We start from the raw sequence: 144,179 nt of genomic DNA on the forward strand, positions 1-144,179 counted from the left end.
CTGTCCGTCTGTTTGTGTTTATTACATAAAATATTTTTTCTAAATAACCATTAAAGGTACAAAGTTAAACTTTTCAACATATGCTAATCTAGTAGGTAAAGATTGTCAAAAAAAATTTACTAGAATATAAAAAAATATAAATTTATTTATAAAACGAACGGTACCTCATTTTTTGAAATCGCTCAAGAAATAAAAAAGTTACGGCATTTTTTCTTAACATAGTAACATATTACATTTACAAGTTTTTTTTCTTGTTTTCAAAAGTTAATGTAAGTATTTAGGCAGTATAAAAATAAAACGATATTTTGGGTTAAAAAAACTTTAAACATGATAATTAGTATTAAATTTTAAAAAACAACATTGTACCAAGCAATCTACATGACTCAACTTTCATGGTTTAAACAGCTAAATATGTTTTTATGTTGAGACACAGCTGATTAGAACAACAATGAATTCAGATAAGTAAGTCTTTTCCTTGTTTATTTTTGACAAGATATGATCTGTTACTTTCACTTGTAGAAACATTATTAGTCGATAGTGCTCTTATTCTATTGAAGATGGCAGGTTACCCATTTAGCCATCAAGCTGACATGATATTTATGTATGGAAAAGCTAACGGTAATAGTCGCCTAGCATCCCGCCTGTATTACGAATCATTTCCAAATCGACAAACAACACCTACTCATTCGACATTTGCTGCTGTTTTCAACCGACTTCATGAGACTGGCACTTTGTTACCTTATACTGCAGACCGAGTGTACAGAGACAGCGTAGAACTCCTGATTTGGGAAGAAAACATCTTACAGCGAGTAGAGGAAGATCCAGGCGTAAGTACTAGGCAGTTAGGAGCAATACTCAACGTAGACCACATGACAGTATGGCGAGTTCTACATGAGCAGATGTTATATCCGTACCATTATCAGCGTGTACAAGCCCTTGGTCCAGCTGACTTTCCATTAAGTTTTACAGTTTTTTGCCAATGGTTTTATCAGCAAGCTAACAACCCTGGTTTTACATCATTAGTTGTGTATACAGATGAAGCTTGTTTTAATCGAGATGGAATAACCAACTACCACAATATGCATCAATGGGCTGGATGAAAACCCACAAGCCATTCATGAAGGGAGACATCAACAGCAGTTTAAAATAAATGTTTGGGCAGGCATCATTGGAGACTGTTTATTAGGTCCTTTTGTATTACCTGACATACTAAATGGTGAAAACTACAGACATTTCTTACAACACGAATTGCCTGAAATTTTAGATGATGTTCCCTTGGGTGGTGAGAGAGCACTGTTGGTTCATGCATGATGGAGCTCCCGCGCATTTCAGACTAGATGTCAGGCAATTTCTGGACCAAACTTATGGGGAAAGATGGATAGGCAGAGGGGGACCTGTATCCATGGCCGCCTCGGTCGCCAGATCTAAATCCAATCGATTTCTTCCTTTGGGGCCATTTGAAAACTCTAGTTTATGAAAGACCAGTTAATACCAGGGATGACCTTTTTCAGCGTATCACTGCAGCCTGTAACACTGTAAGGAAATACACCAGGAATACTTGAAAGAACTCGGCAATTAATGACCAGACGTGTTAATGCATGCATCGCATCAAATGGAAGGCATATTGAACATTTGTTGTAAAGTGATCCCTAATATTTTGAAATAAATGTTGCTCTGTTAAGTAATTCCGTATTTCTTAATAATGACAGCTTAAAACTCTTTTGTTTAATGTGAGATATTTTTGTTTAATGTGAGATATTTTTGTTTAATGTGAGATATTTTTGTTGAATGTTCTAAACAATTGTAGGCTACTGTAGTTTTTTGAAACAAGAAAAAAACTTGTAAATGTGATATGTTTACTAGGTTAAGAAAAATGCCATAACTTTTTTATTTCTTGAGCGATTTAAAAAAATGAGGTACCGTTCGTTTTATAAATAAATTTATATTTTTTTTATATTCTAGTAAATTTTTTATACAGGAAGTAGTTTTTTGAGAAATTCAGCATCAAAGATTTTAACTAGCCGCCATTTTTGAATTTTGGTTGAGTAAAAATTTTCAATTTTTTAAAAATTGACAATCTTTACTAGATTAGCATATGTTGAAAAAGTTTAAACTTTGTACCTTTAATGGTTGTTTAGAAAAAAAAATTTAATGTAATAAACACAAACAGACGGACAGACGGAAAACGATGCATTTTAGAACATAAATTTATAGGAACTTTTTGGTTCGTTTTGACCTCAAGAACAACCTCCTGAAGTTTGTCGGTGTATTTCAGTTACACCCTGTATATATGCTAAAATATTTATAGCATTAATAGGTTAAAATGAAAACATTTTAACCTATCACGTATGAGTTTTGTAACCAAACATTTGGTACATTAATTGGAATAGTGAATACAGTATTGTGACTAAAACAAATAATGAAATAATGTTTTATGACTATGATAAAAGCACGATATTAACTAAAACGAAAAATATATATTGTAGAAAACTTCAATTGATTATGAGGAAGAGAAATTATAAATTAAGCAGTTATTATAGGGAGGGTTTATTTTGAAGACGATTAAAAATAATCTTTTCCTGTTACCAGAAAAATTATAGATTTCACGAAAGGTTGTAATTACGGGAACTGATTTAGATGCGTTACTCCTGAGTGCCTGAGGGCATTAGGCAGGTTTCGTTCGCCCTGAAGAGGACCAGAGCAACATGAATGAAACGTTAAGAGCTAATATAGAACTGTTAATAACCAAAGTATATGTTTTTATAACAAATATGGACCAAATTATGTTGCATCATTACCTTTACGTTCATATAGCTACAGTGTTGTTTAATTAAGTGAAATTTAGCAGAATATCAGATTAATTAAGGATCAGTTGGGGTTTCTCAGGGATATGTATTTTACCTACATTTTACTATATTTGTAAAAACTATTGGAACAGTTCCTTATAATCCATATTTTTATTTGAACTCAAACAAAATTTAAGCATATATTCAGGTAAAAATTACCTTATAGTAAATTTAAGTATAAGTAAATTATGTGATGTAATTTAAAGTCCATTACATAGTTACATAATGATGCAGAGAAGATTGAAATTTTCTGAAACCAAACTCAGATACATAAGTTAACTTGTAATAATTCATTATTACTCTTTAAAATAAATGACTTGAGCAACATTATCATATAACAAAAAAGATTATAGAATGTTAGATAAGATGGAATTATACAGACAGAGATAAAGAAAGGTGTTTATGATGTTCTGATTGAAACTATATTTTATTAAGTTACATACCCCGTCAAACTTCTAATTTAGAGTAATCTGATTATGTATATTTCTTATGAAAAAGAATTTCAATTAAAATTCTCCTACTGAGATCACTGGCAGACAATTTGTAAGATGGAAATTTACAGCCAAAGATTCGAGACTTGAAGGGAACCAAGACAAACAGTCCAATACCAAGACGAATGTATCCAATACCAATCCCAATACATTGTACTTGTAACCATTCTTACTTGGTGAAACAATATCCTCTCCTACTCGTTTGTATAATATACAAACATATATTATATGTTCGGTGTTTTTTTACATATCCATGTATGTTGAGTAGAAAACATCTGATAAGTATAAAGAAATTCTTCACTGAAGTATAACTGATTTAGTTTAAGCTCTCCTGACGATACACGTAGAAACTATCCCTACCTACTATACACGTGAGTAGGTAAAATCCTTAATTTCATAATTATATAGCAGTCATTTGACACGGAATTTTATAGTGGTATATTAAAGCGTGTTGAGAAGTTACTATTTCATAATACATGACAGGGTCTGTAGTAAGGGAGGTATTTTAGTTTGTATATTTATTCAATGATAAACCATTTTTAATGAAAAAATGTAATATAGTTAAGATGATTATGCTTTTAAATAGAACAATAAAACTACATAGAAATTAATTGAAATTATTAATGACGTATTGGATCACATACACGAAACCCGTGCATACCACGAACTATATTGATTGGTTCTTGATCAAACCGGTCGTTGATAGGTAGGGGCTGAGCTCCACCTCCTTCAAACTCACCTGTACAGGCATATATGTATAACTCGCCTTCGGCTCGCTGGGGGCTATGCCCCCAGGCCCCCTTTTGGGTGTTTGCCGAATTCGGGGATAAGGGGATTTGGTGATTGGTTAAGGGGATCCGCCACCTTTAAACGGCATTTTTTTTTGAAATTTTTGACTATTTCTGAAAATCATATTTTCTTGTTTTACATACTATTCTGAAAATTTTTACTAATTTTTAAGCCATTCTGACATTATTTTTCTAAAAAAAATGCAAATAACAAAATATTCGCAAATCGTAATTTTGCCTACTTTACCATAATATTAAATTTTAGTGGCTTACAATGGTTTATTCACCAGCTATCTTGAATATTTTTTATTTATAAATAGTAGACTAACTTATTTATATGCTTATAAGAATGGTAAAGTATTTATAACACTCATTTTATATTATTATAATCATATATTGACCTACTTTTATTTTTTATTTAGTTTTCCGGAGGTTGGCTGCACTGAGCCTGCATTGTTTCACAGCTGATCAATCAGATGTTTGAGATTGATTTTTTGATGCCAAGTAATTGTCACTTTAGGTTATGTGCACATGTGTATAAACCTAGGTTTCACTTTCATGTTTTACAGTTGATCCTGATTTACTAGTAAAAAGGCAACGCGTTATTTACAGACAATATTATTTTAGTGTAGCCCCAGAGAAGTATAAGAGGTACAGAAAACTCCTAAAATCTGCCCAACTTGCTGAAGGAGAAGAGAAAAGAAAATGAAGGTGCTACATATGGTGCTGGACAGTTTTAGTAGTAAGGATAGGACTTTTATCTTTAGCGGCTATTTCCCGTAAATTGATTTTTCCATGTTTTTATACATTAATATTTGAATAAAATCTAAAATAATTGTCTTAGAGCTTTCTAATTTTTACACCTTATTCTTAATATATTATAATCAAGATTTTTGGGCATGGAAATCCATTTCCTACAATAATTAATATTTTTTTTAATATGTTCATACATTACGATGAAAAAAACTTTAAATCTAAAATTTTATTAGCGTACAGTTTTTGTAATTTTGATGCTAATGTCAAATGCCATACCCAAAAAGTTTCTTTGTTATATAAGGAACAAATTAAAAAAACAAAGAACAAAATTGGTTTAAAAATTAAAAAAAGTTATTCAAAAATCAAAAAAACGCGAAAAACACGAAAAATTTTGCGAATTTTAAATTTTGCTACCTCATGGAATTTTTTTTATTTTTTTAAAACACTCAATAACCTTCTTTCTAGTTGTGTTTGACAATATAAAAACAGTCTAAAAATGTGAAATTTAAAAAAAATTTAAAAAAATGCCCTAAATGTGGCGGATCCCCTTAAATTCGGACATGAGGTCCATGCCAGGAAATTCCCTGGGGGGGATAATGTTACCAGGGGTTAAGACATCAGGGGGTTTAATTTACTCAGGATGTTATGTGGTCCTACCAGGTAATTCCCGGGGGGGGGGTTAAGATATTCGGTGATTGGTAAATCTGGTGTACGCTTGCAAATTCGGGAATAAGAGAGATTTCGTGATTGGGTAAAATTTGGACATGAGGTCATGACAGGAAATTCCCTGGGGGTGTGGGGTTTTAATATTCCAGGGGTTAAGACATCAGGGGTTATTCTGGTCATACCAGGAACTTCCCAAGGGGGGGTTAAGAGATTTGGTGATTAATAAAAATTTCGGACATGAGGTCATGCCAGGAAATTCCCTTGGGCGGGGGTTAATTCTACCGGTGGGGGGTAACACATCAGGGGGTTTATTTTTACTCTTGGCTTCCCACAGAGGGGTATTTCAAGGTTCCACGTGATATGTAACAACAGCAGCAAATACCTCATTATATAATATGGTTTTTTCATCATAATTCGATGGATCTTAAAACGCCATCATAATATGATAAAAAAAATTTAGACGTGACCTTTTGCGTGTACATACGTCATTTTTTGGATTATTTTCAGAATTTTTCGATTTTAATATTTTGTTAATATTTATATGACTGAAATAAAATGTCTTAAGGCAATATAAATTGTTCAACTATTAAAGCTCTATCAGACATTTTAATGAATTCGAACTGACTGTTAAATTCTACAAACAAGCATATTAATGTACAGTGTAGTAAAATGAGGCACCGTAGGTTCAGACAGCTACCATTCATCCTAAAGGTATCAGTAACTTTAGATGACAGATAGCTTCACTATAATCTAGCTTTATTTTGGTTATTCTGGAGTATAAAACTAAAAGGAAGTGTGTAAATTTTATTTATACATGCATAAATGTATGTTATTTTTACATGTATGTAACATGATAACCACAGCATTGTTAACTGTATATTTAAGATAAAGGCCCAACTGAGTGTCTAACGAAGGAAAGCACTTTGTTGCCATAGCAATCTCCGTAACGAGCCATTACACCAATTGTTACTCTCTCGCACTCACACTGTCACCTTATCTGTGTGTTGATGAGGCGGAGTTAACTAACAGTCTCTCCTTGACCCACTTTGTGCTCCATATCCTTTCTGTGAGATTGGAACTTAGTGAAACTAGTAAAACTAAAGTCATAAATAATACCACCATTTAAGTAGTAAACTATATGGGAATTTCGTTCAATTTTAATATATATTAATTATTTATATTTACTCATTAAAATGCTAATAATAAAGAATGACTTGGCAAACCTAAGCTATTTTATAAAATTTGTGGAACGAATAAGAGGGAAAGATTTGATTTGTACAATCTCCTAAATGTAAAATATTTTTGTTTTTAATTACAAAAATGTATTGATAAATTGTCACTTGATATTCTTCATTTCCATACCTTTACATTTTGAACCCACTAATACTACCGTGGCTGCAAAATATTTCTCTCTTGGAGGAAATTTCATGATAAATTAATTGCCTTGTGTTTGTCTAGAAGTCGATAGCAGCCAATTTGCAGTGTATAAGCACATACCTTGGGATATCTTGAAATATATGGAAAAACTTTTCCCAAGAAATATATGTACCATTAGTCACGCTATTTTTGGTAGAGGCGACATAGAAGGGTATCGTAAGGGATAAATTGTTAAGAGGATAGGTTGTGTGTCAGTATAAGAAAAATATAATCTGATTAAAGCATCATCGCTTAATATTGTTAACACATTTTAACCATCCATTTCGATTTTCCAAATCTTTGTGGCTGACAATCTTGAGGGAAATTTTTCTATTAAGTTGAAAAAAATCTACGTTGTGTGACATTATTCATAAAATGCTATGGATGGTTGGTATTCATAAAAAGATTTCTTACTTTTTTGAGAACCTTATTCACACTTGTGTTAAATTTAATCTGTAGGATAGGGCATCAACAATTTGGAGAAAAGAAACATGGTTCTTCCACGATTAAAACCCTTATGGATGGCTGGTCTTATTGCACACGCTTTTGCCTGTTCAGAGCATAAGACACGCGTGTCAAATTTAATGTTCTAAAAGACATCAAGAAGTTGAAATATATAGTTCTTCTAGAGAATGCAACCCTATAACTATTCTTGTAGTTATTTTTTCCTTATGAAAGTTCATTAGTTGTTCTATTTAAGTTATGAAGGTCATAACGCTTACAGGTAGGTAGGCAGACAGACAAAATGATTTCTAAATCGTGGAAAAAAATGATTTCATATATATAACCTAATTTACCAAGCCATGAATGGTGAAACGTTTCAATTAAATCTATACCTCACTTCTATAGAAAAAGTGACGATAAATGTGTCACGCCATACTATAATGTGAGCATATCTGCGATTCAATTAATTGAGAGTGGCGGTAGTTAAGGTCTGTGACCTGGCAACATTTAAATGTAGCGAGGTGGTCTTTTGAACAGAACTTGAAAAGAATTAATTCCGACTGATAGATTCACAACTTTATATAATATTGTCATGACATACCCATCTACAGTTTAGTGCGGGAGAGTTTCTTCTGGAACTTCTATTGTTCACACAGAGAGTTTATTTAGCACATTTTACAATACCACCGCAGTCATTCTTCATATTTATTCTAGATCTGTTGTATACAATACCATTTAAGTAATTCATCCAAAAACTTGGGCAAATATCAACATCAGTCCGTTTGTGCAAGTATAGTTTAAACTGTTTATGTATGTATAGTTACTGTATTTTTTAAATCAAGGTTTTCAAAATTTAAATAATTTAAATTGCGATTTGGGATTTAATTTAATAATCCATAGAGGATATTTTGTTCACAAAATTTACACACACACAATAGTCTTTGTTAGTTTCCAGCGAATTCGTTTTGTGACCAAATGTGGCACAGGATTAATATATTACTCACAGTTGTGGTTGTCGGAAAATACAGTTCCGGAAAACGCCGGCCACATCATCGTCACCTGTTTTTCCCACTGCACTATCGAAATCACTTTATCAGTTTTAAAATGATATCATGATATTATCTATCACGATCGTCCTTGACTTTCCTTTAGACTATTTATGTATCTTTTCATTTATTAAAATTAGTTCTTTATATTTAATTTTCAATTTTATACGGATTGGTTGTTGATGATGTCATCAACATTTTTTTATCTAATTGCCTGGTCTGGCATAATTTCAGTCATCGTTATATCTTACATAAATATAACACTAAATTCCGCGGATTGATAGTTGATGATTGCATTAACATTTATTTCTCTGGTGTGACAGTACTGCTAAAATTGCGGACATCTTTATATCTTAAATCTATCCTTTTCCGCACATAGGCATAAAAAAACTTTGCAGGTTAGTAGTTAAATTACTAAAAGAATGTTAGTAGTTTATTAGGTACATTAGTAAGTGTAGATTAGTTCTTATGAATACTTGCCGATTTATAGATAACTCGCGGCAGTTGAGATTTATACAATTGGGTTTTTAACTTCCATAGTTGTGTTCGATCAAGAACGGAAAATGATAAATAAAATTGGAACAGAGTTAGAGAGCCTATAGTCTAATAAACAAATAGACTGATATTTTTAAAGTTCGTTTTTAAATTACGTTGATAAAAACAAGTGATAAATTTGATATATGTTTGGCAGAGACATTTTTCATTGATGGTCATGTATATTAACTTTGCGAAAGTGTAACTTACATTTCTAGAAACATACAGCAAAATATCGAAGCAAAAAATGAATATTGGATAATTATAAGACACATGTTACGAACAAATGTATATTCTAAAGGACGTATAAGGGATTTATTTGAAATCTGAGATCTCTATTATAATGTGAGTAGAAGTAGATTAAAAGAGAGAAACAAGTACTGCTGCTCCATAGTTACTAATGGCATAATGTGAAATTTCGTTGAAATGCTTTTTCTGATAAAAAAGAAAAGGAAATGAAGTAACTGCGACATTCAGAATCAGACAAGAAGTCAGGGACAAATAGAGTTCGAAGGTCTCTTGTAATGGCTTTCTATTGAGATATATTTCTCATGTTCGTCCACTCAAAACGTCTCACTGTTACATTCGTCTCTTACTAAATTAGAGGAACTCGTTTTTATTATTTGTATCAAACGTCGTTACATCAAATCGCTGAAATGTTAATTAGCGTCTTTGTAACTTTTACCGCTTTACGATATTAAGGTGCACTAATTGACTTCTCAGCTTGTTTCTCCCTTTCTTTGGTGTGTTACTTCCTTTGCCTCATCCTAATTAATTCTTAAATGGCTTTACCACTACTTGTACAGATAAGACGTGCACCACCGTCTGGCAAGATTGAATAGTCTAGTGCGGTGTAGTCTAAGGAAGTCATATATTCATCATCATTCACTCGCCTGTCCATCTTTATTTTCCTACATTTCAAGTGATAATAACAATAATATGTATAAAAATAAAACAGCAAAGTTTGGTAATATACTACACCACTCAAAGATTTAAATGGTACCTAACTGGTTCCCTAATATCATGCAGTCTAGACTGGAAAGATAACCCAAAACGCCGGAGCCAAGTGAAGAAATATCACGTCACACAGGCACCAGGGAATACCACTTTAACGTTACCACTTAAGGGGTTATCCATATAGTAACAAGATATATATATATATATATATATATATATATATATATGTAACATAACTTGCGTGGCCAGGGATGAAATTTAATATATTTAGAGGATTGGATCCTGATGTATGAGCACAAAATCGTCAATTAGCTATCAAGTATGGAGTAGTAGTAATATATTTCTTACATTCACGACATAGAGATTCCTAACATACAAAAGTAATTCTAAAACTTTGTATAATACATTGTGTATAACTAAACTTAATAAATTACGAAGTTGTAGACATGTCCTTCTATTACAAATAACTTTTTTACCTGTCCCAGTTCCTCACAGGCCAACGAAAGTTTTGATAACACATATTTAAGATGGGTAAGTTAAAAATCTTGCATACCGTTCCAACCACACGTTTTTCCTTCTACAGACGATGAAAAAACAAAAGAAGGGACGCGAAATTGTCATAGGCTAACACTAATTGGGTAATGGTCTCCGATAATAAAGTTTCTCATAATACCCTAGTAATATTTTTGATAATTATTTTTTTGACACTAAATATATGGAACAAGTAATTATTATGTAACCAGATGGTATTTTTAAATTACTTGTATTGATTACTTCTCTAATCAAGCGTAAAGGCATTATATTTAATTTTAAATATATTATTTTATGTCTTAAAACATTCAGTAGGCAAAGGGAAAAACTAATTTATCGTTAATTGGTTTTTAAGCTTAAGCAGCCGGTATTATTAATATATGGTAAGGGAAACACTGAAATATCTAAAGGTTTTAATGTATTATAGTAAAATAATTTTAATTGTTAACATTTCTTTCATATTAAAATCTAGAATCTAGACAACAGTGTGCAGTTTAAAAAAATATTTGATTATTACTAATATTTAAAAATGATTCAAAAATTTCTTATAGGAATTTGCATACTAACTTAAAACTACAATGGAAAATATATGAAAAATATATATTAAGATAAAAAAAGAAAAGGTCATAATTGAAAAATGATTGGGCTATTATAATCAGCCTATTGAACAATAGAAATAAGCCAGAGCACAATATCGCAATTGCATACTTCGGTGAAGTTATGCGCATATTCATACAGAAAGAAAGTTAAAACTTCGAGACAGACTGAAGAGAGATTTTGCCAGCTCACTGAATTAATGATGGGAATTCGGTCAGCCAAATCCCATAGAAAAAATATCATAATCATCTAACACGGCATTCCCAAGATACGAGTAGAAATGAGGTTTAATACTAAAAGTTATATCCATACCTTCTTTTACCTTGGATTTGTCTTTGAATTGGGACAATTAGTTCCCGAGATTACAAGCGGTAAAACACACACACACACACACACACACACACACACACACACACACACACACACACACACACACCCACCCACACACACACCCACCCACCCACCCACACACACACACACACACACACACACACACACACACACACACACACACACACACACACTAAAGCAGAAAGAAATACAAAACTCATATTGATAGCTCGCTAACGCTTAGTAAAATTCCATGGAGTGACTTGTACCGTCATCGAACGCTTTGTTGCAAATATACAAATGAAGTTTCATGCAAAATGTAAAGTATATAGGTCAACTCGTTTTTGCGACATTGTTCAAAAAGACAGACATACAGAAACAAAATATTTCTAGCCCCTCAAGTGAAAGACTTCGCTGACCTACAAGCCTACACGATATTATAGCGATATATGGACAACAAAGCTTTGGGCATAAAACACCTTGTGATGTGCTTTGTACAAAATGGTATGAATTAATTTTAATTTCGCAAAAATTATTAACTATCGATTAAGAAAGATATCGATTGATGAATTAACTGATGATTCAATGCGTAACCAATAAATAATGAATGTGATAAATTGAATAAAAGCCATTATTGAAAGATTAAGTGGACCCATTAGCCAGCCACTACCTTCCGAGCCATTACCTTCACTGTAATGGCAGCGAAGAAATTGCGTGAAACCGCCTTGCCTGTCCGTGCAGGTTAAACTCATTCATCACTGCCAAATGTATCAACCTTGTTTAAAATCAGTAATTTTCCATGTACAAAAACAGTTTTGTCATTGTAATTGTTTAATAAATAATTGAAATAAAGTTAGTGATCAATAGTACCATTTACTTGGTATGTTTGTTGAACTCGAGAGGTTATTTGAGCTCCTGCTTATTTTCTTGTACAAGCAAACTCCAGTAGTTTATATGATGGATACAGAGCTGTGTGTAGCAGACTGATTTGACCACACCTCGCGGGCACGCCAAGAGATTCGTTATTATCTGTGCGAATGTGTTAATTTCCACTCCATAGTTCTCTTTGCTTCGTAAATATTTTTTAAAATTATTATTGTTTTTACGTGATAACTGTTCTACTTAACTCCTGTTGTTATTTATAGATTATTAGAAAGTTTTTGGACCACAATAAATAAAAGATCCTAAAATAATTCTGCATTTGTTACGCATAACGGATCCTCCTTATTTCTTTGTTTGTCAACTTTGTTCCGAATTCATTGATTGCTGAAAATTTATCTGTTTGATCTTCGCCTTGCTCCTTAAAGCATATGAGTATGAAATTTAATAGTATACAAACAATAACACGCTATTATTGTAGTTTGACACCATTACATTTAAGTATAGCTTTTTGAATTGGGTTTGTTTCAATATAAAAATAGGTTATCACTTCACTTTCTGGTGAAGTGCGTATTTGAATCTAAATGAATTTTTGAGCTAATTTAATAGAATTATATCATATAAAATCACAAAACAATCTATTTTAAAAGATTAAAAGATATATTTTTAAGTTTTTTTAACCTTTCTGCGAATTTCCTAAGATTGGAGGGTCGCAGAATGAAGACCATGGGCTTGGTCTGAAACATAGGGAGTGACACTAAATCGAGAGAAACAGTTGTGAAACAAGGGGAATGGTCTCGGGACAAGAGGGTTGACCTGAAACAAGGAGAGCACTGGAAAAAGAGGATTGTATCCGGACCAAGTGAAAGGAAAGAAGTACGAATGTAAAAGGAGAAGTAGTATGAATATAAAAGAAAGGTAGTATGCATGCAAAAGGGAAATAGTACGAATGTAGAAGTTAAGAAGTACAGATTAAAAGGGAAAAGTACGGAAGTAAAAGGAAAGTAGTACGAATTTAAAAATAAGAACTGCACATGTAAAAGTAACGAAGTGCAGATTTAAAAAGAAAGGAGTAAAGTTGTAAAAGAAATGGTGTAAAGATTTAATAAGAAAGGAACATGGATTTATCAGGAAAGAAGTATATATATATATTTGAGATATATATATACACAAAGGAGTACAGATTTGAAAGAAAAGAATGACAAAATTAGTAATTATTTTTAGTAACTGATTATCTAGTGTGTACTTGAAGATATTTATGCATTCTGGTAACATCTCGAACAAATAAAAATGCTATGTATGCCTGTTTTTAAAATAGAACTGTATTTATTTTATTGAATAAATAAAGTTGTTGCTGTTTATACATTAATTGCACGTTTTAAAGACAGTGAAGTATTGTTACTACAATAAAAATAAAGAGCATTAACAGATTTTAAATTTTATTCCCAGTAAGTTGTTACCGCATATGCTACAAGATATAGTGGATTAATGTTATCAAAATAGCTATTGTTATAATATTTAATGTTTATTAAAGCAATTGAGAAAACTTAAGTCAGTGTAACAAAGTCGGATATCTTAGGTAATTTCTTCGACAAACTTTCTGGAAGTGGGAAAGTTTTACCGCTGCAGAAAAGTAAGTGGATTGAGTCAATTTTCAATTAGTCGCCTTTATAGTCGATTCAACGGAGCGGCTCTGACGTAATTGGTTGTTGGACACTAGTCTTCAAACTTGTCTGAACCTGTCGTCTCGTTTCTGGCAACACAGCAGTAGGTCGTGTCCTGAATTTCTGGACTTTGGATTACCAAAGTTGATGACTTCAAGCTCTAGTTGCTTTATCTGGAACAGCTGGGTCACAGCAAGGAGACGGTATCTGGACAAATTCCATATATAGTGCAGTTCTCGAAGTCCACGCAGTATATTTCTGTTTATGTAAACACTAGTAAGTCGTAAGTAATTTTAAAAGTACAGGTTAAAATAAGAACGCTTTACTAATATTCTATCAGAGCTTAAGGTTTGCATTTTAACCCTCTTCGTTAAGACAATTTTCGAGAGTACATACAATTTGATCAAAGTATTCAGTAATACAATGTGTAAGACAAATGTGTTAAATGGGCGTACAACTCATAAAACGCTAAATCTTCAGCGCTGATATAAGAGATGACCTGAAACCGGCAACCTGTTCAAAATTTTATTTGCTGGCCAGGTCTAGGTCCAGTTTTGATGTACTGTTAACAGAATCTACCACCCTCCAGTCCCAACAAAACTTTGCTCGATCAATAAATTCTTCCTTATGGGTCTCTATAGGAGCCGGCCCCTACCCCCAACCTTGCCCAACAAGAACATGATATCCTGTCACATCGGAAGCAACACTCATGTCTTTATAGGACTAGGTGCAATTTATAAGCTTCTTGTCCTAAGAGAACAAAATTACACGATCTAGTATTTGGGGAATGTTTCTCTCTAACAAAACAGAATTGTTATACAATATCTTACAATATTACTAACATCTTTGAATTTAATTAACCATTAATTAATTATTAATTAACGTTAAATTAGTAAACAATTATAGTCGTTACTAAAATATTTTTTGACATAATAGTTTTACAATTTAATCAAACAAAAACTAGCAGTGTATAATTATAGTGTATTATATTTATTGTACTATCCTAGTTACAGAAACGAAATATATCGTAGCAGTAGATCTCGCGATCTAACGATCAAGAAAATCTCCAGCTAACTCTCACTTTAGAAAGACTGTCACAAGTACACTGTAAGTATACTTCATGGGACTACAAGAGCAATATGTAGATAGGAGATAAACGATTGGTGATATACATTTCATCATGTGATGGACAGAATAAAAGTACGTAAATCTTTTATGTTATAGCAATGTAACATTGCATGGCTTTTACGTCAGCGTACCTAAACAGAAGGTTGGAGTACGCTACACGTTCTCACGTAACAGGCTTCGCTGAAGTTGCATTACTAATTTAAGAACAAAAGTTCGATTTAATTTTTTGGCCTGCGAGCAGACAGACAAATAGACAATTATATAGACAAAAATTGTACATCAAAGACAAAAGAAAAATGTTTTAAAACTACTGAGTGATAGATAGGCTTCAATGACATTGGGGAAAACCAAATGTATGGACATGTAACATCATAGAATCTGTTCTTTTTGATGTAGAAAATATGTTCTGCAAACATTTTTTCTACAGATAAAATCACACTCGAAATATTTTGCGGATGGCTAGGCAACATGTTTTGCCATGTTTCATGTTAAAAATTTTAATTTATATTTGTTTACAAATTTAGGGCACGAATATACGTTTAGTAACGTTACGTGATGTGATGGAGTGCGAAATGATCAAAATACGGTATTAAACATACATACAAATTATCCATAATATTAAACATATGGAACACAAATACATGTAGATTGTTTCGCGTCGCTGTTATATATTCGTACCTAGTTTACTGTGATTTTCTAATTGCTATCAGGTTACCAAAGAACCCAATACAAAAACGTTTGATAACCCTCAGTCAAATCCAATGGGGTGATATGAGATTATCGATCTAGACATTGCCTATATAGCGAAATTAAATGTAAATTTCAAGTCTATATTTTGATTCGTCCTTGAGATATCGTCAAGGAATGGATTTTTCCTTTTAAGCCTCAATTATTTCTCTAGATATCACTCTGAGTTTAGGTTTTACCAACGCTCAGCCAAATCAAACTGAGTGGTAACACCATCATCACACTCATGTTACCTACATTTTTATATCTTCGTGTAAACTTAGAAGTTTGTAAACCACTTTGCTCATCAGATTTTACGTAGGACCATAATGACCTTTCGAACTCCTCGAGTGATATTAAATTGTTGAGTGTTAACCCCAACGGTGAACAGTTAAGTAAGTAACTCTATTTTTTTTTATTTCATGATAACAGAGAAATATGAGAGTATAAACTGCATTAGGGAATTGGTTGCAGGGCAGTCAGAGCGACACGGGACCTGAAATATTCAATAGAACTCGGTTACCAGACCTTCCCTTGAGGGGCTTTGTTATATCAGCCTGGACATTATGTCCGTGTTCTCATCGCTGTTATTGTAATTCAGGGAATCGATATTTTACAATTTGTATTTGTTTTAGTAGTTACTTATTCATCTAAATGTAGGTTAATGGTTTTTTTTTATTTTGTACTGCACATTGGGTAGTGAAATTTACGAGTAGTATTTATTTTGTCAAAGTGGCAATAATATTGTGTTTCTCATATTTTTGTGTTATGAGTTTTGATTGAATAAATGTGTAAAACTCCAATATTATAGTTTATTTGTTATTACTTTTTATATAATGCAACGTGATAAGAAGTTTTAGAAATGTTTCTGAACTCTTATAGCTCTAAGTCTGATTTCGTTTAAGTGAGGAACTTTGTACCCATTACTATTGAGTCAGAGAGGTGTTAGGTCACGTACATCACGACTTTATACATTACATTACTTTACTAAAGAGAGTACATTGCAATAGAAGGTGGGAGTACACAACTCCTTGTATCGTGTGAAAGTATTCTCTGAGGATGCATGCAAAATATATACAGAGTGTAAATTAAGTCCTGATACGCCTACATATATTCCAAACGCATTGAGTAATCGAAGTAAAATCTTCACTATACCTATTAAAATCTTTTTTGGAGTCTTTGAAGGATCTAATTATTTCTCCCCTTTGAAAAAGGGGGGAAAAGGGAGTTTACTTTAAACTTTCAAAATGCAACCCTCTATCTTGTGACATGTCATTTGAAAGGTAAATTGAAAAGAAAACACAACGTCATGACAAAACACTACCGTAACCACAAAAAGTTATGGACAAACAACCCTTTCTTCTAAGTGTGTAAATCAAGTCCTGATACGTCTGGATATATTCGAAACGGATTGAGATGTCAATGTAAAAACTTCACCATACTTATTCCATGGTTGGACATGCATCATCATAGAACATTTTCTTATCTATCAAGAAATTAAATTTTCATGCAAAATTTAAAGTTATGGATGGAATCTTTTTCGAGATATCTTGCCACATGGTGCATTCAAGGTTTTGAATATTAAGTTAGGTTTCACAGCAATGTTCAAATAATAATAGTTCTGGTGAGCTAGATAGGGTACATATACGCAAGAGTGCAATAAAACCAATTCTTGTCGCCAAATTTTAGCATTCACTTTCTACTCTATTATGTTATTGTTTTACAGTATGAGCGAAAATGTTCGTATTAAATATGACTGTACACACTGTGTGTACAAACTTACTTATTGTTTTATTATATCGTTGCCACCATGGTTACCCATACGCCCATGCGTCATCATCGAACTCAATGTTGCTTATATAGAAATATTAAAATATTTCGCTTTCAAGCAAAAAATAGACAAATATGGCTTTTTCTAAAAACTGTGTAGTTTTTCTAAATTTTATGCATTGGTTTAGCGTTGAGAAGGTAAATTGTCAGTTCCAAAAATAACCTTTATGAAAATATTTAATCTACAATGCGGGTCGAGGCACTCTAAAAAGCTTCCCAAGCAAACAGGAAGTTCCAGGGAGTTCAGTTGTGATTGTTGTTCCAGCGTATGTCCTGGCTAGCAGTTTGGAAATAAATGTAATCCGCATTTCAATAAACTGCATTTTATAAACATTTAGTCATCTGACATAGCAGCTCTAGCGCGTACTATCTAATTATTAATTTAATTGTATATCTAAATAATAGAAATATCACAGTCATATAAAACTGACATGTCTAGTAACAGATTACATATGTTTCAAAAGCACTTCTCTTCCGTACATTATAAATGTTCTCCCGTCACGGCAAGATCCAGTAGTGTTGCTATACGGAAGGAAATGTAGGAATTTATTGCTACCTGATACATAGTCTCCCACTTACTGAAATATAAGTTCTCTTCAAACATTGCCATTTCTAAATCTATGCAATGCATTTTCTACATTAAGAGTTTTGCTTTCTTTTGAAAACAATTTTTCCAACATTGTATTGTTTGGTCACAAGCTGCTTCATCTCTCCTTAACCCTAGTTCTATCAAACGACTAGGCATTAGTTGTTTTTGCAAGCATATTTTAATGACACTTTTTCTATCGAAATCAGATTTAAGTAGAAGAAATACGATATCAGATTATTTTCAGTGTTTTACAAGTTAATTTGTTTTGATATTTATTGAATAATAATGCTTAATAGTTACGCACCAAAATTATGAATTTGCAAAACACAAACTTTTATTCCACTTTGATAAAATGCAAAATAACGGGGTTTTGTTTTCTGATTTTGACGCGGGAAATTTTGTTCGGGAAAAAGGCTGGCTTCATCAAAGATTGGTGAACAAAATTTACATGGTCCGCCCACACTCGGAATTCGAATCTCTCACGTATGATACTTACACGACTGAGTTCTTTTATATGTCAGGGGGGGAGTCACTAACTACGGGTTCACGCAGACCCCCGTATGAAATGCTTAGGTAAAATTAAAAATCGTTTCCATTGGATTATGAATTTACAAAGTTATACTACTTCACATTTATTTAAAAGGTTTTTATAATAGTACGAAAGTTATAACCTCACAGATTCATGCTATGTTCACAATATGAGCCATAGCTTCCTATCGAGGGGCAGTAGGGAACTCTAGAAAGCCCGGAAATTCTCGGGTTCATGTAGATTAAATGTGCTAGTACTCCGTCACATTGTTTTTTTTAAGTTATTTGGATGATGTGTATTTGATGAAAATTTCAAATTTCTGAGACACTTGAGGTCCACTCAGTAATTACTAATAATTACCACAACGTTGCTCTGTAAAATTTAAAGTTGCAATATTAAGTTGCACAGTGAAATATAAATTAGACCTGCTACGAATATATGTACCATTGAAATTTTATGTAGATATTTTTCCATAGTATCATATAATATGTAATTTTTACTATTATATAAAACTCTAATGGTGTCTCTCTGTGTATTCATGTGTGAGTTAATTAATCACCCTACTAGACCGATTGTGTTGAAATCTTACATACTTAGAGTCACGGTTAACATAAAACCTACGTATATTCCTGTTTCAAAAATCCCTCCGGGTCCTTCTTGTCTTGAAAACTTCTTTTTGGCTTAATCAGTAAATATTTTATGAGTTTAGTAATAATCTGTTCTTTGTAAACATTATAATATGAGAACAAAAACATATTTATAATAAATTTAAGTACTATTTTGAAGTTTTTTACGTTTATAGTATTGAATGCATGTAGCACGCCTAAAAGTAACAAATTTCTTACTTCAAATCCAGATAGTAAAATAAGAAGTTTTGTAATAAAAATCAATTTAAAAATTACATTAGAGCTCTATTATTAAATAACATTAATGTGTTAACTGAGAATTTCTAATATAGGATGTCTCCACGATGGCTTAAACTAGTTTCATTGTTACTGAAACGTTTATTATGAAATACTACGGAGAAATTCGAAATATTTCAAGATACTTATAAAAACTGTTTCCTTCTCCGACTTAACGAACCCAAAACTCTGCTCTATAAACTTAAATATAAAACGAAATAGACGATAAGAATAATTGTCAGTGATTATGAAATAACTCAGGAGTGTTTAGAGTGTTCTCTAAAAAGAGTATGTCCATGATGTTCCTGTGTTTAGTAAGAAATAGTGTGCGAAGCTTTGTGTAGTATTTTATATAAAAATGAATAAGGTGTTTTATATATAATACAAAATATGTGTAATGACTTTTAATAACTCCATTACATCATATTATTTAAATTGTTTTCCCCCAAGTCTCTGGATACTTTTAGCCTGTATAATAAATATATATTAATTAATTATGACATTCATTACATCTTATATTTATTTTATAGCTACACTATTAGTTGCTTATATAAATACTTTGACAAAACTTCATTTCCTATTCTTTAATTGGCTATAGGGTAATTCTCATCTAATATTTAAATACATGTATTAAACCTAGAAAATAATTTAGAGAAGTTTAATTGTTTTTACACATGGAACTGTGCAATGTATGAAGAAGCTAGAGATCGTACCCGCGGCTATTTGCCTTTCTTTTAAAAATTCTGCAGTATTATTTTGATTAACAATATTAGCAGCTTTGAAAATCGTTTTCTCTCTTTCTATATAATGCCTAACAAGAGCTTCACATATGTTAGTCTTTTACTCACTCTTTTTAACAAGTAACATTTTTTGTCCCCTTCATCCAATTTCAGATGCAAACATTAAAATTGATTAATACAATTACTCACTCATAAAAAATTAAAGTTAAATTTTGCAATTTTATATCAGTTCATGCGTATTTTTTTATATACTACTACTATATATTTTAATTAAAAATTTAATAAAATGCGTATACAATCTGCAATATTATAACAGTAAAAGGTTAGAATGATATTATTAGCTTCTCGACGGGACGCGACACAGAACAGACACTAATGACAGATATTACGTCACGACGTCAAAGGGAGCCGCTGCTTTTCAACTGGAATGAGTGAATTCATAAATAGTTCCAGGAATTTGATATTATGGTAGAGAAAGCAAAAGACTGAAAACGTATAGTATCTCACTTAGCTGTGAACATTTTAGGAAACGAACTCAGGAAATACCATTATGTGGTTACCTATACGCCACATCCTACCTCAAACGTCTGCATTATCTCTTCGCTTTATCTCCTGGTGAGATTCCTTCCAAACTGTGGAGTACTTGTGAGGGCGTTGGTGTTGGAGTTTGCATTCATGAGAAACTCACTGACATACAAGTTTTTCTTACCTGTATCATGTAATGCAAGTAAATATACTATCACTATATTCTTATTAGTCATAATAACCAATTGAACAGTATAATAATAATGTAAAAAGAAACCACTAAGTTCTAATTTCCAAATGTGTGGCAAAATATAAGGTTAAAAATAGAATCATTTTTTAAATTCATACTTAGTTTTCCGAGTCATTTTGTGACAAACAATGTTACTAAAGAACCAAAAATCATCAATTATAACACATTTTTACGTGTATGAGAATGTATGGAATGAGTTATAAGGTCTTCCATACATAAGATAAGGTTCTTCACAACCTTGAAAATCACATTACCTACTAATGTGTCATTACAGAACCTGTAGAGCATGTCGCTCCACTGGGGGCATGGTGTCTTTTATCCAGCGTTTAAAAATTGGCCTCTAGATCTAAACACTTTCTCATATTCGGGACAAACACGCCAAGAATTGCGTAAATAATTTAAATATTAGTGATAGTTGGAGGGAGTTATTAGTAACTTAAAATAAATCATTAGAGTGTTATTAAAAACATATTTTCTTCTAAAGTAGAATACTTACTAAATTATTGTCATCTGCTGATAAAATCTCAAGGATATCATTTATTGAGGTATTTAAAAAGTAAGCAATTTTTTGTACCCTGAAGAAAGTAAACATGTCAACCCTACCTGTCAGACTCTGACCTATTCAAGAGTCAAAGTTTTATGATTGATTGAAATGATTCCGAAGGAAACGATTTTCTTGAGCAGCCAGTAAGTAACTCTTTGTAACCTACTAATCCAATAATCAAATTTATGATTGATGGAATTGAATCAAATCAAATAACTTTATGAGTTTTCAAGTAATCAAACCAATCTAACCAACAAATCTACGAATAAAAGTTATGAGTGATGGAGTTTGTTCCAAAGTAAGTGAATCTCTTGCGCACTCAAGAAAGTAAATATGTCAACAGTAACTGTCAGACTCCAACCTACTCAAGAGTCAAAGTTATAATTTATATAATTCTCTATTGGCTTTATTGAATGCTACCGTTTAGTACATCCATATTAAAAATGAAGGCAAATAAGAATTTAGCACAAATTACTTGGTCTTTTGAAGTTTTTGAGAGACAGAAATTGGCTAATACCAGTAATTCGTTTTATTGGATATCATACAAAAAGTAAATACAGAAATTGATAAACATACCAAGTAAAATTATTACTATACTTGTTTAATTCATCGTTAACGTCATATACTCGTATACTCAAAATTAACATATCATGTGTGATTATAGAAGTACAACAGTGTGAAATGTAATGTAGCCTATCGTTGATGAAGACAACATTAAAAATAATTTTAATGTTTCGTTTAACTGCTTAGCCAACTATTTATTATTATTGTATACATAGTATTAATCTGTATTAACTACCATTTAAAATTGTCTAGTGAGCATATCTAAAATACTGATCAGACCTAGTGATATTGTTTCATTATTTTACTACAGTAATTTATAACTGTTCACTCACTATTATTCAGAAAATATTGTTGTGTTGTTTTTAATAGCTTTATTTTCCTTTAACCTCGCCGGTATAGTATAATAAGAAGGCCACCGAGGATAGCACACATTTTTAAAGTATAAACCCTCATACATCACTTTCACTACATTAACTCGCCGTAGAACGCCTCGAGTATCTTCTCGCTTGGGAAGCTTACGACACAATCTGCCGAGTTACAGTAAACTAAGCAGTTTATGTGTTTAACACCCTCGTGCTGTGCGGTTTTAATCATTGTATATCTCCTTTGAAAATAATTATATGGGAAGTTATATGCGTTATTTATAGGGTTAAAACATGTATGATGAAGTGGTGAAATTGATTTTGGATTTAGGAGATTTAAAAAAGTCAGCAGAGCTCAAGTCACAGCTCTTTAATATACATTTTAGGAAGCCAGGAAACATATAAAAAAATCGTCATTATTCTTTGAGAAGTTTAAGACGTCTGAAGCAGAATTTAGGAGCATTTTTGTTAATCAGGCACAAAGACAATCGGTTCCAGACAAGGAAATGGAAATTGTAAAGTATGTATGTGACAGATGACTGAGAAAGTGACAAATACAAATCCATATTATGACAAATGTAATATCATAAAGAAACGGTTTATAAACTCATGGAAAATAGCCGTATAGCTATAATACAAGAAGTTAATTTTAAATATACATTCATTATGATTCAAAGTGCTTAATAAAACATTGTTATTCATTAACAAAGTAGCTCAAAATTTTCTAGTATGGGCTATCTCCTAACTAAAATTTTTCAACATTACTGATTGCGAATTGTAATTGCTGAAACTCCAATGAGGTCTATTGTGCAGTAAACCGATTCACGACGTTGAAATGATTGCATCAATTTGAAGTCTCAACATTCCTTTATCAACACATGGAGGCTTATGGTGTTTTAGGCAGCCTTCTTCAGTGGTTCCGTTCATATCTTTCAAATCGGTCCATGACTGTAAAATTTTCTGGTGCCACCTCCCGACCTTTTCTTGCTACCTCTGGCGTACCACAGGGTTCCCACTTGGGTCCCTTTTTATTCACTTTATTTATCAATGACATCATTGACTGTATCAATGTTGAATGTTTATTGTTTGCTGATGACATAAAAATGCTCACATCCGTTTCAACCCTGCAGGATTGCTTAAAACTTCAACGTTGCCTTCTTGGATTGGATGATTGGTGTGTGCAGAACAATCTTAAGTTGAACATTGCTAAATGCGCAGTCATCACCTTTCACCGTTCCTCCGCTCCTATACTGTTTGATTACATACTCAATAACTCTGCTCTTATTCGTAAAACTTCTATTAGAGATCTTGGAATCGTAATCTCCCACAGTCTTGGCCCTGAATCCCACATTGATGCCATCACCACTAAAGCCTCTCGTAATCTGGGATTTCTGATCAGAACTTCAAGAAGCGGACTGAGTGTTACAGCTATGAAGTTTATCTTTACTGCTCTGGTGAGGTCAGTGCTTGAATATGGCAGCGTTGTCTGGTCGCCCTATCAGGTTGGTCATATCCAGCAGCTCCAAAGTGTCCAGGATCGCTTCTTGCGGGTGGTTGGAGTCAAATGTGGATTTGAATGCAGAACTGTGCCATTGGAGGATTTGGGGATTTCCTTGGGTTTGAACTCGCTTGTGAAGCGTAGACAACTTTTAGATGTGGTTTTTCTCCATAAACTAATTAACGGAGACGTGAATTGTCCAGAACTGCTCAGGCGGATCGACTTCCGAGTGCCTCATCAGACCAGGTCCCTTCACACTTTCTGCCGTCGTGTCTACTCAACCAATTATGTACATCACAGCACTATCCCGAGACTTCACAGACTTGGAAACCTCGTCTCCTCCCAGCATGACTTTTTCAGTGATAGTGTTATGCACCTGAAAAAACATTTTCTTTTGTTGTAGACATTGACACCTGGCTTATATTAATATGTGTATATATTTATTTATTTCTATTTTTTTCTACATGCATACATTTGATTCTTTTTTCCCCCTTTTATTGTAATAAATTATTCCTATTTAGTATATGTGTAAGTGCAGATGGATGTATAATTGATTGTATAATTACTGTTACTATTCATTATTGTTATATTCTATATAGTCTATTTTATATGTTATTGTTATGTTGTAGCAATTTATTTTGGCATTGTTAATAATTTATAATGTGGATCATTTTCATTAGCTTATTGTCGGATATAAGAATATCTTATTGTTTTTTCCATGTATAATGGTGTTACCGTAAATAAATAAATAATTAAACACAGACCTTTATTACGCAGATAATTATGAAACTTTATATTTAAAAAATGATATATAATAAAAATATAATTACAATTAACAATGGCGAAATAACTCGACAAAGTATAACGAAAAATTATATGACGCAAATAAAATATTCTTTCCATAGATACATACAAAACAAATTGAAAACAAATCAGCAGAATGCTTTTGTAACAAATCACTTATACTTTGTTTAAATTTTTTGTCACAATGATATCCTCGACAGTGTTCCATCTTTGCTAGTTCAGGTGTGACGTGTTGTTTGTGCTCTGGGCTCCTGTGCAGTGACATTGTTTAAATTCATTATCTCCCGTCTGGACAGTATCACTTAACAATACCTTAGATAGCAGTCCATTACAGAACTACGTATCAGGACATTTGACATTTGACGACGATGGTAAATATACAATATACTACTATCTTAAAAAAAAGTTTTGTTTATATCGGTACAATATTAGAGCAAATAAAATTTCACCTGACCTTCGTATGGAATATAATGGAACATTTACAAGACATGGAAAAGAATAACAGAAAGAAACAGTTATCACTGTCTTGAGAATAACACGACTGCCCAGGCCACATCTGTAAATCTTTGTACCTTTCTGATAAACCGTACTGAAATTTGAGTTTATTTTTATTAAAACATTTCCCAAATATTTTAGAAAATTTTCCAGATGCGCGGCAGCAAAATATTGCCAGAGTTAACCAATGGTAAATGACAACATTTCCAGACCCAATTTAACAGACGTATAGTTAATATTTACTTATATTATTGTGTATATAGCTCTAAGACAAGTCCGAAGAATGTTATATGTTAGGAATCAACTGAAACAAGTATGCATCGACATAAAGAAAAGACGACACGACGTTTGGTAGTTACTTTTATTGCCTTCAGAAGCTCGTGTTCAAATATGGATCCGACTTTTAGAGTATAACTTATGGAACAGCATTCTGAAACTGGAATAGATGCGAGAGTTGCCAAACTTTCTACTTTACTTCAAGTTCTTTCAATATGTGCAGGAGCAACTGAACAAGTTAGTGACAGATTTGCTAAAAAGGACTCGTGGAGTAAGAACTATTGATTTGATTAACTAAATCTCGTCAAATAAGGTATTTCATAGTACGGAATGAAAGTTAATAAGCTCAACATTTGTATATACCTTCTTTTTGAAGTTCTAAAATTTGTCTCAAAAATCTGATATGGTCTTGTCTCTGCGTAGTTAGTTATTCAATACAAAATATAAACAAAAACAGTTTTTTAACTAAAAAATTGTTGAGTATAATTATTTTAAACTTTTTTTCATGCGCTCAATCGTTTAGGTGAGATAGAGAGCGGTGAATAACCAGCGCTAAGCTATAAGTAATGTAATGCACTAAAACTTTACCAAAAACTTACACGGTTTCCCTTCCATTACAATACGTCTGGCTAATCCGGCGCCATAATCGAAAATAAAATAATTGCAAAAACTGTTTTTATTTTCTTTTTATTTAAGGTTGACGTTGAATAACGTTTAACGAAGATACGAGGTTATTTGAAATTTATAGATGACTTTTAGAAAACCAAAATGAAGGTATAAAAATATTCAGCTCATTACCTTTCTTTCGGAGACTAATCTCTAAAATGACTGGGCTAACCTCAATTATTTGAAAAATGCTGGAGACTTTTTTTATTCGTAATAGATAATTTAATAGGATAAATTATGCATGTTTTTAAATTTGTCATTCATGTTCTTTTATTTAACGTGTAACGTTGGAAATCGTCCAGTATCATATTATTCTAGCAAGTCAAAAGAGAAAATTAGCGATGGTTCTTAAGTTATCAATTATGAATGTTCTCTTGAACACTAAATAAAGAACTGTATTGCCAAAGCGTATTGTATGATGAAAGTAAGGTTGTCAGCCATTGTCCTTGTGGCACCCCACTGTTGTAATTTCAGATTCAGGGACGTGTCATCAATGTGATACACCATATAACATAGCACAGTGTCACAGAGGCAGCTAACACAAGTGGTGCTACGTCTCAGAAACGGTAATGTGTGCATCAATAATGCAGAGGGAAAGTGAGGGTGTCAGTCATTATCCTTGTGGCACTCCACTGTTTGTGATTTCAGATACAGTCGCACATCGTTAATGTAATAGGACATCCTGTGGATATTAAAATGTCTTGCATCTCATTCACCCTCGTACTGGAGTGTTTTGTATCTATAAGCTATTCAAAATTACAGTTATTTAAATATATGTTAATTAAGTTTCTAGATTGTTTTATGGTAGGAAACTTATGTTACTAAGAGATTCATTGACATTTCTTTGTATTATCTAACAGATAGTAGCTAAATATGTGTATGTGAGTATAATCTGGTGATATTTTACTTTTAAATTAATATTAATATGATTATTTGTACCTTCCTTGTAATAAAATAAACATATAATGCTTAAACCAACTTGGCACTTATAAATTATTAATATTTTATTCTAAATACTATTATCGTGTACAGAAATCGGTTCTGAAACAAACTTAAACCACCCAGAATGAAATTCGATGTTCATAATCAAATGATAAAAAACTGTGATTTTTTGTGTATGCGGAACAAGACGAAACACTAATTTATATCCTGTATTTCGCAAAGTAAAACAAACCTGATATTTTAAATATTTTCAGTTGCTTAATTGGATATTAAAAAACCTGGACTTACATGTAGTGTGCTGTGTGTCTCAGTTATGCCTGTAAGATCACAGTGAGCAGTGCTCGATGGAGCCAATTATGGGTTTCTTGTCCAATATAGAATCTAAATAAATCTTACATTATTTATTATCTTTATATTGATTCAAAAATAATTCTAATAAATAATAACTGTGGTTTCTTCCACTCACCGCTTTTTAAAGGGCTCACTAAAATAATGAGCTTATTCTCTCGGCTGCTCATTCGTAAGAAGTGTGTAGATGTATTTTTAAAAAATAAATATTAATATGGGATATTTTAAAAGGTTCAAAATAAATTTTTTCGAAGAAACTTTCTCTAGGCCGCCATATTGAAAGGAATTAGAACGGGATGTACCAAGCTGATCAATCAACTTAGCCGAGATCAATTTTTGTATTAAGTGTTTGGTAAATTGATTGGTTTGTTGTGATGGATATATTTTAATTTACTTACAAACTTTGGATTGAAATCATAGCATAAGTACAAAATTGCAATAGGGTTGTTTTGTATACGGCTGACTAAATCTATTTTTTCGGTGATTTCAGACCAAGGCCAGTATTGATAAGTAAATAAGTTAATGAATTTTAAAACGGCCAGGGTTGTTTTGCTTTATCACTATTATGGTGTATTCCCCAAAGTAACTTGACTGGGGAAAAATTATTTTATTAATGGACACTTTTTAAGGAAAAGGCTGCGTGAGTTCTAATTTACAGCACTTATCTGTGGGATATGTTTGATAGGATTGTGTAATTCACCATTCCCGTTCCCACTGCTGGATGTCGTACCGAAAAGCTTAGAATAGAATGGTGGAAAACATGTAAACTGTATCTGCGAGAGAATATGAAAACGTCAGCACTTCACAGCTTATGTGGTTTATGCTGCAACCCAGATCGTGGTTGGCAAACAATTGTCTCCCTACAACGAGGAGAATTTTGCACCTATATTCCCAGTGTTGTCACATGTCATGCACCACAAACCGCTGCTAACCTAATTCATCACTTTGACAGAAAGCACTTCTAAATCATGTTGTGTACCATTTTGTATGCTAATGGCCCAGATACGAGTACATAGGGTAAGAAATGATTTATGATTGCTCATTATTACATGGAAATGGATGTAATCAGCAATCAGGATTATTTATGTAGAGGTTACTAGTAATAAGTATAAATACTCCCTTTTTTACTCGCCTCAAGGTAACTAAAGTGCATTGTACACATTAAAAAGTCACTCAAGTCCCTTAAGAGACAAACACTGTAAGTGCATTGTTATTTTATATCGCATCAACTATATGCATTATATATTATCACATTATTTTGTCTTATATTCTGCTCTCTCATATAGAAGGCAACGTCAAGAGGTCGGAGGGGTGGACTATGAGACCAGATTAACTGGTAAGATGTTTTCAACATAATTGTTTATACGGTACGGGAACTTTCCGTACTGTATAAACAAAGCAACCACTACAAATAAGTTGGTATAGTAGACTACAGAAGTTTGCTATACCAACAAAATACGCATAAACAAATTTTACTCAATCACATTCCTAATCCATTTTAATATGTATAACTAATAGTTATTTAAAATACAAAACTTAATTTTATATGGTTGTTAGCTCATACTATTCCGGAATAAACTATAATAATAAAGTGAATTAGATATAATGTGATTTACTAAACAAAATAGAAGTGGAAGAGATGCCAGATACTGTACGCAATGAAAACATCTCAATTAATTATGACAGATGTCGTCAATCTCAGTAGAATTTACAATAGAGTATTTGACATCCAGGCTGTGCTGTATTTCATTATGACAACCAAGTACGTTAGACCGTGAGGATATTATTCAATGTAGTTCTCGTCAGCCTTACTTTGTTTTATTTCATCCTGCCAGAAACGTTAACCAGGCCATGAGGATATTGTGCAATGGAGTTCTCGACAGCCATTCGGTGCTGTATTTCATTACACTAGTTATGTTTACTAATGTCTAGGCCAATAGGATAAAACACGGAGATATAGATAGCCATTCGGTGCTGCATTTCATTATGCCAAGTATGTTTACCAGCCTGTATACTGTGTAGATCATGTTTTCTAATATGTACATGTTAAATTATATTAAAAGAAGTTATTAAGGAGAATTACACCTATGAGCATATGGCAGCTTCTCAGGCCCAAATGAAGACGGTCAAACAGCATTATAATGAATGAATTACAGTAATAATGTACAATGTGCCGTCATTGGCTCTGCTTCTCACATCATAGCTAAAGGGATTATCGGTCCGGTGTATCAGCATTACAATGTGTCGCAGCAGACTCAAGGATGCAATGATTTAATTCTTTATTCCCTTGAAGGGCTCGTGCAGGTTCTTTATCATCGATATGTGTGGGTTAGAACGCGTTTATATACCTTTATAAATGTCCCCCCTTTGAGACGTAGAGGTTTGATAATCTAGGTTTTTCAAAGGCTAGGTTTATACTGCAATAGTTTATTAATTTTATTTCATATGATCTAAAACTATTTCTAATACTTTTTATACCATAAAGAATACCGATCCACGATATCTGTTTAAGCAAGTCTTTTTTCTGTATTTGATCACTAAACTAAGTACAATTTTACATTACATATGAAAAGGTAGTATAAGTTTACATACAACAGGTAGCACCGCAATTGAGTCAATTATACATAAATAATCTTTGCAATTTGGTGAATATCGTTGCTCAGAAGTACTATACAAATAAACCAAGGAAGAATTTATACATTCGATGTATAAACACATGTTGATAGTCAAATATCATTCCGCACAAATTTGAAGATTCATACTTACAGATCAGTATCGCCGCACTCTGTCTCGCTCTTGCCCACTAGAACGCCGGATGGTTCCTGATACTTTGCCAGGTAGTCCGCAACACAGTTTGGGAGTTATCGTTCAAGTAGGTTTAGTTCGTTCATGACAAGAGCGAAAACGTGTCCTTAGTTATTTGAAAGGAATCTACCCCTTCTAAAGCTTACCAAGGTGGAGAGCTTCTATGGGGAATATGTCTCGAATTTAAAACATCCGGAAAACACTACTATGTGCTAATAATGAAAATAGGGTACTTTGGGATTATACCGACCACACCCAGACATGAATCGTTATTTCACATTTCGTTTCTACTGATTACTAGATTAGCGTAGAACAATATTTCGTCAATATAAAACAGGAATTGTCTTATCGCAAACACCTCCCCATCCTCAGACAGAGGTCAAAGTCGAGCGTCTAGTAGATAACGTGATTGCAGAGTCTCGCCGCCCGTTCAGCTGGTGCATCGCTTTGTTGTACTTCCGTGTTTTACCTCTACATGTCTCCAAACACAAAAATTCAACAAAAACAAACATTTACCAAAAAAAACTTTTTATTAAAAAAACACTCAAAACTTGTTTTTATTCTTGATCACATTCCGCCACCCAAAATGCGAGTGCCTCCGGCCATCAGCGCGGGCTTCGGCAGCACCTTCGGTGCTGCCCCGCGCTGATGTCGACGAAAGAAAAACATCCCTCGAGATAGTACCTATCAGTAAAATATCAAATTCTAGAGGGGCTAATCAGAAATATAAATTGAATTGTAATGGAAAGGCAATGATGTACCGTGCAAATCACGTGATGCCGCGCGGCCTGCCGTAATCAGGATTCTCGAGAAAGATAAGATAACAGCGACAACAATACCGATCACAATACCTGGAAATGCTTGTAAGTTTGTAATTTTGTAATTGAAGAGTTGTTTTTTTCGTTCTATCATGTTTGTTTCTATAAATTTCTATTTTTGTGTTCTTCATACTGGTGTGGTCGGTATAATCCCAAAGTACCGAAAATAGTATTAAGAGTAAGTCAGACAATTAAGGAGACTGAATGTCCCGGTAGTAGCCAAATAGTCGCTCTTTGTTACGTTAGCTGATACTGATTTAACATTTATTTATGTGTCTAGTATTAAGGGTGCTAAACTAACAATATGACATGAGAAAAATATTTTCTCCCTCAAACCCTTTTGATAACCTCTCCACAAAATGTAGCGTAGCTAACGATCGATTTCTATCTAAAGGGAAAACCAGGTTTTCAAAGTCAAAAGTCAAAAACAAAGAATGTCTTATTTTACCACACGAAGTTAGGTTAATAGGAATTCTCTAACACTTAACCTGGGGGTCAAAACGGTCACTTCTGAAACACCACTAATGGCCGGGCAGACGGGCTGCTTGCAAGGACAGAATCGTTCAGCGGTCACCCATCCAAGTAGCAGCCACGCTCGACGTTACTGGATACGGTTATCTTGCGATATCCACCGTACCCTCTACACTGCGCCATTGGCAAAAGATTTTGTGCTTCTCAAAATGCGAATTGGCTCACAGCTTCTGGACTATTAGTGTCCTAAACATAGACACGTCCACACTACGAGCCAACGAGCATTGAACTTACTCTCTAGACACAATCGCTCAAAACAAGGGTAGTTATCATACACTATAAGAGGCGTTAAGAGGTGAAAAATAATTTCCAATTCCTCCTTAATGTCAGAGGAACTCTCTAATACCGCGTGTGAGACGGGAACTCATCTTCTTAATCCTCTCACATTCCTGTCCATATGGCCCCCGAACGTCCATTTCCTTGGAGAAAATTATTGGATTCTTCACTTTGTTATTACACTCTCTACAATATTCTTCTACTTAAAGATTGTATTAATATCATTCAATAGATCTAAGCTGTAAAATATTTTCTATATAATCTTGACTATAAATATTGTTACTTATATACATATATCCAGTATTGAGCTGGAATTCAAGTATATGACGCCCTGATCTGTAAATAAGAGTTAGTGTGTAAATATTTACATCTGTAGTCATTAGCAATTATATATAATGTAAATTATATACATTATTACCTTGATACCTAACCAACAACATTACAACGAATTTATAAATTCTATTACTTATAGTAAATATAATTTTGTTAATGACTACAGATGTAAATATTTACACGATAACTCTCATTTACAGATCAGGGTGTCATATAATTTAATTTTAGCTCTATACTGATTTCCATACCATTTCAATCTAATTACGATGATTGCAGTATTTTGTTTACTAATTATGTTGTTTTAAATCAATGCAATAACTGTATTATGTATATTTTATTGATTGTATTTTTTTCTTTTTATATAAATATGTGGTGGTGTTATAACTATGATAATGGCACATCTAATAGTGGATTTAGTCTAAATTTACAAGATACTTTCCAATATTTTTAATTGATTTTCTAGATAGGTTGCAAAGCTACTGTAACATTACACACCATAGTGTTTTAATTTACATCACGAGCCTTGCCAATTAGTTTTTAGGTCAATATTGTGTAAAAACACGAACACAACAAAATAAAGAATAATCCAGTTCGTGCCAGGTACTTAGCAATATGGGCTTTCCTAGCTTACTGATTACTAATTTGTCCACTCATTCTGTACTCTAGATGCGACAATGTGTTTTGCAGCTCATGAGCACTAAACCGTAGGTTAAGAGACAATAGAAGACGAGGGCAGTATTTGTGGGTTGTGAGAGACACTGGCTGACAGCAGATGTCGTCTTATTGCTTGTCTAATAAATCTCCGCGTGACACAAGCAGTCTTATTTGTACATCACAGACATAGGATACGAGGTCATTATTTGTGGGTTGTGAGAGACACTGGCTGACAGCAGATGTCGTCTTATTGCTTGTCTAATAAATCTCCGCGTGACACAAGCAGTCTTATTTGTACATCACAGACATAGGATACGAGGTCATTATTTGTGGGTTGTGAAAGACACTGGTTGACATCAGATGTCGTCTTATTTATTGCTTGTCTAATAAATCTCCGCGTGACAAAAGCAGTCTCATTTGTCCGTAAAAGACACAAGTTTAGGAAAATTTACTATTTAATTTATATTCTTCCTTCATTAAAATTTAGTTTTCATAGGAAATGACATTAGGATTTATTTAATACAGAACAAAAATCGTACAAGTAGGATCTTTAGTAAAAATTATACATATCATGTGTCATCATTAATCTCTAACAAAATGTAACTCTTGAAGTCTTTTAGCTAAAATTGTAATAAATCTATTTAAAATAAGGTTTTTTCAAGACATTTATAGTTCTCTCATGTTATTTAGTGTAAAAGCCTTTAAATGTGACAAACATAAATGTGTAATATATATTTATATATTTATTTAATGAATGTGACTACCCAAGTATTTATTGGATTAATAGGGCAATGTATATTCTTAGTTCAGGTTGCACTATTCAACAATACTATTTCAGATGTATGAGTACGACTCCACAGGTAATCTTTTAAATTAAATTTGTACAATAACAGTTGTGCCAAATCGAACATCGTATCATTAACATTCCGATAACCACACCTAACAGTAGGAGAACAAAGTCTGTCCCCGAGTCCCTTGGGTAGTCGAGTATCCGTGTTGTGTTATAGAATACTAAACTACGAAACCTGTTCAAAATTGTTGTTACTAACATAACTTTATTTATTTTACGTTTATGGATTTTCGAACTTTTTTATATTGTTCTCTATTTATTTATAAAGATCTTTATATTATTGTAAGATGAAAATATCATTCCCCTATCACATAATTTACTCAACAATGTATTGTAATAGTTTCACAGGAGGGTTTCTCTTCTGGCTGGTTTATACTTTCCAGTTGAACTCACAATGGATATAGCACAAACGATGTGTCACTTTAATCTGGGCAACCTTATGGATGTCCAGAGGCGGCACTTCACTAACTGCAAAATTTGAGATATTGGTGTGCAAGGGTATATCGATAGGTCTATTCTATTACGGGAGATGACTATTGAAGTTGATAGAGATCCCTAAACGTTAAGAGCTGTTGCTAGCTCAGACATACGGGCGTGCTACTCTCTGCTTGCTTTAGCCGTAGAGACTGATACAGGGCTGGCTTTCCCTCCTTCCAGGGAGACATGACTGATATCAATTCCCAAAACATTTCCTCATGGATATTGACAAGAGAGGGCCCCTAACCCCAACCTTACCCAACCGAATATTCTGTAACTCTGGAAGCTGTGCAAAGGTCTTTTTATCACTAGTGCAGCTTCTCAGCTCCCTTTTGTAAGGGAAAAATGTATGTACTAACTATCAACATAGTTTTTAAAATAATGCACATAAAAACGAGAATGTAAACAGATGGTATGTACAAAGAGGTAATAGCTTCAACAAAAAATGTTCGGGACACAATACCTACAAAAATTCTTCCGTACCAATGTTTGAATACTCTTTACATTAATTAGTAAATTTTAACTTTTAAAACCTTTAACGTTGTTTAACTAAATTCAAGATAATTTTTTTCTTTAATATGTTGAAGTATTTTAAAAATATTGAACATCTTTATTCAATAGACTTTCCATGAATTTAAATAATCCTTTCAAATTAGAATCTATTTCGTTGACGATCTAGTTTATTCAACAAAACATTTTTAAGATGTAGTTGTTCATACTTGTGCAACACTTAGTTAATAGTTGTAATCTTGTGTATAAATAGAGCCTATGTTGAAACGATTCAGATTATAAACAATATAATATAAACACTTGCTAATCATCTCGTGAATTTTCAAGGTAACAGCAATTTAACATTTCAATAGAGAGCAGTTATATCTGAGCTAATATACTATATATAATACAATTCTTGTATAGTCTTTCTTTTCATATATTTATGGATGCTGAGGTTTTCGCCATATGCAGTTTTGTGAAATTTACAGTAGTAGTAGTACGGTTGCAACATTAATTTCACTAATCTAATACAACTAAACCTAGTGGTCTACCAGGCACGAGTTTGTTCACAACCACTACTCATAAGAAGGTATGAGAGATGATTCATTTTATTTTGAGCGTTGAACCCAGAAAATTCTCTGATTTAAACAAAACACTCATGTGCTTCTGATTATTTCAAGCATTAGAGTTTTAAAATGTACCTTAAAGATGAGGCAAAATAAATAAAGCATCAGGTATTAAGGAGTCATCACGTATAAACTACTTATCAAAGTTATTGATGTGTCAAACTCAATACTTCAACATGGCAGCTACACATGAAATATACCTTTAATTTATTAAATGAAGTTAAATTTATCTTAAACGTAACTGATTCTACTTCTTGGTAAGTGTATATAATCGCATGAATCTTTTACTTAGACACCGTTTCACCACAACTCGGATGACGAACAACTCGCAAACTTATAATTACATTCCACCGCTGTAAACGTAATCAAAAAGTTTTACGTCTGTAGCCATACTGTAGCCAGTCTGTAGTCTATCTGTAGCCAGGCTATATTCTGCCTGTAGCCAGGCTAGACTGTCACTGAGACAAGTCAGGTGTCTCGTGTGCTCTCACAAACCCGAGTCTACTCTAAATTAAACTTTTAACAGTATGATCGGAAACATAATAGCAAAATCGTAGAAGGAAAAAAGATGTAGCACGGGCTTAAAACGAAGACAATGAAGCGATCTAACGGAATATCGAACAATTCGATAGAACGTAACAATAGGGTTATCGCTAGATGGACGGACTGGTATTTGATGTTTTAGAGTAAGATGAAGCTATGTATCAAATTTCAAGTCTCTAGGGCCTTCTTATCAGGAGTTATAAAACAGAGGGTTAGTTCAATAAATAATTTTATTCCAGCTTTAAAAAATCACCATCGCATTAACCTTGTACAAATTATTGTTAAAAACTGATTATAAATCTTTAATTTGATTATTAAGATGAAATACATACATGAAATTTACTTTTTTCGCGTATATAAGTATGGGCTACTCTACAATAATTAATTACTTAGAATCTCAAAATTGATAGATCTTGGTACGGTACGAAAGTTGCTATACCCTTGTAATAGTTTACATGCTTTGTTTTTAAAACAATCGAATGTGTATGGGGGTATGTCTAAATCTCTTTTGTAAAAGGGTAACATGTCTTCCGTCAATTTATTTTACTTCAACTTATTTTTAATCCATATTTCTCTTGATATTGTTAGCCGGGACTGTACGTGATAGGTACAAAGGTTTTGGAAATTTAACTAAGATATCGTTAATGAAAAAGCTTACCCTAATTTAATTTAAAAAGTTCTATATTTATGTATAGCGAAGGGTGGTTGGTTTAGCTACATTTTCTATATTATACCCACGGCCATTTAATAACAGATTTTGTTTCGAATACGTCCTGTACAATAAACATAACAGAAAGCAATGAAAGATGTTATATAATATGTGAGAGATAGTGAGAGAACGCCTCCCCCAGCTATAACAGAGAGGTGAACAGCGTCCAATCCACTTTCACTGAATGTCACAATGCCTCGTTCATTCTGAACACCCAGTTACTATCGGGAACCTGGATGTAGTTAAACTCACATTCTCTGATACGATATCTAAAGTCAACACTCATCTAAATTATTAAATAACAATTTATTTTAATTTTGTATCTACTTTTATTACACATATTTATACATGTTTAGAAATGAGTATTCAATTTTGAGCTTCATCAGCACCATTTAAATTCATTTAATCATTTATATTATATAAATAATCAATCAATAACTTTAATTCAAACAGAATATGTGTTCAGTTTAAAAGATTGAAGGATAAATAAATTTCTTGACACAGACGGAATAGTGCTAGACAGTGATACACAGAAATATACAGTAACAACTCAGAAAACAGCGAAAAGGCATCAACAAAAATATCCAAAACGTCTTGCATCTCATTCCTCAGCACATACTTGCTTTCATTTGAAACGATCATGAAATTCATAACAAAATATTATTAATGGTATTAAGTGCTCCACTGGGTAACCTGGATTTACAAAAATAAAAACTAATTATTTTACTAAATATAAACCACTGATATATAAAATGCAAATTTATTGTTTAAAATAGTAGCTAGCTTTCATTTCATAGTGTTTAGAATAATAAAGTCAACACAAATGAAACAAAAATAAGATACATATTCATAACTTGGCACATGTAACACCCACGCTATATTTGATATATTCTAGGTACGGTTGTTTATTCTAGGTACACTCGATTACACAGTAGTGTTGAGAGTACTTGCTTGCTGAATACTACTCACCTACACAGATCCCACTTTCCACGTACACGTACACTCTGATGTGGCGAATGCCATTACAGACTACTTGCATGCTAAATGCTATTGGTGATTTCATGACTCTCCGACCTTCAATAATTGCACTTTTCTCTAACCAGATCAAATGGTAACAATAATATTGGTTCCCTATTTTATTAGGTTACTCTAGACAACACATTGTTCTGCAATCGATACAGCTTTTAATCATTTGGTTTTGGGCGTCAAGTGAATAAAATATGCAGAAGAAGAACAAAAGACAAGAAAATAAAAAAAATTGGTTTTTAACCGTGAAAACATATTTGAAACCGTGAAAACTTTCTAATTCACTAAGTAGAGTTCGAGCAGAAAATGAATGAACAATTCTGTGGAGAGAGTGAAATTGTCAACTTTGATGGATGGTGGGATATCGGCTTGATTTATGTGGCTGCTGTCACTCATTGTACGTTGAAACTGTAAATATATAAATTTTTTGTCTAGTATCTCCGTCACCTGTCGTCAATATTCGGTAACGCCTGCTCGTCTTTGGTAGCCTCATCTGCCTCTTGCAATTCGCTTATTGCATGTCTGTCTGCAATCTATTATGTAAACGCTGTCTGTGTGAATATTGACTTCAGTAACAAGTGCGCTAAAAGTTCGCATCAATAACGCAAATGGCCACCAGCAAACAGTGACTGTCATTTCACGGTTACCAGAAATTTGCTTCTGATCATGGACGGATCTTAAAATACACTGTTAGATGTGCAACTAACAGATTCAGTACGACTTGAAATATTGCATATGAAGTAGTTCAGAAATAATAACTTATAATGAGATGCCGTGATAAGTGAAACAGAATAAGATAGTCCAACGGTGACAGTATTGCAGCTTACAAGCAATATTATATTAAATTACTCCACTGCAAAAATTAGCGTTTTATAAGGCATTATTACTATTAGTTAATTCTGGCAAATCAATTTGAAATTTAGAATTTATCATCTTTTTCAAAGTTTAGCCATTTACAGGTTATCGAATATTTCATCCATATATTTAAAAGTTTGTTTCGGAGATGTATTATAGTTTAAGTATAATGCATTTATACACGCGTGTAAAGCCGATTTTGTTTATTTACTGTTGCCTAGGACATGCTGCCAATTGGCAAGTTACTGTTAGATTCCTGCTTGGTAATAGGAGCCTTTAACTACCGAGGCCTAAAGAATGGAGGGGGGGGTCGTTAGCCCACGGAGGGTAATTACTTTAACTTTGAGAGTCATGTGACCTCGGATAATGTGCCACTTTTTGTAATTAGTGTTATAAGTTTACCGCCCTTTTATTGCAGCGTATGAAACCGGACTTTTTGACTCCTGGAATTGCACTCACTCCCGCAATGGTTAGTTAGTTAGTGGCGCTACAAACGTTAGTTTCAGTATACGAGTAAAAATAGCATTGTTCAACGACTCGTAAGGATTTTGGGTCTTTCCCCTCAAACATGTATCTAAAAGTAGAGGTTTAAGCAACGATTTTAAAATACGCTTAATTGCTAACACAATAACCTCAGGCATGTGTAAGAGAATTGGGTTTGCATTTCAGCTTGATGGAATTTACATCAGGTATTGGCGTCTTTGGGGCAAAGTTAATGGGTTGGCTTTTTATTTGTATAGAGACTGTACATGGACATATGTAACTGTTATTGCTTGCTGCATGTCTTTGAAACTCGTGGTATTTCTTCTAATAGCTAAACGGTAAAAGATCTGAAATGTTTTAATCCTTTATCCAGTGAAACGACCTTTACCTTTAAGGGGTTTGTCTACATTCTACTTTTTTTTTTTAGTTTCAAAATTCATGTCTCCGTATGGTTTTGAATACGGCCTATAGATTCCAGTTTTTCTATAAACACCTAGACACATTTTGGCCATAAGGCTGGGCCTCACAAACCGCCTGATAAGCCATTTTGTCTGTCACCCAAATATTCCGTATGTAAAGTTACTCTGTATATTACATTGTACTTAGGTGAGGAGCGTTCAGTTGGATCATAGTGGTATCTAGGTAGTTAGCTTTGCAGCTATCTTAATGGACATTTTCCAGTTTAGGGGGCGTTTCAAATGCTGTTAAGGGACATAAATACCCAAAATCTTACCGGTATCCTCTGTTGTAAAAGAAACTATAACGTTTAGTGAGGTGAAAAAATAAATCATTATAAATAAAAAATTAAAAGAATATCTTCAGATTTCGAGTACCTTTAATGTTGGGAATTTTACAATAAAATAAATAAAATATTGAAACTAATACATACAAGTTCTATCCTTAGTGTATATACAAATATTATACTTTTCCTAACCAATATATTTTCTTAACATATATTGAATTATTAATATTGTATACAATTAGCCTGAGTGATGGAGAAATGGAACTGTTCCAGATACATCCTTGGGGAGGCAAGGACAAATTAGTCCCTTGTACCTTTCTCAGTGTCAGAATAGCTTTAATTTGCCAACAGCGGGTAATTAATTAAAACAGTTACTTTGGTATGGTAAATACACAGCGCCGCGTGCAAATGTTCAAGCTTTGTTCTTGGTCGGGAGCGTTACCGAGGCCAGTGTTAAGTACGTTTGCGTTTATATTAGTTAGCACAATAATCCACATGCATCAGAATTTCCGGGTAGAACTTTGCATAGAATCTTGTTAAATTCTAGACATTGGTAAAGACATTGAGAACAGGTGCAACTACAGTGTCTAAGAGTTCGTACAGGACTCGTGTTTTGTGTATCAGGGGACTTTATATAATTATTTGGTATCCCACTGAGGTATTTACTTTATAACCACTAATAAGTAAAAGAACAAAAATGTTTAAAAACATGAAAGTTCTGTCACAGATTTTTTCTGAGTTAGAAGTGTAACATTTCGACATTGTTAACAGCCTGAAATAGTTTGAAGTACACTTGTTACAAAATTCAACGTCTCTTAAGATACGGTTTGGTTGTTAAGCTTTGCCCAGGGTTTGAGTGTTTAGAGTGGACGGGTCTATAAAAACTTAGCTTGCAGCATTCAATGCAGTCATTCCTGTTTTAAAATTTCACGAGGTACAATTTTATAATACGTATTTTAAATATGTTTTCCAAAACTGCGTTAAGGTATTCGATCAATCATAAATTAACTTTGTACAGATAACAATAATTTAACTGGTCCATTATTTTCAAGTAACTCCAGTCATCCACATAAAATGTACAAGAATCGCTGGATTAATAATATTAATCCTACCCATTCACACCTACATATCAGTTCACTCACAGCACCAGTCTTCGACTTGAAGAATTGTAAACATGTGAGTTTATACAATGCTGACAGTTCCTAGACTGAAATTTAATGTGATAAAAACACAATACAGATAAATGTATTCAACATTGTATCTAATTTGAAAACAAAACCAATTACTTTGGAGTTTGCAGTACTAATTTCAAGACTCTGGGACATTCATTGTTTTTGTACAGCAAACATTATGATGTAGCAATATTCTATTTATTATATTCTGCATCGCGTTCAAAGATTTCGGTACATTTGACAAGATTGTTGCTGGGACGATGTATGACTTTACTCCTTATTATAATTGCTTGTATGTAATACTGCTCCTTAAAATACACGTAAGGAGCACAGTACCATCCAAGATGGAGTATTTATGGTTATTTATTTCCGTGGAAAACATGACAAGATTATGACGAATTTGAACTTTGTAAGCTTATATCAAGTCTACGTAAGTTGATGTCTTGATAAAAACACGAACGATGATCGTTAGAGAACGAGGAGGAGGTCGTTAGCTATGGTCGGTAACGGTGTTGGTGGGGGGGGGGGGGTGACCTCAATAAGGGAACGTCTGGAGGGAGTGAGTATTGTTCTTAAATACCTGGAGGTTTTTATAAATTATTATTAGTGTTCAACAATATCTTAAAAGAAGGAAGTTTACTCTTGAGTTTTAAGTAACTGTGGTGATATCTATTTTCATTTAAAAATTGGAAACATAATAGAAATTAATATTTCACAAAGTGGAATAGCAAAATGAGATTACATTTACATTTCTATTAGAAGAACTTATTTGCAAAGCATTGAAATACTGGTTCATTAATAGTAAACAAGTATAGGTAGAATTATATTGAAACAAAGAGTTGTGTTTGGCTAGTGATTAATAGCCAAACTAGGTATTAATAGGTCTTATTAACTGACCATCAAATTAATATATCTATTGATGCAACTGAATAGTTTATTTATTTTATATTTAACTTAAAATGATTAAGAAACATTACATACAGGGTAAATCCATCAGAAAATTGTTATTGATTACATTGCGAGCAAAAGGGTTAATTAAAAACATATATTTGTTGAAAACTCAACTCAAATTTGTGGAAAATAATAACGCGGACTTTTAAATTCAGCAGAGCCTAATATATCTTTTAACAACAACAATCATATGAAGTAACTCAAAGATGTGAATTAATAAAAGTCTGAAATTATTCCGTTATACCGTTCTCCAAATTATATAATTTCTAAGGCTACAATTAATTATGGTATTTAATTGTGTTTATTTTGGTTTAGTTTATAATATTTCATATTTTTTTTTGTTAGATCTCTTTAAAAATCTTTTATCAATGCAAAGGTTAATTTACACAGTACTAAATATAATTTAAGAAAGTGTGGAGTGTTAAATCATTATGGAAACCACATTATTGTTTTTTGCAAGTGACACCTGTGACTATTAAAGTCAACCATCACGTTCTGTCCCTGAAGGTTTATTAATATTCATATTTTGTTTACACGTGAACTCTTTATAATAGGGATTAATTATAATTTGAGCATCTTTTATAACTCATTTCTTCAATCGCATTATTAGCAGTTGTTATCTTCATTGACAACATTTCTATTATCAAAACAAATTTTATTAAATCTTTGGATTATAATATTTTAACTTACCGGCATTACTTTAGTAGTGGTCCACCATCTTCACAAGATCTTGACTCAACTTCTTGGAAACTAATAGTTATAGTTTTTTTTTTTTAGTTGTCTTGAAGTCGAGATATTGTAAAAAATATGTTCAAAGTTGTACATTCAGGTTTGTTTTAAAGATGTTGTTTTAGGATGATACCCCGACACACAGGTTTCCCCGCCATTATCACAGTTGTTGCGCAAACTTGTTAAAATGGCATTAAAATAGTGAATATAGCTAAATTGCTATTTTTTTTAGTTTGGCAAAATCTTGTCCGCGAAAAAATCAGCCAGTGGATAGTTTTAACACGGCAAATAATGATGGGGGCAACGCGTACCCCTCTGACGTTCATCATCTCTGGTTTATTGATTTGTATATTGCAAAATTTGTTAAGCCATTGTCCCCGGTGTTTATAGAAGTTTGCCTAAAAATATGAGTTGAGAATTGTTTGGCTAGGATACCCTAACGTTTCGCCATGGTGGTTAATACGTCACATTTAAAGAGAAGTGGGTAAAAGACTTTACGATTTCAATGATGAATCCAAACATCACCGGTACTAGACTCGGGTAGAGGAGGGCAGAGCAGAGTAGAGTAGAGAGAGTAGTGTAGAGTAGAGTAGTGTAGAGTAGAGTAGAATAAGGTAGGGTAGAGTAGAACAGAGCGGAGTAGAATAGAGTAGAGTGTAGTATTATAGAGTAGAGTAGAGTATGATAATATAGAATAGTTTAAATTAATGTAGAGTATAGTACATTTTATTTAACTACTTATACATGTTCTTCTTATAAATTCGTGTAGAATACTCTGAACAACAAAATGGCTTCTTTTGAAGAAATTGTTTATTTAAAAATACTAAATAAATGTAAAAAACTTTATATATTATTAAACTAAATTGTATAATCCCACTCTTGCATTTGACGGGAGGATTATTAATGAATGTAATCCGTGTTGTTGAGGTCTAGGGATTTCGTTATACCGTCTGTGCACCGTATTCGAAAATGCACCTACAAAAAAGGTTGCTCCCATTATAATGATATACGGGATTATATGTGGTGACATTAACTGATGCTGAATGCAATGTTTTGTAAAGGAGATGTTCGGAATCGAAGATAGTCGTGGAAAACCAATTATCATTAAAACTGATGTTATCGATTTCAGGATGTTGATGGTTACTTTTACGTCCAGCTATCAGCACGCCACTAGAGTAAAGACATCGTCATAACTGAATCGTGGCTTTGTCCCAAAATCGCGTTAGAATATCTAACAACATTTTGCCATATCAGTTCTCAGAATTAAATAAATTCGTTATATGTTCAATTTCTATGAATTAAACTTGTCCAAATCATCCCATGTCCAAAAAAGCAAGTCATTTGGTTCTTATAAAGTTGTTATTGAACTGGTTGTAAAAACATTAATAACAAAATTCATTAAAAAACAAATATAATGTTATTGCCATATTGTCCCCTGTAACATTGTATTTTTCCTCAAATGCAATAAAATAGCATAATATTACCTGGTAGTACAATCTTATATGAAACTTACCAGGCGGGTGGCAGCTTTTCACTGCTCTACAAATTTCTGCCCAGCGGGTGAAAATCGTCGTCATTATTCAGTATAACTGTAGTAAATTTATAAAATACGTTACTGAGCATTTTGTTTAGATTTGCTATCAGATCAACAGATTGGTAGATTCTGTCCTGTTGACACACGTTACCATTACAAGATGTTTGTATTTTTTTTTACAATATTAAAACAGAAATAGCTTTGTGAACCAAAATCAATACACAGTTCTCCTTTTCGACATACCTTGACGGAATGGGTTTATTGATTGCACATATTATCCACAAACACAAGGATGCAAACATCCATGGATTATTTATTATGCTGCGTTTTGCATATGAAGACAAAACGTAGAAGTCTCACGCCCATAACTCAATACAGGCCTAATACAACTATTAGCGAAATCAGGCACACCTCGACTATCAAACTCGGTTGAATGTGGTTTCAGTTGCTATCTTCACTGTAGTCTTAGTTACTGTTTCTTACAGCTTCAGAGAAAGTGGCAACACTAGATTATAACATTGCCGGATTTAGAATTGTGTAAGAGAGGATTTTATCTCTCAGAGTAATTTATAAGCCTAGGGGGACACATAATAGAGTGAATGGCTTGGCGAGCTTGCGGCAGCTGTAACATTTCTAATCGTGATCTATATGCAATCTAAATGTGATCATACACTAACAGTTTCAGCAAGCAATGTGGTGATATCAAGAGAAAATGCTGATGTTAATTTAAATATAGTTATAAGTTTGAATATCTGTCATAAGAAGTCAGAAAATAAATATCGATTCTAATAGCTATAATATATACAATATAACTCCGGACTTATTTGACAGCTATAAATATGGTTTTATCTGTGCGACCAATAGAGACTTTTGTCATAAAAGCGCCAACACAACATTCGTGAATCCCTTTCTGCCTCAACAATCCACAGAAGTTGGCGAGTTCTAGTTGGGAACCCTTAGTTTCATCTGTGGAGTTAGTCGACTGATATCCCTAGTTAAGGAAAGTGCTTTTTATTAAAAAATACAAGATTTATATTTTTAAACCATGAATGTTTTAACAGTTTATAGTTTATGACCAGAGCCTTTTTTAAGAAAATAAATGTATAACTGTATAATTTATAATATTCTATTCTGTTTAAAAATATAAAGAAATTATGAGGTTTTGCATATGCATTGACTGTTATAATTTAATTCTCACTTTGAGAGAACTGTTGGATAAAAACGCATCTCTTTCATAAAATTAAAGTTTTCATCACTTTTTTTTTGTCACTGTGTACATCTGGTATAAATTAAAGGATTGGAAGTATTTAAGTCCTGTCTGGAACCATTCATAATACATTGACTTACTGTAAATATATAAACAGTTAATTGATCAATTGGTTTATTAAATGTTACTTACTACATTTTAGTGTAGACTACTTCAGAGAAGAATCACCGAAGCTTGTGGAACATGTGTTTTAAAACTAATAAAGAATTGCATTTATAACGTTAATAGGTAGCACACTAAAATTTGAATCTGCATTTAACTTATTCTAGGAATATAACCGTGAGCATAGAGACTTGTTTCCGCTGAGGACGGAGGATGTCAAGAAAGATATTGAAGAGAAGTGAGAAGATTAAGAAAATGAGTTTCCGTCCCACACGCCTTATTGGAGCTTTTCTGATAATAAGGCGGGCGGGAGAAACTGGAAATTGTTTTTTGCGTCCTGACATCCCAAATAGTGTTTTTTTTTTAAAGAAATTTAGTAATTTTGAGTTACCCTTACAATTACTTACTTTTTGGTTTCCTTACACTTACTTTTTTATGAATGTTGTTAATATTTGTGTCTTAACCAAACTGTTATATCTAGTACAACCCAGCATTTTAGATGAATTAGAAAACTAAGTGCTATGACCTGTTTAGAAGAACATACAATATATGTATTATGCCAGCAGATAATAATCGTATATTTACGAGTGTCTTTATATTAGAATATTATTTCATATGTTTCAATTTATAACTTTGGTATGTATTTACCACTATTTTAAAACAATAGAAATTAATACATTAATAACAATCTTAAAGTAAAAAATAAAAATTAAATTAATTATTGTTAAGAAATATGATCATGTCAAAGATTTAAGGAAATAAGTCACTGAATGTCATACTCATCAACACTCTCTGATCCTGACGTCGCTATAATATCATTAATGTGGAATACAAACCATAATAATAATAATCTTTATTGCTTTAAAAACCATTTACATGTTGTATAGCTTCCGTCACTTTAAGCGTAATTCAAAGTTAATTGTTGAGAGTACAAAAATATATTTAATATACAATTTACGCTTGTATTTATATAATTAACTTATGTACCTAAAGTACGAGTATGCACAATCAGTACAGGTTTCATAAAATTAAACTTAACAGTACTTATATACCAACTTTATGTATTAAGCAATAAAATATCATAAATACTTTAAGAATAGTTAAAACTTTAAAAATGGTTTAAAATTACAAAAAATACAACACAAATCCTTCAAACATACTTAAAAACAAAAAACCCGGTTCCATGAAACTCTGGCTTATGTTGCTTGCTTGTTTTCCTCTTGGTTCCCACGTATACCGAGGGGGAACAAACGACCAATTTGTCTCCGACCTCACAGGATAGAGCTTCATAAGCTCGGAGCCTGTGCTGTTTTGTCCTTAACACATCCCTCCCCATAGTGTTATAGCCATGCACATCCCTGCCACGTGTGGTTTTAAATTTGTACCGACAGCACAAGACGGTTTCGTACATGTAGAGGGATGGGAGCGGCAGCAGTTCGAGCCTTCTAAACCTTCCCTACATAAATGTCTAAGACCAAGTTTTGAAATTACTCTGATAACTGTTTTTGCAACATAAAACACCCGGACCATTGTGATATGAACAACCACCCTAAAGAGTAATGCCATAAGATATGTTTAGACCATCAATCAAAAATATTTAAAATGGTGCTCATGTGAAGAAGAAATCGTGAATGCAACACTCGGCAATACAGAGCCGCTTGTATACAGATTTTAGGCTGAATAATGTTAAATTACAGGCAAAATGAGATTCATGACAAAAATGCTATCTGCGGCCCCTATCCATTAATTAAGCTAATTACATTCCTACTCTCTGGATCGTAATTTTTTACCTAATGTAGGTTTAATCTCTTCAATAATTCACGACAAAAGAACAATTTATTCATGCGTATATAAATATGTCTATGTCGAAAGAAAGTTGGGAAACAGACAAAACGAGGTTATTGACCGTCGCTCACTCTGAGGCCTCATCTATTAATTAAGCGAATTACATTCCTACTCTCTGGATCGTAATTTTTTACCTAATGTAGGTTTAATCTCTTCAATAATTCACGACAACAGACAATTTAATCATGCGTATATAAATATGTCTATGTCGAAAGAAAGTTGGGAAACAGACAAAACGAGGTTATTGACCGTCGCTCACTCTGAGGCCTCATCTATTAATTAAGCGAATTACATTCCTACTCTCTGGATCGTAATTTTTTACCTAATGTAGGTTTAATCTCTTCAATAATTCACGACAACAGAACAATTTAATCATGCGTATATAAATATTTCTGTGTCGAAAGAAAGTTGGGAAACAGACAATACGAGGTTATTGACCGTCGCTCTCTCTGGGGCCTCTATCCATTAAACTAACTGAATTACGTTACCACTCTCTGGGTTCTTCCTCCCTTCTGCCTGATGTAGGTAAAATCTCGTTAATAGTTAACGAAAGCAGAAGTATTTGATCAAGCTTGCATGTGACTCAGCCGAAAAAATTGAACAGCAACAGACAACAGCAGATTACTGTCAGTGAGTCAACTGTGCTCCTATTATTTTAGGAAACGAGGAGACAATCTCGATTCCATAAGTATACCACTTGGTATTCCTGGAATTTCATAAATGATTGTGTAATAGATCGTCAACAACAATATTTTTTTTAATTTTAAATAGGATTGTATTAGAAACAAAACTTGTTTTGGATTATTTTTTAATATATACTTTTCTCAAAATTTGTCTGAGTTTGACACACTTGAAAAATCGTCTGACACATAAATAAATGTATGTAAATTAGCGTCAGATAATCATATAGAGACCCTTAAGACAATTTTTGACAGAGGAAAAAACGTATTGGCCGCACTTAGTTTGTCGTCAGCGAAGAGTCCGTAAAAGTGCAAAATTTGTCGTATATGTAATTTCTAGAGCTCTCTCTCTCTCTCTCTCTCTCTCTCTCTCTCTCTTCCTCTCTGCGAAAGTGGAAGGTTTTGAATTGCATTGCGGTGAGTTTAGTGATACAGTTATAAGTGAAATCAGAGAAAGCTATAACGTAGTTAGGAAAAACAGAGAGAGGACTATCCAGAGATGCTATATCAATGTTACCAACTGTTCTGTGAGATAGAAATCTTCAAGGAAAAAAAAGAGAATAGTGATTTGGCTTAAATTCTGGAATTACGCATGACGCTGCTGTAAACACATATTTTACACTCGCTATCTGAACTGTGGATCCTTTCCTAATTGGTTATAAAATTAAAAGTTTAGCGTTCAATTTTCAATGCTGTATGTACACAAGAACGCAATGATGCAGTTCGATATATTCTATGAAGGATCACGCTTGAGATAGCACTTAAAAGCGTTTTTGAAGCTTAATGCATAAATATAATCAAGAACTTAAATGAAAGAACATTTGACTCTATATGGAGTTTACCTCTGGTAATACAGACTAACGTAAAGCGGTCACAAACAGAGTAGAGGCCGATCCGGTAATCCTGTTTGGTTGCTACATTTGAGCCACAATTTCACTTGACGTACTTTACATCTTAATGTACTGCTCGTAGGAGATACTATGCGTTATTTATAGTGATAGATTTCAATAGCCTTAGAGTATTACTAAATGGATTCTCTGATTAGTTATCCCAGGGTAGCAGAATGATAAGCATTATGAGTTTAGAGAGGTCCATGGCTTTGAAAATATTTATAGTATATAATATTTATTTTATATAATATATATTTATTATAAACATATATATTTTGTCTAAGGGTTTTTGTAAATATTTGTCTAAAGGTTTGCTATACTTTACAACCAAATTTATTTTATAGTCTCCCTGTCCCTGGTTTTGTGATGAAATATGTTAGAACTAGATTTAAGTTATAATTCATGTAGTATGAGAGAGTTTTGGACTCGTTCTGGAAGCTTTAGATAACGCAAGATAGTTTATACAGTTTTCTTTCTAAGTTGGAATAACTTGCAGAATAATAATACTAAAACAGCATATGTGTTTAGAGAACATTATGATGTACACAGCTAATAATTCATCATGTCATGCATCATAACGTACCTCCTTGAAGTTTACATAACCCACCAAGGCACATGCTATAGCTCACTTTAACACTTAGCGTTATAGCTAGCACAACACTTGCTTGTAGACTGAATACGGTATACTATACAATAAGATACAGTAGTACTGTAGTTCAGACGGGTACAATAATCTACAGAACTATGGTGGTTAGCTCTTTACAGATAAGCACGAGTATCACGACACAAGACAATTCCGAAACGTGTCATCATTATTCCTTCACCGGTAAAGTTAGTTTTAATGAACACTTCATAAATCGTGTTTACATCAAGGCACAGAATAATGCTCTATTACAGGTGTAATTAAAAAATAAAGCGTAACACCTTGGTAGTGCCGGTAGCCGAGATGTCTAATATTACCTTACTAATAATATAATTAATATTACATTACTTTGGATCTAAGCTGAGATATAGAGCAGGTTCAAATACTGTCTTAAACCGCAGAAGTTTTTATAGTACTAATGACCTAGTACTACACCGACTCCTCCTTCTTATGTTTGATAAGATTCTCGCATAGGCCAGTGGCCCATGAAAACGATAGAAAATGTAACCTTCTACATTTTCCAAAACAAAGCAAAAATACAAGATTAATTTTACCATACTAATAACCAATCTATTGTTGTTTGTTTTGTAGAGTTGGCATGTACTATTTTAAAAATACTCATACTTTAAAAAAATTGTATTTTGTCGGTCATTGTAATAAGTATTACTAAGTTATAAAACATTTCTCATTTGGAAAAAGTATACATTTTAATATCAAATAGCTGGGTATTTCTTAAATACGTCCAGTAAGTTAACACCAAAACACATCAAATACAAAAAAAATCATTTAAATAAAAAAAAACTAAAAGATATATGAAACAAAGTTAATTTACAGCCATGACATTGACGTAAAGCTTTTGTGAGTTTCTATGCCGTTCAAAATTATTAGGCTCCCAGGAAAAATAAAAAAAATAATTTCATTAAATTCACATTTTTACAATTTGTGTTTGTCTAGATTCAATAAAATAAAACACACAATAGATTCCTCATGCAAATTTGAGATAATTTCATAACCCAAAGATTCCAGACAAACTAAAAACACAGCAGTCAGATTGTTATGGAATTATAGTCCTGCACATTTACTATTTGTGAAAACTTAATTCGCGTTCTTAGTACTATGTATTTAAATATTAACAATGAAGTAAGTTTACTTGTTAGCAGCTCCAACCCCTGCCAAACAAATTATACCACAATCTGTTTGCAGGAGTATTGGCGAACTACAATTAAAATTTTGAGGTTTGTACTAAGTAACTGGTAAGTGAAATATTTGGACTGTTTAGTTAAGTACGTTCACTAGTTGGCAGCTCCAGGTCGTGTCAAACAATTATACTGAGAGCTTTGTACTGGTTAATCCATTTATACAATTCCAGTAATTTCCCCCCACCCACCCACCTCAGCCAATATACAACTCCCTCTGTTCTGTTGATTAGCATATTTGAAACAATTGTTTTATGGAGGACAATAAAACTTTCAAAATTGTTTAATTTTGACTTAATTCTTACATTGTACTATATTTCTGGATTTTGGCCTTAAAAGGTTTTGGGTTTCCTCATCAGTAAACTCTTTAAGTCCCTTAAAAGAAGCCAGAAATATTTCTTGGATTGATCATTGAACTGGATATCACAACTGAAAGGTAGAGTTTCGGAAACCATAAATAGATGTCTCACCTGACAGCGTGTCAAGCACATTACTACACATTGCCGCTCATCTCGACAGATGTTAGCCAGAAATATTTCTCGGATTAATGATTGAACTGGATATCGCAACTGAAAGGTAGAGTTTCTGAAACGATAAACGGATGACTCACCTGTCAGCGTATCAAGCACATTACTACACATTGCCGCTTCATCTCGACAGATGTTAGCCAGAAATATTTCTCGGATTAATGATTGAACTGGATATCGCAACTGAAAGGTAGAGTTTCTGAAACTATAAACGGATGACTCACCTGTCGGCGTATCAAGCACATTACTACACATTGCCGCTTATCTCGACAGATGTTAGCCAGAAATATTTCTCGGATTAATGATTGAACTGGATATCGCAACTGAAAGGTAGAGTTTCTGAAACTACAAACGGATGACTCACCTGTCGGCGTATCAAGCACATTACTACACATTGCCGCTTATCTCGACAGATGTTAGCCAGAAATATTTCTCGGATTAATGATTGAACTGGATATCGCAACTGAAAGGTAGAGTTTCTGAAACTACAAACGGATGACTCACCTGTCGGCGTATCAAGCACATTACTACACATTGCCGCTTATCTCGACAGATGTTAGCCAGAAATATTTCTCGGATTAATGATTGAACTGGATATCGCAACTGAAAGGTAGAGTTTCTGAAACTACAAACGGATGACTCACCTGTCGGCGTATCAAGCACATTACTACACATTGCCGCTTATCTCGACAGATGTTAGCCAGAAATATTTCTCGGATTAATGATTGAACTGGATATCGCAACTGAAAAGGTAGAGTTTCTGAAACTACAAACGGATGACTCACCTGTCGGCGTATCAAGCACATTACTACACATTGCCGCTTATCTCGACAGATGTTAGCCAGAAATATTTCTCGGATTAATGATTGAACTGGATATCGCAACTGAAAGGTAGAGTTTCTGAAACTACAAACGGATGACTCACCTGTCGGCGTATCAAGCACATTACTACACATTGCCGCTTATCTCGACAGATGTTAGCCAGAAATATTTCTCGGATTAATGATTGAACTGGATATCGCAACTGAAAGGTAGAGTTTCTGAAACTACAAACGGATGTCTCACCTGTCGGCGTATCAAGCACATTACTACACATTGCCGCTTATCTCGACAGATGTTAGCCAGAAATATTTCTCGGATTAATGATTGAACTGGATATCGCAACTGAAAGGTAGAGTTTCTGAAACTACAAACGGATGACTCACCTGTCGGCGTATCAAGCACATTACTACACATTGCCGCTTATCTCGACAGATGTTAGCCAGAAATATTTCTCGGATTAATGATTGAACTGGATATCGCAACTGAAAGGTAGAGTTTCTGAAACTACAAACGGATGACTCACCTGTCGGCGTATCAAGCACATTACTACACATTGCCGCTTATCTCGACAGATGTTAGCCAGAAATATTTCTCGGATTAATGATTGAACTGGATATCGCAACTGAAAGGTAGAGTTTCGGAAACCATAAATAGATGTCTCACCTGACAGCGTGACAAGCACATTACTACATATTGCCGCTCATTTCGGCAGATGTTAGCCAGAAATATTTCTCGGATTAATGATTGAACTGGATATCGCAACTGAAAGGTAGAGTTTCGGAAACCATAAATAGATGTCTCACCTGACAGCGTGACAAGCACGTTGCTACACAATGCCGCTCATCTCGACAGATGTTGCTGTTAAAAGAATAATGAAACATAAATATGTACAGTAATTGCGAATTTTAGCATTAAACAATTTCAGTTTTATTACTACCATGTTAATGATTAATGACTGCTAATACTCCTATATCTTTTAAAACTTTTGATAATTTCCGTTAATTAACTACCAGCGCCAGGTAACAATGTGGTCAACGTATCAAGCGGATTCCTTCTTCTGCTATTTTTAAAGATAATATTATAAATTGCAGATAAAAAATTGGATCTTTAGTTTCTTTTCACGATTTTTTGCTCTTTTACTGCTCTTGTTGTGTAGCTTGATTTTATTGAAAACGGTATTTATGATACTCCCAGACTAAGTTTTCTTACTAAGACTAATTATGTTGTATTTAACTTAATTTGTTTGTCTATGATGCCTTGCAAGGAAAAAGGATTTGTGAAAATATTTACAAACCAGAATCAACAGGAGTAGCTATTCATATTTTTACGTAGTATCAATATGGCATTCATGAATTTGATCAGTTCATAAAAATATGGTGCCAGAGGCTAGGCCGGGCACTATAACGCGAAGCTACGTTGACATCATTACCTTTTAATAATCTTTCATTTAATATTTCTATTCTCTAGTTTCGGTAAATACTCAAAGTAACAACTATAATTGTAGTAAAACTGATATAACATTTGGCGTAATTAATATCTTCCCTGAAACCTGGTTGACGTAATTTTCCCAAATTAAATTCATAATGAGTTTTTGTTGAACAAGGACTGGTTTAGTTTTTTTTCGGATATTAAGTATTACTGTATGACCTATTGTATATTTATAGCTGCAACCAATTATCGATAGACGTAAAATTTAGTACGAAAAATCACCTTTCTTTTCGAAGTGAAGCTGTTTTGAAATATTTATTTGCACTACTAAGTTTTAATACTACATGCAAGTTTTTCAGAGTCATAAGCTTTTCCTTGTGATTCCGAAAATAGGTTTGATATATATTTAGTAATTTTAAATACTAATAGGCATACTTGTTTCGATCCTATTTCAGTTAGTTATATATTATACAGCAAAGTCGAGCTCCGGCAGTTGACAATTGTCTGTCAAGTACAGGACAGTCTAATCAGCACTAAGGGAGTCCCATCCACTCCAACAGTCATCCTCAGCAGTATACTAAACCTATCGATACCGTTCCGGAAATCCAAGGGTTGTCCAGATTTGAGCATCATATCCATTTTTCTCTACTCAGTAGAAGTTCAACTGGAACGTATCAAACAGCCAGAAGTGAACCGACCTGGACACAGATCAGCACATACTATTTCTATAACTAACATAGTCCGTCCACGGCTTTGGCATTTATCTTATATCTTAGGTCTTATCTTAGGTAGATCAGCACTTTACTGGACACAGATCAGCACTTGCTAAATAACCCTTCCGGACACGGATCATCACTTACTATTTCTATAACTAACATGGTCCGTCCCCGGCTTTGGCGTTTATCTTATCCCTTAGGTCTTATCTTAGGTTATCACAGATCAGCACCCTCCTGGACGCAGATCAGCACTTCTATATAACACTCCTGGACATTGATCAGCACTTACGATGTAATGCTCCTGGACACAGATCAGCACTTGCTAAATAACCCTCCTGGACGCAGATCAGCACTTACTATGTAACACTTCTAGACACAGTTTAGCACTTACTAAGTAACGCTCCTGAACTCAGATTAGCGCTTACTTACCCTCTATGACACTGATCAGCTACAATACGACAACCTGATGTTATATCGTGAGACTATTGCTTATATCTGTTCTCCTCACCTACGACATATTGCTGGAGAACGCCCAACTGTGTATCTCTAGCATACTAATATATCAGACTACATAACGCCTAGACAGATGACCTGGTGGTAATGGGGCTACATTATGACAATCTAATGTCATACATTGGACTATGGCACCTGTTCTCTCCAGGCATTATCTAATACTTTATAACGCACAACTGTGTTTTAGTACGAGTATTATACTAATGTATCGGCCTTTAAAACGCCAGAATGTATTATATCGCCCTGGAGTATTAGGGCTACAATACTGATACGGCTGGATTTGGTTGTGACGAGCTAAGACAAATTTAATCTAATAATGATAATTGTTTCATAATTTTATTGCTCTTGATAATTTCCATTTAGTCCTCCACTAAAACTATGGCAGCGTGTGATCGATTTCCTCCTTAGTGGAAATATCAAATAATGGTTTTTTTCAAAATTTCATAAAATTAAATTACAAAAGTCTGTTGTATTAGATTTAGACACAGAAAATTAGGTGTTTACAATAAACTCAGAAAGTATGGCTTGTACTGCATAACGCAATGTAACACCCTAATTGCACATAACTACAACATGAACAACCAATAGCAATAATAAATCTGTATTTGTAAAATACAGTTAAGCAAACTGTACCCATATATTAACCTTATACACTTACATCCCGCGATAATGTTAAGTCTGGGTAATTATTATCGGATAGTGTTATACAAAGTTCCCATTAAACCACGGTTTTACTGTGTGCATTACATTAACTAACGTATAAAAATAATACAGTATATGATAAAGGCTATGCTGAAATGTGTCAGTGATTCTTGTAATAAACGAATGTAATAGTAGACACGTTAGAACAGGTTAGGTTCACCCCAGTTATCGGGGTTTAAATAACGAGTTGGGCAATGTGTTTTTCATAATAAACATTAAAAGTGAACCTAACTTCAAGTAATCCATTATCGTTTCTGGGCTAAAGCTTTATGTCCAAACAATACATTAACAATTACTAATTATTAATAGCTTTTTAAAAATATTTAATCCTACAACGAATAAAACTTAATTGAAAATAAAATATTATTGTGTACAAAACAATGCTATCATTTGTACCTTTGTTATTTTTGGTATGTATATAAAATACCCATTCTGGTTATGTTTGTTATGTTATTTAAAATTGTTTGGTGAGAGAATATAAGCATAAAATATGCAATTATATATTTTTATTTTCGAATCCATTTTATAGTTGACACATAACGGGTCATTAGTGCACTGGTCCATGTTGCTCATTCATAACCAAGACTAAGAGCTTCTCCATCAGTGTTTGTGCCCAGAGCCATGAAGCATACAAGGTTACAGACACATTAGCCCCTGTTCTCCCCGTGTATATAAATAGTCCTTCGTGGTAAAATTATCCAACAGGCCGCAGATCAGTCTTAGTCCTGGGTAACTTCCTCATCCCCCCTTTAAACTCTATCGGAGTTTAGGTTACTCTATTGTACCTCAACTCAATGTTAAATTAATTGATTTTGTATTGAAACTCCGGTCAACTTAATTCATTGACTAAAATTACAACTTGGTTAATTTAATTCCTTTGTAACATAACGCATTGTTAATACAGGTAGACGCTTGTCTCGTGACAGGTAAGTGAACCTGCGTCTGACAGTTTTCTAAATTGCATCAGCAGTTAATGATTGCATGTTGTATGTATGAAACGAGTAAAATAATATAACGGTCAAAATATTTATGGATTCCTTTACTAATTCAATTGCTTTTTGTGTCAGGAACAAAAGAAATATAACCACTTAGAAATCTTTGAATGTGTCCTATACAACAATGAAATTATTTTTATGGGTCCCAATAGCTAAATACTAGGACTAACTAATGGGCTTTATATTTGGCTAAACAGCTAACATATAAACAATTTTTAAACGCCCCTTACAAACCAACGGCGCTGTGTAGCGGGTACAACGGTTGTCGCAAGATAACCGGATCAAGCAACGTCGAGCGTGGCTGCTGCTTCGATGGGTGACCGCTGAGCTCATTCCCTGTCTGTACCTGATAGTGAACGTATCGTGATCCGTGAGTTAAATTTACTTACTTGTGGTTACCTTCAATTAATTTTTGTTTGTGCATGTTGGTCAATGTTGTAACATATCCAATATGTAAGACAAATTATTTAATAAGTTTAATTGTGCAATACACCCAACAATAATTTTTTCTTTTTATACTCTATAATATTAGTATTAGTAGTAACTAGGTAGATATATAAATTTACGTACATACACAAGATCGTTAGGCTGGACCGGACGCCATGGCGGAAGGTCTAGCCAAAATAGGCTTGTGCAGCATGGAAACAGAAATAGCTGTTGCCAGCATTCTTGAAATTAATACAACAGACAATGATACAAGCAAAATAGAACAATCTAAAACTCCAAGCATGGAGGATAATAGTTCTAATGAAAGAAAGAGGAAAATTAGTGATAATGGTAATCATAATGTGCAATCACATGTATATGACAATTTGACTACTAAAAAGCAAAAAACCATTAGATACTATAAGGCCCAATCTAGTGGACCTTATGATGTAGTAATTCAGAGTAGAGATAAAAAGAAAATAAATCCTTTTATGGTAGGAAAAATAATGAAAAATCATTGTGAGGATATTGATCATATATTAAGGGTGGGTAAAAATCTTAAAGTGGTTTGCAAAACATATTGTGCAGCCAACGGTTTGGTTGACTCTCAATATCTTAAGCAGTATCTGGTTTTTATACCAGCCAACAAAGTTGAGTGTACAGGTGTAGTTTACGTAGAACCTGAAGTTACCGAAGAGGAAATGGTACAAGAGAGTTATTGTACATACCCAATAATTAGTGCGCAGAGAATAAAAAAATTTATTAACAGAGAATTGGTAAGTACACATTTTATGAAAATTACTTTTGATTCCCAAAAATTACCAGATTTTATTACCCTAAACTATGTAAGAATGCAAGTAGACTATTACATGATTCCTGTTAGACAATGTTACAGGTGTTTAAGCTATGGCCATGTTGCTAACACTCCATGTGACAAAAATAGACTTTGTAGAGTTTGCGGTTTAGAATACCATTCTAATGAATGCACTGAAAGGCCTAAATGCGTTAACTGTAAGGGTGATCACCCTAGTAATAGCAAAATGTGCCCGGAATATGTGAGGCAAAAAAATATCCTGGAAAGAATGAGTACTCTCAACGAATCTTACCAAGAAGCCAGTAAATATTACCCCCCGAAACAAAATTCTAGGTATAACCGTAATACCAAATTCAACCACATCAGTTATGCACAAATGACAAAAGAAAAATTAAATAATCAAAGTTCCTTCCCCACAATTAGAAATTCACAAAACCAATTTACTAACAAAAACCGGTTTGCCCCACTTATGACACAGGAAACAACCGAAGAAGACAAAAATAGTTATTATGCAGATACAATTTTTAATAGACCTAATAATAGTAACAGTACTAATTATAATGCTAGTAAACTACAAAAAAATACATACACTAAAATTTATAAATCTAACCTTAGCCTAGGTAAAATGGAATCTGATTCATACCAATCAAGCATCAGTTCATAGAGTAAATGTTCATTATCAGATCAAACCCCAATAAGTGACAAAGATCCGCACAAAATTATGTTGCGTAATAAGATCACTGATTTGCTTGCAAAAATCCATGATGAAAAAATTATTAACAAAAAAAAAGTGGAGGAAATAATTAAAGAGTGCTTTAAAACCACCCTGGAAACTGGCAAACAACCGACAGGGACATTATATAAAAATAATAATAAATCTAATAATCGACCTATGCAATCCACAGCTAAAAACAAGCCTTAATTAATAAATATATGACAGATAACTTAAACCAACTCAATATTGTTCAATGGAACACAAGATCACTCAAATTTAAATGGCCGGAGTTAATTAACACACTAACACAAAAACATATACATATTGCACTTGTGCAAGAAACATGGCTGAATAATGATGACAATCTAACCGATGTAAATTTTAAGTTAATTAGATTAGATAGGAGTGACTCGTATGGAGGAGTTGCTTTTATTGTACATAATAGTATAAAGTGTAATGTGATAAAAGAGTACAATAATAATATATTACAATTATTAGCAATAAGAATTAACAATATAAGTCAACCTATCAATTTATATAACATATATTGTACTAATAAGCAAATAAATCCATCTTTCTGGTATAATGAATTATTTGCAAATGATAAGGGGCATACACTAATTGGGGGTGATTTTAATGCACACCACCCTTACTGCAATTGTTATAAAGCTGACAGTAGGGGTAATACTATTTTTAAGGAATATACTAACTCCAATTTTATTTTGATTAATAATCACAATCACACAACTGTACCAAAAGTATTTAGTAAACCAACTACAATAGATTTAACCTTCATAACTCCGGAATTATACGCTCAACTTTTACTATGGGAAGTGGGAAAAGATCCTATGGGAAGTGACCATTTTCCAATTTATATTAAATTTAAAGTACAGTCTAAAAACAGCCCTACTAGGCTTCCTATGTCTAATGTTAAAAATCAACAAATTAAATTCATTAACAAAAGAAATTATAAAAAAGCTAATTGGAAAGGATATACTAAAAGTATTAAAGGAAATCTAACCAAATTAGAAACATATGGAACACAACCTACTATCGATAAACTGTATGATATAATATACCAAGCTGCGGAGGAAAATATTCCCTATATAAAACCAGTAATGAATGCATCATTTATACCTAAAGCATGGTGGACACAGGAATGCTCACATGCAGTAGCAAAAAGAAGATTAGCTTTTAAAAAATTTAGGCTAGCTATGACTCCTAGTAACTATAAAATATTTCAAAACGCACAGTTAGAAGCTAGGGAGGTTATTAGAATAGCAAAAAAGAGAGGATGGGAGGAATTGTGTCATAAGATGGCATCTTCCAATTCTACCACACATGCATGGAATATTATAAATAAATTAAAAAACAAAAACAATTCATTTAATGGATCGGACAGTTGTATTCAAACAAATGAAATACTTGGAGAAAAATTTCTTAAAAATATAATCCCAGATTATGTTCCACATGTAACAGACCTAAATTCACCAGTAATTTTAGAAACTAATCATTTTCTTGAAAATAATTTTACGGAAAAAGAATTACATCTAGCTATACTGACAAAAAAAAATACAACTCCTGGAGTGGATAATATTACTTATAACCTAATTAAACACCTCCCTGTAAATGGTATGACAATGTTATTAAACATATATAATGACATCTGGAATGGAAAATTAAATATTCCTTCTACATGGAAAAATTTTAAAATCATAGCGCTATTGAAACCTGGTAAAAACAAAGAAGAGGAATCAGCATATAGGCCAATATCACTGATCCCATGTTTCATCAAGGTAATGAATACAATGATTAAAAATAGATTAGAATGGCTGGTTGAGAAACACAAGATCATTCCAACATCACAATATGGCTTTAGGAGAAAGCGAGGTTGCGCAGACTATTTAACTGGTTTTGTTTCGGAACTTTACAATGCACTGACATTTAATGAAGTTATAGTAACGGCATCCCTCGATATTGCAAGCGCATACGACCATGTACATTTACCAACTTTATATAACAAAATGTATATTCTTGGGATTCCTGCTAAATTCATATCGCATTGTAGTAGATGGTTATCGGATAGAGTAGTGACACTCTCATATGCTGACTACACAATAACCAGGAGGACTAGTAGAGGCTTGCCCCAAGGAAGTGTACTGAGCCCAATCCTATTTTCCATATACATCAGTGGTATAAGCAAAAACCTACCTAATGCAGTCTATTCATTGCAATATGCAGATGACGTTATTCTCTATACATCTAATAAAAATTATGATATTACACATGATAGAATGCAAAATGCACTGGAAATTATAGAAAGTACCTGTTCGAAATTAAACCTCAATTTAAACCTGTCAAAAACCAAAATTATAATATTTACAAGAAAGAGATCCCTTGATGTAAACAATAGGCAATATTGTCTTAATGGTAAAGAAATACCGATGGTAAAAGAATTTAGGCTGTTAGGAATATTAATTGATAATAAACTCACCTTCAAACCACATATAAACAACCTGTTAACTCAATGCCAAAAGGACCTAAATTTATTAAAAATTATCTCTTGCTGGAGAAAAGGGGCCCACCCAAAGATAGTTTTACAGTAGAGCCCACCCAAAGTGTACAGAGGATTGATCAGATCAAAAATTGTGTATGGTTGCCATTTGTTTGGTCATGTAACGCAGAATATGTTAAAAAAAATTAGACATAATACAGAATCAGGCTCTGAGAATTAGCACTGGAGCACACAAAACCGCACCAATACTAGCACTACAGATGGAAACTGCCACATTACCACTAAACCTTAGACGCCACATTATAACAGAACGATTAATACACAAAATTGTTTCGGACACAAATCATCCTGCATATGAGAGAACAATGTACATGAATATGATGTGTAGTATAAACCCATACTGGCAAAAGAAGACAATCCCAATTTTTATAACCGCACTTAATACCCTGGAAGAGGTTAACCCAAACCTTGCGCAAGGGAAAACAGCTTTAATAAATCACTGGGAATTTACGAGACCCCTATATTTGAATCAAATAACGGTTAAATGCAATAGCACTATAAATGATGAAATGCTTAAAAAACACAACACAAATCGTTGCTGAAACAATCATTTATAAGATGTCTGAACATAACCTATAAAAACCACATGATTATTTACACAGATGGATCCAAAGATACCAGAGGCACAGGAGCTGCCTTCTTCATACCACAGTTGAACATCAAGAAAAAATACTTACTGAACAAACATATTTCCAACTATTCAGCCGAACTATATGCTACATATAAAGCTACTCAATACATTAATACCCTCAATTTTGAAAAGTATGTAGTATGTTCTGACTCGCAAGCAGCAATAGTGGCTTTTGAAAATGCAACTACAGGAAACAATCTAGATGGACTAATCATGAACATTTTAAAAATTATTGTCGATGGGAATATAAATATAACGTTTCAGTAGGTACCAGGTCACACAAATATAGAAGGTAATGAAATGGCAGACAAACTGGCCAAAGAAGCTATAGAAGATGGAGACAGAGAAGAGGAATTTTTTGTTGATATGCAGGAGTTGAAAGCTATCCAAAGGAAAACCTATATTGCCAAATTCATCAAAGAAGCACAGGATTCACCCAAAGCAAAATGGTATAAAAAAATTAATAATAAATACACTAATCAACCCTGGTTCAATGCAACAAACATGAGTAGATGTGACATTATTAACATTATAAGGTTACGGATGGGACATGCAAATGTCAATTACAATTTACATAGACTTAAAAAGTATTTCACACCTTTGTGTCTGAAATGCACATCAGGACAAATAGAAACAATAGAACACTTCCTACTACAATGCCCCAATAATTTCCATATAAGACAACAGTGTTTTAAGAAAATAAATAGACTAATCAGGCAAAAAAATTACACATTAAGAGATATTTTGGCCTTAGAGGATATAGAGATTTATAAGGAAATCAATTTATTTATTTCACATTGTTACAGAAAACTATAACAAGACACACACAAACAAATCTTAGAGAAAATTGAATGTATCCTGGTCATGGGTTCTGTCTCCCGTGGTCCACACCTTTTCGGGATAGGCTAAGCCTGACGGGCCCCTGGCAGGAAGATTAACCCTAAACCTAACCTTCCAATTTATATATCCCATGTTAATTAGAAAATCCTAAACTATTACTAACAAACACGGTTAGGTACAAAAAAAAATTCTGTATTTACATGGGATCCCTTAAAGAAATGCAATCCTAATAATTGTGTATGTGTTATATGTACTAACCACTAAGATGTAATTGACAAATCTGTACAGATGTGACTAATGAACCAAGGTAACCACAAGAGATTATGATAATAAAAAAAATTATGGTTGCCTGTAAAGTCGGTTTTACGGGCGAATATTTTACGTGACAACGTCTTTTTCTCGGTAGAATATTTATTGATATGAATATTATTATATTGCACAATAGGAACAAGGAATTGAATGAAAATAAGAATTGCACAAATTTTAACTATAGAAATATATTTTGTTTACTAAAACATTGTACATAATTTGAAATTAATTAAAATTTGTTATTGTAAATGGTAAAGTTGAATAAAACATTTACTAAAATTGGAATTTAAAATTCTTGCTAAACACAGTTAAATTCTAACTCCGCGCGTGGTGATTGGTCGGTTTAGTTCGTTTGTTTGGTCGCACTGTTATGACAGGTTAGAGGTTATAATTTGTTATTTTAAATGTTTGACTAGCAATACGCACTGTTTCTTCTCAATCGACTGAATTACGATTGATTGCAGAGTGATTTAAACTAATAATTTACTTAACACTATCAACATTTGTCAATAGTATGACATAACCTATAAACTCAGTTTCTCAACTTTTGTGTCAATCTAACAATTAATCAATCAATCATAGTTTACGATAATGAAATATCAGTGTACAATTATTTACCTTTATTATTGTAGTTGTTGTAAATGACGAATCTAAGCACTCCACATTTTCACGAATAAACATAGTTATCTGCTTTATCCCGTGCGGCGGACCCACAGTTATCTGCTTTATCCCGTGCGGATCCCATGCGGCGGACCCACTGGACGGGCATCGTAACGTTACCGGGCGTTACACTTTTTCATGAGTGACTCCGAGCCGCAACCTAATTTAAGACGTTGTCACGTCAAAACGAAAATTCCGTATGCGAGATAAAATAATCAGTGTTACAAGAGGCTTATTGGGTCAAACCTAGCCTGTGCCAAGGGGCACCAACAAGATAATAAAAAAAAAGACCGCTGAGCGATCCTGTCCTTGCAAGCAGCCCGCCTGCCCGACCGTTGTGGTGGTTCGGAAGTCACCTTTAAACCGTTGGTCCCCAGGTTAAGTGTTAGAGAGGGCTTCTTAGCTCTAACTTCGCCTGGTAAAATAAGACATCTTTACTTTACTTTTTACAATAATAATATGCTCATATGAACTATTTAGTAATAAGAATGTAAATTTAAAAGCAAGCAATTAAATATGTACGATATACGATATGTACGAAGTTATATTACAAAATGCAATATTTGATTTTATTCGATTAAGGCTTATATTTATTGCAATAATCGGATACATGATTAAATGTACATTTCCTTAGAAATTCCCTCTTAAAACAAGTTAAGAGTACGCCAGACCATGTGTCGTGGCTGTGCTTATTATCTAAATAATATCGCGGTAGGATGTCCCATATGTTCGTAAACTTGGCTTGATCTAATTACCACAAAAAAGTAATAACGTTTACTTGTAATCATGCCAGAACTGCTGGACCCCCCGCTGTCTGAGTGCGAAGGACTTATCCTTGACGGCATCTTGTCCACATTAGAAACACCCACTACCGGGGAATTTTACATCACCGCACTTGATCTTGCCTATGTACGAGTAGAAAATAAGTTTGCTACTCAACTGATGTGGAATGTATTATAATTGGACTGAAGAGTGAATGGCTGAAGCTTTAAAAAACCAACCACCCACCCAGTGACGTTACTGCCATCAATATTATCCACTGAACAGATTAAGATACGGCTAACAATATTATCTATTACACAGATTAATTGAAGTTTGATGTAATTGAACTGAGTTGAACTTTAATCAATTAACTAACCACTTAGTTACGAAACTGCCAATAATAGCATGCCCTACACAGCTGAGTTGAACATTAATGTAATTGGAAAGTATCGTGATTGACCTAAGTTTAATCAACCAATTAAACACCCAGTGATTTTGCTTCTGCATCATATACTGTTATAGCGTTTATTTCACATGGATTTAATTTGAAAAACATTTCTTTGATTTCTTGATTATTTCTAAACTGTTTTTTCTTTGGATAGTAAAAGAAACTTTTGCAAGTTTTTTTTTTTTTTTTTTTTTTTTTTTTTTTTTTTTTTTTTTTTTTTTTTTTTTGAATGTTATTGTTTGTTTGCTTGTAAGTGTTTTCCGCTGATGCCAATTCTTCGTCTCGTAACGCTTTTGAGTCTGTTATAAAACATTACCTCGTGTATAAATGAGACATATGTGTTTACTCGGTGTACACTGAACCAAAACTACACGCGCTATGAAATCTAATTATAACAAATAATTATTCTAGTAGACTAACAGACTTACAATACGGTTTGTAAATTTATAAGATAAATTCGACCTATTTTCTATTGTAATATAAATAAAATCAAAATCACGAATGTCAAAATTTAAATGATTTAAAGTGAAATGTCATTTCAAAATAAAAACATCGTCTATACATTGATCTACATATTCAAACATAATTACTGTGATACTGCATTGTATCTAATGTGTTCAGTAGATACTTTTAAATTTAGTTAAAAACGTAATGCAAAATACAAAATATGTTGTAGTTTTTCATGCATAAAATTGAACGAAGTTTCATTACATCTTTATTAACCATTTGTTATGTTCTTAATTACGGTCCTCACGCAAGAAATTATTAAATATAGTTAAAATAGTGTTTAAAATTTAGCAAGTTAATAAGTCAGAAGTAGCATCGAAGAAGTTGGTTTGTAACTGTTTCTATAATTGAAGTTTTCTATACAGCTGAAAAGGACATTGGTTATATCTGTTTTCTAAGAACGGATGAATAATTATGATATTAACAAATTAACAAATATTGTCAAAAAATATCTACTGCCTTACATTTTTAATATGTATATTCATTCAAGGCAGTAATTTTGTTATATGTTATGAGCTTTACACAGTTTTTAATACAAATTAATTTAAGTTTCATATAATCATGGTCGTATTTATTTGAAAGAAAGAATGAAAACTGGAACGTTATATGACACACACACACACACACACACACACACACACACACACACACACACACACACACACACACACAAACACAGTGTGTTGTGCTGGCAGCCGCGTATTGTCAGTTTCTCCGCAACATAACCTCTACCCGCCGCTGCGATGAGTGATTGCGCTACGTGCAACGACCCGCTTCCAGGACCAAATGAGTGTGCCAAATGTTCGGTATGTGATTTGTATTTTCATTTTGAATGTGCCGACATTCTAGAATCTACATGGAACCGAATGGGACAGGCTAGGCGTGACTCTTGGAAGTGTAAGTCTTGTAACGTGAAAGCTAAAATACCAAAAGACTTAATAAACCAAATGCATACTGATTTTTTGCAAAAAATGGAGACAACCATCAGGGAACAATTTTCTAGTTATGAAAAAAAATTTAGTGAAAAGATATCTGAATTCTCAGAATCGATGAATTTTTTCTCTGCTAAAATAGACGAGTATGAAAAAAAATTAGTGAATTTGTAGGTAAAGTCAAATCTCTAGAAAAATCGCACAGCGAACTTTCGGCTGAAAATTCGCTCCTCAAAAAAGAAATCTCCGAGTGTAAAGTTTAATTGTTACAACTTGAACAATATAATCGGAATAGAAATGTTCAAATTGATGGCGTTCCTGAACAACCCAACGAGAAAATGTGTGATATTGTCCAGACACTATCTAACTCAGTGGGCGTACCCATTGACTTTGAGAGGGACGTGCAGGCCATACACAGGATTCCGACAAAACGTGATAAAGGCCCAAAACCTATAATTATCCAGTTTTCAAATCGGCAAAATCGTGACCTGCTTCTGAAAACTTGCAAAAAAGCTAGGCTTGAGTCAACTACATTTGTAAGGGGTATCCCGACCACAACAGTATACGTAAATGAGCATCTCACTGCATTTAACAAAAATATTTTATACCACGCCAAAAGACTTTACAAATAAATATAATAATTACATAATACATAATAAAATTACAAAATTGTTTGGGGTACAGAGGGAAAAATATTTGTTAGGAAGTCCGAACAAGAAAAAAAAATTCGTATATCTTCCCTTTAAGATCTAACCAGCCTTGGATTGACGATACAATAATTTGAAGTGAATTATTAGCAGGTTAAAAACTGTCCCGAGCCGTTAAATGAGAAGCCGAGATTTCAGTGACCATAGTTTAGGGATATTTCACTTGAATATTCGAAGCTTACGAAGGAACTTTGATGAACTTGTGATTTATATAAGTGGTTTGTCACAACATTACAAAATTATAGTATTGACAAGGGTGTGGATAAAGAGTGGAGAGGAGGTGAAGTATCAATTGCCCGGATACGACCTGATACTACAAGATCGACCAGATAACCAGTCCGGTGGGGTCGTTATCTACGTGGACTGCGACCTCCGCTGCACTCACCGCCTTATCTTGCTGTCCACTGCTGAGATAATCAATATCACTTTCACAGTAAATTATAATAATACGCTCTTGGACATTTCATTATATGGTATATATCGTAATTGTAAATTTTTATTCCAACACTTTAAAACTGACTTTGAAAATATTTTAAGATTGTCCCATAACCCAACAATTATTATAGTAGATTTAAATATTTGTATATTAAATAATAATGGCTCAGGTAAGGACTATTTAAATCTATTGTCATCCTATGGATTTATAAGCTATGTTAACGCCCCCACTAGAATATCTAACAGCGCTGCTTCTTGCCTTGACCATGTGTTTGTAAGAAATTCAAAGAATATAGAGTTTAAAAGTAGAATTTTAAATTTAAGTTTAACAGACCATTTTGCTGTAGAATTGAAACTGTCCCAATTAGACTGTAATATTACCAGTAGGAATTGTTTTATTAAAATAATAGACTATAACATGTTACGTAGACAGTTAAGTTTGGCTGACTGGGGTAACGTTTCCAGTGAACATGATGTGAACAAATGTCTGGCAGAATTTTATAGAGTATATTTGGAGTGTCAGGAAGCCTCATCATACCTGAAAAAAGTTAACAGTAAAACTAGAAAACGAAATGCTTGGGTTTCTGATAATCTTATCTCTCTGATAAATCGTAAAAATGATTTATTTAAAACTTTTACTAAAGATAGGAACAATTTTGCACTAAAAATTGAATACAAACACTTTTCCAAAATCGTCTCTAGGAGAATAAGGCAGGCAAAGATTGATTACTTTTCATCTATGATTGATAGGGCAAATGGTGATTCAAGGAAATATTGGGACATTGTAAAAAGAATAGTGAAAAATAAAAAAAGTAAACTCAGTAAATTAATGGTAGATGGCAATCTTTTGGAAATAGAGGGCAATGAGCGTATGATAGCCAATAAGTTTAACGTCCATTTTACAAATATTGTGTCGGATTTAAGATCAAAAGAATTCGGATATGACCTATTCCTTGAGGATCACTATTTTTTTTTTTTTCTCAAAATTTGATTTAATCGATGAAGAAGTATTCAATACCATAGTAAAAATGAAAAATAAACCAAGTTGTGGCATTGACGGAATAAATATTATAATTATTAAAGAGAATATTAACGTATTTTGTCCTTTACTTTATAATATCTATAGAAAATCTTTTTCCCAAGGATTGGTTCCAGACGATTTCAAGATAGCTTCTGTGACACCCGTCCTAAAGTCTGGTGACCCGTCAGAGGTGTCATCGTACCGGCCGATTTCAGTTATTAATACTATAGCAAAGATATTTGAAACAATCGCTAAAAATAAGTTGCTGGACTATTTTAACACTAGGTTACTTCTCTCGGAACACCAATACGGATTTCTGCCGGGCAAGGGGACAGATTTGGCACTCGAGAGACACATTTCTAGTATAACGTACTCAAGAAACCAGGGTAAGTGCGTACTGGCTGTGTATCTTGATTTTCAAAAAGCTTCTGATACTCTAGATAACCATATACTAGTCAATAAATTAAGAATGAATGGCATAGGTGGTGCTGCTTTGGACTGGCTCATGTCTCTATGTACTAAAAGAAGACAGATGGGAAAGATTGGTAAATCGTATAGTGAATCTTTAGAACTGCTTTATTGAACGCTCAGGGTGGTGAACTTGGTCCAATTATTTTTCTTATATACATAAACGACCTATTAAAACTACCTTTACATTCATCAGTCTTTGCATATGCTGATGATACTGCCTTAGTGTGCTCCGCTTTCAACAAAGAGACACTAAAACATTACTGAGGATTAAAGAGGATCTGTGTGCAGTGTCGGAGTGGCTAATTAAAAATAAACTTTTAATCAATATTTCAAAATCAAAATGTCTTGTTTTCTTCAATCAATCCAATGATAAAGATTATTTAAGAAATTATTTTAACTTAGATTGTTATTCACATTGCTGTATGTATGAGTGTACCTGTTCCAGTATTGAGGTTGTGGATAGTGTGAAGTATCTGGGCTTATATGTTGATAGGTATTTGAAATGGGACCACCACATCAACTTTCTATCGAAACGGCTAAGGAAAGTAAATTACTCTTTATACCATCTTAAGCAGCACCTTAAAGATTAAACACATGAGGCAACTGTATTTTTCTTGGTTTGAGAGTATATTAAGATTTGGATTAATACACTACGGTGGAACATTTAAAACAATTCTAAATCCAATAATAATGACGCAAAGACACGCTTTACGCATAATGTTTGGTGTACAAAGAACAAACCGAATTAGCCATATTTTTAAAGAACATAATATATTAAATTTTGACCAGCTGTATAAGTTTTGCTTGTTAATGCATGTACATAAATATTTAGATCACCATAAAATCAAAGCCGTAAATAGAACAACACGCAGTTCCAGGTTTTATCAACTTGAATTGCCTCTTTTTGGTTCAGTTTCCTCTAGATGCCAGTTCTGCTACATGGGCCCATCACTTTTTAACAAGTTCATAGCCTATTATGGCAATGAATTATTTTTTGAGAAAAAGCCTAAAGTAAAAATGAAAGCATTAACTTACGTCACTGAAAGCGTGCCAGATTGAGAGCAGAGTTGCTTAAATCGCCCCATTTATTTATTTAGTTATTCATTATCTTTTCTATCATATACTTTTGTATTTATTATTGAATAAAGCATACGTGTTCTATACTAATTAACTTTTACTGTACTTGTTATAAATTTATAGTTTTATATCGTTGTTATTATTTATTTGTTATAATATCTATAGATTTATCTCGTTGTTATTGTTTATTTGTTATAATATCTATAGATTTATCATAATGTTAATTATTTATTGTTAAACATTGTATTCATACATTTATTATATTGTTACTGTTCATTTGTTATGTATTTATGGATTCATATGTTGCTTATTTATTATTATACATTGTTAAAATTAGAGTTATTGTATAGGGTAATTGTGCGGAATCGGTCCGAGGTAATTGATTAATCAATTTAAAGTGTAGTTTCAATGTATCTTTGTTGAATATTTAGCGTTGTTAATGCATAGCACGACGGATTATACAGTAAATACCTCAATTCTTACAGTGAAAGTTTAAATTTCAGTCTGGAAAAAATCAACAAATTTATACTTGTAATATAGAATGGACTGTTGCATGAGGACTGCCAGCATCAAACAGTAATGAACAATAATATAGATTAAGATGTTCCCGCGCGCACCTTGCATGGTGCATTGGGAAAATACATTGTGAAATTATGAATTTTTTTGAATAAAGATGGTTGTGAACTGTGAACTGTGAACACACACACACACACACACACACACACACACACACACACACACACACACACACACACACACACACACACACACACACACACACACATATATATATATATATATATATATATATATATATATATATATATATATAGATAATTGAATTGATATTTCAAAACAAAAATGCGTTTAATACTTTAACTTAAATGTTAGATAACGTTACAAAAAGTATATTTGGAGTATTAACCGTGAAGCATTACATTGTTAAAAGTAATGTGTAACAAAATTTCAATTTCGTTTTACTGATGACTCGTATCTTAAGAGTCGGACAATGCACAGCCAGTAGCTCACAGTAATCATTCATCTCAAGAGTCGGGAAATCTAGAAACCGTAGACTAGGTTACAGCTCTAAGCAGTGGGGTTCTCAGAGCCGGACAACCAACAACCAGCAGCCAAGGATATAGCTCTAAGTAATGGTGTATCTCAACAGTTAGACAATCCACAACTTACAGCCGATGGTACAGCTCTAAGCAATAGTGTCTCTCCAGAGCCAGACAACCAACAACCAGCAGCCAAGGATATAGCTCTAAGTAATGGTGTATCTCAACAATTAGACAATCCACAACCTACAGCCGATGGTACAGCTCTAAGCAATAGTGTCTCTCCAGAGCCAGTCAACCAACAAGCTGCAGCCAAAGATATAGCTCTAAGTAATGTTGTATCTCAACAATTAGACAATCCACAACTTACAGCCGATGGTACAGCTCTAAGCAATGGTGTCTCTCCAGAGCCAGACAACCAACAACAAGCAGCCAAGGATATAGCTCTAAGCAACATTATGTCTCAACTGATGGACAATCCATAATCAGCAACAGTGGACACAGCTCTAAGTAACAGTTAGAATATCAAGAGTTAGAAAATCCACAAGTAGCAGGTGGCTATACAGCTCTCACTAATGGTGGATCTCAAGAATCTGGCAATCTACAACCTGAAGCTGAGGATACAGCTCTCAAGTTGGTTTGGTGTTGCGGCTCCTGTAATGATATTCACTGCTGATTTACAATAAAATATATGTCACTGAGTACCAAATACAAAATAAATACAATTTTGTGTTTGTAGAAGATTTTTATTTCGACAACTATTTAGGAATAAATATTTAGATTTCTTGATAAATCTTTAGCCAAGAAGGACAGTGATATAATGTTACTAATACAAATCAGCTAGAATAAAACTGTGGGACAGATTAAGTACTTAAAATAAACTAAAAATATTGTCAAGACTTACTTCATAACATTATATAACTTTTAATCATTTAAGAGATTTGATTTCTAAATCAGATATATTTAGCCGTCATAGCTTTGATCAAAGCAAAATAATTTCACTATGGACATTTATGTACAATGGAACACCTGCTTTAAGAAAAAAATTTCTTTGAATACAAGAAAATCATTATTTAATAATAACATTTCTTAAAACTAGACTATTTTATGAATATTAAATCATGATTGCGGTATTTTTATTGATATTGAGGGTATGAAGTAAACTTGTGAAAGATTGCTATGGAATCTGTCATACACGACAAAGATCGAGAGAAATATCCATTACGAGAGTTATCTGTGGAGACGTACAATGTTCAGTGTACAGTAGCCTACTCCCCAGGGCTCTGATGTGTGTGATGTATGTTGTAGCTTACGTGATGTATGGATGTTGTCATCCAACACTCTCCGATACGTGAACAGTAGATGATAACTTGTCAGCTCTGGTGATAACGTCATCTGTTAGTATCTACAAAATGTTATTTCATACACATTATTCTAGCTACAGGATTCGACTTGATAACTAATTTTATGACAATTAAAATTTATGTCTCATTATGGAATTATTATATTTAAAATTATATTTAGTAGTTAAAATGCCTCATTTATAGTTATAGATTTTGTTCCATAATAAACATAGAATATTACATGAAAATATATTATATGGCTTCTCCTATCAACAAAAATAGACTATCTACCTTTTCAGATGAAAAAAGTTGACTATCTGTCTTCTCCGATCAACAAATATATACTGTGTTTCTTTCCATCAGTCAATATAATCTTCTACCACTCTCAGATCTCTAACGAGAGCAACAAAATTTGAGAATTTAGTATAAGAGAAATCGGTATTAGTTACTTGATTACTTACAAGCTACATAACAGGTTATTCTGGTTTTAGCTTTATCAAAGGATTTGTATACTCACAATTTTCTGTTTGAATATAATCATATTAGACATCACTGACGAATGCTGAATCACGTGCTTGCTGGCCGGAGAACGTTAGTCTAATTTAGCTGGAGTTTACGATGTGTAAGGGTGATTGATCGTCATTCAATGCCGAGTGAATGACACGCGTTCCGTGCAGAACGTTGAAACATTAGCAGGTTTATTTAACAAAGCCATTTCAACACAAAAGCTGCCTTGTCAAAAAAAGCAGACACATGACGCGCAACGCCGTGACGTCATATTGCGTAATGTGGTGGTAGACTAATGTAACGGGGGGGGGGGAGACCCTGCAAATATTCCGCTTTACCATTGAGGCACATGTCATCACTTACTGTATTGTATGGCCAAGCATTCTTGGCAATACAAAATAATCTCACTTAAATAACAGGAAAGTGACTCTCTCACCCACGCATCCTCAGGTTTAATATACAATATTTCAACAGACGGTTTATAACTGCCAATAGAACTATCTACACTGGGTACAGCAAAATCCGTCATGTCACTTATATCTGGTCAACTTTATGGGAATCACTAACTCCTAACCTTACCCATCCTAAATATAGTGTCACAAGTAGCGCAAATGTTTTTTTAAGACTAAGTGCAGTAAAGGAGTTGCCCCGAGAATAAAAATATATAATCTAAGAAACAAAAACATCTAGAAAAGAAGGTAATTAAAAGATATGTGAGACTATTACTCACTCACCCCTTTGCACGCTCTTTTAAATATATTTTATCCCGGTTATTTATCAAACAATTTTCAGTTTCTGTCTCAAAGAAGTGAAAGAAGTACAAGAAGAGGTACGTCTTTATTGTATATTCCAATTCATTAAGCAGCTACTAATAGTTACAGTAAATCATTTATAGTTTCTGCTGTTCGGTTGTGGAATGCTTTTCCAGAAAACCAGAGCCATCGATAAGCGCGTTTGCTCGGGCCGGAGTTGAGGGCCTTGATGTTGGGAGCTCAGGGGGTAAAGCAGTTGGCAGCCGTGGGCCGTATTATTTTTATAATATTAGATAAATGTGTAAGTTATATTAGTTGTAGATGTCTGTAAGCAAAGGTTAATTTCATATATAGCCTATGACTTAATTATTATAATTTTAAATAAATGGACTAATTTTCCATTGTAATTAAGAAAGTTTATTTTTATGAGGATAAGTGGTAGTTCTCACTTCTCTTTTAATAAATACATTTTTCATGTCACATTATGCTCATGAAGTTAAAGCTGATTGTAATATAGATTTTATTCCAAACAAATCTATAAATTACTAATTCAAATCTCTATAGGAATTTGATGACAAGAGTGCAGCAGCACATGATTACTATGATATATTATGCCCAACATGCATGCAGGACCACATATTAACTATGGTATATGCGTAACACGGATGTAGGAGCATCTGCTGACTATGATACACGTGTAAAACTCATGCAGGAGCACATATTGACTATGATATATGCGTAACACGGATGTAGGAGCATCTGCTGACTATGATACACGTGTAAAACTCATGCAGGAGCACATATTGACTATGGTATATGCGTAACACGGATGTAGGAGCATCTGCTGACTATGATACACGTGTAAAACTCATGCAGGAGCACATATTAACTATGGTATATGCGTAACACGGATGTAGGAGCATCTGCTGACTATGATACACGTGTAAAACTCATGCAGGAGCACATATTGACTATGATATATGCGTAACACGGATGTCGGAGCATCTGCTGACTATGATACACGTGTAAAACTCATGCAGGAGCACATATTGACTATGATATATGCGTAACACGGATGTAGGAGCATCTGCTGACTATGATACACGTGTAAAACTCATGCAGGAGCACATATTGACTATGATATATGCGTAACACGGATGTAGGAGCATCTGCTGACTATGATACACGTGTAAAACTCATGCAGGAGCACATATTGACTATGATATATGCGTAACACGGATGTCGGAGCATCTGCTGACTATGATACACGTGTAAAACTCATGCAGGAGCACATATTGACCATGATATATGCGTAACACGGATGTAGGAGCATCTGCTGACTATGATACACGTGTAAAACTCATGCAGGAGCACATATTAACTATGATATATGCGTAACACGGATGTAGGAGCATCTGCTGACTATGATACACGTGTAAAACCCATGCAGGAGCACATATTAACTATGATATATGCGTAACACGGATGTAGGAGCATCTGCTGACTATGATACGCGTGTAAAACTCATGCAGGAGCACATATTAACTATGATATATGCGTAACACGGATGTAGGAGCATCTGCTGACTATTATACACGTGTAAAACTCAAGCAGGAGCACCTATTGACTATGAAATCCTCACAAACAAATGTTATATTGGCACTAAAAGTCAAAACAAAATATTGAATTTCAAACCTAAACTATATTTTTAAATGGTTGATTAACTTGTTACTTATAAATGCATTGGAATGATTATTAATAGCTAATAGTGATATCATATCATTTTGAAAAGTTTGTATATACGGACGTTTAATCTTTTAAAAGTTAAGGAAAAAGACAAATCCATGTGAAACAACTATGGAATATAAAACTAATTGCTTTTCATGCAGCTCCTAGATTTCAATAAGGTGACAACTGTGTGTGAAGTGAGAAATTATTATTTAGGCAATTGGTAACATAACTCTTATTAAGTGTAGTGACAATATAAATAACTTAAATATATCAATTACTGTAGGGTAAAGAATTTTTTCTACTACTGAAAAAATCTAAATAACTTAGGAAAAATTTTGATAATAAAACATAAATGACGTATTGGAGGTTACACGTCGACAATGTCTAGTGCGGGTAGTGAATGGTTTACTTGCCGTGATAAACCGACTTTCCCACCTAACGGTTACGCCAGGGCCCTGTTCAGTTCCTGTTTTACAACAAATATAATCCTGCCCGCAATACTGTTCTTATAAGGTAAATACAGTTAGTGCATGCAATAATATTTATAATTTTTTAACAAACTTTTAGATAAGGAAGCTGTCAATCAAATTACTTCTTAATATTAAAAGAATAATGTCATTCCGTATTTAGTTGGAGAGTTTTATAAAGTTTTATAAACGACTGCTTCGACGGCCATTTTCAAGATTTAGCAATTCAACAATTCTCTGTCCGAAATCGCAGTAATTATTCCAGCACTTTTATCGATGCCTTGATTACACTCTTTGTACGCCTTTCCTTCCTAAAATTATTCACTCGTTGGTTTCTTGACTGGAGGTTCGATATTACCTTCACTCAGATCGATTACTACGTAAATATCGTCGATCATTATTATATATGGCCAATATGTATAATAATCACAGACAGTATTACAGTACAATTGGATAACAAAGCAATCAAATAATTCCAAATGAATAGAAGTTAGGAATTAGGAATTTTTAATGAAATACAGTAAATGTAAAATCATTCATTTAAAGTGTGTCAAATTTTAATAAATTGAAATGGTCCAATCGTCAATAATCCAATGTTCGCTTTTTATCCTTGTTTTCCTTCTTTACGCTGACAAAGATAATGTCACAAACTTAAATATCTTAAAAGAAAACCATATGATATAAAACTATACAGAATAAACTACAGAATAAGTGAGGGTCATGTCCGTATGCATACCTGTACAGGCTTTGCAAAATCGCATGCTCTTTTTTCAGTTCTTTATAAGAATTCAAAGCCCTTTATTTTAACGAGGCATATTGTTCATAGTTAATGGTATTGGAAATGAAAATGAAGTCTTGTATTCGTCAAAGGCAAATTTTAGTTCATATACCGTCAGTGAGGTGTATTAAAATACATTAAAAGCTCTGATGGGATAAAACTGTGGTAGTGTACATTTCGATATAACTAGACGTTCTACGAGGCAGTCATAATTATCGTAAGTTTAATCTTCCAGGATATCAAGATAGAAGAATATTTTAAAATGTTGATATGGACTCAAAAGAGAGTATAATAATTATAAGGAACGAGATCTAGTATCAGGAGGATAAGAGTGACTAAGCAACTCAATCAACCAGTCAAAAGTTTGTCAGTAAAAATGGGAATGTTAAATAGAGGTTCAGAAGACGTTCACATTGACGGAATGGATGACCTGTGGAGCATTTTTAAATGGACTGCGGATTTTATGGACAAGAGGGAAGTCTTTTAAGGAAAATATAAGCAAATAAAAGTACTGCAAGTAAGAAAAAAGGATTTGAGTGAGAATTAGCAAAGAAATTCTCAGTTGTGTGTGAAGAAAATAATAGAAAGTAATCTAAAAAATAATAAAATTGAATAAAAGTAAGTGACGGGTATTAAATCCAGGAATAACATGAATGTCACAGGGCAGTTTTAAACACTTATTCACTGCGTTAGGACAATGGGGTGAAAGAACAGCTGTTTGTTAGGGCAGGTAGAGAGATTAAAGAGTGGGAAAAGGATAATATAGAATACAGGAAAAATTTCTGGGAAATATCGCCTAAATTTAAAGCCAAGGATTGATATAGAAACACGAGCTTTGGCCAAAGATGAACAATTCCATGTCCATTCACTTCGATCAAACACTCAGATGCAAACAGTTTTTACAGTTTTAAACGTGCTTTGGCAGATAAGACACAATGAAATCCAAACTCTCGTGGTTTTCGATAAATATATTGTTAACAAATAACCTTAAAATGAAAAGATTTATGTTAAATGTTTTTTGCAAAATTATATTTTTTTAATAATATGAAAGAATCTTTCAGAAATTTAAGTGCCTCAACCAAACTTAGTTCCGCCAAACCAATGACATTACACTTTCCGTTATAATGTTTGAGTGTTTCAACTCAGAGAGGCACTTTTTGTATTCTGGTAACCGCCTTTGTTTGTTAAACTTCCCAAACTTCCCGTAAAGTTCCAGTTAATCAAACAATGAACTGACTCGCAATAAGCGACAGTAACGTAAAAGCCAAGGTACTTGCAAGGTTTATTAATACGTAATTATTGTTTTCATTGTAAGATCTGGATTTGTTAAGATTAAGTGCATTCCTCCCTAAGTGACTATAATACTCTAGGCACGTGCATTGCATATGTGTCAGTTTTGAAAATTGAATGTGTCAGAAAGAATACACTTCAGGATCATATACTGACATTGGTCCAGTTTAGTCATATCTCATGATATACACATCTATCTTCTTAGGTAGAAACAATCAGGAAGTTAAGACCATAATTGAAATCGAGTAGGTCATATTAAACAAAATTGTTACAGACCAAGAATAATTTAAGAAATTATGAAAAAATAAACAACTGAATCAAAGGATAGGTTTTACGACCACTCAGAATGCTATTCACAAGTAAACAGTAAATGTTTAAATAGTTAGTGTAGGCATGAAGTTAAAACATTTAGTACTTTCAAAAACAGATTATATAATAATCGAGGTTATGTTCAGTGTATAATCAATCCAGAGAAGAAAGAAAAATTTTCAAAACGAAATGTAAGTAAGAATAAAGTAAAATAATCTAAATAAAAAAAGCTGGTTCAAAATTACCTTAAGTTATTGTAGAGATTGAAATTTTGAAAACATTATAAGAGAAAATGTTCTTATTGTCACTACTGTTATAGTAGTGTTAGTTTAATTAACAAGAAAATGTTGAATAGATAGGTTAATGAAACTTTTTACGAGTAACACCGAAAACCCCCTTAAAAGAAACATTTTTTTAAGACATTTTGAAAAAAAGGTTACAATCTTAATTTGCTATGATTGTATAAAAAAGTATAAAATATAATATTATTAAAACATGGATGATTGTAGATTTAATGTAGTTTTCACATTGAATTCCATTGAGATAAACCGGTTTGCAACTGAAATTGGCAAGCACGTAGGTGTTAGTCCATGTGAAGAATGAATTCTTCACATTTTCAGTACAGTAATATGAAATTTAAATTCTGTGCTCCTCGGCTTACTATAAACCTTATTAGTATAGAAAAATTCCTCTATCGAAATAGATTAAGTATTAATGAGTGTTAATCTAATAAATTAACTACTGCTCCGGTGGTCTGTTGGTAGATTTTTATATTACCGTCATAAAGCTGGAAGCTACAGTTTGTGCAACATGTTATGGCGTTAATAATTGAAAATGTGTGATCGATAAAATGGGAAATAAATAAAAATAAGTTTAAAACCTTATAAGTTTTCAATTAGACCAACACAATTTTGAAAACTAGGAAGTGGATACTAATACAGTTTCATACTTTTATAATTTCTGGAAAGGTGCAAAACATGTGAGCCCAAGATTCCTTCTTGGTGAAAAAAATGGAATGCGTGATCAAAATCAACAAATGGAATTAATATGACAACGAAAAAATCAGAAGTCCATGAAGTGCGTAACGCCAATTTATAGGAAAGGTAAATAATTAACGTAAGCATTCAGAAAGGTAACCATCCCATCAAATTAGCTAATCAAATAGGCGCATTGAAATTGAATTGAATGTTTATTTGCAGAAACTCAGTCGAAATTGACTGCATTGCATTAAGAATAGGTTAAAATAGTATGACCTCTGTGGAATGAAATAAGGGTAAGACTTTCCTCCATAAAACTATTAAAAACAGAGATAACCTACACCATCAAGTGACAGATTACTGCACACGTGACTGTATTCTGTAAACATTATGGTGTAAATGGGCAACGGACCTTGAAATGCATTGTGGAGAAAACAAAAAAGAAATTCATCTGAATTAAATTGAATTGAGCCGGACGGAGGAAAACAAAGCGGCGCGCGGCCTTTGATGTGAGAGAATGGAATTTATCAAATACGAACAGTCGGAGGCACTCGTCTGATCGTAACAGACGAACATATCTGTTATTTCTATCGGTTTTGAGGATTTACTGAATTATAAATATGTGAGTAGTTAAAGGAGATTATTTCCCCATTTCCACCATAAGAAACATATAGGTTGAGGCTGGGTATTAAAAATGTAACATTTTAAAAAGATGTCAAATTCAAATTCAAACCTTTTATTACCGTAAACAATATACATTATATGGTAAAAGTCAGCCATTTAGTCTAAAATTTTGCAAACATACCACAGTGTCACATTCATACATACATATTTTGCATTCATCAATTCAAGTCACTCGCCAATTTTCACCATTTTCAACGCCAGGGTCTATTTTCAAAATGGGTGGTCTCCCAGTTACATGCCAAAAACTCGCCGGCATTATAAAATGCCATTGACGCTAAAAAGCGTTTAAGACGGGTTTTTAACGCCTTAGGCGTTGGTGCATTTTTAATGGAAGCTGGCAATCTGTTGATAAAATGGACACCTGCTTGCGAAGGCAAGTGTTCGTAAACCACCCTTCTATGTTTTCCAGAACGGTAGTTGTCTCTGCCTCTTGTCTCATATCCGTGCACGTCACGGCCCCTCAACAGGGTACATTTGGACATACAGAATGAAACTGTTTCCAGGATGTACAGACAGGGCAGAGTCAACAGTTGCAAGTGTTTGAAGGCTGGTCGGCACGACTCTCTAAAACTCAATTTTGCAATTAATTATTCGAATCGCTTTCTTTTGAAGTTTGAAGGCTCTCAAAAATTGATTGTTTGCACTAGAGCCCCACAACACCAATCCATAGGTAAGATGTGGGTAAATAAGACCATAATATGCCGTCATCAGTACTTGACTCGGGCAGTATTTGGCTAAAGCCCTCATAACATAAATGCCTGAGGCTATTTTGGTACAAATTGAGTCGATGTGAGCATTCCATGTCAACCCTTGATCAAGGTGTATTCCAAGGAATTTAGTGGATTCTGTTTCTTCTAGAACGGAGTCTGCCAACATTATGGCAGGCCCACACCCAGAATCTCCACTTCGCAAAGAGAAGTTCAAAAAATTGGATTTTGAGGCGTTTGTTGTGAGATTGAGACTTTGGAAGTGTTGGACGCAATTATTCAGGTCAACAAAAGCCTGCTGTTCCAACACTTCCTTTGATTTTCCATTGAAACAGAGAGTCGTGTCATCAGCATACTGCACGAGTCTCCCGTGCAGTAGTGATGACTCTATATCATTGACATAGACCAGGAAAAGAATTGGACTGAGTATGGAGTCCTGAGGAACTCCATACTTTATTTCTATTGATGTTGAAAGTTGGTTTGATATTTGAACCACTTGGGTTCTGTGGCTTATGAATGAACTGAGCCACGAAAGAGGCACTCCTCGAATGTCATGCGATTCCAGCTTGTCAAGCAGTATACTATGGTCAACACAGTCAAACGCTTTGGATAAGTCAAGAAACACACTTAAGGTTGGGTTTCGACTTTCTAATCCCTCTACAACTCTTTCGACTAGACTCACTACTGCATCTACCGTCGATTTGCCCTTTCTGAAGCCCCATTGGTCATCAGAGAGCTGGTTGTGACTATTAAGAAATCCAAGCATTCTTACCAAAAAGAGTTTTTCAAACATTTTGCTCAGAACTGGCAAAATGGAGACAGGCCGATAGTTATTGATGGAATATGGGTCATCCTTTTTGAAAATAGGAGTTACTTTGGACATTTTCAGGAGTGAGGGAAAAACTCCTGTTTGGACAAATTCACTAGTTGAGTTAGGGGGCTCAGAATGTGATGGGAACACTTTTTTATGAGCCACATGGACATTAAATTAAGATCGGTTGATTTTTTAGCTGTGGATAATTTCGGTTAGCTCTTTCTCAAGAACTGGTGCCAACATCATAGATGCTGCTGGGCTCTGTCTTCGCGTTTGGGTAACTTGGGGCTCAGACGGCCGAGGATCCAGCCCACAAGCAACAGATGCAAAAAACCCGTTAAATTCATGGGCAACCTCGGCTTCGTCCTGCACCAATCTATCTCCAATTTTCACTTTGATTTCTTTGGAAGTTTTGGATTTATTGTTAATGAAATCCCACACAGTTTTGGAAACGTTTTTGGAAGAAAGAATTTTACTCGAGACATCATATGCTTTCGCCGCCTGGATCACTTTTTTATAAATATTTTTATAATTTTGAAAATAAATTTTGAAACTTTCATTTACATTAGTCCGGTAAATTTCGGAGAATCGAAACCAATATTCCTTTCGTGATCCAATTACTGTTTGTCTTTTTAGGGCAAACTTTGATTGTTTTTGTAGGACAGCATAGATCGAGATGATTATTAAATGATTGAAACTGCTGTTCTACGGGTTCTGTAAAATTTAGAAAATTCCATTGTTTCTTTGAAAGGGAAGCATTAAGGAGAGCAATGTTATTTGGCCTTGTGTCTCTTATTATTTTTGTAATTTTGGGCTCCCTCTCGATTTGTTTTCCCATAATTATAGCCTCTTGGCCGTAGTGGTCCGAGATGGCTGTATTGACCACAGACACTGCGACTTTTGGAATGTTGGAGACGACGTTGTCGATAGCAGTTTGTGTCGTTGCCGTTACTCTCGTTGGAGATTTACCAACAACTCCAAGCCGAAGGACCGTAGCATATCGACAAGTCGTATTGTGGTAGGATGAGTGTTATTCAGCGCGTCGACATTGAAATCTCCCATCAGGACATAATTCAGCTGAAGGTTGGTCAGGTCTGTCAGTAAAGATTCTAATTTTGAAAAAAATATCATCGCTTCCATTGGGAGACCTATAAAAACCGACAACGATTGTTTTTGATTTTTTTAAGTCGACTTTGATTCCAGCTGCTTCGAAATCTTTTTCCACTGTTTCTTTGATTGAAAACACTGTGAACTTGAAGTTGTTTTTTTAGAAAAATCGAGACTCCCCCTCCTTTGGAGAGTTGTCTGCAATAATAAGTAGCCCGATTGAAATTTGGAATTTTGCAGAGTTCAATGTTTTTGTTGTTATACCCGTTTTCAGTCACGACAAGTATATCTGTGTTCTGCTCTTCACAGACGAGTTGCAATTCATCGAGCTTGTTAGTTGCGAATTGAGCGTTTTGGTGTAGCAGCCGAATGGAATTTTTATTTAGAAAATTTGCATTCGTTTGTCGTTAATATGGCGTATCTGTCAATTTGTTCTGGCCCTGAAATATGGGGTCCCTGAAAGAGCGCTTTTTATTTCTATTTTTTCCTATGTCTGAAGTAATACAGTTGTAGGAGTCTCTAAAAAAACAGGTTCCTTGTCTAAAGTCTTCTTGACCGCGTCGGCATAGGAGTCGTGTGGGAGGACGAATGGCTCCGCAGTCTCTGACGACGCACCCTCGTTTCGGAGAGTCGGACGCGGGGCTTCAGTCTTCCTCAAAGGCACCGTAGATTCAGCAGCGAGGCTCTCCACCACGAGCTCCGCCAGCTTACGCTTGCCGCTCATGTTGAGGTGTTGGCCGTGGGCTGTGAAACACTGTCGACTGATCCTGTTGAAGTCGACCACGCGAGTTCCGTGTCTCACAGCCAGCTCCTGAATAAAAGCATTTACCAGCGCGGTCTCCAAGTGAGTGGGATTGTCAGGCTCCAAGACGTGGCGGTATGGGAGAGATTTGATAAAAACATATTAGTATACTCAAGCAAGGTAAATAAAACATATTTTTCTTTTGGATTTATATAAATTAACATATTCGTGTTTAATACAAGTTAAGCAGGTGTCAGACTTCGGACCAGCGTGGGAGGCTCCGCGTTCACAGAGGCTTCACCTGACCCGTGGAGCGTCTCCTTTAATTTTAACTGTTTTCAATTCAATATGGAGGTTGTAGAGGTTGACACCATATTTGAATCATGACTTGGTCTTCGCAAAAGTTGTGTACATCGGTAAAAAGATTTCACCCAAATAATAAGAAAGTGAGTTAGTAGAAACTTTTGGATTGCCACACATGAGATCTCCGGTCCGTCCATTCAATTTGTCATCAGTGATCCCGTAACATAACACAGTGAAAAATTCCTTTACCATTTAGCTTCTATAAAGAAGATATTGCAGGTGAAGTTGCAATGTTCATATTTTGTATGTAACTAATAACTTCATCTCATGTGTCGATATGTTACTGATCAATATTGTACGATAAACCTACACAATACTCTCTTTATTGGTTTTTTTAGTATATTTTTTTCGGTGTCTATACGGTCACCAATAAGACCAATATAAATCAGAGTCACATTTTACACACATAACTGAGACTCTCAATAGACTGATATTTACCAGGTTGACTTGTTCGACAGTTATCGTGCATATAGACATACAAAAATTTGAACTATCAACCGGCGGGAGAAGCTTTGATAAACGCTCAGCAATTAAACTGTAATACAATAAATTAAAAGGATAACGAGAGATAAGTAGCAAAAATGGTCACAATCTTAATCTATTGTAAAAATTAGTCTACTATTATTTTGACAGATAAATGTAACTAATAAATGGTAAGTAACAACATAATTAGGCAATTAAACTCTAAAACAAGGTTTAAAGATGTCGGTTATCTTACTAAATATGCAGGAATGCTTGGGGTAATAACTATAAAAAAGTTTAGTACTCTACTAACTACATTAGGGATACTTCAGGTACTACAATAGTAGCTCTGCAGGTGTCTGCTCAGGTAATAAGACCAGTATCTGTTACTATAATGTTATTACTAGGAGAGCTTACAGTAGATCAGTATTAATTAGGGAGCTAAAAGTAAGAAGCGATCAATTCTGGACAAAATGACAGAGAGTCATTGATTGATGATGATTTTTCATTTATAAAAACTTTTGTCTCTTTCTTATTATATCTGATCCCAAGTAATGTAGATGGGTGAAAGTGTACTGTATTGATTTATCTGTTTCATGTTATTACATATGCATATATTTTATTATTTTAATCAAATTGTATCCAGTTTACTGGATCTTATGCATTGTATCTATGCATTGATTTTTAATGATGCTCTTTGTTTTAATGGTACCTTTTCAGTGACCATATACTGAAGTACAAAATGTAATTAAAATATTTTTCAATTCAAGTTAAGCCGTACCGCAATAAAATAGCCTGATTAAAAAAAAAGAAACCGGAGTTTTAACGCTGACCACAAACTAACTGGTAAAACTACAATAACAGAAGTTACATACAAATTTAGTTAATTGTGGATTACTCCAATCTTTAGATATACTATTAGTTTGTCTAAATATAGTTTCATTCATCATTAGAACGGAGTTACAACTAAATGTTTGTAACACATTACTTTTCTAAGCATAAACGACTGTAATACTTTACGCCTGATAACTCATATACACTTTATATATCATTATCAAGCCTTTATCTTAAAGTATTTAACGTATTTATATGTTAAGATACCAATTCAATTATCTATACATATATGTCATTTAACTTTGCAAGTTTTCATGCTTTCGGTAAGTTTTCATGCTTTCGGAAAAATGTGTCTATGTTTGTATAAAAGTTTAATAAATTTATGTTACACAATTTTTAAAGCTTAACAATTTACTGCCTTGACATTCTGATATATGTTAAAGACATAGGCAGGTAGATATTTTCGACGATAATTGTTAAACCATCATTCTTCATTCGTTCTTACAAAACAGATACAACCGAAATTATAAAACCGAATTCTAGAAACAGTAACAATCAAACAGTCTCTGATGCTACTTCTGATTTAATGACTTGCTAATATTTAAAAAACTATTCTAACTAATTTCAATAATTTTCTTTCGTAAAAACCTTGTTTAAATGGACAAATGATCCTTGGTAACAAGGATGTAATTTTTATGTATGAAAAAATACAAAATATTTTGTATTCGGCTTTAAGTTTTAACTAAATTTAAAAGTATCTTCTGAACATATTAGGTAGGCCTACAATACAGTATCACATCAATTATGTTCGAATATATAGATCAATGTATAGACGACGTTTGTATATTGAAATGACATTTCACTTTAAATCATTTAAAGTTTTGACATTTGTCATTTTGATTTTATTTCAATTCTTTTCAAAACTAAATTACAATAGAAAATAGGTCGATTTATATAAAAAAATTACTAACCGGATGTTGTAAGACTACTACAACAATAATAATCTACTATAATCTGTTAGTCTACTATAATAATTGTTTGTTATAATTAGAGTTCACAGTGTGTGTAGTTTTGGTTCCGTGTACAACGAGTAAACACATATGTCTAATTTATACACGAGGTAATGTTTTATAACAGGCTCAAAAACGTTACGATACGGAGAATCGGCTTCAGCGGAAAACAGTTAAAAGCAGACAAGCAATATCATTTCACAAACAATACTTGCAAAAGTTTTTTCTACTATCCAAAGAAAAAACAATTTAGAAATAATCAAGAAATCAAAGAAATGTGTTTGAAATAAAATCCACGTGAAATAAACTCTATGAAAAGCATCAGATGCAGAAGCCATATTAATCGCAGTTCCATAACTGGGTTTTAGTTGGTTGATTAAATTTAGGTAAATCACGATACTTTCCAATTACATTAATCTTCAACTAAGTTGTGTAGCGCATAGTGTTATTGGCAGTTTCGTAACTAAGTGGTGGATTAATTGATTAAATTTCAGCGAGTCATGACTCAGTTCAATTACATTAAACTTCAATAAATCTGTTTAGTAGATAATATTGTTTGCAGTATCGTCACTTGGTGTTTGGTTGGTTTTTCAAGTTTCAGCAATTCACGCTACCGCCCAATTATAATACATTTCATATCAGTTGAGTATCAAACTTCTTTTCTACTCGTACATAGGCAAGATCAAGTGCGATATGTTACATTCCCCGGTAGTAGGAATTCTAATGTAGCCAAGATGTCGTGAAGGATAAGTCCTTTGCCTTTAGACAGCAGAGGGTCCAGCAGTTCTGGCATGATTACAGGTAACTTTTAGTACTTCTTGGCCGTAATTAAATCAAGGCACATGATTACAAGTAATCGTTATTAAGTTTTTGCGGTAATTAGATCAAGCAAAGTTTACGAACGTATGGGACATCCTACCGCGATTTTATTTAGATAACAATTACAGCCACGACACATGGTCTGGCGTACTCTTAACTTGTTGTAAAAGGGAATTTCTAATGAGTTGCACATTTAATCATGTAACCGATTATTGCAATCAATCTAATCCATAATCGAATAAAATCAAATATCGCATTTGGTAATATAAATTTTCTGTACATATTTAATTGCTTGTTTAAAAATTTAGATTTTTATTACTAAATAGGACATATGAGCATATTATTTTTGGAAAAAGTAAAGTAAAGATGTCTTATTACACCAGATGAAGTTAGGGCTAAGAATCCCTCTCTAACACTTAACCTGGGGACCAACGGTTTAAAGGTGACTTCCGAACCACCACAACGGTCGGGCAGGCGGGATGCTTGCAAGGACAGGATCGCTCAGCGGTCACCCATCCAAGCAGCAGCCACGCTCGACGTTGCTTGATCCGCTTATCTTGCGACAACCCTTTTACCCGCTACACAGCGCCGTTGGTTTGTAAGGGGCGTTTTAAAATTGTTTATATTAAAGCTGTTTATCCAAATAGAAAGCCCATTAATTTGTCTTAGTATTTAGCTATTGGGACCCATAACAAGTAATTCATTGTTGTATAGGACACATTCAAAGATTTCTAAGTGGTTATATTTCGTTTGTTCCTGACACAAAAAGCAATTGTATTAGTAACAGTATCCATAAATATTTTGAACGTTATATTATTTTACTCGTTTCATTAATACAACATGCAATCATTATCTGCTTATGCAATTTAGAAAACTGTCAGACGCAGGTTCACTTACCTGTCACGGGACAAGCGTCTACCTGTATTAACAATGCGTTATGTTACAAAAGAATTAAATTGACCAAGTTGTAACCTTAGTCAATGAACTGAGTTTATGACAGTTTCTATACATAATTAATTAATTTAACATTGCTTTGAGGTATAATAGACTAAACTAAACACCAATAGGGGGTAAAAGGGGGATGAGGAAGTTACCCAGGATTAAGACTGATCTGCGGCCTGTGGATAATTTTACCACGAAGGACTAATTATATACACGGGGAGAACAGCGGCTAATGTGTCTGTAACCTTGTATGCTGATGGCTCTGGGCACATACATTGATGGTGAAGCTCTTAGTCTTGGTTATGAATGAGCAATACAGACCAGTGCATTGATGACTCGTTATGTGTCAATTAAAAAATGGAATCCAAAATAGAACTATATTATTGCCTGACTTTATGTTTGTATTTTTTTACCAAACAATGTTTAATTAATGGTTTCATATATAACAATAAATACCAGGATATGTTTGATAATATTTTATACACATATAAAAATACCACGAGACACAGTTGTTTAATATTGTTTTCGCAAACAATAATATTTTATTTTCAATGTTAAATTTTATTAATTAAAGAATTCAGTATTGAAAAAAGTCATTGGTAATTAATTAATTGGTAATGTATGTTTTGGACATAAAGCTTTAGCCCAGAAACGTTTATGGATTACTTGAGGTAAGGTTCACATAATTAATGGTTATTATAGGAAAACGCATTGCCCAACTCTTTATTTAAACCCTGGCCCCTGGGGTGAAGCTAACCTGTTCTTACGTGTCTACCATTACATTCGTTCGTTACAAGAATCACCGTGACACATTTCAGCATATCCTTTATCTTATAATCTATAATTTTATATGTCCGTTAATACAATGTACAGCGTAAAAGCATGGTTTAATGGAAGCTTTATATAAAACTCTGATAATATTTTCAGAGGCATTATCGCGGGATGCCAGTGTATAAGATTAATATATAATTACTGTTAGTTTACCTGCATTTTACAAATGAAGATTTATTATTGCTATTGGTCGTTCATTTTGCAGTTGTGTGCAATTATACTATACTAGTGCAAAATATACGTTATACTATACAAGTCATACTTTTTGTTTTTATTATAAACAACACGTTTTCTTTATCTGAAACAATTTAAACATAATTTTATTTGGTTATCCACGAAGGAAGAATTTGATCATCAGCCTCCGTAGGTTTAGTAGAGAACTAAATGGGAGATATCAAGATTAATTAAATTACGAAACAATAATTATTATTAGATTTAATTTGTCTTGGCACGACACAACCAACACCAGTAGTTATTAGTATTGTAGATCTATACTCCAGGGCGGTATCCTATAATCTGGCGTTTTGTAGATGGATACACTAGTGTAATACTGAAACATAGTTGCGCCTAATGTATTACTAAGTAGTGCCTGGAGAGCTGGTGCAATAGTCCGAGAGTATGACATCAAGTTGTCGTATTGTAGCCCCATTATCCCCAGGTCATCTATCTTGGCGTTATGTAGTCTGATAAATTATTATACTACTGCTACACAGTTGTGCGTTATGCAGTAGTATGTGGTAGGTGAGGAGAACAGGTGCAATAGTCTCAGGATATTACAGCAGATTATCGTACTGTAGCCTATCAATATCCAGAAAGGTTATTTATATATCTGTATCCAGGAACGTTATATAGAAGTGCTAATCTGCGTCCAGGAGGGTTATTTAGCAAGTGCTGATCTGTGGCCAGTCGTGTTACATAGTAAGTGCTGATCTGTGTCCAGGAGCGTTATATAAAAGTGCTGATCTTCGATCAGGAGGGTTATTTAGCAAGTGCTCGTCTGTGGCCTGCATTGTTATATATTAAGTGCTGATCTGTATCCGAAAACGTTATATAGAAGTGCTAATCTGCGTCCAGGAGGGTTATTTAGCAAGTGCTGATCTGTGTCCAAGAGCGTTATATAAAAGTGCTGATATTCGTCCAGGAGAGTTATTTAGCAAGTGATGATATGTGTCCAGTAGGGTGCTGATCTGTGATAACCTAAGATAAGACCTAAGATATAAGATAAACGCCAAAGCCGGGGACGGACTATGTTAGTTATATAAATAGTATGTGCTGATCTGTGTCCAGGTCGGTTCACTTCTGGCTGTTTGATACGTGTCAGTTGAACTTCTACTGGGTAGAGAAAAATGGATATGTTGCACAAATCTGGACAACCCTTGGATTTCTGGAGCATTATCGATAGGTTTAGTAATGCTGAGGATGACTTTTGGAGTGGTTGGGATTCCCTTAGTGCTGATTATACTGTCCTGTACTTGACAGACAAAATTGTCAACTGCCGGAGCTCGACTTTGTTGTAGAATATTTAAAAAAATTAATGATGATTGGATCGAAACAAGTATGCCTATTAATATTTAAAATTATTAAAGCTATACCAAATTAATTTTCAGATTCAGAAAGAAAAGCTTGTGACTCTGAAAAACTTGCATGCAGTATTTAAACTTAGTAGTGCAAATAAATATTTCAAAACAGCTTCACTTCGAAAACAAAGGTGATTTTTGTACTCAATTTTACGTCTTTTGATAATTGGTTGGAGCTATAAATATAGAATAGGTCATACTTAATATCTGTAAAAAAACAACTAAACTAGTCCTTGTTCAACAAAAACTCAGTATGAATTTGATTTGGGAAAATTACGCCAACCAGGTTTCAGGGAAGAGATTAATTACGCCAAATGATATATCAGTTTTACTAGAATTATAGTTGTTACTTTGAGTATTTACCGAAACTGGAGAATAGAAATATTAAATGAAAGGTTAATAAAGGCTCATCTGGTAATGATGTCCCCAGCTACACTAAAACTCATACAGGATTCAGTTCACTTATTATCCTATTAATTTTAAACCCTATTCCCTATGAGAGACGATCTCAAGGATGCTGTGGAAGCTCTGTAATGTACGTCACCAAGGTTCGTGTCCTGTGTTAGCGTCCTTTAGTCGTAAATGGCAGAATGTCCATCACATGTCGTAAACGGAGGGCGGGTGTGTTCCTTTACTTCTGTCTTGATGTTTGTGTCCTTCAAGGGACAAGCCGTTGTTAAATTTTCCTACCCTATACGTAAATGCACCTTTTTTGATAATGTAATATAGTGTATTCGTTTTACAGCCTGAAACATAACATATAGACAAATTATTGTTATTGTTTAAAATACGTATAAACGGATCTATGCATTAAACCAATATAACTTAATTAACAGTAATTCGAAACATTCCTAGTTGAAGTTTAAAACGCTATCCTGATACGGCAAGTGCATATTTGAATTTTAATTTATGATAATAATGCATCCTAATTCTTAGGAAACTAGGATAATGGGTTTTTCGTAACAGGCACTTTAAAAGGAGCGGTTACTTAACAAGCCCATTGTCTTGAGGGAATGGAATCACAAATATTTCTTTAGTTTACTTGTTACAAAGACAGTGGGAAGTAAAAGAGCAAAAACTCGTGAAAAGAACTAAAGAGATACGATACAATCTTGTATCTGCTATTTGGAATATTACATTCACTGCAATTGTAATAAAAACTAACACACAAATTTAAGGACCAAGGATTTCGTCAAAAGTTAACGTATAAACACTTTCAAATATGATGTGATAAATTTTATTTGAAATTAAACTAAAAAAAAGTAATACATTAAAACGCATGAACTAAGCCTAATAGTGCCATGCGGAGTTCCAGCTCTGATAGAAGAGTTATCATCTTAGCTGAATATCAGTTCACGATGATTAATCCGAGATGTAAATTATCTTCTAATTTTTAAGTCCTGATTGGTAGTTTTATAACATATCAGTAGATATAATTAATTGCGTAGAACCTAATTAATCAAGTTTTCATTTAAAACTACTTACTTTTATCAACATAATATGATTTAATTCGAATACAATCCCAGTTCCCACTTCATCATGTACTTAATCTATTTGTTTTCAACCACCTGCTAAGACATTTCAGAGTCAAAATGTGGTGATACTGAACATAGAGTATAAAAGAACAAAGTGACAGAATGGGAGGTTAATGTTAAGAGTCGTTGCAAAGATCGATTTCAACGTGGTACGTGATGATATTTTAATACTAATACTTCAGTATACACTCACGAAATGCCTCTACTAGCGCTCCTTACGGAGTATTAGCTAACTAGTGTCTATAGCTATTGGAGGAAGCCTCTTGGTACGTTCACCACATTAAGTTACCTGGCGCTGGTAGTTAATTAACGGAAATTATCCAAAGTTTTAAATGATATAGGAATATTAGCAGCCATTAATCTTTTACATTGTATTAATAAAACTGAAATTGTAAAATGCTGAAAATTCGAAATACCTGTACATATTTATGTTTCATTATTCTTTCATTATTGTTTCAACATCAACATCTGTCGAGATGAGCGGCAATGTGTAGTAATGTGGTTGACACGCTGACAGGTGAGACATCTGTTTATGGTTTCAGAAACTCTTCTTTCAGTTGTGATATCCAGTTCAATGATCAATTAGAGAAATATTTATGGCTACTTTTTAAAGGACCTAAGAGTTTAGTAATGAGGAAACCCAAAACATTTTAAGGCCAAGATCCAGAAGTATAGTTACAATGTAAGAATTAAGTAAAAATCAAACGATTTTGAAAGTTTTATTGTCCTTCATAAAACGATTGTTTCAAATATGCTAATTAACATAACAGAGAGGATGTATATTGGTTGGGGCGGTTGCGGGGGAGGGGGGAATGACAGGGATTGTATAAATGGATTAACCAGTACAAAGCTCTCAGTATAATTGTTTGACACGACCTGGAGCTGCTAACTAGTGAACGTACTTAACAAAACATTCCAAATATTTCACTTTACAGTTACTTTGTACAAAATTCAAAATTTGTATCGTCGTTCATCGCTATCCTACACACAGCTTGTGGTATAATTGTTTGCAAGCTTTGGAGCTGATAATAAGTAAACTTACTTCAGTGTTCATATTTCAGTTAACAGTAACTTAGTACAAACTTGCTAATGTTAATGGCCGTAACGTAATTGATTGACAGGGTTTAGAACTGCTAGCTAGTGAACAGATTTTCCTGATGAAAATAAAAATCAACAATATATATTTTTGGTAGAAATTTGAAATAAGGATTTACAAATAGTAAATCTGAATGTAAATTAAACTATAACTCCATAAAAACTGGACGGCTGTGTTCTTAGATTTTCTGAGACCTATTAGGTGATGAAATTATCTCAAATTTTCACGATAAATCTATTGTGGGTTGTTTTTCATTTCATGTAGACAAACACAAATTGTAAACATAACAAAATTTGTTAATTTTTTTTGCCTGGGAGTAGTATTTTGAACAACATAAAAACTCAGAAATGCTATATGCCAATTTAGTTTATAACTGTAAGTTTTATTGGTTTTTTATATATCTTTTAATTTCTTCTATTTTGAAATAAATACTTTTTGTATATGATGTTTGTTGATGATAACTTATTTGACGCACTTAAAACATAACTAGCTACTGTAAATTAAAACATATACCTTTTTCCAAATGAGATCGGCTTTAGCATAGTAATACTTATTAAAAAAAACCGGCAAAATATTAAAGTATTTAAAAAATAATATTTGCCTACTACACAAAAGATATATAAAAATAGGTTTGTTATCAGTATGCTCAAATTAGGCTTTTATTTTTGCTTGTTTGTTTTTCTATAAAAAAAGAAAGGCCAATCTCCTCTTCAGGTTAATTCTGTCGTCATCATGGACCATTCGCCTATGTGAGAATTTTCTCGTACAGAAGAAGGAGGATTCAGTACAATATTAGCTTAGTAATATAATAAAACAATACTGAGGTTAGGCAGTATTATTTAAAACAAGTAAGCTAGGATTTGAACCTGCACTATCTCTAGGTCAGATCCAAAATAATACATCTTAGACCACTTGGCCACCGGCGCCCCGAAAGTGCTACGCCTTATTTTTTATTTACAATTGTAAATGAACAATATTCCGTGAGGTAAACACAATTTATGAATTGTTTATTAAAATTTCCTTTACTGGTGAAGGAACAATTGGTTAAAATATCTCGAAACGGTCTTTTACCGCGGTACTTGTGCTTATCTGTAAAGAGCTAACCATAATAGTTCTGTACATTATTATACCCGCTACTCTTAACTATAGTACTACTGTGGCTTTTGTTTTAGTATACAGTATACATAGTGCTGTAGTTTATAAGCAAGTGTTTTGCTAGCTATAACGCTTAGTGTTAAAGTGAGCTATAGCTTGTTCCTTAGCTAGTTATGTAAACTTCAAGGAGGTACGTTGTGATGCATGACGTGATAAATTATTAGCTGTGTACATTATAATGTTATCTAAACACACTGCTCTTTTAGTACTATTATTCTGCTAGTTATTCTAACTTAGAAAGAAAATAATATAAAATAACTTGCATTATCGAATGCTAGCAGTACGGGTCCAATAACTCTCACATACTACATGAATTATAACTTAAATCTAGTTCTAACATATTTCATCACAAAACCAGAGACAGGGAGACTATAAAATAAATTTGGTTGTAAAGTATAGCAAACCTTTAGACAAATATTTACAAAGCCATGGACCTCTCTAAACTCATAATGCTTATCATTCTGCTACCCTGAGATAACTAATCCGAGAATCCATTTAGTAATACTCTACGGCTATTTAAAGCTATCACTATAAATAACGCAGAGCATCTGCTACCAGTAGTACATTAAAATTGTAAATCACGTCCGGTGTCAGTGTGGCTCGCAATGTAGCAACCATACAGGATTACCGGCTCGGCCTCTAGTCTGTTTGTGGCCACTTCACATTAGTCTGTATTACCAGAGCAAAATCCATATGGAGTTAAATGTTCTTTAATTTAAGTTCTTGATTCTATTTATGCATTAAAATTTTCAAAAACGCTTTTAAGTGCTGTCTCAACGAATGAATCTTCATAGAATATCAATAAATGCATCATTACGTACATACATAATTGAGAATTGGACGCTAAACTTTTAATTTTATGGCCATTTAGGAACGGACCCACATTTCAGATGGCGAGTGTGGAAGATGTGTTTACTGCATCTGTCTGCGTAATTCCAGAATTTTAGCTCATGCACTATTCTTGTTATTTTTTTCTTGAAGATTTCTATCCCACAGAACAGTTGGTAACACTGATATAACATCCCTGGATAGTTCTCTCTCTGTTTTTTCCCAACTACGTTATAACTTTCTCTAATTTCACTTATAACTGTATCACTAAACTCACCGCAATGCAATTCAAAACCTTCCACTTTCGCAGAGAGGAAGAGAGAGAGAGAGAGAGAGAGAGAGAGAGAGAGAGAGAGAGAGAGAGAGCTCTATAAATTACATATATGACAAATTTTGCACTTTTACGGACTCTTCGCTGACGACAAACTAAGTGCGGCCAATACGTTTTTCCTCTGTCAAAAATTGTCTTAAGGGTCTCTATATGATTATCTGACGCTAATTTACATACATTTATTTATGTGTCAGGCGATTTTTCAAGTGTGTCAAACTCAGACAAATTGTGGGAAAAGTATATATTAAAAAATAATCCAAAACAATTTTTCTTTCTAAATCAATCCTATTTAAAATTCAACAAAAATATTGTTGTTGACGATCTAGTACACAATCATTTATGAAATTCCAGGAATACCAAGTGGTATACTTATGGAATTGAGATTGTCTCCTTGTTTCCTAGAATAATAGGAGCGCAGATGAGTCACTGACAGTAATCTGTTTTTGTCTGTTGCTGTTCAAATTTTTTCGGCTGAGTCACATGCAAGCTTGATCAAATACTTCTGCTTTCGTTAACTATTAACGAGATTTTACCTACATCAGGCAGAAGGGAGGAAGAACCCAGAGAGTGGTAACGTAATTCAGTTAGTTTAATGGATAGAGGCCCCAGCGAGAGCGACGGTCTATAACCTCGTGTTGTCTGTTTCCCAACATTCTTTCAACACAGAAATATTTATATACGCATGATCAAATAGTTCTACTGCCATGAATTATTGAACATATTATGCAGAAAAGAGGAAGCATCAATTATTTTTATTCTGTTATAAAACTGTTTACAAGCGTTCATATAGTGCCGTGTGAACTTTTTTAATACTTTTGTTTCGATGGTCCAAACATGTCTTAAGGCATTAGTATGTGCATTGGTTGTTCACCTCGTAATGGTCCAGATGTGTTGTGTTGAAAAAAGAAGCAATAAGAATAATTTGCAAAACTTGGTTTCAGAGAGTCATATAGGGAAGGTTTAGAAGGCTCAAATTGCTGACACTCCCCTTCATCTACAGGCACAAAACTGTCGGATCAAATTTAAAACCACACGTGGCAGGGACGTACATGGCCATAACACTAGGGGGAGGGATGTGATAAGGGCAGCACAGCACAGGCTCCGAGCTTATAAAGCTCTACCCTGTGAGGTCGGAGACAAATTGATCATTTGTTTCCCCTCGGTATACGCGGGAAAAACGAGGAAAACAAGCAAGCAACATAAGCCAGAGTTTTATGGAACCGGGATTTATGTTTTTAATTATGTTTGAAAGATTTGCATTGTATTTCTTTTAATTTTAAACCATTTTTAACATTTTAACTGATTTTAAAATTCTAACTATTCTTAAAGTATTTACAATTGTATATTTTTTTATTATATAAAGTTGGTATATAAGTACTAATAATTTTAATTTGACGTAATCTGTACTGATTGTGCATACTCGTCTATTTCAATCACATCAGTCATTTATATAATTACATGCTTAAAGAGTGAATTAAATTTATTTTTGTACTCTGAACAATTAGCTTTGAATTACGCTTAAAGTGACGGAAGCTATCCAACATGTAAGTAGTTGTTAAAGCAATAAATAGAATTATTATTACTATGGTTTGTACTCCACAATAATGATATTTTAGCGACGCCAGGACAAGAGTGTTGATGAGTATGACATTCAGTGACTCATTTCCTTAAATGCTTGACATGAACATATTTCTTAACAATGAATAAAGTAATTTTAATTTTTTACTTTATGATTTTTATTAATTTATTAATTTCAATTGTTTTAAAATAGTATTAAATGTGTAACAAAGTTATAAATCAAAACATGAAATAATAATCTACTAAAAAGTCACTCGTGAATGTAATATCTGCTGGCCTAATACTTATATTCTATGTTCTCCTAAACAGTTCATAGCACTTCATTTTTTAATTTATCTAAAATGCCGAGTTGTACTAGATATAAAAGTTTGTGTTTATATACAAATATTAACAACGTTAATAAAAATGTAAGTGTAAGGAAACAACAAAAGTAAGTAATTGTAAGGATAACACAAAATGGCCGAATTTCTTTAAAAAACACTATGAGGGATGTCAGGACGTAAAAAAACAATTTCCAGTTTCTCCCACCCACCTATCAGAAAAACTCCAATAAGGCATTTGGGACGGAAACTCATTTTCTTAATCTTCTCACTTCACTTCAATATCTTTCCTGAAATTCTCCGTCCTCAGCGAAAACAAGTCTCTATGCTCACGGTTATATTCCCAGAATAAGTTAAATGCAGATTTAATGCAGATTCAAATGCAAGTTTTATTATACCACCTATTAACGTAATAAATGCAATTCTTTATTAGTTTTAACACACATGTTCCACAAGCTTCGGTGATCCTTCTCTGAAGTAACCGACACTAAAATGTAGTGAGAAACATTTAATAAACCAATTCATCAATTAACTGTTTATATATGTACAGTACATCAGTTTTGTATGAATGGTGGTCACTTAAATACTTTTTATCCAACAATTTATACCAGCTGTATACAGTGACAAGGAAAAAGTAAAGGATACTTTAATTTTATGAATTGGATACGTTTTTATCAAATAATTCCATCGAAGTGAAATTATAACAGTCAATTTATTTTCAAAACCTTATAATTTCTTTATATTTTTAACTAAATAGAGTTTTTTTAAATTATTCTGTAATATATGTATTGATTTGATGTGTTTTTAAACTTACTTTCTTTAAAAAAAAGGGCCTCTGGTCATAAACTATAAACTTTTAAAACATTTATGGATTAAAAATATAGATCGTGTTTTTTTTTTTAATAAAACCACTTTCAAACAATAAATATATCAGTCAACTAAATCCACAGATGAAACTATCGGTTCCAAATTAGAACTTGCCAACTTCTGTGGATTGTTGAGGCAGAAAGGGATTCACGAATGTTGTGTTTGAGCTTTTATCACAAAAGTCTCTATTGGTCGCACAGATAAAATCTTGCAGGATCTTTATCTGTCAAATACGTCCGGATTTATATTATATATTATACATTAAAGCGATTATAATCGATATTTATTTTCTGACTTCTTATGACAGATATTCACCCTTATAACTATATTTCAATCAACATCAGATTTTCTCTTGACATCACCACATTGCTTGCTGAAGCTGTTAGTGTATGATCACATTGAAATCGCATATAGATCACGATCAGAAATGTTACAGCTGCCGCAAGCTCGCCAAGCCATTTCCTCTATTATGTGTCCCCTTAGGCTCATAAATTACTTTGAGAGATAAAATCCTCCCTTACACAATTCTAAATCCGGCAATGTTACAATCTGGTGTTGCCATTTTCTCTGAATCTGTAAAAAACAATAACTACGACTACAGTGGAGATAGCAACTGAGACCACAGTCAACCGAGTTTGATAGTCGAGGTGTGCCTGATTTCGCTAATAGTTGTATTAGGCCTGGATTGAGTTGTGGGCATGAGACTTCTGTGTTTTATCTTCATATACAAAACCCAGCATAATAAATAATCCATGGATGTTTGTATCCTTGTGTTTGTGGATAATATGTGCAATCAATAAACCCATTCTGTCTAGGTATGTCGAAAAGGAGAACTATGTATTGATTTGGTCCACATAACTATTTTGTTTTAAATATTGTTAAAAGAAATAAAAACATCTTGTAATGGTTACGTGTGTCACAAGGACAGACACTACCAATCTAATAAGGTCTGACAGCTGACCTAACAAAAAGCTCAGTAACGTATTTTATAAATTTCCACAGTAATACTGTAATAAGTACAGACGACTATTTTCACCCGCTGGGCAGGAATCAGTAGAGCAGTGAAAAGCTGCTACCCACCTAGTAAGGTTCTTATAAGATTATACTACCTGGTATTATTATGCTCTCTTCTTGCATTATAGGAAAAATACAAAGTTACAGACAATATTGCAATAAAATTATATTCCTTTTTTTAATGAAATTTCTTAAGATTGTTTTTACAACAATTTCAATAACGATTGAAGATTCAATTAAAAAACAAAATGAGCTGCTTTTTTGGTCATGGGATACATATAAAGACTCGGAACGGCAATATAATGTGAAAGGAACTAAAATTATAGCGTATTGCTGATCTGTGGTCGGTACAGAGAGCCTAATCATTACAATACCCACTGTCTTCGTGAGCTTTGCAATCTATTTTACTCGTAAGTTAACTAAATAAAACCCAGTTCCTCCTGAGAATCATTATACTATACGAATATTGTCTTTTAACCTCCAGTCACAATTCCAAGTAAAGTGCTACAATAAAAATGAACTTGAATTGACATTGGCTGTTGTGAGAAGTGCCCTTTTAAAGCACTTCAGATTCTTGCTGACTGCTAAGCATCGACCGTCAAACTGTGACAAGTCTGAGTCAGACATGGCGGAAACATTTCATTTAAAACTTTCTACACGTTTCTTATACTTGAATATCACTAGATGCCAAGACTAATAAAGGACAATGCTAACAACTCATGGTTTTCTGCGTTGGTTTGTTTGTACTTCATGGTGAATGATTCGTAAAATTTGTGTATGGTTAATTTAAATCTGTTATGGAACCTAAGATTTAAGAGAAGACGGGAACGAATGGAAATATGAGAGGACAGGAATGCTGAGAAGAGCCATAGTACCACAATATTGCCTCAACTTCCTCGTGTAGGACGGATGACACTGACTACTCAGCCCACACTGTCCTCGCGAGTCACGTGATCATCTTGTTCTACCAAGGTTAATTTATAGAAATTGAACATATAAAGAATTTTCTGAGTACTGATATGGAAAAATTCTGATTTTCTAACGCGATTTCGAGACAAAGCCACGATTCAGTGATGACGATGTCTTTACTCTATAGTATTTATTCGTAAAAGTAACCATCGCATCCTGCAATCGATAACATCAGTTTTTAATGATAATTGATTTTCCATGAATATCATCAATTCCGAACATCTTCCTTACTAAACATTGCATTCAGCATCAGTTAATATCACTACCAAATATCCTGCATATCATCATAATGGTAACAACCTTGCTTATGTGCATATTCGTAAACGGTGCACAGACTGTATAATGAAATCCCTAGACCTCGCTAATACAGATTACATTCATTTATAAATCTCCGTCACCAATAAGAGTTTGATTATGAAATGCATTCTCAGAATACATAAAATTGGAAGAATGTACATTTAGTATTTTTTATAGTAAATTTATACAAAATAAGAGATTTCTTCAGTATATTCTACACTAATTAATAGGAAACAATTTTATAAATAGTTAAATACAATCTACTGTACTCTACATTAATATAAACTATTCTTTCCTATCATATTTTACTCTGCTCTGCTCTCCTCTACCCGAGTCCAGTACCGGTGATGGGACTCATCAGTGAAATCGTGAAGTGTTTTACCCACTTCTCTTTAAACGTGACGTATTAAACCCCGTGCTGAAACGAAATGGTATCCTAGCAAACAATTCTCACAATTACACCCATATTGTTAGGTAAAATTCTATAAAAACCGGAGATAATGGCTTTAAACTTTTGTAATCTGCAAGCAATAAGGGATTGAGAAAGTCAGAGAGGGCCTCGTAGCCCTGTCGTGAATTGTTATGTTAAAAGAATGATTTTAGCCAAGATTTAGCCAAACTAAAACAAACATATCAATTTGGCTATCTTAACTATTGTAATGTCATTTTAACAAGCTCACACAACACCTGTGATAAAGGCGGGGAAACATTGTGTAGGGGTATACTAAAACAAAATCCATAAATTAAACCTGAATTTTCAACTTTGAACATATTTTTACATCTTGACATCAAAACAGCTACCATTAAAAAAACTATAACGTTTAAATTCTTAGAAGCTGAGCCAAGGGTTTATGGAAATGCTGGACCACCTCTGAAGTAAGGCCGGTAAGTTAAAAATTGAATTACAATATAAAAATATGTTGTATATAATTATCAAATTTGTTTAACAATACAAAGGGTTGCCGATAAAGACCACGACAGCTAATAAGGCGATTAAACAAACGCTATATAAAAGATGCTGAAACTATAATTAATCCATATCAAACAGAGTTCACGTGCATACGAAATATGAATGTTAATAAATCTGCAGGTACAGAGTGTGGGGGTTTACAAAGAAACCAGAGGGTTGATTCAAATAGTAACTAAATAAAATAGGAATAAATAAAAAAACATATTTTTTCATAAGTGATTTAACTCACTATACTTTTATAAATTATACTAAATGTATATTAAGTGTAAATCAATCTTTGTATTTGAAAAACGTTATTTTGTAGAGATCTAACTGAAATAGATTGAAATAAAATAATTAGACAAAAAAAAAAAAAAAAAAAAAAAACAAAAACAGTTCAATACCTTAATTAAATACTCATTGTAGCCTTAGGAATTATATAACACGGAGAACGGTATAAAGGAATAATATGTTGTTAATATGTTTGTCGTTATGTTTTTATCGTGTTTTGTCGTTTACCGTTTTTAAAGCTACAATGTTGTAATCAGTTTAAGTTAAACTTAAAATAAACAAACTATTATATTGTGTCAATAGATATATTTGATGGTCAGTTAATGAGATTTGTGATTATTCACTAGCTAAACACAAATCTATATTTACTGTTTCAATATAGTTCTACCTATAATTGTTTGCAATTAATTAAGCAGTCATTCAATGTTCTGAAAATAATTTGTTTTATTATTAATGAAAACTTAATCTCAATTTTATATTCACCTTTGTGTGTTAATAATTACTATTTTATGTTTAATTTACAAATAAAAATATATATTATCATAGTTACTTAAATCTGAAGAGTAAACTACGTTCTTTAAGACAGTGTTTAACACTAATAATTATAATACTCTCAAGGTTTTAAGAACAATAATCACTCCCTCCATACGTTCCCTCATTGAGGTCACACCTCCCACCCAGCCCTACCATAACGATCCCATCCTCGTTCCCAATCATTGGTCGCTCGTGTTTTTATCGAGATATCACCTTATGTGGACTTGATTGCAATGCGGATCTTACGATTGTGTTCATTCAATGTAAATTGGCTCTCAAGTACTGTTCAAACTTACCAGTAAGATGGACGGCTACACAATATTGATTACAATGTTTTATGTTCACAGAAAGATTTGTCGTACGGAGGAGTAAACAATAAACTATACAGAAAAATAGAGAAGACCTCATAAAAGTTTAACAAATACATTTATAAACTATGTAGTTTATTACTATAACTATAGTTTATAGTTATAAATTCATATTATAGTTATCGCTTATAACTATAATTAAAAAAGTATAATACAGCCTACAGATCTGATTGAACTCAAACATAGAATAGAACCGGAAACTCAAGCTATTCCATGAGAATACATTGATATGCAGTATCAGCTTTTATAACCGGTTAGTTCAATGCCAGACGATCAGTGGGAACATTGTGAACCACTATTTTCAAATTAGTTTACTAAGATTTATTCCCACACACTGTTAATTTGTAACACTTACAGTTTTATTGATTTTATATGTACATTACAATAAACAATTTCAAAACTTTAAACAGAAATTTCTTCTGACTGGAACAAACTTTTAAACTCCGATTTGTGGCATTGAATTCAGTTAAACTAGACCTTTAAAATGATGTACAACTCAACATAGGATGTCGTAAAAGATTTCTTCTTACCCCGACGGGACGCCTCTCAAATGGTACATTCGTTCACCACGTACTCAGACAAATAGACTACTACTAGTAGTAAAGGTATGCCAAATTCGGTTCTGATATCTCTTCTCATTTAAAAACTATAAAGTCGTCCTGAGACACAATTTTAATTCTGTATATTTTGGTCTTCATATCCACGACTATCGTATGGAACACGGATATTTGGCATTAACGCAGAGAATGGATGTGTAAATAAATGATTTAAATAGAAAAATGGGATATCTGAAGATTCGGAGAAACATGTGAGTAGCTACTCAGGAAGATTAATCTGTTGACGTTGTGGCAAAAGTTCCGCATTGTTCGGTGACTAGTAAGATCACATTATTACGACCGTTTTGTTTGTTTACTTTGAACACTGGGATAGTCGATGATTCTAATTATTTAACAAGTATCTCGTTAATCTATGTATACAAATATTATTATTTATTAGTAATCCACACAACCTTTTCCTATTACTTTACCTTGCCTCTTAATCCTCAAATTAGCCTCTGTGGCCGTGAGCTGACCGAAGGTAGAGTGACATGTGAGTTTCTTTCTGCGAGGTTGATTTATTGACTTTTACCTAGGTGAACATATGCACTAACGCTGTGTAAAATCCCATTGAGTGACATTCTCCATCGTCAAATTTATGGTTGCCTATATAGAAATGAAAGTTCTTGCCAAATTTCAAGTCAGTATCTTAGTTCGTTTTTGAGTCAAACAGACAGACAGGCAAAAAGAAATGACATTTTTATGCTCAACCAGAGTTTAAAGGCTTCGTTGACGATCAGCCAAATTAGTATTCAAAACAATGCTAACCCTGAAATTGCTGTACTGGTGGTGTGAGTGTACTGATGTGTAGAGGTGAATGGGTAGGATTAAATATTAATTTTGCAATTCAACGAATCTTGTACATTTTATGTGGATTGCTGGAGGTTCTTAGGAAGAACGGACCAGTTACATTATTTGTACCTGTACAGTCTGCACTGTTAATTTATGATTCATGGAACACCTTAAAGTACTTTTGGGATACACATTTAAAATTATTTCAATAATATTGTAACATGGGGAATTTTAAAACAGGAATGACTGAATTGATTGCAAAAGCTAAGTTTTTATAGACCCATACACTCTATACTTGTTAACCCTGGGCAAAACTTAACAACCAAACCGTATCTTAAGTGACGTTCAATTTTGTAAGAAATGTCCTTTTAAAAAGCTTCAATCTCTTTCAGGCTGCTAACAATGTCGAACTGTTACACTTGAAACTCAGACAAACTATGTGACAGAACCTTTCTTGTTTTTAAATTATTTTTATTCTTATTCATTAGTGGGTATACGGTAGTCCTCAAAGGGATACCAAGTAATTTTTTTAAAGTCCCCAGATGCCGAGTTACACAGAATACGAGCTCTTTACGAACTCTTAGAGACTGTAGTAGCACGAGTACTCAATATCTTTGTAAATGTCTAGAATTTAACAAGATTCTATGCAAAACTCGGCCCGGAAACCTTGATACATGCAGATTACTGTGCTAAATAATATAAACCCAAACGTACTTAACACTGGCCTCGGTAACGCTCCCGACCAAGAACAAAGCTTCAACATTTGCACGCGGCGCTGTGTATTTTTACCTTACCAAAGTAAACTGTTTTAATTAATTACCCTCTGTTGGCAAAGTAAAGCTATTCTGACACTCAGAAAGGTACAATAGACTAATTTGTCCTTGCCCTCCCCCAAGGATGTATCCAGAACAGTTTCATTTCTCCATCACTCAAGCCAACTGTATGTAATAATAATTCAATATAAGTTAAGAATGTATCTTGGTTAAAGAAGTATTTTTTATTTATGTACAGTATGGATAAAACTCGTATGCAATCATTACTTTCAATGGTTTATTCATTTTACTGGAAAATTCCCAACATTAAAGGTATCGGAAATCCAAAAATATTCTTTTTTATGTTTTACTTATAATGGTTTTTTTTCATATTTTTTAAATTTAATAATATATTACATATTTAAAATAGCGGCTCCTACTAAGGGTCAAAAATTAATTTAAACACTTTTTAAACTAAAGTATTTCTGCAATATTTTTTTAGAACTAAGAGATCTCTAGCTGCAGTGCTTTATATAGTATATAAAGTGATATTATAGGTAACCATGATGGCATCAAGAAATAGTATTACACGCATATTAAAAATTTTAGATAGCCCTATGATTTTTCTCTCCGTGGTTGGCTATTCTCAAAAATCACAGAATTCGTAGTGTGTCATCTGCTTTAGTGCTTTTTGTTTTGTTTACAAAATAATCAGTGTATAGTGACATTACCAAAAATATATTTTTAGTGAAAATTGGTAGAAGTTTGATTTTGTATCACATTGGCTTACAAAAATAATACTGGAAATTGACGATTGTCATAAAAAGGAAAGTAAGAAATTAAATCTTAAATTTAAGGTCAAGATGATAGCTTCTACACCTAAATCTGTGGAACATAAACGCAAACCCAGGCCTAGCTTACCTTCTAGTTCACAGCTAAAACTGAAACCAGAGCTTAGAGAACTCTGATAATAAGCATAATTCTTTCATATATGAAATCATTCCTTTATTCTATCTAGAACGAATGTTATTAGGAGTTATCTGCTGCGAGTTTTACATAAATATGAAGTCGACTGTAGGTCTAGCGACCGAACTAGGTGTATTTTACTAAAACTGTGACTCTAACTATTTTTTTTAAACCATAAACAATTCAAAGTGTCTGTTCAAAATATTGAATACACCAGTTACACTCATACATTTAATGACTTGAACCTCAGGCTTACTTTAGGACTCCGAGTAATTGGACGACACGAATTTTCAAACTAAAAAAAGAAAAGTAGAACGAAGGCAAAACCCTCAAAAGCAAAGGTCGTTTGACTAGTGAAAGGATTAAATCATATCTGATATTTTACAGTTTAACTATTAGGAGAAATACGAAGAGTTTCAAAGACAGGCAGCAAGAAATATAAGTTAAATATGTTCATATACAACCACAAATGGAAAACCAACGCATCAACTTAGCAAAAAAGGCGCCAATACCTGGTGTAAATTCAATAAAGCTGAATTGGAAACCTCCTGATATAACCATAACGATCTCTACTATATACCTGAAATTATTATGTTACCAATTAAGCCTATTTTTAAATCGTTGGCTGACCATTTAATTTTAGATAAATAAGTGAAGGGAATGACCCAAAATCCTAACGTCTCACTGAACAGTGCTCTTTAGGCTCATATACAGGAACTAACTTTTGCAACACTGATTGCGGGAGTGAGTCCAGATTCCAGGAGTCAAAACGTCAGGTTTCAGAGGCTGCACTAAAAGAAAGGTGAACTTATAACACTAATTATAAAAATTGGCGGATGATCCGAGGACAAAGTATTACTCTCAAAGTAAAGGTAACAGCCCTCCTTGGGCTATCGAACCACCCTTCTTTAGGCCTCGATAGTTAAAGACTCCTATTACCAAACACTAACAAACAGTAGCTTATATATTGGCTTCATGTCCTGGGCACAAAAGTAAATAAACAAAATTGGCTTTACACACGTATGTAAATATATTACGCAAACTAAAAGACATTTATTTCCGAAATAAACTTTTAAAGATTTAGATGAAATATTCAATCACGCGTAGATGTCCAAACTGTAAAAAAGAAGAAAACTTAAAAAATGAGAATTGATTTAATAGAGTTAATTAATACTAATAACGCGTTATTAAACGCTAAGTTTTGCAGTCGAGTAATTTAATAAAATATTACTTGTAAGTTACAGTGCTGTCACCATTGGACTATCTTAATTCGTTACTTTTATTGTTTAATTTTTCAGGAACATTATCCAGGCATCTCATTATATGTTATTATTTCGGCACCACTAATTTTATGCAATGAGTCAAGCCATACCAATTCTGTTAGTTGCACATCTAACAGTGTATTTCAAGATCCGTCTATGATCAAAAGCAAATCTTTGATGAACGGTGAAATGACAGTCACTGTTTACTGGTGGCCATTTGCGTTAACGATGCGAATTTTTAGCGCATTTGTTACGTAAGTAACAATTCACACAGTCAGCGTTTACATAATATATTGCAGACAGACATACAATAAGCAAACATCATGAGGCAGATGAGGCTACCGCAGACGAGCAGGTTTTACCGAATATTGACGACAGATGACGGAGGTACTGGAAACAATATTTATATATTTACAGTTTCAACGTACAATGAGTTGACCAAGCCGATATCCCGCCGTCCATCGAAGTTGGCAATTTCACTCTCTCCACAGAATTGTTCATCATTCATTTTCTGCTCGAACTCTACTTAGTAAATTAGAAAGTTTTCACGGTTTAAAATAAAAAATTCAAACAATTTTTTAGTTTCTTTTCTTTTGTTCTTATTTTATTCACTTGACGCCCATAACCAAATAATTAAATGCTATGTCGATTGCAGAAGAATGTGTTGTCTAGAGTAACCTAATAGAAATAGTGAACCATTATTATTGTTGTTATTTCAACCAGTTAGAGAAAAGTGCGATTGAAGGTCGGAGAGTCAAGAGATAACCAATAGCATTCAGCAAGCATGTAGTCTGTAATGGCATTTGCCACATCAGAGTGTACAGGAAAGTGGGATCTGTGTTGGTGAGTAGTATTCAGCAAGCAAGTAGTCTGTAATGGCATTGCCACATCAGAGTGTACATGAAAGTGGGATCTGTGTTGGTGAGTAGTATTCAGCAAGCAAGTAGTCTGTAATGGCATTCGCCTCATCAGAGTGTACATGAAAGTGGGATCTGTGTTAGGTGAGTAGTATTCAGCAAGCAAGTAGTCTGTAATGGCATTCGCCACATCAGAGTGTACATGAAAGTGGGATCTGTGTAGGTGAGTAGTATTCAGCAAGCAAGTAGTCTGTAATGGCATTGCCTCATCAGAGTGTACATTAAAGTGGGATCTGTGTAGGTGAGTAGTATTCAGTCAGAGTGTAATGGTGTAAGTGGTGGGATCTGTGTAGGTGAGTAGTATTCAGCAAGCAAGTAGTCTGTAATGGCATTTGCCACATCAGAGTGTACATGAAAGTGGGATCTGTGTAGGTGAGTAGTATTCAGCAAGCAAGTAGTCTGTAATGGCATTCGCCACATCAGAGTGTACATGGAAAGTGGGATCTGTGTAGGTGAGTAGTATTCAGCATGCAAGTAGTCTGTAATGGCATTCGCCACATCAGAGTGTACATGGAAATTGGGATCTGTGTAGGCGAGTAGTATTCAGCAAGCAAGTAGTCTGTAATGGCATTTGCCACATCAGAGTGTACATGGAAAGTGGGATCTGTGTAGGTGAGTAGTATTCAGCATGCAAGTAGTCTGTAATGGCATTCGCCACATCAGAGTGTACATGGAAAGTGGGATCTGTGTAGGTGAGTAGTATTCAGCATGCAAGTAGTCTGTAATGGCATTCGCCACATCAGAGTGTACATGGAAAGTGGGATCTGTGTAGGCGAGTAGTATTCAGCAAGCAAGTAGTCTGTAATGGCATTTGCCACATCAGAGTGTACATGGAAAGTGGGATCTGTGTAGGTGAGTAGTATTCAGCATGCAAGTAGTCTGTAATGGCATTCGCCACATCAGAGTGTACATGGAAAGTGGGATCTGTGTAGGTGAGTAGTATTCAGCATGCAAGTAGTCTGTAATGGCATTTGCCACATCAGAGTGTACATGGAAAGTGGGATCTGTGTAGGTGAGTAGTATTCAGCAAGCAAGTAGTCTGTAATGGCATTCGCCACATCAGAGTGTACATGGAAAGTGGGATCTGTGTAGGTGAGTAGTATTCAGCATGCAAGTAGTCTGTAATGGCATTTGCCACATCAGAGTGTACATGGAAAGTGGGATCTGTGTAGGTGAGTAGTATTCAGCATGCAAGTAGTCTGTAATGGCATTCGCCACATCAGAGTGTACATGGAAAGTGGGATCTGTGTAGGCGAGTAGTGTTCAGCAAGCAAGTAGTTTCAACACTACTGTGTAATCGAGTGTACCTAGAATAAACAACCGCACCTAGAATATATCAAATATAGCCTGGGTGTTACGTGTGCCAAGTCATGAAAATAATATTTTATTTTTGTTTCATTTGCGTTTACTTTATTATTCTAAACAATATGAAATGAAAGCGATCTACTATTTTAAACAATAAACTTGCATTTTATATATCAGTGGTTTATATTTAGTAAAATAATTAGTTTTTATTTTTGTAAATCCAGGTACCCAGTGTAGGACTTAATACCATTAATAATATTTTGTTATAAATTTTATGATCGTTTCGAATGAAAGCGAGTATGTGCCGAGGAATGAGATGCAGGACTTAGGGTATTGTTTTGGTGTGTTTTCTGAGACTGTCACTGTATATTTCTATGTATCACTGTCTAGCACTCTTCCGTCTGTGTCAAGATATTTACTTATCCTTCAACCTTTTAAACTAAACACATATAATGTTAATCTGTATGATTGAATTAAAGTTATTGATGGATTATTTATACAATTTATATGTTTAAATGAAATCTAATGACATTGTTAAAGCTTATAATTGCCCACACTTTCTTAAGTATTTATAAAGAAGTGTAATAAAATGAAATGCAAAATTAAGTTAAATTGTTATCTAATAATTTAGATGAGTATTGCTTTTAAATTTAGTAGAAGATGAATTTAACTACATTCAGGTTCCGATAGTAACTGGGTATTCAGAATAAACGAGGCATTGTGACATTCAGTGAAAGTGGATTGGACGCTGTTCACCTCTGTTATAGCTGGGGGAGGTGTTCTCTCACTATCTCTCACATATTATATAACATATTTCATTTCTTTCTGTTATGTTTATTGTACAGGACGTATTCGAAACAAAATCTGTTATTAAATGTTCGTGGTATAATATACAAAATACAGCTAAACCGCCCTTCGCTATACATAAATGTAGAATATTTTTATAAAATTAGGGTAAATCTTTTTCACTAACGATATCTTAATTAAATTTCCAAAACCTTTGTACCTATCACGTACAGTCCCGGCTAACAATATCAAGAGAAATATGGATTAAAAATAAGTTGAAGTAAAATAAATTGAGGGAAAACATGTTACCCTTTTACAAAAGAGATTTAGATATACGCCCATACACATTCGATTGTTTTAAAAACAAAGCATGTAAACTATTACAAGGGTATAGCAACTTTCGTACCGTACCAAGATCTATCAATTTTGAGATTCTAAGTAATTAATTGTTGTAGACTAGCCCATACTTCTATACGCGAAAAAAAGTAAATTTCATGTATGTATTTCATCTTAATAATCAAATTAAAGATTTATAATAAGTTTTTAACAATAATTTGTACAAGTTTAATGCGATGGTGATTTTTTTAAAGCTGGAATAAAATTATTTATTGAACTAACCCTGTGTTATAACTCCTGATAAGAAGGCCCTAGAGACTTGAAATATGATACCCAGCTTCATCTTACTCTAAAACATCAAATAACACTATTGTTACGTTCTATCGAATTGTTCGATATTCCGTTAGATCGCTTTATTGTCTTCGTTTTAAGCCCGTGCTACATCTTTTTTCTTCTACGATTTTGCTATAATTTTTTCCGATCATACTGTTAAAAGTTTAATTTAGAGTAGACTCGGGTTTGTGAGAGCACACGAGACACCTGACTTGTCTCAGTGACAGTCTAGCCTGGCTACAGGCAGAATATAGCCTGGTTACAGTTAGACTACAGACTGGCTACAGTATGGCTACAGACGTAAAACTTTTTGATTACGTTTACAGCGGTGGAATGTAATTATAAGTTTGCGAGTTGTTCGTCATCCGAGTTGTGGTGAAACGGTGTCTAAGTAAAAGATTCATGCGATTATATACACTTACCAAGAAGTAGAATCAGTTACGTTTAAGATAAATTTAACTTCATTTAATAAATTAAAGGTATATTTCATGTGTAGCTGCCATGTTGAAGTATTGAGTTTGACACATCAATAACTTTGATAAGTAGTTTATACGTGATGACTCCTTAATACCTGACAATTTCATTTATTTTTTTCTCATCTTTAAGGTACATTTCAAAACTTTATTGCTTGAAATAATTAAAAGCACACGAGTGTTTTGTTAAATCAGAGAATTTTCTGAGTGTAACGCTTAAAATAAAATTAATCATCCCTCATTCCTTCTTATGAGTAGTGGTTGTGAACAAACTCGTGCCTCGTAGACCGCCTGGTTTAGTAGCATTAAGTCAGTGACATTAATGTTGCAACCGTGCTACTACTACTGTAAATTTCACAAAACTGCATATGGCGAAAACCTCAGCATCCATAAATATATGGCAACAAAAACTATGCAAGAATTGTATTCTATATAGTATATTAGCTCAGATATAACTGCTCTCTATTGAAATGTTAAATTGCTGTTACCTTGAAAATTCACGAGATGATTAGCAAGTGTTTATATTATATTGTTTATAATCTGAAACGGTTCAACATAGGCTCTATTTATACACAAGATTACAACTATTATCTAAGTGTTTGTTGCACAAATATGAACAACTACAACTTAAAAATGTTTTGTTGAATAAACTAGATCATCAACGAAATATATTCTAATTTGAAAGGATTATTTAAATTTATGGAAAGTCTATTGAATAAAGATGTTCAATATTTTTAAAATACTTCAACATAGTAAAGAAAATAATTATCTTGAATTTAGTTATACAACGTTAAACATTTTAAAAGTTAAAATTTACTAATTAATGTAAAGAGTATTCAAACATTGGTACGGAAGAAGTTTTTATAGGTATTGTGTCCCGAACATGACTGATTTGTTGAAACGATTACCTCGGTGTACATACCATCTGTTTAAATTCTCATTTTATGTGCATTATTTTAAAAACTATGTTGATAGTTAGTACATACATTTTTTCCCTTAGAAAAAGGAGCTGAGAAGCTGCACTAGTGATAAAAAGACCTTTGCACAGCTTCCAGAGTTACAGAATATTCGGTTGGGTAAGGTTGGGGTTAGGGGCCCTCTCTTGTCAATATCCATGAGGAAATGTTTTGGGAATTGATATCAGTCATGTCTCCCTGGAAGGAGGGAAAGCCAGCTCTGTATCAGTCTCTACGGCTAAAGCAAGCAGAGAATAGCACGCCCGTATGTCTAGGCTAGCAACAGCTCTTAACGTTTAGGGATCTCCAACAACTTCAATAGTCATCTCCCGTAATAGACTAGACCTATCGATATACCCTTGCACCCCAATATCTCGACATTTGCAGTTAGTGATGTACCGCCTCTGGACATCCATAAGGTTGCCCAGATTTAAGTGACACATCGTTTTTGCTATATCCATTGTGAGTTCAACTGGAAAGTATAAACCAGCCAGAAGTGAACCCTCCTGTGAAACTATTACAATACATTGTTTAGTAAATTATGTGATTGGGGAATGATATTTTCATATTACAATAATATGAAGATCTTTATAAATAGAAAGAGGACAATATAAAAAAGTTCGAAAATCCATAAACGTAAAATAAATAAAGTTATGTTAGTAACAACAATTTTGAACAGGTTTCGTAGTTTAGTATTCTATAACACAACACGATACTCGACTACCCAAGGGACTCGGGGACAGACTTTGTTCTCCTACTGTTAGGTGTGGTTATCGGAATGTTAATGATACGATGTTCGATTTTGCACAACTGTTATTGTACAAATTTAATATAAAAGATTACCTGTGGAGTCGTACGTCATACATCTGAAATAGTATTGTTGAATAGTGCAACCTAAACTAAGAATATACATTGTCCTATTAATCCAATAAATACTTGGGTAGTCAGATTCAATAAATAAATATATAAATATATATTATACATTTATGTTTGTCACATTTAAAGCCTTTTACACTAAATAACATGAGAGAAATATACATGTCTTGAAAAAAACCCTAATTTAAATGGATTTAGTGCAATGTTAGCTAAAAGACTTCAAGACTTACACTTTGTTGGAGATTAATGATGATATATGATATAAATAATTTTTACTAAACATCCTACTTTTACGATTTATGTTCTGTATTAAATAGATCTTAATGTCATTTGCTATGAAAACTAAATTTTAATGAAGGAAGAATATAAATTAAATAGTAAATTTTCCTAAACTTGTGTCTTTTACGGACAAATCTCCGCTTGTGTCACGCGGAGATTTATTAGACAAGCAATAAATAAGACGACATCTGCTGTCAGCCAGTGTCTCTCACAACCCACAAATACTGACCTCGTATCCTATGTCTTTCATGTGCAAATAAGACTGGCTAGTGTCACGCGGAGATTTATTAGACAAGCAATAAATAAGACGACATCTGCTGTCAGCCAGTGTCTCTCACAACCCACAAATACTGACCTCGTATCCTATGTCTTTCATGTGCAAATAAGACTCCTAGTGTCAGGCGGAGATTTTTTAGACAAGCAATAAATAAGACGACATCTGCTGTCAGCCAGTGTCTCTCACAACCCACAAATACTGCCCTCGTATCCTATGTCTTTCACGTGCAAATAAGACTCCTAGTGTCAGGCGGAGATTTATTAGACAAGCAATAAATAAGACGACATCTGCTGTTAGCCAGTGTCTCTCACAACCCACAAATACTGCCCTCGTACCCTATATCTTTCATGCACAAATAAGACTGGCTAGTGTCACGCGGAGATTTATTAGACAAGCAATAAATAAGACGACATCTGCTGTCAGCCAGTGTCTCTCACAACCCACAAATACTGCCCTCGTATCCTATTTCTTTGAAGCACATGAGCTACAAAACACATTGTCGCATCTAGAGTACAGAAATTATATAGTGGACAAATTATTAATCAGTAAGCTAACAAAGCCCATATGCAACTATGTAGTTCGTGCAGTTGTTAAGTACCTGGCACGAACTGGAATATTCTTTATTTTGTTGTTTTTTTCGTGTTTTTTACACAAAATTGACCTGAATTACTTGGCAAGGCTCGCGATGTAAACTACAACACTATGATGTATAATGTTACAGTAGTTGTGCAACCTTTCCTGAAAAATCAACCAAAAATATTGGAAAGTATCTTGTTAATTTAGACTAAATCCACTATTACATGTTAATTATCTCGTATGTGTTTATGAATATAACTTTACCACATATTTATATAACAAGAAACAAATACAATCAATAAAATTTACATAATTCATTTATTGCATTGATTTAACATAACATAATTAGTAAACACAATATTGCAATCATCGTAATTAGATTGAAATGGTATGAAAATCAGTTATAGAGCTGGAATTCAAGTATATGACACCCTTGATTTGTAAATGAGAGTTATTGTGTAAATATTTACATCTGTAGTCATTAACAATTATATATATATATAAAATCAATAGAATTTATAATTTTTTTTGTAATGTTGTAGGTTAGGTATCAAGGTAATAATGTATATAATTTACAGTAAAATACATACAAATATATATATATATATATATATATATATATATATATATATATATATATATATATATGAATATATAAAGGGTGTCAATTAAGTCTGGAACCTCTTTTTTAATTTTTAAACCACAATATAAAAAAATACCAAAGTTCACACGTGCTTACTGGTGATAGTAACGGACATATCTGCCCAATTACCGACCAGATAATCCCTTTGGGTGATGGTCCACAAGGAGTCAGACAAAATTCTTCAATAGCAGCATAGGTCAAATATCAAATTAAAGGTCTTACTTAGCAGAGTACAATGCCGCAAACCGGACTTAAAACAGTGGATTCATTCAGTAGTTATAGCTATTTGAATTTTAAAACAATTGAACAATGTAAATTATTAAGTATTTTACAATTAAACAGCAATTTTTATGTACCTGTGATCAAAGTAAGTGTTAAAAATGTTCCCCAATATATATATATATATATATATATATTATATATATATATATGTGTGTGTGTGTGTATATATATATATATATATATATATATATATATATATATAAAAGTAACAATATTTATAGTCAAGATTATATAGAAAATATTTTACAGCTGAGATCAATGAATGATAATAATACAATCTCTAAAAAGAAGAATGTTGTAGAGAGTGTAACAACAAAGTGAAGAATCTAATAATTTTCTCCAAGGAAATGGACGTTCGGGGGCCATATGGACAGGAATGTGAGTGGATTAAGAAGATGAGTTCCTGTCTCACACGCGGTATTAGAGAGTTCCTCTGACATTAAGGAGGAATTGGAAATTATTTTTCACCTCTTAACGCCTCTTATAGTGTATGATAACTACCCTTGTTTTGAGCGATTGTGTCTAGAGAGTAAGTTCAATGCTCGTTGGCTCGTAGTTTTAGACGTGTCTATGTTTAGGACACTAGTAGTCCAGAAGCTGTGAGCCAATTCGTTTTATGAGAAGCACAAAATCTCTTGCCAATGGCGCAGTGTAGAGGGTACGGTGGATATCGCAAGATAACCGTATCCAGTAACGTCGAGCGTGGCTGCTGCATGGATGGGTGACCGCTGAAAGATTCTGTCCTTGCAAGCAGCCCGTCTGCCCGGCCATTAGTGGTGTTTCAGAAGTGACCGTTTTGACCCCCAGGTTAAGTGTTAAAGAATTCTTATTATCCTAACTTCGTGTGGTAAAATAAGACATTCTTTGTTTTTGACTTTTGAATTTGAATACCTGGTTTTCCCTTCAGATAGAAATCGATCGTTAGCTGCGCTACATTTTGTGGAGAGGTTATCAAAAGGGTTTGAGGGAGAAAATAAAAAGATATTTTTCTCATGTCATATTGTTAGTTTAGCACCCTTAATACTAGACACATAAATAAATGTTAAATCAGTATCAGCTAACGTAACAAAGAGCGACTATTTGGCTACTACCGGGACATTCAGTCTCCTTAATTGTCTGACTTACTCTTACTACTATTTTCATTATTAGCACATAGTAGTCTTTTCCGGATGTTTTAAATTCGAGACATATTCCCCATAGAAGCTCTCCACCTTGGTAAGCTTTTGAACGGTTAGGTTCCTTTCAAATAACTAAGGACACGTTTGCTCTTGCCATGAACGAACTAAACCTACTTGAACGATAACTCCCAAACTGTGTTGCGGTCTACCTGGCAAAGTATCAGGAACCATCCGGCGTTCTAGTGGGCAAGAGCGAGACAGAGTGCGGCGATACTGATCTGTAAGTATGAATCTTCAAATTTGTGCGGAATGATATTTGACTATCAACACGTGTTTATACATAGAATGTATAAATTCTTCCTTGGTTTATTTGTATAGTACTTCTGAGCAACGATATTCACCAAATTGCAAAGATTATTTATGTATAATTGACTCAATTGCGGTGCTACCTGTTGTATGTAAACTTATACTACCTTTTCATATATAATGTCAAATTTTACTTAGTTTAGTGATCAAATACAGAAAACAGACTTGCTTAAACAGATATCCTGGATCAGTATTGTTTATGGTATAAAAAGTATTAGAAATAGTTTTAGATCATATGAAATAAAATTAATAAACTATTGCAGTATAAACCTAGCTTCTGAAAAACCTAGATTATCAAACATCTACGTCTCAAAGGGGGGACATTTATAAAGCTAGATAACCGCGTTCTAACCCGCACATATTGATTATAAAGAACCTGCACGAGCCCTTCAAGGGAATAAAGAATTAAATCATTGCATCCTTGAGTCTGCTGCGACACATTGTAATGCTGATACACCGGATCGATAATCCCTTTAGCTATGATGTGAGAAGGAGAGCCAATGACGGCACATTGTACATTATTATTGTAATTAATTTATTATAATGATGTTAGACCGTCTACATTTGGGCATCAGAAGCTGCCATATGCTCGTAGGTGCAATTCTCCTTAATAACTTCTTTTAATATAATTTAACATGTACATATTAGAAAACATGATCTACACAGTATAAAGACTGGTAAAAGTACTTGAAATAATGAAATGCAGCACCGAATGGCTATCTATAGCTCCGTTTTTTATCCTATTGGCCTAGACATTAGTAAACATACCTAGTGTAATGAAATGCAGCACCGAATGTCTGTCTATAGCTCCGTGTTTTTATCCTATTGGCCTAGACATTAGTAAACATACCTAGTGTAATGAAATACAGCACCGAATGTCTGTCTATAGCTCCGTGTTTTTATCCTATTGGCCTAGACATTAGTAAACATACTTAGTGTAATGAAATACAGCACCGAATGTCTGTCTATAGCTCCGTGTTTTTATCCTATTGGCCTAGACATTAGTAAACATACTTAGTGTAATGAAATACAGCACCGAATGGCTATCTATAGCTCCGTGTTTTTATCCTATTGGCCTAGTCATTAGTAAACATACTTAGTGTAATGAAATACAGCACCGAATGTCTGTCTATAGCTCCGTGTTTTTATCCTATTGGCCTAGACATTAGTAAACATACCTTAGTGTAATGAAATACAGCACCGAATGGCTATCTATAGCTCCGTGTTTTTATCCTATTGGCCTAGTCATTAGTAAACATACTTAGTGTAATGAAATACAGCACCGAATGTCTGTCTATAGCTCCGTGTTTTTATCCTATTGGCCTAGACATTAGTAAACATACTTAGTGTAATGAAATACAGCACCGAATGTCTGTCTATAGCTCCGTGTTTTTATCCTATTGGCCTAGACATTAGTAAACATACTTAGTGTAATGAAATGCAGCACCGAATGTCTGTCTATAGCTCCGTGTTTTTATCCTATTGGCCTAGACATTAGTAAACATACCTTAGTGTAATGAAATACAGCACCGAATGTCTGTCTATAGCTCCGTGTTTTTATCCTATTGGCCTAGACATTAGTAAACATACTTAGTGTAATGAAATGCAGCACCGAATGGCTATCTATAGCTCCGTGTTTTTATCCTATTGGCCTAGACATTAGTAAACATACCTAGTGTAATGAAATACAGCACCGAATGTCTGTCTATAGCTCCGTGTTTTTATCCTATTGGCCTAGACATTAGTAAACATACTTAGTGTAATGAAATACAGCACCGAATGCTGTCTATAGCTCCGTGTTTTTATCCTATTGGCCTAGACATTAGTAAACATACTTAGTGTAATGAAATACAGCACCGAATGTCTGTCTATAGCTCCGTGTTTTTATCCTATTGGCCTAGACATTAGTAAACATACTTAGTGTAATGAAATACAGCACCGAATGGCTATCTATAGCTCCGTTTTTTATCCTATTGGCCTAGACATTAGTGATACTTAGTGTAATGAAATACAGCACGACATGGCTGTCGAGAACTCCATTGTACAATATCCTCACGGCCTGGTTAACGTTTCTGGCAGGATGAAATAAAACAAAGTAAGGCTGACGAGAACTACATTGAATAATATCCTCACGGTCTAACGTACTTGGTTGTCATAATGAAATATAGCACAGCCTGGATGTCAAGTACTCTATTGTATATTCTAATGAGACTGACGACATCTGTCATAACTAATTGAGATGTTTTCATTGCATACAGACTCTGGCATCTCTATCACTTCTATTTTGTTTAGTAATTCACATTGCTATACGAGTATATCTAATTCACTTTATTATTATAGTTTATTTCGGAATAGTATGAGCTAACAACCATATAAAATTAAGTTTTGTATTTTAAATAACTATTAGTTATACATATTAAAATGGATTAGGAATGTGATTGAGTAAAATTTTTTTATGCAATTTGTCTCAGCAAACTTCTGTAGTCTACTATACCAACTTATTTGTAGTGGTTGCTTTGTTTATACAGTACGGAAAGTTCCCAGTCCCAGACCGAATAAACAATTATGTTGAAAACATCTTACCAGTTAATCTGTTCTCGTAGTCCACCCCTCCGACCTCTTGACGTTGCCTTCTATATGAGAGAGCAGAATATAAGACAAAATAATGTGATAATATATAATGCATATAGTTGATTCGATATAAAATAACAATGCACTTACAGTGTTTGTCTCTTAAGGGACTTGAGTGACTTTTTAATGTGTACAATGCACTTTAGTTACCTTGAGGGAAGTAATAAAGAGAGTATTTATTATTATTACTAGTAATTGTTATATAAATAATCCTGATTACTGATTACATCCATTTCCATGTAATAATGAGCAATCATAAATCATTTCTTACCCTATGTACTCGTATCTGGGCCATTAGCATACAAAATGGTACACAACATGATTTAGAAGTGCTTTCTGTCAAAGTGATGAATTGAGTTGGCAGCGGTCTCTGGTGCATGACATGCGACAACACTGGGAATATAGGTGCAACATTCTCCTCGTTGTAGGGAGACAATTGTTTGCCAACCAAGATCTGGGTTGCAGCATAAACCACATAAGCTGTGAAGTGCTGACGTTTACATATTCTCTCGCAGATACAATTTACATGTTTTCCACGATTCTATTCTAAGCTTTTCGGTACGACATCCAGCAGTGGGAACGGGAATGGTGAATTACACAATCCTATCAAACATTATCCCACAGATAAGTGCTGTAAATTAGAACTCACGCAGCCTTTTCCTTCAAAAGTGTCCATTAATAAAAACATTTTTCCCCAGTCAAGTTACTTTGGGGAATAAAGCGAATACCCTGGCCGTTTTAAAAATCATTAACTTATTTACTTATCAATCTTGGCCTTTGTCTGAAATCACCGAAAAAATAGATTTAGTCAGCCGTATACAAAACAACCCTGTTGCAATTGCACTCTTGCTATGATTTCAATCCAAAGTTTGTAAATAAATAAAAATATATCCATCACAACAAACCAATCAATTTACCAAACACTTAATACAAAAATTGATCTCGGCTAAGTTTATTGGTCCGCTTGGTACATTTCGTTCTAATTCCTTTCAATATGGCGGCCTAAAGAAAATTTCTTCGTAAAAATTTATTTATTTTAAAGTATACCATATTAATATTTCTTTTTCCAAAATAATCTACACAGTTCTTCCGAATGAGCAGCCGAGAGAATAAGCTCATTATTTTAGTGAGCCCCTTAAAAAGCGGTGAGTGGAAGAAACCACAGTTATTATTTATTTGAATTATTTTTGAATTGATATAAAGATAATAAATAAGGTAAGATTGACTTAGTCTATATTGGACTAGAAACCCATAATTGGCTCCATCGAGCACTGCTCACTGTGATCTTACAGGCATAACTGAGGCACAGAACACACTACATGTGAGGCCATGCTTTTTAATATCCAATTAAGCACTGATAATATTTAAAAAATCAGGTTTGTTTTACTTTGCGAAATACAGGATATAATTTAGTGTTTCGTCTTGTTCCGCATACACAAAAAATCACAGTTTTTTATCATTTGATCATGAACATCGAATTTCATTCTGGGTGGTTTAAGTTTGCTTCAGAACCGATTTCTGTACACGATAATAGTATTTAGAATAAAATATTAATAATTTATAAGTGTTCGGTTGGTTAAAGCATTATATGTTTATTTTATTACAAGGAAGATACAAATAATCATATTAATATTAATTTAAAAGTAAAATATCACAAGATTATACTCTCATACTCATATTTAGCTACTATCTGTTAGATAATACAAAGAAATGTCAATGAATCTCTTATTAAAATAAGTGTCCTACCATAAAACAATCTAGAAACTTAATTAACATATATTTTAGTAACTGTAATTTTGAATAGCATATAGATACAAAACACTCCAGTACGAGGGTGAATGAGATGCAAGACATTTTGATATCCACAGGATGTCCTATTACATTAACGATGTGCGACTGTATCTGAAATCACAAACAGTGGAGTGCCACAAGGATAATGACTGACACCCTCACTTTCCCTCTGCATTATTGATGCACACATTACCGTTTCTGAGACGTAGCACCACTTGTGTTAGCTGCCTCTGTGTGACACTGTGCTACGTTATATGGTGTATCACATTGATGATACGTCCCTGAATCTGAAATTACAACAGTGGGGTGCCACAAGGACAATGGCTGACAACCTTACTTTCATTATACAATACGCTTTGGCAATACAGTTCTTTATTTAGTGTTTAAGAGAACATTCATAATTGATAACTTAGGAACCATCGCTAATTTTTCTCGTTTGACTTGCTAGAATAATATGATACTGGACGATTTCCAACGTTACACGTTAAATAAAAGAACATGAATGACAATAGTAATAACATGCTCTTATCCTATTAAATTATCTATTATGTATAAAAAAGTCTCCAGCATTTTTATAATAATTGAATTTAGCCCAGTCATTTCAGAGATTAGTCTCCGAAAGAAAGGTAATAAGCTGAATATTTGTATACCTTCATTTTGGTTTTCTAAAAGTCACCTATAAATTTCATATAACCTCGTATCTTCGTTGAAAGTTATTCAACATCAAACTTAAATAAAAAGAAAATAAAAACAGTTTTTGCAATTATTTTATTTTCGATTATGGCGCCGGATTATCCATACGTATTGTAATGGAAGGAAAACCGTGTAAGTTTTTGGTTAAGTTTTAGTGCATTACAGTACGTATAGCTTAGCGCTGTCTATTCACCGCTCTCTATCTCACCTAAATGATTGAGCGCATGAAAAAAAGGTTTAAATAAATTATACTCAACAATTTTTTAGGGAAAACACTGTTTTTGTTTATATTTTGCATTGAATAACTAACGACGCAGAGACAAGACCATATCAGATTTTTCAGACAAATTTTATAACTCCAAAAAGAAGGTATATACAAATATTGAGCTTATTAACTGTCATTACGTGCAATTATATACCTTATTTGACGATATTTAGTTAATCAAATCAATAGTTCTTACTCCACGAGTCCTTTTCCAGCAAATCTGTCACTAACTTGTTCAGTTGCTCCTGCACATATTGAGAGAACTAGTAGTAAAGTAGAAAGTTTGGCAACTCCCGCTTCTATTCCAGTTGCCGAATGCTGTTCCACAAGTTATACTCTAAAAGTCGGATCCGTATTTGAACACGAGCTTCTGAAGGCAATAAAAGTAACTACCAAACGTCGTGTTGTCTTTTCTTTATGTCGACTCATACTTGGTTCAGTTGATTCCTAAAATATAACATTCTTCGGACTTGTCTTAGACTTATATACATGTTGTCATTTAACATTGGTTAACTCTGGCAATATTTTGCTGCCGCGCATCTGGAAAATTTTCTCAAATATTTGGGAATTGTTTCAATAAAAATAAACTCAAATTTCAGTACGGTTTATCAGAAAGGTACAAAGATTTACAGATGTGGCCTGGGCAGTCGTGTTATTCTCAAGAGAGTGATAACTCTTTCTTTCTGTTATTCTTTTTCATGTCTTGTAAATGTTCCATTATATTCCATACGAAGCTCAGTTGAAATTTTACTTGATCTAATACTGTACCGATATAAACAAAACTATTTTTTTAATATAGTAGTATATTGTATATTTACCATCGTCGTATGTTATATCAAGTATAACATTGCATTTAGAGGACTTAAATTTACACTTTTCCTCAGGTGTCAAATGTCCTGATACGTAGTTCTATAATGGACTGCCATCTAAGGTATTGTTAAGTGATACTGTCCAGACTGGAGGTAATGAATTTAAACAATGTCACTGCACAGGAGCCCAGAGCACAAACAACACTTCACACCTGAACTAGCAAGGATGGAACACTGTTGAGGATGTCATTGTGACAAAAAATTTAAACAATGTATAAGTGATTTGTTACAAGAGCATTCTGCTGATTTGTTTTCAATTTGTTTTGTTTGTATCTATGGAAAGAATATTTTATTTGCGTCATATAATTTTTCGGTATACTTTGTCGAGTTATTTCGCCATTGTTATTTATAATTATTTTTTTATTATTTATAATTTTTTTAAATATAAAGTTTCATAATTATCGGAGTAATAAAGTTTTGTGTTGATAAAGGAATGTTGAGACTTCAAATTGGTGCTATCATTTCAACATCGTGAATCAGTTTACTGCACAATAGACCTCATTGTAGTTTCAGCAATTACAATCAGCAATCAGTAATTTTGAAACATTTAAGTTAGCTAATAGCCCATAATAATAAAACTACAAAAAAAATCTGTCAATGTGAAATTTTGAGCTACTTTGTTAACGAATAACAGTGTTTTATTGAGCACTTTGAATCGTAATGAATGTTTATTTAATATTAACTTCTTTTATTATAGCTATACGGCTATTTTACAGTAGTTTAGTAAACCGTTTCTTTATGATATTACATTTGCCATAATATGGATTATTATATGTCACTGTCTTTAGTCATCCGTCACATATATAATTTACAATTTCCAAATCATTGTCTTGAACCGTTTTTCTTTGGGTCTAATTTACAAAATGTGCCTAAATTCTGCTTCAGATATCTTGAACTCCTCAAAGATTAATTATGATTTTTATATGTTTCCTGACTTCCAAAAATTTGTGTTAAATAGCTGTGACTTGAGCTCTGTTGACTTTTTTTAAATCATTTCAATCAAAAATATATTTCACCTCATCTCCATACGTGTTTTAACCCTATAGATAACGTATATAACTTGTCCCAACAAATCATTCTCAAAGAGAGGTGTGCAAATATTAATACAGCACAGCGCGAGGGTGTTAAACACATTAAATGTCTAGTTTACTGTAACTTGGCAGATTGTGTCGTAAGTTTGACTAGCGAGAAGATATTCGAGGCGTTCTACGGCAAGTTAAATGTAGTGAAAGTGATGTATGAGGATTATACTTTAAAAATGTGTGCGATCTTCGGTGGCCTTCTTCGTATACTATACTGGCGAGGTTAAAGGAAAATAAGGCCATGAAAAAAAAACACAACAACATTTTCTGACTAATAGTCAGTGAGTAGTTATAAATCACTGTAGTAAAATAATGAAAAAATATCACTAGGTCTGATCAATATTTTAGATATGTTCACTAGACAATTTTAAATGGTAGTTAACACAGATTAATTCTATGTATGCAATAATAATAAATAGTTGGCTATGCAGTTAAACGAAACATTAAAATTATTTTTAGTGTTCTTCATCAAAGATGGGAAGGCTACATTACATTTCACACTGTTGTACTTCTATAAGTGTAATCACACATGATATGTTAATTTTGAGTATACGAGTATATGACGTTAACGATGAACTAAACAAGTATCGTAATAATTTTACTTGGTATGTTTATCATTTTCTGTATTTACTTTTTGTATGATATCCAATAAAACGAATTACTAGTATTAGCCAATTTGTCTCTCAAAAACTCTAACAGACGTTATTTGTGCTAAATTCTTAGTCGCCTTCATTTTTAATATGGATGTACTAAACGGTAGCATTCTATAAAGCCAATAGAGAATTATATAAATTATAACTTTGACTCATAACTAGGTTGGAGTTGGACACTTCTTGTTAACATTTTTACTTTCTTGAGTTCGCAAGAGATTCACTTACTTTGGAAAAAACTCCATCACTCATAACTTTTATTCTTAGAATGGTTGGTTTCAGTCAGTTAGTGATAACACTTGGTTAATTACTTGAGAGCTTGAAAAGTTGTTTGATTTAATTCAATTCCACCGACTATAAATTTAATTCTTGGATTATAGGTTACAGAGAGTCACTTACAGAATGCTCAAGAAAATTTTCCTTTGGAATCATCTCAATCAATCATATCTTTGACTCTTGAGTAGGTTGGAGTCTGACAGTATTGACACGTTTACTACTGTCCTCAGGGCACAATCGCTTACTATATAAATATCTCAATCAATGATAAACTTGAGATTTCATCAGCAAATTACAATAACTTCTACTTTAGTATTTCGTATAGAATTTTGTATAAGTATTCTACTTTAATAAAAATGTTATTTAATTAACACTTTAATGGTTTTCTTTCAAGTTACTAATAATTCACTCCCATCATCACTAATTTTTAATTATTTGCGTCATTCTTGGCGTGCCTATCCCAAATCTGAAAATATACACTGGATACCAAGCCCCCAGTGGAGTGACATGAGAGAGAGAGAGAGAGATAGAGAAAGAGAGAGAGAGAGAGAGAGAGAAAGATGTGAGAGATAGGGGGTGAGAGAGAGGGAGATAGAGATTGAGAGGTTGAGGGGGGGGAGAACATGCGAGGTACAGCTAACACTTTAGATGTAAATGTATGTTTGAACCACTTACTCCATTATATACATATTAATACAGGCCCGTACTCAGACCAGTTTTTTCGGAAAATTTTACCGGGGCCCACGCCAGCCTCTTCACAATATTACGAGAGAGGATGGCGGGACATGACGGGGTCCAGCCGACTATCTTTTCCGGGACCGCCAAAGCTGAACACGACCCTGCAGAAATAAATTTAATTGTAAATAAGTGTAATATGTTATTTTTACAATAAAAGAAGTTCATACGACTTTTTTACTCGGTCGTTCTAGTATTATTTATATGAAGACCTTACTTCTTCTCTATACATCCATCCATCGAAATGTATACAATTATAAAATAGGGTTGGCTACCATATAACAAGTAGGATTATATTGGTAGTAATGTTATATCTTATAAATTACATTATAGTCAAAATAATAGAACCTTAACTTTTCAGTCTGTTGCTTTCTCTACCATAATACCAAATTCAGGGACCTATTTATAAATTCACTTTTTCCAGTTGAGTTGAAAAGCAGCGGCTCCCTTTGACATCGTGACGTAATATCTGTTATTAGCGTCTGTTCTGTGTCGCGTCCCGTCGAGAAACTAATAATATCCTTCCAACCTTTTAGTGTTATAATATTGCAGATTGTATACGCATTTCATTATATTTTGAATTAAAATGTATAGTTTAATTAACACTTATTATACATATTTGAATTATACATCTAAATAATGTAAATATTGTAATGTAATGGAGTTTTTAAAATTCATTAGGTATCGTTTGTATGGCATAAAACACCTTATTTATTTTTATACAAAATACTACCCACACACCCTATATATTACTTAAACAGAGACATCATGGACTTATTCCTTTTAAACGACATTGTAAACACTTCTGAGTTATTTAATAATAACTGAAAATTATTTTAGTCTTCTGATTCAATTTGAGATTTAAGTTTAGAAAGAAGTAATTTGGGGCATTTAATTTGAAGATTGAAATATTTGTTTTAATTATTGTCAAATAATTCTAACTTGTCCATATTGTTTCATTACAAACGTTTTCAGTAACAATTAAACTAGTATAAGCCATTGTTGAGAAATCGTAAATTATAAGCTTTTCAATTACACACTCATGATCTAATTTCATTTTTAAACTGAAGTTAATTTTAGGTTGATTCCCCGATCAATAATATATGTATATATATATATATAATTAAACCGGAATTCTAAAATCATATCAAATCAAATCAGCTTTATTGCAGCGACAATATTACAATGTATAGCAAACGTCACAAATTTTAATCTAAAATTTCTTACATTCATGCTACAAAATTCTCATTTACACATACAATTTTACACTTATGCACCTTTCATCCTTCGCCAATATATCCCACTTTAAACAGCAGAATCAGTCGTGTAATTTGGCGGTCTCCCAGTTAAATGCTAAAAACTCCCCTGCATTATAAAATGCTTGTGACACCAAGAGGTGTTTAAGGCGCCTTTTGAACGCCTTGGGCGTTAGGGAATTTTTTATTGAATTTGGCAGTCTGTTAATAAAATTAACACCTGCCTGTGAGGGCAGGTGTTCAAAAACCACTGTTCTGTGGCTTGCAGTTCGTAGTAATTCTCTACCTCGTGTCTCATGCGTATGTATGTCCCGGCCTCTGGTTAAGGCACACTTATACATACAAAACAAAGTGGTTTCTAAAATGTACAGACACGGGAGAGTTAACAGCTGTAATTCCTTAAAAGCTTGCCTGCACGACTCTCTGAATTTTATTTTTGCAATTATTCGAATAGCTTTTTTTTGAGTTTGAATGCTCTCTGAAACTGAGAGCTTGCGCACGCTCCCCACAGGACCACTCCGTAAGACAAATGGGGGTAAATTAAGCCAAAATACGCCATTATCAGTACCTGACTTGGGCAGTATTTTGCTAAGGATCTCAAGACATAAATGCCTGAGGAAATTCTTGCGCAAACATGATTGATGTGTTCATTCCAAGTCAACCCTCGATCAAGGTGTATTCCTAAGGAATTTTGAAGAGAGGACTTCTTCCAGTGTGGAATCAGCTATCAAGGGGCGGCAGATCCACAATGGTTGCCTACATCGCGCAAGGCAAAATTTAAAACGTTAGATTTTGAGGAGTTTGTTGTGAGATTGAGGCTTTGGAAGTATTGTACACAGTGATTGATGTCAACAAAGGCCTGTTGTTCCAACACACTTCACTTGATCTTGCACTAAAAACAGAGAGTCGTATCATCAGCATACTGCACTAGTCCTCCATGCAGAAGTGATGATCCCCATGTCGTTGACATAAAGCAGGAAAAGCACAGGACTGAGAATGGATCCCTGGGGAACACCGTACCTCAGTTCTATTGGTTTTGACAATTGATTTGATATTTGGACAACTTGGGATCTATGACTTAGAAATGAGCTAAAGCCATTTAAGGGGCACGCCTCTGATGCCATGGGACCCAAGTCTGTCGAGCAGTATGCTATGGTCAACACAGTCGAATGCTTTGGACAAGTCTAAGAACACACTCATTGTGTGGTTCCGACATTCTATCCCCTCTACAATCATATCGACAAGACTCACTACTGCGTCTGTCGTCGATTTGCTCTTTCTGAATCCAAATTGTTCATTTGAGAGCTGACTGTATTTGTCCAAAAATTAAAGCATTCTTATGAGAAAAAGCTTTTCAAAAATTTTTGCTCAATACTGGCAAAATTGAGACAGGCCATAGTTATTGATTGAAAATTGATCGTCTTTTTTTTTAAAAATTGGAACAACTTTTGCAATTTTCAGGAGGGAGGGGAAAACTCCTGTTTGGAATGAAGAATTTACCAATTTATTTAAAGGTCTCACCAAATGCTTGCAGCATTGTTTGATGAGCCATGTGGACATCTATTCCGGTCAAAAATTGTATACCTGTGGCATTATATTTTATTCCGATATAAGGTATTTATGGTGCCATAGTTGGGCTAAAAGTCATACTTCAGTCAAAAAGCAACTAAGATATGTTTTATATACAGTCTTTAAATGTGTAGCAAAATTTACATACTAAAGTTTCCTGTAATATTTGAAAATCACTAATAATCAATCACTGCAGACTTAATACTTGTTAAATGTACAGTTAAAAGCGTATTATTTAGTAAAACTTCTTAATTTACTGTCTGGATAACCTCTCTGCCTTTCAGTGATTACTGAAAATGTTTAAATAAATGTTTTTTCTCATATTATAATGTTTACAAAGTACATATAATTACAAAAACAAATTAACTATATATTGATTAAGCCAAAAAGGAGGTTTCAAGACAAGTAGGGGCGTTTTTTCAATCCCTGAAGGGATTTTCAAAAATAGTGTGCAGTCATATTTTAATACGAACATTGTTCATACAGTAAAACAAAAACATAATAAAGTAGAAAGTGAATGCTAAAAAAGTTGGCGACATGAGTTGGTTTCATTGCACTCTCGCGTTGATGTACCCTATCTAGCTCACCAGAAACTATTATTATTTGAACTTTGCTGAGAAACTTAACTTGATATTCAAAAACCTTGCATGCATCATGTGGCAATATATCTCGAAAAAATATTCCATCCATAACTTTTAAATTTTGCATGAAACTTAATTTATAATAGATAAGAAAATGTCCTATGATGCACGTCCAACCATTGAATAAGTATGGTGAAGTTTTTACATTAATATCTCAGACTTTTACAATCATATTCAGACGTATCAGGACTTGTTTTGCACACTTAGAAGAAAGGGGTTGATTGTCCATAACTTTTTGTTGTTACAGTAGTATTTTGTCATGTCGTTGTGTTTCAAGTAAACTCCCTTTTCCCCCATTTTTCAAAGGGGGGAGAAATAAATTGATTCTTCAAAGACTCCAAAAAAGATTTTAATAGGTATAGTGAAGATTTTACTTCGATTAATCAATCCGTTTGGATATATTTTAGGCGTATCAAGACTTAATTTACACCCTGTATAAATTTTGGCATGCATCCTCAGAGAATACTTTCACACGATACAAGGTGTTCTCCCACCTTCTATTGCAATGTGCTCTCTTTGGTAAAGTAATGTAATGTATAAAGTCGTGATGTAGTGAATCTAACGGACTCTCTGACTCATTAGTAATGGGTACAAAGTTCCTCACTTACACAAAAGACATAGGACTATAAGAGTTCACAAATATTATAAAAGTTCTTGTCACGTTGCATATTATCTGCATTATATAACAAGTAAATGACAAATAAACTATAATATTTGAATTTTACCCATTTTCTTAATCAAAACTTATAAAAACAAAAATATGAGAAACAAAAAACTATTGCCACTTTTGACAAAATAAATAAATTACACTACCCAAGGTGTAATACAAATGGAAAAAAAAAATTAAACTACATATAGATGAATAAGCAACCACTAAAACAAATATAAATTGTATAATATCGATTCCCTGTATTACAATAACAGCGGTGAACCCCAAGTTTGCCCATAACTTTTGGTGTGTTTACGGTAGTGTGTTTTTGTATGTCATTGTGTTTCTTTTCAATTTACCTTTCAAATGAGATATTACAAGATAGAGGGTTGCAAATAGAAAGTTTAAAAGTAAACTCCCTTTTCCCCTTTTTCAAAGGGAAGAAATATTTTGATCCTTCAAAGAGTCCACAAAAAAATATTTTAATAGGTATAGTGAATATGTTACTTCGATTACTCAATCCGATTCGAAATATATTTAGGCGTATCAGGACTTTAATTTACACTCTGTATCAATTTGCATGCATCCGACAGAGAAGACACACGATTTAATTTCCACATGAATGCAAAGAGTTGTGTACTCCCACCTTCTGTTGCATGTAATGTATAAAATCATGATGTACTGTGGACCTAACACCTCACTGACTCAGTAGTAATGGGTATAATATTCCTCATTATACAAAATCAGATATAGGACTATAAGAGTTCAGAAATATATCTAAAACTTCTTGTAACGTGGCATATTATCTGCATTAATATAACAAGTAATGACAAATAAACTATAATATTGGAATTTTACGCATTTATTCAATCAAAACTTATAACACAAATATACGAGAAAGACAATATTATTGCCACTTTGACAAAATAAATAAATTACTACCCAATGTGCAGTACAAAATCGAAAAAAAAACATTTCCTACATGTAGGTGAATAAGTAACTACTAAAACAAATACAAATTGTATAATATCGATTCCCCGAATTACAAATTACAGCGGGTGAGAACAATGACACAATGTCCAGGCTGATATAACAAAGCCCCCAAGGGAAGGTCTAGTGACCGAGTTCTATTGAATATCTCGTTCGTGTCGCTCTGACCTCCCTGCGACCAATTTCCCTAATGCAGTTATACTCTCGTTCTCTGTTTATCACTAAATAAAAAATAGAGTTACTTTCTTAACTGTTCACCGATGGAGGTAACACTCAACAGTTTAATATCACTCGAGGGGGTAGGAAAGGTCATTACTGACTACATGCTATCTGGATGAGCAAAGTGGCCTACAAACTTTCTAAGCTTACACAAAGATTAATTTCTATATAGAAATATAGGTAACATGAGTGTGATGATGGTTCTACCACTCAGACGGCTTTGCTTATCGTACTAAGGGCGATATGTCGAAAATTACTTGAGGTTTAAAAGAGAAAGAAATGACGATGTTCCAAGGACGAATCAACATACCAGACTTGAAGTTTTAAATGGGTTACAAGCGTAATTTCGCTATATAGGCAACATACAATTAAATTGTAAAACTATTATGTCACAAAATATTTTAATAACGACGATTATTTTTTTATTTTCACCAATCGATCTCGTAGTGTGTACTCTTTCGCAGTCAGTTCTGCATACAGATCTCCGTGGTTAATTAAATTCAACGATGTTTAGTAATATAATATATTTGTAAGTTTATTGCATAAAAGTTTCTGTTTGTAAGAGAGAAACATTCCCCAAATACGAGATCGTGTAAATTCTGTTCTCTTAGGACAGGAAGCTTATAAATTGCACCTAGTCTTATAAAGACATGAGTGTTGCTTCCGAAGTGACAGGATATCCTGTTTCTTGTTGGGCAAGGGAGGGGGTAGGGGCCGCCTCCTATATAGACCCATAAGGAAGAATTTAGTGATCGAGCAAAGTTTTGTTGGACTAGAGGGTGGTAGATTCTGTTCTGACAGTACATCAAAACTGGACTTAGACCTGGCCAGCAAATAAAACTTGAACAGGTTGCCGGTTTCAGGACCATCTCTTATATCAGCGCTGCAGATTTAGCGTTTTATGAGTTATACTTACTCTTTATATTATTGTATACCGTACATACATTCACAACCACAATGTGATTTACACATTTTATTACATAATTTTATTACTTGAGTACTTTGAACAAATTGTATGTACTTTCTAAAATTTTTTAACGAAGAAACTCCATTTTATGTAAAAGTGCAAACCTTAAGCACTGATAGAAATATTAGTAAAGCGTTCTTATTGTAACCTGTACTTTAACATGTACTTACGACTTACTAGTGTTTACATAAAAATGGTATATACTGCGTGGATTTCGAGAACTGCATTATATATGGAATTTGTGCAGATACCGTTTCCTTCGTGACCCAGCTGTTTCAGATAAGGCAACTAGAGCTTCGAGTCATCAACTTTGGTAATCCAAACTCCAGAAATTCAGGACACGACCTACTGCTGTGTTGCCCGAAACGAGGACCTGTATTCCATGCATACAGGTTCATACAAGTATTGAATACACTACTAACCAATTACGTCAGAGCCGACTCCGTTGAATCGGCTATAAAAGGCGACTAATTGAAAATTGACTCAATCCACTTACTTTTCTGCAGCGGTAAAACTTTCCCACTTCCAGAAAGTTTTGTCGAAGAAATTACCTAAGACATCCGACTTTGTTACACTGACTTAAGTTTTCTCAATTGCTTTAATAAACATTAAATATTATAATGGTAGCTATTATTTGATAACAATAATCCATTATATCATGTAACATACGCCGTGTAACAAATTACTGGGAATAAAATTTAAAATCTGTTAATGCTCTTTATTTTGATTGTAGTTACAATAAATAATGGCTTAAAACGTGCAATTAAAGTACAAACAGCTACTACTTTATTTATTCAATATAAAATAATACAGTTATGCTTTAAAACAGGCCTACATAGCATTTTAATTTATTTGAGATGTTACCCAGAATGCATAAATATCTTCAAGTACACACTAGATAATCAGTTACTAAAAAAAATTACTACTTTTCGTCATTTTTTTTCTTTCAAATCTCTACTCTGTAAATATATATATATATCTCAAATATATATATATATATATATATATATAATTTTTACAACCATTTCCTTTTACACCTTTACTCCTTTCTTTTTAAATCTCCACTTCTTTACTTTTACATGTGTAGTTCTTATTTTTAAATTCGTACTACTTTCCCTTTTACTTCCGTACTTTTCCCTTTTCATCTGTACTTCTTAACTTTCTACATTCGTACTATTTCCCTTTTGCATGCATACTGCCTTTCTTTTATATTCATACTACTCTCCTTTTACATTCGTACTTCTTTCGTTTCACTTGGTCCGGATACAATCCTCTTTTTCCAGTGCTCTCCTTGTTTCAGGTCAACCTCTTGTCCCGAGACCGTTCCCCTTGTTTCAAAACTGTTTCTCTCGATTTGTGTCACTCCCTATGTTTCAGACCAAGCCCATGGTCTTCATTCTGCGGACCCTCCAATCTTAGGGAATTCGCAGAAAGGTTTAAAAAAAAACTTAAAAAGATATCTTTTAATATTTTTAAAATAGACTTTTTTTGCGATTTTATATTATATAATTCTATTAATTTAGCTCAAAAATTTAATTTAGAGTCAAATATGCACTTCACCAGAAAGTGAAGTGATAACCTATTTTTATATTGAAACAAACCCAATTCAAAAAGCTATACTTAAATGTAATGGTGTCAAAACTACAATAATAGCGTGTTATTTTTTGTATACTATTAAATTTCATACTCATATGCTTTAAGGAGCAAGGCGAAGATTAAACAGTTAAATTTTCAGCAATCAATGAATTCGGACCAAAGTTGACAAACAAAGAAGGAAGGAGGATCCGTTATGCGTAACAAATGCAGCATTATTTTAGGAAGTTTTATTTATTGTGGTCCAAACACTCTTTCTAATAATCTATCTATAAATAAACAATAGTTATCACGTAACAACAATAATAATCGTAAAAAATATTTACGAAGGAAAGAGAGAAAAACTATGGAGTGGAAATTTGGACACATTCCCGAAGATTATAACGAATCTCTTGGCGTGCCCGCGAGGTGTGGTCAAATCAGTCTGCTACACACAGCTCTGTATCCATCATATAAAATTACTGGAGATTTGCTTATGCAAGAAAATAAAACAGGAGCTCAAATTACCTCTCGAGTTCAACAAACATACCAAGTAAATGGTAATATTTATCACTAACTTTTTATTACAATTATTTATTAAACAATTACAATGACAAAACTGTTTTTGTAACATGGAAAAATTACTGATTTTAAAACAAGGTTGGTACAACTGGCAGTGATAAATGAGTTTAACCTGCACGGACAGGCAAGGCGGTTCACGCAATTTCTTCGCTGCCATTAGAGTGAAGGTAATGGCTCGGAAGGTAGTGGCTGGCTAATTGGGTCCACTTAATCTTTTAGTAATGGATTTTATTCAATTTATCACATTCATTATTTATTGGTTACGCATTGAATCATCAGTTAATTCATCAATCGATATCTTGTTTAATCGACAGTTAATAAGTTTTGCTAAAAAAAATTTAATTCATACCATTTTATATAAAGCACATCACAAGGTGTATATGCCCAAAGCTTTGTTGTCCATAAATCGCCATAATATCGTGTAGGCTTGTAGGTCAGCGAAGCCTTTCACTTGAGGGGCTAGAAATATTTTGTCTGTCTTTTTGAACAATGTCGCCAAAACGACTTGACCTATATACTTTACATTTTGCATGAAACTTCATTTCTATATTTGCAACAAAGCGTTCGATGACGGTACAAGTCACTCCATGGAATTTTACTAAGCGTTAGCGAGCTATCAATATGAGTATTGTAAAAAAAATTTTGTTTGTGTGTGTGTGTGTGTGTGTGTTTTACCGCTTGTAATCTCGGGAACTAATTGTCCCAATTCAAAGACAAATCCAAGGTCCAAGAAGGTATGGATATAAATTTTAGTATTAAACCTCATTCCTACTCGTATCTTGGGAATGTCGTGTTAGATGATTATGATATTTTTCTATGGGATTTGGCTGACCGAATCCCATCATTAGTTCAGTGAGCTGGCAAAATCTCTCTTCAGTCTGTCTCGAAGTTTTAACTTTCTTTCTGTATGAATATGCGCATAACTTCACCGAAGTATGCAATTGCGATATTGTGCTCTGGCTTATTTCTATTGTTCAATAGGCTGATTATAATAGCCCAATCATTTTTCAATTATGACCTTTTCTTTTTTTATCTTAATATATATTTTTCATATATTTTCCATTGTAGTTTTAAGTTAGTATGCAAATTCCTATAAGAAATTTTTGAATCATTTTTAAATATTAGTAATAATCAAATATTTTTTAAACTGCACACTGTTGTCTAGATTCTAGATTTTAATATGAAAGAAATGTTAACAATTAAAATTATTTTACTATTAATACATTAAAACCTTTAGATATTTCAGTGTTTCCCTTACCATATATTAATAATACCGGCTGCTTAAGCTTAAAAACCAATTAACGATAAATTAGTTTTTCCCTTTGCCTACTGAATGTTTTAAGACATAAAATAATATATTTAAAATTAAATATAATGCCTTTACGCTTGATTAGAGAAGTAATCAATACAAGTAATTTAAAAATACCATCTGGTTACATAATAATTACTTGTTCCATATATTTAGTGTCAAAAAAATAATTATCAAAAATATTACTAGGGTGAAGGAAACAGGATTTTTCCGGACATTTGCCATCGTTAAGTGAAACAAGAAAACAGTAACACTACGTTTCGAGATCTGCAATCTGATCTCTTCTTCAGGTAAAGAACTAACCTAATACATAATTACAAACTAGGTTAAAATAAACAAATCTTACTAAAGCGTTGTGGCACGCCTGAGTCAGGAATCACAACCTACATGTTGTATGTCAACTTCACTAACACTAAAGACATGCACTTAATAAAAAAAACTATACAAAACACCAATCATTAAACTAAACTACGGAATACAGGTCACAATATGTCTTCACTCGTCTACTAACCATTTACGACTGACTGAGTAGCGTTTTCTTGTTTCACTTAACGATGGCAAATGTCCGGAAAAAATCCTGTTTCCTTCACAATCCTTCCATCGTCAAAAATAACCTTCAAACAAAGAATTACTAGGGTATTATGAGAAACTTTATTATCGGAGACCATTACCCAATTAGTGTTAGCCTATGACAATTTCGCGTCCCTTCTTTTGTTTTTTCATCGTCTGTAGAAGAAAAACGTGTAGTTGGAACCGTATGCGAGATCTTTAACTTACCCATCTTAAATATGTGTTATCAAAACTTTCGTTGGCCTGTGAGGAACTGGGACAGGTAAAAGTTATTTGTAATAGAAGGACATGTCTACAACTTCGTAATTTATTAAGTTTAGTTATACACAATGTATTATACAAAGTTTTAGAATTACTTTTGTATGTTAGGAATCTCTATGTCGTGAATGTAAGAAATATATTACTACTACTCCATACTTGATAGCTAATTGACGATTTTGTGCTCATACATCAGGATCCAATCCTCTAAATATATTAAATTTCATCCCTGGCCACGCAAGTTATGTTACATATATATATATATATATATATATATATATCTTGTTACTATATGGATAACCCCTTAAGTGGTAACGTTAAAGTGGTATTCCCTGGTGCCTGTGTGACGTGATATTTCTTCACTTGGCTCCGGCGTTTGGGATTATCTTTCCAGTCTAGACTGCATGATATTAGGGAACCAGTTAGGTACCATTTAAATCTTTGAGTGGTGTAGTATATTACCAAACTTTGCTGTTTTATTTTTATACATATTATTGTTATTATCACTTGAAATGTAGGAAAATAAAGATGGACAGGCGAGTGAATGATGATGAATATATGACTTCCTTAGACTACACCGCACTAGACTATTCAATCTTGCCAGACGGTGGTGCACGTCTTAACTGTACAAGAAGTGGTAAAGCCATTTAAGAATTAATTAGGATGAGGCAATGGAAGTAACAAACTAAAGAAATGGAGAAACAAGCTGAGAAGTCAATTAGTGCACCTTAATATCGTAAAGCGGTAAAAGTTACAAAGCAGCTAATTAACATTTCAGCGATTTGATGTAACGACGTTGGAAACAAATAATAAAAGAGGTCCTCTAATTTAGTAACTGACGATTGTAACAGAGAGACGTTTTGAGTGGACGAACATGAGAAATATATCTCAATAGAAAGCCATTACCAGAGACCTTCGAACTCTTTTGTCACTAACTTCTTGTCTTAGTCTGAAAGACGCAGTTGATCCACATCCTTATCTTTTTTAACTGAAAAAGCATTTCAACGAAATTTCACATTATGCCATTAGTAACTATTGAGTAGCATTACTTATTTCTCTCTTTTAATCTACTTCTACTCACATTATAATAGAGATCTCAGATTTCATATAAAATCCCTCTTACATCCTTTAGAATATACATTTATTCGTAACATGTGTCTTATAATTATCCAGTATTCATTTTTTGCTTCAATATTTTCCTGTATGTTTCTAGAAATGTAAGTTACAATTTCGCAAAGTTAATATACATGACCATCAATGAAAAATGTCTCTGCCAAACATATATAAAATTTATCACTTGTTTTTATCAACGTAATTTAAAAACGAACTTTAAAAATATCACTCTATTTGTTTATTAGACTATAGGCTCTCTAACTCTGTTCCGATTTTATTTATCATTTTCCGTTCTTGATCGAACACAACTATGGAAGTTAAAAACCCAATTGTATAAATCTCAACTGCCGCGAGTTATCTATAAATCGGCAAGTATTCATAAGAACTAATCTACACTTACTAATGTACCTAATAAACTACTAACATTCTTTTAGTAATTTAACTACTAACCTGCAAGGTTTTTTATGCCTATGTGCGGAAAAGGATAGATTTAAGATATAAAGACGGCCGCAATTTTAGCAGTACTGTCACACCAGAGAAATAAATGTTAATGCAATCATCAACTATCAATCCGCGAAATTTAGTGTTATATTTATGTAAGATATAACGATGACTGAAATTATGCCAGGCCAGGCAATTGGATAAAAAAATGTTGATGAAATCATCAACAACCAATCTGTATAAAATTGAAAATTAAATATAAAGAATTAATTTTAATAAATGAAAAGATACATAAATAGTCTAAAGGAAAGTCAAGGAACAAACGTGATAGATAATATCATGATATCATTTTAAAACTGATAAAGTGTTTTCGATAGTGCAGTGGGAAAAACAGGTGACGATGATGTGGCCGGCGTTTTCCGGAACTGTATTTTCCGACAACCACAACTGTGAGTAATATATTATATCCTGTGCCACATTTGGTCACAAAACGAATTCGCTGGAAACTAACAAAGATTATTGTGTGTGTGTAAATTTTGTGAACAAAATATCCTCTATGGATTATTAAATTAAATCCCAAATCGCAATTTAAATTATTTAAATTTTGAAACCACTGATTTAAAAAATACAGTAACTATACATACATAAACAGTTTAAACTATACTTGCACAAACGGACTGATGTTGATATTTGCCCGAGTGTTTGGATGAATTAGTTAAATGGTATTGTATACAACAGATCTAGAATAAATATGAAGAATGACTGCGGTGGTATTGTAAAATGTGCTAAATAAACTCTCTGTGTGAACAATAGAAGTTCCAGAAGAAACTATCTCGCACTAAACTGTAGATGGGTATGTCATGACAATATTATATAAAGTTGTGAATCTATCAGTCGGAATTAATTCTTTTCAAGTTCTGTTCAAAAGACCAGCTCGCTACATTTAAATGTTGCCAGGTCACAGACCTTAACTACCGCCACTCTCAATTAATTGAATCGCAGATATGCTCACATTATAGTATGGCGTGACACATTTATCGCCACTTTTTCTATAGAAGTGAGGTATAGATTTAATTGAAACGTTTCACCATTCATGGCATGGTAAATTATTTTTATATATATGAACTCATTGTTTTCCACGATTTAGAAATCATTTTGTCTGTCTGCCTACCTACCTGTATGCCTCATGATTTAAATAGAACAACTAATGAACTTTCATAAGGAAAAAATAACTACAAGAATAGTTATAGGGTTGCATTCTCTAGAAGAACTATATATTTCAACTTCTTGATGTCTTTTGGAACATTAAATTTGACACGCGTGTCTTATGCTCTGAACAGGCAAAAGCGTGTGCAATAAGACCAGCCATCCATAAGGGTTTTAATCGTGGAAGAACCATGTTTCTTTTCTCCAAATTGTTGATGCCCTATTCTACAGATTAAATTTAACACAAGTGTGAATATGGTTCTCAAAAAAGTAAGAATTCTTTTTATGAATACCAACCATCCATAGCATTTTATGAATAATGTCACACAACGTAGATCTTTTTCAACTTAATAGAAAAATGTCCCTCAAGATTGTCAGCCACAAAGATTTGGAAAATCGAAATGGATGGTTAAAATGTGTTAACAATATTAAGCGATGATGCTTTAATCAGATTATATTTTTCTTATACTGACACACAACCTATCCTCTTAACAATTTATCCCTTACGATACCCTTCTATGTCGCCTCTACCAAAAATAGCGTGACTAATGGTACATATATTTCTTGGGAAAAGTTTTTCCATATATTTCAAGATATCCCAAGGTATGTGCTTATACACTGCAAATTGGCTGCTATCGACTTCTAGACAAACACAAGGCAATTAATTTATCATGAAATTTCCTCCAAGAGAGAAATATTTTGCAGCCACGGTAGTATTAGTGGGTTCAAAATGTAAAGGTATGGAAATGAAGAATATCAAGTGACAATTTATCAATACATTTTTGTAATTAAAAACAAAAATATTTTACATTTAGGAGATTGTACAAATCAAATCTTTCCCTCTTATTCGTTCCACAAATTTTATAAAATAGCTTAGGTTTGCCAAGTCATTCTTTATTATTAGCATTTTAATGAGTAAATATAAATAATTAATATATATTAAAATTGAACGAAATTCCCATATAGTTTACTACTTAAATGGTGGTATTATTTATGACTTTAGTTTTACTAGTTTCACTAAGTTCCAATCTCACAGAAAGGATATGGAGCACAAAGTGGGTCAAGGAGAGACTGTTAGTTAACTCCGCCTCATCAACACACAGATAAGGTGACAGTGTGAGTGCGAGAGAGTAACAATTGGTGTAATGGCTCGTTACGGAGATTGCTATGGCAACAAAGTGCTTTCCTTCGTTAGACACTCAGTTGGGCCTTTATCTTAAATATACAGTTAACAATGCTGTGGTTATCATGTTACATACATGTAAAAATAACATACATTTATGCATGTATAAATAAAATTTACACACTTCCTTTTAGTTTTATACTCCAGAATAACCAAAATAAAGCTAGATTATAGTGACGCTATCAGTCATCTAAAGTTACTGATACCTTTAGGATGAATGGTAGCTGTCTGAACCTACGGTGCCTCATTTTACTACACTGTACATTAATGTGCTTGTTTGTAGAATTTAACAGTCAGTTCGAATTCATTAAAATGTCTGATAGAGCTTTAATAGTTGAACAATTTATATTGCCTTAAGATATTTTATTTCAGTCATATAAATATTAACAAAATATTAAAATCGAAAAATTCTGAAAATAATCCAAAAAATGACGTATGTGCACGTTAAAGGTCACGTCTAAATTTTTTTATCATATTATGATGGCGTTTTAAGATCCATCGAATTATGATGAAAAAACCATATTATATAATGAGGTATTCGCTGGTGTTGTTACATATCACGTGGAACCTTGAAATACCCCTCTGTGGGAAGCCAAGTAACTTCTGCCAAGTGTGTATTATACATATATGCCTGTACAGGTGAGTTTGAAGGAGGTGGACCTCAGCCCCTACCTATCAACGACCGGTTTGATCAAGAACCAATCAATATAGTTCGTGGTATGCACGGGTTTCGTGTATGTGATCCAATACGTCATTAATAATTTCAATTAATTACTACGTAGTTTTATTTTTCTATTTAAAAGCATAATCATCTTAATTATTACATTTTTTCATTAAAAAATCGTTTATCATTAAATAAATATATAAAATAAAATAGCTCCCTTTCTACAGGCTCTGTCATGTATTATGAAATAGTAACTTCTCAACACGCTTTAATATACCACTATAAAATTCCGTGTCAAATGACTGCTATATAATTATGAAATTAGGGATGTTACCTACTCACTTGTATAGTAGGTAGGGATAGTTTCTACGTGTATCGTCAGGAGAGCTTAAACTAAATCAGTTATACTTCAGTGAAGAATTTCTTTATACTTCTCAGATGTTTTCTACTCAACATACATGGATATGTAAAAAAACACCGAACATATAATATATGTTTGTATATTATACAAACGAGTAGGAGAGGATATTGTTTCACCAAGTAAGAATGGTTACAAGTACAATGTATTGGGATTGGTATTGGATACATTCGTCTTGGTATTGGACTGTTTGTCTTGGTTCACTTCAAGTCTCGAATCTTTGGCTGTAAATTTCCATCTTACAAATTGTCTGCCAGTGATCTCAGTAGGAGAATTTTAATTGAAATTCTTTTTCATAAGAAATATACATAATCAGATTACTCTAAATTAGAAGTTTGACGGGGGAAACTTAATAAAATCTAGATTCAATCAGAACATCATAAACACCTTTCTTTATCTCTGTCTCTATAATTCCATCTTATTTAACATTCTATAATCTTTTTTGTTATATGATAATGTTGCTCAAGTCATTTATTTTAAAGAGTAATAATGAATTAGTACAAGTTAAATTATGTATCTGAGTTTGGTTTCAGAAAATTTCAATCTTCTCTGCATCATTATGTAACTATGTAATGGACTTTAAATTACATCACATAATTTACTTATACTTAAATTTACTATAAGGTAATTTTTACCTGAATATATGCTTAAATTTTGTTTGAGTTCAAATAAAAATATGGATTATAAGGAACTGTTCCAATAGTTTTTACAAATATAGTAAAATGTAGGTAAAATACATATCCCTGAGAAACCCCAACTGATCCTTAATTAATCTGATATTCTGCTTCATTTCACTTAATTAAACAACACTGTAGCTATATGAACGTAAAGGTAATGATGCAACATAATTTGGTCCATATTTGTTATAAAAACATATACTTTGGTTATTAACAGTTCTATATTAGCTCTTAACGTTTCATCCATGTTGCTATGGTCCTCTTCAGGGCGTACGAAACCTGCCTAATGCCCTCAGGCATTTAGGCGTAACGCATCTAAATCAGTTCCCGTAGTTACAACCTTTCGTGAAATCTATAATTTTTCTGGTAACAGGAAAAGATTATTTTTAATCGTCTTCAAAATAAACCCTCCCTATAATAACTGCTTAATTTATAATTTCTCTTCCTCATAATCAATTGAAGTTTTCTACAATATATATTTTTCGTTTTAGTTAATATCGTGCTTTTATCATAGTCATAAAACATTATTTCATTATTTGTTTTAGTCACAATACTGTATTCACTATTCCAATTAATGTACCAAATGTTTGGTTACAGAACTCATACGTGATAGGTTAAAATTTTTTCATTCTAACCTATTAATGCTATATATATTTTAGCATATATATATTGCTAGGGAATATCTTAATCGGCTATTTATATATATAAGAGGATCATGTAAAGTTAGGAGCATATTTTATCCAAATTATGAAATCTTAAACCATCTAATTTGTCATGTAAGTAAATTCTTTATGTATTACATAAGGAAGCAAGAGGATTATATATTTTATCTAAATATATGTTAAATCCTAATTTAAACTATACATTGAATTATTTTTTACTTAACACTGAAATAGAAACAGATCAATTACAGACAGTCCACAGAGACCAATCACTGTTCAGCTGCGTGAGACTGTCTATTTTCTGTATTAACGATATTAAATGTACCTGAATAATTACCTCAGATAGTTTTATATCCTATCAGATAGGTATGCCTGTTATCATCTGTGATAGTGTTGCAGAATCAAGAAGCAACAATTTATTTCTAAATACATGTATGAAAATTCGCACTGAACTATATTTTCAGTACCTTTAATTAAAAAAAAAATAAATAAATAACAGAACCTAAGTATATTGAGTACAATAATCACGTTTAAACTTAATACTAAAAATTATTTTTCCTTTAAATACTTATTGACATTGTCAATTACTATGTAAAAGAGATGATATAAACAATACTGGCATTAACGTGGAATTACGTAACAGCTAAAAATAATTTTAATTTTTGATATTAAAGCAAATTTGTTTAAAATCGTATTATAAGGCACTGTTACACCTTAAATTATAAATTATTCGCTTGTTTGTTCTATATTTGAGATACAGAAGGTTCTAATTAAGGTCACATTACAGAGAGCTGTAGCACAAGGGTCAATTATAGTAGGCCGCAGAAAAACTCTATTTGTCTTTCTAATAAAGTTTTCACTCTTGTCGTATCGTAAGCGTTCCTGATTTAATTACCTTCAACCAAGGCAAATGCTTTACCACAAATTATTTCATGATCTGCCTCCAAGTCTTCGTGGCAACGACCAAACATATTCAGTTACACCGTTTGCCCAACTATATTTCTTAGACATATTATAAGAAATATTACACTTAATTGTGCAACTTTTTCTTCAAAGGAAGGGTATTTTAGTGCCATATGTTTTCAGTATAAGTAGATAAAACAACTTTCTGTATCTGTCACAACCTTTAACAGGTCTATCTATATATGTATTTTATGTTTTGTGTTTTATTTCAAAACTCAATAAGAACTCTAAACTAATTACACTTATTGCTATTACAGTCATAAATATATTTACAGATTAGATTCATAAAATAGTATAATGTGATATAACGTTTGAAGATGGCGGGTGTTGGCAGTTATTAGAGCTTACTAACGTAAATACTACGAAATTTTGGTGGTAATTTGGATTTTTTTTATCTTTACCGGATTATATAATAATAACTAAAAAAATGAATATAACCCAACGGACGGTAAACAATTTTGACCGATGATTATATTACATTTTTTGCCTATTTGAAAACGAAAAGCTAAAAAAATTATATACTATTAATAATTTACTACTTGACAATTACTTCCATACGGACTTGAAAAGCCTGTGAGTGACATAGTTACCATGACCTATGTTATTCAAATAAACTCGTACTCATACATTGTTATGTAACATGTTATGCAGTAGTTACGTTGTTCTTTATTGCCAACTAGTTATTTAAAGCGATGTTGTAGTTTTCAAGGAACACAATAATAATTTCCAGCCATAAAATAGAAACAAAACGACATCGAGGTAACATGTTTACCACCAATTATACAATACCAACACGGACTCACCGCTTGTGTAACTACATGTATGTTCCACATTTGCCTGTCACTGTGTTTACTCTGCGCTAATCCTTGCATAATCTGCTTCCATTCCCGCTGAGCACCACGACCGTTCAGGGCGATTCAAGGTGTGCAATTCACAAATGGCGCTTTGAAACATAAGTAATTGGGTTCCCTGACACATTTTTATTATTAAAAAAGATTAGTTCCACTATGCTTGTTACTTTTGTGCTAAAATATTGTGTGTATTAAAAATAAAATATATTTTATAATTTTTTCTTGATAGTCAAATTTAGATCTGGATTATAATTTGATTAAAATCAAAGATAAGATTCTCTACCATGGTGAGCCTATAAGACTTTAAAAACTACAAACAATATAAACTCATAAATAAAGAAACTACACAGAAAGCTCGACATTATTTACTAAGGG

This window comes from Homalodisca vitripennis, chromosome 7 (genome assembly GCF_021130785.1).
Source record: "Homalodisca vitripennis isolate AUS2020 chromosome 7, UT_GWSS_2.1, whole genome shotgun sequence".
Taxonomy (NCBI): Eukaryota; Metazoa; Arthropoda; class Insecta; order Hemiptera; family Cicadellidae; genus Homalodisca; species Homalodisca vitripennis.